General features: G+C 42.6%; 3 protein-coding genes and 1 pseudogene across 7 annotated transcripts in view; 1 reads left to right on the top strand and 3 right to left on the bottom strand.

Annotated features, from left to right (window-relative positions):
* LOC308649375 (uncharacterized protein) overlaps nucleotides 1-9,483 on the bottom strand; it is a gene marked incomplete at its 3' end in the record, with an annotated part of 14,526 nt that extends 5,043 nt beyond the window's left edge. The window contains exon 1 of the mRNA XM_081294970.1: nucleotides 9,353-9,483. Within this exon, the coding sequence (XP_081151096.1) occupies nucleotides 9,353-9,431 (79 nt within the window). The 5' untranslated portion in view covers nucleotides 9,432-9,483. The remainder of the gene's footprint in view (nucleotides 1-9,352) is intronic.
* Nucleotides 5,935-6,542, top strand: LOC308650384 (trimeric intracellular cation channel type B-like; annotated as a pseudogene). The gene has a single exon. The product of its transcript is annotated as a trimeric intracellular cation channel type B-like (transcript).
* Nucleotides 9,484-55,543: 46,060 nt separating the features above from the next.
* Nucleotides 55,544-74,492, bottom strand: LOC308649374 (MHC class I polypeptide-related sequence B-like; the record flags this gene model as incomplete). The annotated part of the gene is made up of 6 exons (XM_081294969.1): nucleotides 55,544-55,590; nucleotides 55,761-55,883; nucleotides 55,998-56,276; nucleotides 56,720-57,031; nucleotides 57,276-57,542; nucleotides 74,423-74,492. 6 exons carry the CDS (start codon nucleotides 74,490-74,492, stop codon nucleotides 55,544-55,546), a joined length of 1,098 nt encoding a protein of 365 aa, XP_081151095.1.
* A 16,137-nt stretch (nucleotides 74,493-90,629) lies between these two features.
* On the bottom strand, nucleotides 90,630-110,944 carry LOC308648942 (MHC class I polypeptide-related sequence B-like). 4 transcript variants are annotated; one of them, XM_081294157.1, is made up of 7 exons: nucleotides 110,809-110,944; nucleotides 109,787-109,969; nucleotides 94,737-94,997; nucleotides 94,218-94,526; nucleotides 93,529-93,807; nucleotides 93,286-93,414; nucleotides 90,630-91,236 (listed from the first exon to the last, which is right to left on the bottom strand). In XM_081294157.1, exons 2-7 carry the CDS (start codon nucleotides 109,830-109,832, stop codon nucleotides 91,118-91,120), a joined length of 1,143 nt encoding a protein of 380 aa, XP_081150283.1. In that variant the 5' UTR covers nucleotides 109,833-109,969; nucleotides 110,809-110,944; the 3' UTR covers nucleotides 90,630-91,117. The 4 variants fall into 4 exon arrangements, with proteins under 4 accessions (XP_081150283.1, XP_081150284.1, XP_081150282.1 ...); XM_081294158.1 differs by having other exon boundaries at nucleotides 109,787-109,953; nucleotides 110,809-110,938; XM_081294156.1 differs by having other exon boundaries at nucleotides 109,787-109,998; nucleotides 110,809-110,932.
* Between the last annotated feature and the right edge of the window lie 33,235 nt (nucleotides 110,945-144,179).

The raw sequence follows: 144,179 nt of genomic DNA, 5'->3' as shown, positions 1-144,179 counted from the left end.
TCAGGAAACTGAGGCAGATGAGTGGAAGTTAAAAGCCAACCTGGACAACTTAGCAGGACCCTTTCTCAAAATAAAAATTTACTGGGAGTAGCTCAGTGGGGACCACATACTAGAATGTGAGAGAACCTGGATTCAACTCATAGTACAAAAATAAAAAAAATAAAAAGTATATATAATATATTACAATGTATTGGCAGTAATCTTCAAAACAAAGGATTTAACCACATTTTCCATATGGTGCCAAAAGCACACAGTAGAGAAAAAATTGATAAATTGGACTCATCAAAATTAAAAACACCTATACACCAGAGGTCACCCACAGAAATGGTGACGTGTGAAATGGGAGAAAATATCTGCAAGTCACATATCTAATAAGAGATAAACATTCAAATATATCTATATATCTTGGGCTGGGGTTAGCTCAGCTATAGAACACCTGCCTAGCATGTGCAAGGGCCTAAGATTGTCCTAGCTCCATAAAACAAGCAAACAAGAAAGAATCTCAAAAACTCTAAAATAAGAAAAATGTTGAATTTATTCAGAATTGGGCAAAGTATCACTACAGCCAGGTGTCTGATAGATATACAAATAGCCAATAAGCACACAAAGAGACACTCAACATCAGCAGTCATTAGGGAAATGAAAATAAAAGCACAGTGACATTCTACTTTGTACCCATGAGGATGACTACTGTTTAGAAAAAAGAATGCAGAATGAACAAGTTCATAACTACAGAGAAAACTGCAGCACGGTGCATTGCTTGCCTATATATACAATGGAGCAGCTGCTATGAAAATGGTATGGTGGTTCCTCCAAATATGGAAAAGATACTTTCTATATACGCCAGTAATTGTATTTCTGGACATAAACACAAAAGTTGTGAAGACAGGGAAATCCAGAGGTTTGTGTACACCCACATTCATAGCAGCATTGTTCCAAAAATCCAAAAGGTACAAGTAACCTCAGTATTTATCAACTGATGAAAACCTAATCACAATATGTCTTATATGTGAAATGAATATTATTTAGCATTGAAAAGGGAGGACATTCTGACAATTGCTACACCATGGATGATCTTGAGGACATGAGCTAAGTGGAAAAGCCAGTCATGAAAGGACAAATTCTGTATGATTGTACTTGTATGGAATCTAGGGAGTTAAATCCATAGAGACAGAATGTAGAATGCTGGCAGAAAGATGACAAGGACTGGGGTGGGGGGATGGATGCTTAGTGTTTAATGGGTACAGAGTTTCAGTTTCCTCAAAAATGTGAACACACTGAATGGCACTGAATTGTACACTCAAAATGGTTAAAATAGGAAGCTGTACATTATGTCTATTTAACCACAATTAAACACCAAACAGAAACCAGGGCAGTGTACTACAGATTAATGCAGAATCAGAGAGAAGAAGGAAGTAGAGGCCTGGGAAGAGAGGATCAAGGCAGGTGGACAAGTTGTACCACCTGGGGGAGGCCCTTCAGAGTGGGAGGGGGTGTGATAGGAAGAGTTGATGTGAAGATAAAAGAGCCAAACAATTAAAAGAAAAAGAGAAAAGACTGAAATTAATAAAATTAGAAATAAAAAAGGAAATCACTACAGATATCCCAGAAATCCAGAGAATTATTAGGGACAGTATTGAAAACCTATATTCCAATACTTGGAAAACCTAGAAGAAATGGATATATTTTTAGATACATATGACCTTCCAAAATTAAATCAATAAGACAGAGAAAACTTATACAGACCAATAAATTGAAATGAGATAGAAGCAGTAATAAAAGCCATCTGTTATGCTTTAAATATGAAGAGTCCCAAAAGCTCATGTATGAGACAATGCAAGGATTTCTAGAGATGAAGTGATTATAGAGGCATGACCTAAGCAGTGGATTAATCCAGAGGTAACTTTAGGTGGGTAGGTTTGGCTACCTGGTTTAAGTCACTGCAGACGTGCCTTAGGGTTTATATTGTATAAATGAAGCTCTCTCCCTCTGCTTCTTGATCGCTATGTCCTGAGCTGCTATTCTACTCCATGCGATTCCACCATGATGTTCTGCCTCACTTAGGGCCCAACATAGTTAGCCATCTATGGACTGAGATCTCTAAAATCGTGAGTACCAAATAAACTTTTCCTCCTCTAAAACTGTTCTTGTCAGAACTTTTGGTCACAGTAACAAAAAGGCTGACTAAAAGACCATTCAACAGAGAAAACCCCAGGAACACAATGATTCTCAGCTGAATTCTACCAGAACTTTAAAAGAGAACTCATGCCAAATCATTTAAATTATTCAAATTATTTAAAAAATCGTATGCGGAAAAAAAAAACACTTCAAATTCATTCACCATCAGACCAAAGCAAGTATCACAACAGATCAATATCTCTGATGAACTTAGATTAAAAAAATTCTTAATAAAATATTAGCAAACTGTATTCAACAACATATTAAGATGATTATGCATCATGACTAAGAAGAATTTATCCCAGTGATGCAGTGATGGTTTAATGTTCACAAAACAATACATGTAATATACCACATGAATTGAATTAAGGAGAAAAAATCATACTCATTATAATAGATGCAGAGAAAGCCTTCAACAAAATTTGGCATTCATTCATGATACAGACACCAAGGAAACTAGGCATAGAAGGAACTTACCTCATCATAAAATCTATATTCACTAAGCCAAAGCCAACATCATAGTGAATGGGAAAAAACTAAAAGCATTTCCATGAAAATTTAGAACAAGAAAAGGATGTCTACACTCATCACTCCTATTCAATATACTACTAGAAATTCTAGACAGAGCAAATAGGCAAGAGAAGGACATCAATGGGATAAAAATAGAAAAATAAGAAGTTGAATCATCAATGATTGCAAATTTAACAATTATATACTTAGAAGATCCAATACCCCAATAATAAATCACCTGAGAAAGAAATCAGAAAATCAACACCATTCATGATAACCTTGAAAAAGAAAATACCTTGCAGTAAATCAAACCAAGGAGGTAAAAGACCTCTACAATGTAAATCATAGAACATTGAAGAAAGAAACTGAAGAAGACACAAGAAGATGGAGAGACCTCCCACGTTTTGAGATAAGCAGAATGAATATTGCTAAAATGAACATAAAACCAAAAGTAATACACAGATTCAATGTAATCCCCATCAAAATACCCCAATGAGATTTTTTTTCACAGAACTACATAAAATAGTTCTAAAGTGCCTTTGGAAGAATGAAAGACCCAGAAAACCCAAAGCAATTCCAACCCTAAAAATCAATGTTGGAAGGATCACAAGACCTGACTTCAAATTATACTACAGAGCAAAAATAACAAAAAGTGCAATAGTAACAAATTGTAACAACAGTAACAAAAAGTAAAAAAAAAAAAATATATATATATATATATATATATATATATATATGTGTGTGTGTGTGTATACATCAAGAGTATATATACTCTTTTTTTATACTCTTGATATATACATATACAATCATATATAGAGAGAGACATATATGTATATATATAAAGAGATATATACATATATATAATTTATATATATATATATATAATGACACATAATGACACAGAGGCAAACTCACACAGATTATAGTCATCTGATCCTTCATAAAGTTGCTAAAACACACATTGGAGAAAAACAGCCTTTTCAACAAATGGTGCTGCAAAACAGGCTGTTCTTATGTGAAAAAAATGAGGCATGATTTTTATTTCTCACCCTGTACAAGTCAACTCAAAATGGATTAAAGTCCTAGGAATTAGGCCATAAATTATTCAACTCCTAGAAGAGAAAGGAGGTTCAACACTCTAACATACAGGTACAGATGATGACTTTCTCAAGAGGATCCTTAAAGCTCACAAAATGATGCCAAGAGTTAATAAATGGGATGGCATCAGATGAAAAAGATTCTTCTATATCAACAAAATAGTTCAGAGTATGAAGAGAGAATTTACAGAATGAAAGAAAATCATGGCTAGGTACTCCTCTGTCAGAGAATTAATATCCAGAATATATAAAGAATTCAAAAAACTTAATAACATAAAATAATAATCCAATTATTAAATGGGCAAATGAACTAAACTTCTCAAAAATACAAATGGCCAACAAATACATGAAAGCATTTTAGAAATTATGGAAATGCAAATCAAAACTACAATGAGATTTTGTCCCACTATAATTTGACTGACAGTCATCATGAGTACAAACCATACTAAATGCTGGACAGAATGTGGAGAAAGAACAACACTTTTATACTACTGGTGGGATTGTAAATAGTACAACCACTGTGGAAATAATATAGAGGTTCCTCAGTAGACTAGGAATGAAGTCACCACCCAGTTGTACCACTCCTCAGTATTTATTCTACAGAATTAAACTCATCATACTATAGTGATACATACATACTCATACATACATACTCATACATACATACTCATACATACATGCAGCACAATTCACAATACACAGTAGGGTACCAGCTTAGTTTTCCATCAATAGATGAATGGAAAAAGAAAATATGGTATACATAAGCAATAGAATTTGACTTAGCCATAAGGAAACATGAATTTTCCCATTTTCAGGAAAATAGATGGAACTTGACAACATTATATGAAGTGAAATAAGCCAGACTCAGAAAGTGAAGGGTAACATGTTTTCTCTTTTATGTGGAAGCAAGAGAGGAAAACTAAAGAAAGGTGGGGAGGGTCTCATGAAAACTGAAGAAAGATCAGTAGAGTAGAGGAAAGGAACCAGGGGAGGGAAGAGGAGATGGAATGGGAGAAATACTGGGGAATGACATTAGACAATGACATTGTTATATTGTGTACATGTATGAGTATGTAGCAACAAATTCCACCATTATGTACAACTATCATGCACAATAAGAAAATATAGAAAACAAAAAGTGGACAAAGAGCCAGGCACTGTGGCACATGCCTGCTACTTGGGAGGCTGAGGCAGGAGCATTCCTTGAGATAAGGAGTTTAAGGCCAGCCTGGTCAACATAGCAGACCCACCTCCAATATCAAACAAAACAAAAGAACAATACACTGTGGAAAACACACAGGAAGAGTACTAATCAATTTTAACACCACCACCAACAACAAAAAGGTCATTAGAGCTGAGGATGAAGCTCAGGGGTAGAGGGATTGTCTACTAGACATAAGATCCTTAGATTAATCCCCATTATTTTTATTATTAAAAAAAGGTACCCTCAAACCAGGAAATTGTGTCGTTTGTGGTGATATGGATAAACCTAGAGGAGACAATGAGAGAATAAAACAGACACACAAATGATCCCACTTATAAGTGGAGATTGGGGCAGGCAGGAGGGGTGCTGGTTAGCACAGGTATAGAGTAGATAGAAGAGGGGAGACACTGATCAAAGCACACAAAGTTTCAATTAGATAGGAGGAATAATCTCTGTGCCATACTATAGCACATCAAGATGACCACAGTAAATATTAATATAGTGTATGTTGTAAAATAGCTAAGAGGATTTTAAATGATCTGATCACAGGTAAATGAAAAATATTTGAGGTGAGGTATGAGGTTTGTGCTAATTACTCATTTGATCATTATAAAATGTATACATGTATGAAAACACTGTACTGCATAATTTAAATTTATTTAACTATGTGTTAACAAAAAGAAAATAAAACTTGAGCTCCTGTAGTTGTCCCCTCCTGCACTCCCACTTTGCCAGAGGGGAACCCCTAGCAGAGGCTGCTTAGGCAGCTTTGGTAGGTTGTAACTTGGACTCTCCCTGGGAGGAGCTGATGCTGGCCTTTTCCCACATCACCATGCTCCCCTTTTTGACATCACCCACTATCTGGTGTCTGTGATGGCACTGAAGCATCAGCTGGTAGGAGTGGAAGGGGCATGGAAGAATCCTGTTTCAAGCTGGTCTACTGTTATGCTCCATTGCTTTGGTGGAGGATTTTTATCATGTGTACTGCTTACAGAGCTTCCAGAGCTTCCACTGAGGTTTCTTGCAAACCACACTAATATTTTACTGGCATCTTCAATCTGCTATACAATATTTTTTTGCCCATGGGATCTAATTTCCTAGGGCTATTCATTCTTAATATGCTCAACTTCTGGCTGGGGAATGAAGGAGTGATCAGAACTTGGAAAATAGTAGGTGGAGTCACACATGCTAATAGCTATTACAAAAATGGCTGGCTAGTCATGATAGCTATTGGATGGGCCCAAGGTGCAGGTGGTATCATTATCATGAATTTTGAATAGTTGGTAAAAGGAGATTGGAAACCAGAAGATGAGGAATGACTGAAGATGTCCTATCTTTCCAAGATAATCCTGCTGGGGTCCCTTATCTTCTTCACATTTCAGCACACCAAGTATCTGACCATATCAAAGCATAATCTTATGTTCCTTTATACCATCTTTCTTGTGGCCACAAAGATAACCATAATGGTTACAGAGACTTCTGTGACTCTTGCTCCTTTTGAGCATATATTGAGTTGGCTGCTCTTTGGCTGGCAGCAACAGTTTTCATTGTAGGGTAAGAAATGTGGAGCAAAATCATCTTCCAATGGCACTAGTTCATCAGTCCCCAAACCTATAACCAATGGTTCAGATATTGTTAAAAGGAAACATACGAAGAACACTGAGTAAATTTGCTTGGGCTCTAGAAGGCAAAAAATAAAGAACCTTTTCTACCTATCAGATTGTGAAAAATATTTCTATGTAGATGAATTGAAATAAAGACTATATATAAGGTAACAAAAGAAATTTTGTTTTAGTGTAATTATTGTTTCTTGATTGTAATTTTTGAGTATCATTTGTACATCATGGGATTTTTTCTGATATAAAGTATCTCTTGTGAATATTTGATATTTACATTGATAAAAATTATAAAAATTTAAAACTTTTTAAAAAATGAGTATTTTCATACATTTCAAAAATCTGAATCTATTTGAGATTTAGTTCAGCAGAATTAAACTTTTATTTTACATTACCATAATAGATCCTAGATATGGAAAGTTAACTGGTTAAACAATTAAAATTTCTTCTTATTTTTGTGCACTGAGGACAGTAAACTTTTCTTTAAAAATTATATTATAAATGAATATAAATTATTAGTTTATATTTGCTATATAAACATTGTAATTTTGCCCACATTAAATGGAAAGTACCTGAAATTTAACTTAATTTTTATCTCTAATAGTATTTTTCAGTAAAAACACATTATTGTTAGAATGATTTTCAATTTGAAGTCTGTTTCATTCCTTTCAAAAACTGTTTTTATTTTTCCCTCAAAAGAAAATCAGGGGTGGGTACAATTTTTGATAAATTACTAATTCTATGTTTGGTACTTTTTGAAAGTTTGTAGTTTTTCAAAATTATAATTTGCATGTTCTCTATCCCCTTCTCTCTCCTTAAAACACATTTATTTCACCTGTAGAGAAAATTTTCACATTTCATATGTTCTTTCTGACCTTAGTTGTTCTGAAACATTGGTAGCAGTTGTCTCAGTGATTTAAAAAAATGTATAATCTCTATTTAATTTTTTTCTTCCATGTCTCCTTTCTAGTGGCTTTCTCAGTTTTTTTTTTTTGTTCAAATGTTAGATTACAAATGGTTATGTTTAGTTTTAATCTACATGTACATGTATCATTAATTTTATTTTAAGCAAAAACTGATTAGCTTCATGTGAAAATGCTCAGCTCTGATAAGAATTGTCTGAGCACATTTGACAGTAATCCATTAAGAAACAGATTAACAGAAATCTTATGGTCGTCTTATTTGATTGAAGAATGATAACATTAAATCTAATTTCTTATTGGCAAATAAAAAACATACAAAAAAGGTACTAAATGGCGTTAGAGTTTCTTTATCTTGTGGTTTAAAAGTACACGTCTAACATTCAAACTCTGTGACATGATTTCAGATGCCAAGACTATGAGCCTACTCCCTGTATCAGGTAGAACTTTTAGATGGCTTAAGTACTCAAATCATATTCAAGTTGAAAGGGTCTCTGCTTTTAACTTTTAACAACTGTAAACACCAGCAGGTACTATACTTGCTTAAGAGAAATGATTTGTGTGTGTGTGTGTGTTAGAGGAGCAATTTGATACTCTTGGAATGCTAAGAAGTTTATTTGAATGTTGCAATAGCACTGAATTAAGTTCTGTATTATATTTGATATCCTTATAGTTAAAAACTTAAAAATTAACTTGTTATTAAATATTAGTCAGTTTTAAAATTTAGATTTAACTGTAATTAAAATGGTAGATTTTTTTTTTACAATTGTATTAAAAGACAAATTCATTAAAATAAGTTGTTCAACCCCAAATGAGGAAGAGGAGGAGGAAGAGGAGGAGGAGGAGAAAACTTGAGAAAAACAGTCCAATTAAAAGTTTTTTGTTTTAAAAAGCAAAGGTTGGGTCCCGGAAGGAGGGGGGCAGGTTTTTACAGCAGCATTGCTCCTTGTGGTCAATGAATGACTCACAGGGAAGGAGGAAGGGCCTGCCTGGTGAGGGAGAGAAGTCCAGCTCAGATATCTCTTAGAAAATGAATCAGAGAACTACTGTCTGGAGGGGAGAGCAGGGAGGAGGAGGGCAACCAGACTGGGTGACAGGTGTGAGACAGGCAGCTGAGGAGGCACGGAGAGATGTGGTGGAACAATGGAGTTCATATTAGGGTAAAGCAGGGTGCAGGAGGGAGAAAACCCCGCCTCCCCCCCCCCGCCCCCCCCCCCCCGCCCCAGGCTGCTGCAGGAGAGCAGGGGACCTTGAGGGTGGAGATGAGAGAAGTCACAGGAAGAATCTCTTGGCCCAGAAGTCCTCAGCTTCTAACCTCCCTCAGTCTGACTAGAGAAACCACAGTGTCCACAGCAACAGAAAGGAGAGAGGAAGACCCCTAACTCCAGATACTGAGCGCTCCTCGGGAGCACGCTGCTGACTCCAGGAAGAGGACAGGGCTTGGGGGTGGGGGGCTAGAAATTGTCTCAAAAGCTATTAATTTTGATAAAGTGGTCCCCTGAAAGGCAGACCTCTAAGGGAGTTGAATCTCTCTCAAAGATCAAAGCAGGAGGCAGAGCTGGGACTCAGGGGCATCGGAAGAACCGGGCTGTTCGAAAGGAAGGGCAAGGCTGTGAGGGGAGGGAGGGAAGCAAGGTGCAGCAGGGATGCAGATGCGGGAGGAGGTGGTGGGGTATGCCCTGAAAAGAGGAGCTGAGATTTTGTGGCAAAGGAGCTGCGTCCCGCCCGCACTTCTCCCCCCAATTCCAGAGCCCGCCAAGTCGGGTAGAGGCTCCTTGGATTCGCCTGGCATCTCCCGCTTTGAAGAACCACCATGAGCCCACTCACCAACCGCGGAACCCAGAGGTGCACAAAGAGCAGTGCCGACCAGGAGCAGCAGGGCGCCCAGTCTCGTAGGGTCTGCCATTCTCCTAGGTGATCAGCAGAGAGAGGCTGCCTGATAGTTGCCAGGAAGGGAGCCACACTGGTGGCATGCACAGGGCAGGTGTCTCAATAAACACTCACTACAAGGATTGATGCCTGACAAGACCAATCAGGAGCCTAGAGGGAGGAGCTACGCTTAAAGGAGAACTTCCCTTCAAGCACAAGATGAAGGCTAAACTACTCCAAAGACATGGGGAAATATCCACTATGTCACACTTGCCTTAACCTCCAAAAAAGTGCCTCTGATTTAGGATTCCCCAGGTAAGATAGAATAAGGGCAGCTAGGTGAATGCTGTAGGGTCAGATTCTGAGCAACTGCCATGGCTCAACCTTAGAAACACTGCAGCATCTCTGGGAACCTAGTGGAATCCCGCCCACAGAGAAGCATGGGTCTCCCCAAGCTCCTGTAGCACATCACCCCATGTGACCGGTTCTGGCTTGTTCCTTGCTTGGCACACTTCTGGAAGAGCCAAGCCTTTTTACTCTCCCAACACACTGCCCTCAATCAAGTACAACCTTGCTGGCAAAGGAGCTGCATCTGGCCCTGCACTTCTCCCCCCAATTCAGGAGCCCTGAATTACAAAGAGATTACAAGAGCTCTTTGCAGATTTCAGCCACCTCTGCTCTCAGAAGCACCTTTCACACAAAAATCCATCAGGCTCCAAACACCCTTAGACATTTCAGCCATTCTAATCTGCTCTTTCTCCTGCCATTGACTCCAAGATCCAGCCAGGTTTAGTTTCCTCTGCCCACATCCTGTCACTGCCCTAGCTCTCCCAGGCACTTCATGAGCCCCATCAGACTGCTCCTTATGGGCCAGTCCAACACCGACCAGTCTCACTTAGTGCATCTGCATTTCTGGGCCCATTTGGCCCTCAAATCAAACAGATCAAGAAGCCCACTCTACACTTCTCCAACCACTACAAAACCCCACCTTCTACCTACTTCTCTTAAAAGCATCCCCTTGGTAACTTCTAATTGACCCTTTCCCCTGCTTCTCTAGCTCCTGAAACCCTTTTACATCTCCACAGTCACTACCTTAGTCCAAACTTTCAACTACCTTCATCCAAGAATACTGCAAATGCTTCTCATAAATACTGTGTCTGTCTCCAATTGTCACCATAATGCCCCAAGCCATTACACAGCTGCTGCATCTGCTCATTTTAACACAGGATACCTCTACTCTCCCATTAAACCCTGCAGATGCCACAATCTGCTGTCTAGCATCACCCTTTCCCCCACATTTCTCTGGTCACATCTCTCCTAGGCTGAGGTCAAATCAAGCTGTCCTGATCTCCTTACCCTGCCTCAACAGGATGCTATTGCAAAACAGGGGACTGCTCCTGCCTTTGCCTTCTAACCATCAGACCTCTCCACATCCTTAAAATAATCGCATGAACACAGTGGTGATGGTGGCATAACTTCATGATTATACTAAAACCCACTGAGTTGCACTATTTCAAAGTCTGACTTCTGGTAAATGAATTATATCTCAGTAGTAATAGTAATAACCATGCTATGGAAACCTCCTTGTGCTGGAAGTTTGCCTTGTCCCCAACATACATCTCTAGGTCTTTCCAACATGGAGTTAGATGTTCTCTACCTTGATTGCTTAGGAGAACCACCTGCAGAGTCCTTAGCATCCATGTGCCCAGGTCACAGCCAAAACCTATTCAATAGGTAAAGCTAGGTGGGAACTAGGCTGCAGTGTCTTTTAAAGTTCCCTAGGTGTTGTGAGTATGTAGGTAAGTTTCAGAACCAGAGTTCCAGCACATGATGGTCCTAACTGTGCCTTCTCCTAAACCCTTCTTACCATCCATGATATTCCCCGGTGGAATGCAAAACCACCCCAAGATTGGAAATTGTTCATTTTCTTTGTCTCCCCTAAAAATGCCTTTATAAAAATGAGCCCTAACTATTCCCTAAGGCTGTCGACTAGACCTTTTCTGTGGGTGGAAAGCTCATTGATGGAGATGTTTTGAGCTCTTAGACTTACTTTCCTTTTTATTGACTGTGATAATAATTTTTAGCACAGGATGGATTAAAGGATTAGGGTTCAGTCTCCTTTCTGAGAGGCTATTTTCATTAATGAAGGTCACAAGGATGGTGGTGATGCAGAGTAGGAGAGGAAACACAGCTCTCTTGACAGCTGGTCCCAAGCCCTTTCCTCCTTGTCATCTTCCCTCCTTCCAGGACTTCTTAGGTGGGCAGCTCCAAATATTATTCTGATCATTCCTCCAAAAGACTTACTACATAATAGTTACATGCTAGGTTTGCTCCAGGGCATTTACATATGACTGCAAGGAAACAGGCCTGTAGGTCTTGGGCTCTGAGAGGACCTAGTCCTGGCTGCTCCTTCCTCACCAAGACTCTCAGGTAGTCTTTTGTGCAAAGCACTTCTGCACCTCCCCTTCCCCAAACCCCCTTCTTCTCTGCATCATTAAACACCCTTTCTCCCTCCACTTTCCCCTTTGCACCCCTGGACTCACAAGAATATGTGGGGCTTTCTCTGCACTAACCTTGGGCGCCACAGCTGAGTTCCTGAATAGAAACTGAAACCACCCAGCTCTGACTTACATAAGCCAGGGCTGTCTCTTGCCCAGTTTGGCAGGGTTTGAAGTTTGTGACGCCAAACTTTACTGGGATCGCTGAAAATCACATGTCATTCCCTCTTTGACCCAAGACAATAAAAACTGTTGTTTGATATAAAAGCAAATTGAAAGTGCTTATAGGTGCCTGGAGGGAGGCTGGTGGGCTGCATCTGGGTTTCAGGTTCTTGATCTGCAGGGCAGTTACTCCTGCCTGCTGTGAGAATGCAGAGCCTGAAGCTGTGGGACACCCAGGGTCCAGCATCCACTGGGATTGTGGCAGGTGGGTACAGAAAAGCTTCCTCTAACCCTTCCCCCTGGAGGGGGCGGGGACTCACCTTTGGGTTCTAAGATTAGAAGCCACTTTCTAGGGCTCAGTTCCCTGCCATGCATGGAATTCCTTCCTCAGGGCAGTACTGATTGAAACCCCCCCAGAGAAAAACAAAGATTAATTCCAAGAAAGATCCTCTCAAAGTTCAGACCCTTCAGTGAGTCTCCTAATTCGGACCCAGAGTGTGATCTCCAGGGAAGACTGAGGTGACTTTCACTGAACCCACCTGGGAACAGCGGGAACAGAGGGCTCAGACAGCACCTCAGGACTTACAACAGCCTGGAGAGGAGCCCTGCCTTGTGTCCTCCCCTTACCTTGGCCTGTCCCAGGTGGATGCAGTCCCTAGTGTTGGCCACCAGGCTTCCATAAAGATGAAATGGAAGGGAGAGTGTGGAAAAAAGAGGGCTGTGGAGAGAATGGTTGAAATACTGAAGAAAGAAGAGAGGAAGATATGGGGGGGCGGGATAAGAATTTTAAAAACTAGGATAGCAGAAAGGGGAAAAAAATGCAGAGCTTGGAATGTCTGCAAGTCTGTGGCTCTGCTGTCCACATCACCCCCTTAAGATTCCAGAGCAGGATGAGCCTTAGAGACCCCACAACCTCCACTACAGAAAGAACTACAAACTTCCTCCGTTTATCATATTTAAAATGAAAACCAGCAGGCAGTGATGGCACAAGCCTATAATACCAGTGATGTGGGAGGCTGAGGCAGGAGGATCACCAAATTCAAGGCCAGACTCAGCAACTTGAGAGGCCTTAAGCAACTTAGTAAGACACTGTCTCAAAAATAATAAAGGTCTGGGAGGTGTACTGAGTGGTAAAGTGCCTCAGGGTTAATCCCCAGTACCCAAAAGAGAAAAAAATATATTGATAGATATAGATATATATCAAGCCAAAAAGAAATGTAAGGAAGGGTAACAGAACTTTGATTATGATTCCAAGAACTTTGTAAAACATCATATTTAAAATGTATTTATTTCAGGGTTGAGTCCAGAGCTCAATGGTAGATTACCGCCATAGCCTGAACCAGGCCCTGAGTTCAATCAAATCCCCCCAAATCCAGAAAGTTTGTGTTTCAGGCATGGAGACTTTCCCTACCCTGAAGAACAAGCATAGAGGGCTGAGAATGTAACCAAGTGTAATGTGTTTGCCTAGTATGTATGAGCTCCGCCCTCCCCTGCCCAATCCCCAGCACCACAAAAACAAGTATCTCCAAAAGTTCTTTATCTTTTTAAAAACAAGGTTAAATTCTAATATGAAATCCAAATAAACATTGAGTCTCGATTTAGAATCTGATTGTACCCAAATGTAATAAATAAATAAAATATCATAAATGATTGAAAATACTAAAATATCTTGTTAAATAAATTTCTTGACACATTAAATAGCCAGACCTGGAAGCAGGTCTCACTAATACCAATGATATCACAGCAACAAAGAGTATAAAGGATGTGTTGAGCTCCCTGCTACACTGCAATGAGAGATGCAAACATCAGTGAATTTAGTGATCAAAGTAGGAGATATGGCTCCTCCTATCCTGGAAGAATATGCTGATTCTCAGATAGAAAGCAAACATGTATTTTATTATTTCTAGCTTTTATTTTTACCCTTAATCTAGGGACATCTTTTGTAAACATTTTGTCACCATTGTTCTCTTTCCCCCACCCCTAAATAAACAGATGGCTTTTCTTAAGATTGCTGTGATTTTGGACAATAAGGTGAGACACCATAACATACTCTCTCACTTTCTCTCTCTCTCTCTCTTGTTGTTGTTATGGGGGATTGAACCCAAGTGCTTAACCACTGAGCCAAATTTCCAGTCCTTTTTAAATTGTTTTTTGGGGGTGTGGTACCTGGGATTGAACTCAAGGGGCAGTAAACCCCTGAGCCACATCCCCAGTCCTATTTTCTATTTTATTTAGAGACAGGGTCTCACTGAGTTGCATAGTGCCTCACTGTTGCTGAGGTTGGCTTTCTACTCATGATCTTCCTGACCCAGTCTCCTGAGCTGCTGCAATTAGAGGTGTGTGCCACCATGCTTTTTTGTTTAATATTTTTATTTGGAGCATGGTCTTACTACATTGCTTAGGGCTTGCTAAATTGCTGAGGCTGGCTTCCAACCTGCAGTCCTCCTGCCTCAGCTTTGTGAGCTGCTGGGATTGTTCACGTGTTTGCCACCAGGCCCAGTCCACCATCTCTTTACCTCCAGAGATGTCTGGGTCTATCTCTTAAAAACATGGGTTTCTTTTATTTTCTTTTTGCAGAATAAAAATACAAATTTCAAAGAGGTACCATCCTTCTTAGACCAACTCTACTAATCCATAGTTTACATACAATAAAATGCATATTTAGAAATGTACAGCTTCTTGCGTTTGGGTATTCACACGTTTGTGTCACCACCAGTGAGTGAAGATGAAGGACATTCCCATCATCCCCCAAAGTAAATCTATGCAATAGAATTCTAGGTAGCCATTAAAATTAGGAAAATACATTTAAATGTATTGCTGTGAATAGAACTGCCCAACATATTTTGGCATTTAAATGTATTGCTGTGAATAGAACTGCCCAACATATTTTGGGATTTTTAAAAAGGTTAGGAAAATACTGGAATGCCACCACTTACATAGTATGTATTTATAATAGAGGGAAAAACTAGATGATTGCCTTGAACAGTCTGACAGTGGTTTCTCCAGGGACTGGGAAAACAGTGCCTTTCATGTTCTGTGAGTTGCTAGAATTGTATTGAAATGAAAATAAACATTGAGTCTTGATTTAGAATCTGATTGTATCCAAATATAATAAATAAATAAAATACAATAAATTGGGACTGGGGATGTGGCTCAGTGGTTTAGTATAAACTGGGATTTGTACAAGATGTCAGGGAGAATATTTTTGGTTTAAAATACAATAAACTAAGTGCCAGACTCAAGAGAATACTGTTTTTAAAAAGCAAAATATTAATTATAATCCAACACCAGAAGCTCTGTCTTAGAATAAGTCTTCATATTTTCATAGCATTGGATCTTCCCTCAATTGCTTTTGAAAATGAGACTTTTATTTATGTATTTATTTCAGTTTTATTCTTTTGAGTTTTACATGACAGTGGAATGTATTTTGACATATTATACAAACATAGCATATAACTTATCACATTCTTGTGATTATACGTGTTGTGGAGTTATACTGGTCATATATTCATATATGAACCCAGGAAATTAATGTCTGATTCATTCTGATTGATACTTTTATTTTTAAAATTTCATTTCTGTGGCATTGGGGATGAAACCCTGTGCCTCAGGCTGCTAGGAAAGTGCTTTACCCTGAGCTACACTCCAGACCCCAAAAGGATACGTTTTTAGTAGACAGACATGTAATAAATATGACTAAAAATGCAAAATAGAGTGTGAAGGTCCACATCCCACCAGCAGAGGGTGGGGGGAAAGAAAAACTGAGTGGAGGCACAAGGGACCCTGTTACATTTTACTCAAAACATGTTCAAAACCTGCATTGCCATATTGTCCACAGGTCATGGGAAAAGGCCAAGCATATCTCCTTCTTTGGGCCTCAGTTTTCCCTTGTCAATTGCCAAAGGAGCAAGTGTAAAGAATGAGATTGAATTTATGATATAAGGAGTTTCAAGACTATTTGGGCAATGCCAGGATCCTAGAGAGAACCCAGCCAACGTGGGTGATGCCTTCGGGCTTCACACAGTGGCAGTCACCAGGGAGGACAGCTGTCTTGGAATTGCCTTCCAGGCCTCAAATGGAGAGTGGATTCCACATATTGAACCTTCTGTGCTTAGCTCTAGGGGGATTGTGGTTGCAGTGGAGGGAGGAAGCTCAGGCAACAACTGGTAGAGGAAGGATTGGGGGGTGAGAGCTGAAGCCTGCGGACCCCTCCATCTTTTGCCTGTGGTTGACCTTCTGGGGAAGCAAAGAGTCCTGGGAGGGGTGATGGGTGCAGACAGGGCTTACCTGGAGATGTCTCTTGGTGTCCCCCACTGTACCTTGCTCCCTTATCCTAGGGATTACAGATTAGTGCACACTGGGAGCAGACTATGTGAAGCTGACAAATGCTGATACACCCTCAACTGAGGCATTCTCAAAACACAGACTTTTTTCTTTCTTTTCTTTTTCTTCTTTTCTTTCTTTCTTATTTTTATACTAACACTTAAACCCAGTAGTGCTGTACCACAGAGCTACACTGTCTTTTAAATTTCAATTTTGAGACCGTGTCTGACTAAGTTGCCCAGGTTGGCCTTGAACTTGCTATCCTCCTGCCTCAGCCTGCAGAGTAGCTGGGTTTACAGCTGTACACCACCATTCAGGCTCACACAGTATACACTTGAAACTTCATTTTTGTTCAGCATTATATTGTGAACATTTTCCATGTTGTTAGGAAATAACAAGTATTAAATAATAATAAGTATTAAATAATCTCCAAATTACATGAGAAAGATCAAAGTTTCCAAACTCTAAAAGAATAGTACAATGGTGACTATAGACCTAATTAGTTCAGTATTTTGTCACGTTTGTTTTGATGTAAGAAATTATAGTTGTATAATTCTTGCTGAAACACTAGAAAAATCAATCATTGTGACATTCATTCCTAAGTAAATCTGTGCTCATCTCTTAGGAAATGACATTTTTCTTTCAATAATAATATGGTTATGACACTAAAGAAAATTACTATGAACTCCTAATATTATCCATGTCAAGGAGTATAAAATTTTCCTAATTACCTTCCACATGCCTTGCATTTGGAAGCATGATCAGAGGCCCTTGACCCTATCTGAGGATCCCATTTAAAGTTGCAACCCTGATTCCCTTGAGACCAAGATATGAGAAAAGTAGAAACATTCTCTCTACTCCTTATTTTTCAGTTTTTGGAAATACATTTTTGGAAACACCCTATTCACTAAAGTTTTTAAAGAAAAATGGTCTCTTACTTGGGAACAGTAACTCACTGCCCACCTAAAGGATATGTACACTATGACTATCAGGGCAAGGTCACAGCCTCTGCCTCCCCTGGCCTCTGTCCCCCTTAGCAGGACATAACAGGACTCTGTGTCAGGGTCTCATATGTTATACAGAAATGGCACCTCCAACAGCAGGGGTCAGCAGACCTGAGCCTGGAGGTGAGCACCCAACTCTCTTCAGTTCAGGAATGAATTATGCACAGCCTAGCCAACCTCCACCCTCAGACACTCCACCTGATGATTAGGGGGCAAGAAAGACTCCACAGTGGCGCCAAGACCCAACAACCCAAATCTTATCTTCATCCACAGAGAAAACGCCCAGACACAGCTACTCCCACAGCTGCCCCTCTCCCAGCCCACCTCACTGTTTGTCCTGAATCCACCAGGACAAACCTCCTGTGTCCTTTCCCTGTTTGGTTAGCCATGCTAGGTCCCCTTCAGTGTCCTGCACGGTCATCCTCACAAAGCTCTGCACATTCCTATTCTGTCTCCTCTCACACCCTCTCCCCAAATTCTGGAATCTTCCCATGGTACCCCCTGTAATTCTCAGCTCATGAAAAACAAACTACCAAAGTCCTCTCAAGATGTCCTTGCCTCCCAGCTCTAACAGAAACCTGGTCTCCTGGACGACACTGTCCTCTGAAGTCCTCTCCCAGGGGGATTCCATGGGTATCATGTACACCTGGTCCAACAGGTGGGTAGGGGTCCTTACTCCACACTGAAGTTCTGAGACCATTCTCCCCTTCCCATTATCCCCTAGCCTGTCATGAGTTGGTAGGACTCCCCTCATGGTAGATACGCCCAGGGACCCCAAGCAATTTCACCATCTCTGCACTCCTGGCTCCTTCCTGTCCATCACCCTCTCAGAAGTGCTATCTCCTTGCTCCTCACTGATTTTGGCACAAGAAGGTGTAGGGACTGAAGAATAGTCCCTAAAGTTGCCCAAGCCCTAATCTTTGGAAGAGTGAAGAGGTTGTATCATATGGCAGAAGGGACATTACAGATGTAACTAAGGTGAACATCTGAAATTGGGGAGATCATCCTGGGTAGCCAATCACAGTACATCATTCAAGCTGAGACCCTCCTCTGGCTGGATTCAGAGATGTGCTACAAGAGAGGCAGGTGGAGGAGATTCAGCAGAGAGGACATCAGAGGTTCTAATGAAGAAGGATGAGACATGCTATAGAGGGCACTTATGAGGACCTGGGAGAGGGCTCCAGGAGCTAAAAGTGACTCCTTCATGACAGTCAGCAAGGAGATAGGGACTGAATTCTCAAAACAATCATATTGATCCTGGAAGCAAAATCCTCATCAGAGTCTCCATTAAGGAACAAAGACCAGCTGACACCTTGACCTTAGCCCTGTGAGCCCCACGGGGGACTTGGAACCTACTTAACTGTGAAGTCATAAATGGAGCTACATAAAGCCACTTGGGTTGTAGTATTTTCTGTGGTTCTGTGACCTCTGTGAAGACAGGAAAAACTGATGTCCATACCTCAGCCGGTGGACATGACTTAGATGCTCAAGAAGACAATGGAGGATGGAATACAGAGGCTGAAGGAAGAGGCCACAAGACACAACAGAGCATTAAATTCCAGTGTTCCAGAGGACACTTTCACCAAAACCCACAGGAATATGCTGGTGACAAGGGCCTGCTTCACTAAAAAAGTGGGTATTTTCCTTTTCAGGCTGGGATGAGGGTGGGGAAGGGGGCTCATTCACATTCATGGGGAGGGTCTGGCCCTAAAAAAACTTGAGACCAAGTGGTGGCCATTAACCAGCACTGACCAGAGGGTGTGCCCACCACAGCAACCCCAGAGCAGCAGTCAGGGGTGCTCTGATTTGTAAGGGGGTTGGGAAGGTTCAGGGAGAGTGGTGTTCATAGGGTCAAACAGACGGTGACCAACAAATGCCCTTCTCAGTATCAGCAATTAACACAAAAGTGGAGAGCAGGAGGCTGAAGGTACTTGAACCAAAAAGAAGTCTTGATTGCATTCTCAATTTCCATGTCTGGGCCAATGTTCAGATTCAGAACCCAGTGACTGAAGAGGTGTCCACATCCAGGGAAGAAAGAGCCTAGGACACCATGACAGGGACATGACAAGGACATTCTCTCAGTCCTTCTGCCAAGGAACCATCATCAACTCAGGAGAGTTAATGGGGAGAGGGAAACAGGCAGGAGGCTGGGGAGTGTCATGCTCTGGGATTGAGTTGGCACCAACACCTCATACCCACAGCCTCACCATCCCTCCCTCTGTGATGCAGTGTTAAGAGTCTGGACTGGATGCACATCCCATAGAATATGAAGTCAGTTCATTTCATCCCACATCATGCTGCCTGGGATGGATGAGCAAGAGGGGAAGTGCCCTGGAGCTCTTGGTGAGGCATACACTCCTCAAAAAGTGGAAGATAAAATGTTCAGAGATTCAGGAGTGGCCCCTTCATTGTGATTTAGGGGTTTAGCTATTAAAGACAAGCAGAGATGTCCCCTCCATGGTACAGGATCAGCTGCTGCACCTGGCACCTCTCATTGCAGCGAAGGAAGCAGGTGGCCTGGGCCTCTTTGGGTTCTGACAACATCACCTTCCACACTGAGGCACAGTGTTTGTGCCACATATTTGGTGACATAATAGGCCATCTTCATGTGGGACCTGGACAGGAATGGACATTGCAACAGTTCAGGGCATGGTTCATCACCCCTCAGACTCTGCAGATAGTGGAGCGTCAGTGATGTGAGAGGTGCAGGATGGAGCTAAACCAAGCACAGGGGGAGAAATACTATCAAAGGTCCTGGGGTCTGAGGGAGGCCATACCTTCCACACCCAGAAATGTGCCCCTCTCAGTAATCAGCTTTGTTGTGTTGCTAGGCCTGGTGAAGCAGAATGTTTGATCATGGGACACTAAAGAACACTGGGATGACAAGAGCCTACTTGGACTGGGTTCTGTGAATCTCACTAGGCCACAAACTGGACAGGTCTGAGGCAGTCCATCATCACATGGAAATGGTACATCTGGGCTTGAGCCTGAGTCACATGCAGAAAACATCCACCCTGAAGTGGCTCTGAACAGCCAAGTAGACCAATGGACAGGATCCAACTGTTACAATTTGGGTCTTCAGTGTCCCAAAGGCACATGAGTTAAAGACTTCTTCCCCAGCCTATGGCACTATGGAACCTTGAGGGGTTGGGTTCTACTAAAGTAAACTAAGACATTGAGTGTGTGTCCTTGAAGGGGATGTTGGGATCTGGTTCTTTCCTGTCTCTCTTTTTGCTTTCTGGCTGCCATGATGGGAGAAGCTTTCTCTGCTAGGTGCTCCCCATGTTCATGTTCTGCCTCACAACAGGCCCCAAAGCAACATTTTGAAATAGCAGGTCCAAATAAACCCTTCCACTTTTTACAATGCTTTCCCCGGGTATTTTGCGAGAGTAACACAAAGCTGACTAACATATTTGTGTTTATTACTTGCCCCCCAGGACTTGAATGATAGGCATATGAATGGAGCAAAGGCAGAGATGCACCCTACATTTGAGCCTGGCAGAACTGATTCCTCTTACTAAGGATGATCCAGATGCTGCCACCTCTTAATATGCAACCTCTCAGAATTAGGAGCCAATGCTGATTCTAGAGATACATTATTTCTTTATGGGATCAAGTAAACACTAAGTAATAAATTGATTTCACTGAGCCAGTTGCATCCTAGAAGGGCATGAGGTTCATTGTCCTAGAAATAGATTTCATGTGCCAGTTTTTCCTTCCATGACTCAGACCCTCAGCCAGCATGCACCACTATGAAGAGCTGTCATCATGTTACATCCTAAGGATCCAAATTGCTCTTATTTGATATCTGACCATGACAGCACTCACAGAGAACCAGTTGTGGTATGAGCCATGACTATGGGACTGACGGGTCCTGTCACAGTCTGCACCATTCAAGGACTGCCAGCCACACACAATGCTGGATGGGCCTTCTGAGGTACACCTGAGCACAAGCTTTGGGGAAGCCCTTTAAATGACAAGGTGACTACTTTTATGACACAGTGTATTGATGGAATCAGAGACCTCTCTATGGTGCTGTGCTCTCAAAAGAAAGAAACTAAGTGGCTCGATTCACCATCACTTAGATTTCCCCCCTGGGGATCTTGGACTTCCCATCTCTGCCACTCTGGGCTCTGCAAGACAAGAGGTCCTGATATCCTGAGGAGAACATTCCTACCAAGGGACACAAGGGTGCCACTGAAATGAGTCCCAGACACCTCAGGAATGTTTGGGTCACATCCCCAGGAAGTCTGCCAAGGACCCTGCTCCTCTGCTGTTGCCACAGGGGAGGTTTGAACAGTGTTATGGTTTGCATGTGAGATATTCCACAAAAGCTCATCTTTGAGACAATGCAAGAAGGCTCAGAGGTGAAATGATTGGGTCAAGACAGACTTATCCCAATTTGTGAATTCATTCTTGATAGAGATTAACTGGTGGTAATTTAAGGCAGGTAGGGTGTGGCTGGAGTAGGTGGGTCATTGAGGTGAGCCTTTGGAGTATATATTTTATATTTTATTATTGAAGAGTCTCTCTCTCTCTCTCTCTCTCTCTCTCTCTCTCTCTCTCTCTCTTATTTCTTCCTCCTCCTTTTCCTTCTTCCATCTTTCTTCTTCTTCTCCTTCTCCTCCTTCTTCTTGATTGCAATGTCCTGAGCTACTTTCCCCCACCACACCCTTCCACCCTGATATTCTTCCTCACCTCAAGTCCTGAGGAACGGGCCGACTTTCCATGAACTGAGACCTCTGAAACAATGAACTCAAAATAAACTTTCCTCCTGTACTTGTTCTTGTCAGGTCTTTTAGTCACAATAATGAAAAAGCTGACTAAAACAACCAGTATGACCTCCGGGACCAGCAAGGGGTAGAGGACACCCTCAACTCCTTTCTTGCCAGTGGTGATGGAATAAACTAAGGAGGAGAAAAGGACACTGTCACACAGTGAGGGCAGAGAGGTGATCCATATGGGTTCCCCCTAATTCTCTTTGTCCTGTTTCAACTGGGAACTAATCCTTGTATGAATTTTGCCTGTCAAGGTTTGATTTCCAAAATCACAGACATCTCAGGAAGGTTTGGGTCACACCCCCAGGAAGTCAGCCAATAGCCCTGCTCCATGTTGAGACCTAGGGCAGCACTGGTGCAGAGGCCCTGCTTACCAGGGCTGCTGAGGCCAACGACTGGTGTTAGAGGTTGGACCTGGGGTGTCCCACAGGAGCCCATGTGTTCAAGGCGTACTCTCCAGCTTGGCACAATGGGAAGGTGGTGGAAACCTGAAAAGGTGGGGCCTAGAAGGAGGTCTTCTGGATACAGACATATCCCTGGAGGGGATCAAGGACCTGTGCCCTACTCTCTCTTCCCCCATGAGTTGAATGGGCTTCCTGAGTCATTCACACCTGCCATGATGAACTGTGCTGCCACAGGCCCAAGACAACAGGCCAATAGTCAAACTCACCAAACTGTGAATGGAAAAAACCTTTCTGCTTTTAAAGTTGATTATCACAGGTATTTGTTTCAGGGGACAAAAAGGTCAGATCCAAGGCACTGAGGCAGGCCTGTTCCTGGGAGGCACGGGACTCCTCTGATGGCCATCACAGACAGGGCACTCCTGTATCCTGGTTGCACAATCCTTAGGTTGCTCCTGGGACCAATCCAACAAGCTCTTCTCCCTTTGTCCATCTCCCATACCTCAATCTGAAAGCTTTCCCAGAAATTTCTGGCTCCTTGCTCACATTCTCAGACAGGTGTTTCCCCTAATAAAATGCTAGTGAGCTCAAACCCACCTTGCAACTTTATGTCTTGGAGGACCTAACAAATCATTTCCATTTGTGTGTTATTTTTATTATTATGATCTACTTATTACTCATTCCAGCTTATGAAATCCTTCCCTTTATCCAAATTCTCCCTCCTTCCAGGACTCCATGTTGATGACCTAGTGTTATTTCTGTGATTTCATGGATATTTCTTGTTTTGCCAACTCTCTTCATATCTGTTGTTCTATATGTCTCCATCTCCTTACTCCTTGCACTGTGATAATGCCTGTTATCCTTGCTCTTTCCAATGATGCTTCTCCTGTTCTCTTCCTTATTTTTGCATTTTCTCTTTCCTTCTCCTCCTCCTCCTTCTCCTCTCTCCATTTCTCCATGCCTCCCTTCTTCCTTGTTTTCCTTTTAATGGAAGATTCCAGGTACATGACAATACCCTGTGGTTTACCAGAAGGAAGCGGATCTTGACCTATGTGCTAATAGTTTGAGGCCAGAGCAGGTGGAATAAAGGAAGGAGAGGAAGTTGCTGATGGGCATATAATGCCAGGGCAGTTCTGCATCCAAGACTGTGCTCCAGACTCCTACACCCCATTTTCTAGGTTATCTTTCAGAACTTCAGCAACATGAACTCTCATGTGTTCCTGCTAAGTGTTAAAATTAGTACAAGCACTTTGAAAATTAGCATTATCCACTGTGATTGAAGAAAAGAATATGATAGGATGGAAAGTTGTATCTCCCAGTAGCATCTTAAATTCCAGTAAAGTGACTGTTTTCTGAACAGCGGTTACTTTCTCTGATGTATTTCATGAACCTGAAGTGACTTGCCCACCATCTTCTGATCCATCCACAGAGAAATGATCCAGCCTGAACTCCTCCTATAAGGCTACGCACCTCTTTGTTTTTTTTTTTAATTAGTGCACATTAATTATACAGAATAGTAAGTTTCATTGTGGCATATTTGTACAGTTCTCACCTTTATTATGGTATTCATCAAGTTTATATTACATTGATATTACAGCTTGCAACACATTTATTACCTCCCTTACAAGACTTAAAGATTCTTGAAGGTAGTCATCCATGGATTTATTGTATATACTAAACCCCAATAGCATCTTAGAGAATGTCTTATAAATAGTAACTGCATATATACACAATAAAATTGTTTAACTGAGGATTTAAAAAATACTGGATTAAGACAATTCACAGAAGCCAAAATATGCTACCAGTCTAGGTGTCCATCAATGGATGAATGGATAAAGAAAAAGTGGTCTATGTACACAATGGAGTTTTAATCAGCCATAAAGAAAAATGAAATTATGTCATTTGTAGGGAAATGGATGGAACTTGAGAATATTAAGCAAAATAAGCCAAACTTGGAAGGCCATGAATTGTATATTTTTCTCTCATATGTGGAAGCTAGAGAGGAAAGAGGGAAAGAGAGATATGGGATAGAGTCTGATGAAAATCCAGGGGAGTTCAGCAGAGGAAAGGAAACAGGGGGAGGAAGGAGAAAGGGAAAGAGATACTGGGGAAGGACGTTGACCAAATTACATTGTTTTATTGTGTGTGTGTCTAAATATGTAACAATGAATCCCACCATTAGGTATGGTTTTAATGCACCAATAGAAACATGGAAAAATAAAACAACCAATTAAAAATAAATAAAATACATTACTCTTTAAAAAAAAGAAAGTTTCTTCTCATGATCATATGCCTGGGGTGATCTTGCCTGTGTGTGCACTGATGCTTATGACAGAGTAGAATCAAACACATGTACATCATCAGGCACATGGCACGCTGTGTATAACCATAAAATGTAAAACTTCAGCAGTAAAAATGAAGGAAGGACAGCTGGTGGCACACACCTGTAATCCCAGTGGCTCAGGAGGACTGAAAGTTGGAAGCCAGCCTGAGCAAGTAAGACCCTTTCTCAAAATATGTGTTTATGCTATTTTTTATATCTGGGAAATTCAGAGGAAAAGTGAAAAAAAATTCCAGCCTAGTGGAACATATGTTCTAGTGGTTAGAAGAGGATGCACTGTAACAGATTAAATAAGCACAGTGTTCATGTAGGAGGCATAAGAGTTACAAGTTTATCCAGAGGGTATGTGGTGAGGGGGCAACAGGGAAGACAAGTATTTGCTAAATTACTCAGTGACTTGATGAAAAGATGATCTTTGAGGTAAGATTAGAAGAAAATGAAAAATAATCTTGATGGTGTCAGTTTCAAATTCTTTCCACCAAGGAGAAACGCAGTGCAAAGGCACTGGGGCAGGAGCATGTCCTTGTGTTCATGGTAAAATGAGAACTGTGGTATGCCCTGAGCAGAGTCACTGAGTAGAGGCCAATGATATGATCAGATCCTGCAGGGCTGGAAGTTTCTGGAAGTCTTTGAACCTTTTCTCTGAGTGATCCAGAGAGTTAGATAGCAGTTTGACCACAGAAGGATCACAGCAGAACTTCCCCTATAAAAAGACTTGTGTTGTAAAAGACACTATGGCTTCTGTGCTGGGAAGAGAATGGCAAAGTGGGGAGCAAGATTCTTAGGATGGCCTTCCCAGCACTTCCTAATGGACTGAAGCTGGGGTATAAGAAGGAAGAGTCAGTGGTGCACCCCTTATATCAGACTGCATTATGGAGTAGCCCTCAGTGGACAGCAGAGGACTCTGGAAAGGGCATGTGAGAGAAGGGACATGGCAGGCACTCAGCATAGACACTGAACTGAGATATATCCTGGAAATGCAGGTGAGGTCATCACATTGGCAGTGGGACAGATGAGTGTCCAGAATGGAGAAATGGATTAAAGCCTTGAGCACAGGTGAGCACACCAAGGGAGTGGTGGCCAAGTAAAGAAAGGGACAGGCACTGAGCCCTGGAGCTCAGTGAACTCCCATTGTTTGCCATCTGATCAGACCACACGTCCACAGCAGAGTGCACAATTCTGTGGCCACACCCAGGACACACATGGATCAGGGAGTCCCAGATTTCCTGTGCACATGAGTCCCCCAGACATCACCCCAACATGGAGAGTGTGGAGTTAGTAGTAGATGCCATTTCAATGTCAAGGTGGTGCTGATGCTGCCAGAGTGTAGTTCATACTTTCAGAAGCTCAGAGAATGACCAGGATTCCCAGACTGTGCATCAGATCTCCTCAAGCTTACAGTAAGTGACTCCTCTGTCTTGTGCTGACTAATCTGGGAGATTTGGTCTGAGGCTAGGAGCAAGTGTTTTGTAACAAGCCCACCAGCCATCCTGGTGCTCAGCCAGATAGGGACCCCTGAGGTCAGTGATCAGTGTCCAGAGTGGGAGGGGTCTTAAATCCACATTTAACTATATTTTATCACTTGAGGAGAAAAGGGATGTGTATTGTCAATGATGAGACATGATGTTGAAAGATCATGTTGTTCTCTCTCCCATGGGTACAGCCAGGTGGAAGATGCAGGTAGTGAGCCACAGCTCAACAGAAAGAACATCTCTCTGCTGCTCTCTGAAACTGTGCCCAGACCCATTCCTCACTTCTTGGAGCAAACAATGCAATCCACGTTTTTATGACTTACACATAAGTCTTATATAGAACGAGGAAACAGAGATGGCAGAGTAGAGGAAGGCTGCATTTCCACTTGCTCCGCAGCTCAGAATTGAAGCAGCAGGACTGCTGCGTCTCACTGAGGTGGTGCCTGAGGGAATACACTAAAGATCAATATTGGGCAGGAAGAGCCTCAGAAATTCTGCTATTTTTTATAGAGCCCAAGAAAAAGGATATTGGAGCTAAGGTAGAGACAGCTGTGGGGTCAACTCACCACAGAGGGGAGGGGGAACAAAAAGGGAGAGAGGAACAATTTGGCACAACAACTCTGTGACTTGGGAGGCTGAGGCAGGCTGATCACAACTTTGAGGCCCTCCTGAAGAACTTAGTGAGGCCCTGTCTTAAAATAAAAATAGAATGGATTGTGGTTTTAGTTCATCAGAAGAGCACACCTGGGTTCATTCCAAAGAAAGAAATATAGGAACGAAGGAAGGAAGCAAGATGATTATAATTAGGAGGATTCAGGTCAGAGACAAGGTGGTGAGTACATCTTGCTTTCCCTTTGAGTCTGGTGGCTCACATGATAAGCTAGGAGGGTCAGGAAACTGAAAAGGTGGGTGGAAATGCATTTAGGGACTGAGCTTTGAAAGGTTATATTCCTTGGTATAAGTGTGCTGTGCTTCTCAACCAAGGTTGCTTGATTATCTGCCTTAGGAGTTGAATTCTCTGGAAGCACCTGTGATCCAGATACCCAGCAGAGATCAGATTCTGCCTGGCCCTAGGGGTGTTTGGATCTAATTTGGAAGAAAATAATTGTCAACCAAGACTACTATATCCAGCAAAATTATCTTTTAAAATCAAAGAGACATTTAAAAACCTTGCCAGATGAGCTAATAAAAATAGAATTCCCAAGGCAGATGATGTGGCGCATGCCTGTAATCCCTGTGGCTTGGGAGGCTGAGACAGAGGATTTCGAGTTCAAAGCCAGGGTCAGAAATGGTGAGGCACTAAGCTACTTAGTGAAACCCTGTCTCTAAATAAAATATAAAATAGGGCCGGGGATATGGCTCTGTGGTTGAGTGCCCTTGAGTTCAATCCCCAGTAACACCCCACCAAAAAGAAAGAAATAGAATTCACAACTAGGAAGCCAATATTACAGAACATACTTAAGGAAAAACTCCACATGAGAAATTAAGAGAAACCTCAGCAGCTGCGTGTGTGGCTCGGTGTCAAAGACTTGCCTAGCATGTGCCAAGCCTTTGGTTCAACCCAGGGGAGAAGGGGAAACAAGCAAGACTCCAAGACTGGAGAGTACATTACAAGTGTTGCTAAGCAAATAAGAAACATAATCAAATTAAACATGAGAAATCAATCAACATGGCAAGAATTCATGCACATATCTCTTCTCTTTATAGGAACACTGAATGTAAGTGGTCACATCTCCAACTAAACAATGGACACCATCACAAAGTGTTGTTTTTTTTTAATAAGACCCACTTGTGTGGTGTTTACCAAAGACTCATCATAAAGACAAATTCTCTCACAGGGTTTTTGCTTTTTTAACTTTTGATGACCATGACTCCGTGAATAAGATTGTCATTCAGAAATACCATACTGTGAATGGCCACAAGTGTGAAGTAAGAAAAGCTCTGTCAACATAAGAGCTGGCCAAAGAAGTTGACATGATTGTAGAAAGTTTGGTGGTGGTTGTGGAGGTGGTTTCGATGTAAATGACAATTTTCGTTATGGACAAAACTTCAGTGGCTTTGGTGGCAGCCATGGTGTTGGGGATGGCTACAATAGATTTGGTAGTGACAGAAGCAATTTTGGAAGTGATAAAGGCTACAATGATTATGGCAATAACAACAATAAGTCATCAAATTTTGGACCCATGAAGGGTGGAAACTTTGGAGGCAGAGAAACTCTAGACCTGATGGTGGTGGAGGACAATACTCTGCCAAACCATGAAACCAAGGTGGCTCTGGTAGTTTCAGCAGCAGCAGTAGCTATGACAATGGCAGAAGGTTTTTTTTTATTGGTTGTTCACAACATTACAAAGCTCTTGACATATCATACTTCATACATTAGATTGAAGTGGGTTATGAACCCCCAACTTTACCCCAAATGCAGATTACAGAATCACGTCGGTTACACATCCACAATTTTACATAATGCCCTATTAGTAATTGTTGTATTCTGCTACCTTTCCTATCCCCTACTATCCCCCCTCCCCTCCCCTCCCTTCTTCTCTCTCTACTCCATCTACTGTAATTCATTTCTCTCCTTGTTTATTTTCCCATTCCCCTCACAACCTCTTATATGTAATTTTGTATAGCAATGAGGGTCTCCCTTCATTTCCATGCAATTTTCCTCTTCTCTCCCTTTCCCTCCCATCTCATCTCACTGATTAATGTTACTCTTTTCTTCCTACTCTTCCTCCCTGCTCTGCTCATATTTGCTCTCATTATATCAAAGAAGATATTTGGTATTTGTTTTTTAGGGATTGGCTAGCTTCACTAAGCATAATCTGCTCTAGTGCCATCCATTTCCCTGCAAATTCTATGATTTTGTCATTTTTTATTGCTGCATAGTACTCCATTGTGTATAGATGCCACATTTTTTTTATCCATTCATCTATTGAGGGGCATCTGGGTTGGTTCCACAGTCTAGCAATTGTGAATTGTGCTGCTATGAATATCGATTTGGCAGTATCCCTGTAGCATGCTCTTTTAAGGTCTTCAGGGAATAGTCCAAGAAGGGCAATAGCAGGGTCAAATGGTGGTTCTATTCCCAGCTTTCCCAGGAATCTCCAACCTGCTTTCCAAATTGGCCGCACCAATTTGCAGTCCCACCAGCAATGTACAAGTGTACCCTTTTCTCCACATCCTCGCCAGCACTTGTTGTTGTTTGACTTCATAGTGGCTGCCAATCTTACTGGAGTGAAATGGTATTTTAGGGTGGTTTTGATTTGCATTTCTCTGACTGCTAGAGATGGTTAGCATTATTTCATGTACTTGTTGATTGATTGTATATCCTCCTCTGAGAAGTGTCTGTTCAGGTCCTTGGCCCATTTGTTGATTGGGTTATTTGTTATCTTATTGTCTAATTTTTTGAGTTCTTTGTATACTCTGGATATTAGGGCTCTATCTGAAGTGTGAGGAGTAAAAATTTGTTCCCAGGATGTACGCTCCCTATTTACCTCTCTTATTGTTTCTCTTGCTGAGAAAAAACTTTTAAGTTTAATTAAGTCCCATTTGTTGATTCTTGTTATTAACTCTTGTGCTATGGGTGTCCTATTAAGGAATTTGGAGCCCGACCCCACAATCTGTAGATCGGAGCCAACTTTTTCCTCTATCAGACGCAGAGTCTCTGGTTTGATATCAAGCTCCTTGATCCATTTTGAGTTAACTTTTGTGCATGGCGAGAGAAAGGGATTCAGTTTCATTTTGTTGCATATGGATTTCCAGTTTTCCCAACACCATTTGTTGAAGATGCTATCCTTCCTCCGTTGCATGCTTTTAGCCCCTTTATCAAATATAAGATAGTTGTAACTTTGTGGGTTAGTCTCTGTGTCCTCTATTCTAAACCATTGGTCCACCCACCTGTTTTGGTACCAGTAACATGCTGTTTTTGTCACTATTGCTCTGTAATATAGTTTGAAATCTGGTATCGCTATACCACCTGATTCACACTTCCTGTTTAGAATTGCTTTTGCTATTCTGGGTCTTTTATTTTTCCATATGAATTTCATGATTGCTTTATCAATTTCTACAAGAAATGCCGTTGGGATTTTGATTGGCATTGCATTAAACCTATAGAGAACTTTTGGTAATATCGCCATTTTGATGATGTTAGTTCTGCCTATCCATGAACAGGGTATATTTTTCCATCTTCTAAGATCTTCATCTACTTCTCTCTTTAGGGTTCTGTAGTTTTCATTGTATAAATCTTTCACCTCTTTTGTTAGGTTGATTCCCAAGTATTTTTTTTTTTTGAGGATATTGTGAATGGAGTGTTTTTCCTCATTTCCGTTTCAGAAGTTTTGTCGCTGATATACAGAAATGCCTTTGATTTATGCGTGCTGATTTTATATCCTGCAACTTTGCTGAATTCATTTATTAGTTCTAGTAGTTTCTTTGTAGACCCTTTTGGGTCTTCTAGGTATAGAATCATGTCATCTGCAAATAGTGATAATTTAAGTTCTTCTTTTCCAATTTTTATGCCTCTAATTTCTTTCATCTGTCTAATTGCTCTGGTCAGTGTTTCGAGAATTATATTGAATAGAAGTGGAGATAGAGGGCATCCCTATCTTGTTCCGGATTTTAGAGGGAATGCCTTCAACTTTTGTCCATTCAGAATGATGCTAGCCTGAGGCTTAGCATAGATTGCTTTTACAATGTTGAGGTATGTTCCTGTTATCCCTAGTTTTTCTAATGTTTTGAACATAAAGGGATGCTGTACTTTTTCAAATGCTTTCTCTGCATCTATCGAGATGATCATATGGTTCTTATCTTTAAGTCTATTGATGTGGTGAATAACATTTATTGATTTCTGTATGTTGAACCATCCTTGCATCCCAGGGATGAATCCTACTTGATCATGGTGCACAATTTTTTTGATGTGTTTTTGTATTCGATTTGCCATAATTTTATTGAGGATTTTTGCATCTAGGTTCATTAGAGATATTGGTCTGTAGTTTTCTTTCTTTGAGGTGTCTTTGTCTGGTTTTGGAATCAGGGTGATGTTGGCCTCATAGAATGAATTTGGAAGAGCTCCCTCTTTTTCTATTTCCTGAAATAACTTGAAAAGTATTGGTACTAATTCTTCTTTAAAGGTTTTGTAGAACTCCGCTGTATACCCATCCGGTCCTGGGCTTTTCTTGGTTGGTAGTCTTTTGATGGCTTCTTCAATTTCATCCATTGATATTGGTCTGTTCAAATTGTGTGTATCCTCCTGACTCAGTCTGGGCAAATCATATGCCTTAAGAAATTTATCGATGTCTTCACTATCTTCTATTTTGTTGGAATATAGGTTTTCAAAATAATTTCTAATTGTCTTCTGTATTTCTGTAGCATCTGTTGTGATATTGCCTTTTTCATCCCGTATGTTAGTAATTTGAGTTCTCTCTCTTCTTCTCTTCGTTAGCATGGCTAAAGGTCTGTCGATCTTATTTATTTTTTCGAAGAACCAACTTTTAGTTTTGTTAATTTTTTCAATAGTTTCTTTTGTTTCAATTTCATTGATTTCCGCTCTGATTTTAATTATTTCTAGCCTTCTGCTACATTTGCTGTTGTTTTGCTCTTCCTTTTCTAGGGCTTTGAGATGAAGTGTGAGCTCATTTATTTGTTGGTTTTTTCTTTTTTTGAGGAATGACCACCAGGCGATGAATTTTCCTCTTAAAACTGCTTTCATTGTGTCCCATAGATTCCGATATGTTGTGTCTGTATTTTCATTTATCTCTAAGAATTTTTTGATTTCCTCCTTTATGTCTTCTGTAACCCATTGATCATTCAGTAACATATTGTTCATTTTCCATGTGATGTAGGATGTTTCCTTCCTTCTTTTATCCTTGATTTCCAGTTTCATTCCATTATGATCAGATAAAATGCATGGTATTATCTCCACCCCTTTATATTTACTTAGGGTTGCCCTATGACATAATATATGGTCTATTTTTGAGAAGGATCCATGTGCTGCTGAGAAAAAAGTATATCCATTTGATAATGGTTGATATATTCTATATATGTCAGTTAAGTCTAGGTTATTGATTGTGATATTGAGTTCTATAGTTTCTTTATTCAACTTTTGTTTGGAGGATCTGTCCAATGGTGAGAGAGGTGTGTTGAAGTCACCCATAATTATTGTGTTGTGGTCTATTTGATTCTTGAACTTGAGGAGAATTTGTTTTATGAATGTCGCAGCACCATTATTTGGTGCATAAATATTGATAATTGTTATGTCTTGTTGGTGAATGGTTCCTTTTAACAGTATATAATGACCTTCTTTATCCCTTTTGATTAACTTAGTCTTGAAGTCGATTTTATTCGATATGAGGATGGCCACCCCTGCTTGCTTACAAGAACTGTGTGCATGGTATATTTTTTCCCATCCTTTCACCTTCAGCCTGTGTATGTCTTTTCCAATCAGATGTGTCTCCTGGAGGCAGCATATTGTTGGATTTGTTTTTTTAATCCATGATACCAGCCTATGTCACTTTATTGGAGAGTTTAAGCCATTACCATTCAGAGTTACTATTGATATATGGTTTGAACTTCCATCCATGTTTGATTGTTTATCCTTTCTTTTAAAAAAATTTAGTTTGTTTCTCCGTGATTATCTTTCCCCTCGCCCTCTGTCTTTACTGAGGCACTTCCCACTGATGGTTTTGGTTATTGTTTTTCATTTCTTCCTCGTGTAGTGTTTTGCTCAAAATGCTTTGCAATGCTGGTTTTCTGGCTGCAAATTCTTTTACCTTTTGTTTATCATGAAAGATCTTTATTTCGTTGTCATACCTGAAGCTTAATTTTGCTGGATACAGAATTCTTGGTTGGCATCCATTGTCTTTCAGTGTTTGAAATACATTGTTCCATGACCTTCTTGCTTTCAGTGTCTGTGATGAAAAATCCATTGATAACCTTATTGGTTTACCCCTGAATGTAATCTGTCTCCTTTCTCTTGTAGCTTTTAATATTTTCTCTTTGCTCTGTATATTGGATATCTTCATAACAATGTGTCTTGGCGTTGGTCCACTGTGATTTTGTGTGTTCGGTGTCCTGTATGCATCTTCAATTTGTATATCTGTTTCCTTTTTTATCTCTGGAAAGTTTTCTGTAATTATTTCATTCAGCAGGTTACTCATTTCCTTGGTTTGAATCTCTGTACCTTCTTCTATCCCGATGACTCATAAATTTGGTTTTTTTATGTTATCCCATAACTCTTGGATGTTTTTCTCGTGATTTTTTACCAGCCTTTCTGAGTTGGCTAGACTCTTTTCAAGATGGTATATTTTGTCTTCATTATCTGACGTTCTGGCTTCTACTTGCTCCACTCTGTTAGTGATACTCTCAATTGAGTTTTTAATTTGGTTTATCGTTTCCTTCATTTCTAGAATTATTGTTTGATTATTTTTTATAATCTCTATCTCCTGATAAAGATGCTTAACTTCTTCTTTTATCTGTTTATGTAATTCATTCTCAATGTGTTCTTTCGCTGCTTGAATTTGCTGTCTCGTATCCTCTTTAAGGTTCTATTCCATCTGTCTAAGGTGTTCCTTGAGGTCTTTATATGACCATTTTTCTGATGACTCTAGGTCCTCCTGAATATTTAGGCTGTCCTGCATTGTTTGTACTCCTTTTCTTCCTTGCTTCTTGAAGCTGCTCATGTTGCTTCTTGTTCTGTTTGACTGCTGAGTTACTGTTTTCTCCTATAAATTTATTTGATGCTTGGGAGGAAAGGTATTAGAAGGGAAGGGAAGAAGTCACTAAAGAGAATGAGACTAGGCAGGTAGAATTCAAGGAAGGGGGGATAAGAAAAATGAAAAGACAAAAGAAGAAAGAAATAGGAACTAAGAAAAAAAAATTAAAAAAATAATAGTAATAATTAAAAAAATTAAAATTAAAATTAGAAGAGAAAAAAGAAAAAGAAAGAAAGAAAAAAAACACTGAGATAGAAAAATGAAGATGAAAGAAAAACCCAAATCAAAAAAAAAAAAAACCTAATAAATGCCGTCTTAGAGTTTGATTAACTTCTCTTCCAGTAGGTGGCGCTGTGCCCACCAGGTCAAGTTTCTCCTGTCAGTACGCGGGAACCAATCACTGTGCAGCAGCTCCTCCCAGACTCGGCGAGTCTCCAATCCTGAGTGCCTAGGGCTTCCTCTTTTGTCTAGGCACTTCCCACTTTTCCTCTAGCCAGGCCCCTCTCACCACAATACTGGCTACATGCCAGGTCTGCTGCTCCCGGGAGCCCTGTTTTCATGAAAGACTGGGCTCACTCTTCCAGTTTGCCATTCCCTCAGACCCTAAGTTTGTAGAGCTTGGGGCTGAGAATCCTCAGCGAATTTTACTTTCACTCAGGTAGCCACTCCCCCGTAGCTGGTGCAAGAGACCTCAGCAGTCATCCCTGGTGGGAGTGGTAGTCCCACCCCACGGGTCCCGCACCACCTCTGATTCCCTCGGGCTGGCTGTAGCACTCACGGGAGAACTGGGAGGGGCCCTTAAGGTTTCCCCGATGTGTGGAGAGGGAAGGCTAGGGGATTACACACCTGTAGAAGCAGGTTTCAATGAAGTTATCTCCTACGCCGCAGTCTGGTGACGTCAGTTCTCTGCCACAGTGGTGTCTCTTACAAATGGCGACAGTTCGTTTCCCTTTGCCGGGCGACCAATGCAACGGGTGGGTCTTTACTGTCTATCTCAAGCCCCGTTTGGAACCTGTGGCCACTACTTATGAAGGCTCGGTAGGCATTTACCTCCGTATGATGAGAAGGGCTGATCAGTTGTTTCAGCCGGATGGATTAATGCTGAGTCACAGCTGTTTGTCTCATCTTTTCAGATGCGGTGGCGCGGGGCGCAGAGCACGGAGCGGCTTACTCACTTCCCGCAGCCATCTTCCTCTTCTCGCTATTTCGGGATGATGGCGGGGCGCTCGCTCCGCTCCCTCCGGTGTGTCTCAGCCTCGGGCTCCCGCGCCTCGATCCGCCACGGCCTCCACAGCCAGCGCCGCCCCGGCCGCTCTCTCCGCCCCCGGTGTTCCCGGCTTCTGGCCGCGCCGCAGCCCGCTCCGTGTCTCTCCGGCTCGCGTCACCAGCGGCGCCCGGGGCCGGGGAGGCGACAGCCCCTCCCCGGCAAGTACCGCAGTCCCCGGGCCCCGAGTCCCAGCGGCCACAAACTGACACTTCTAATAAACCTACCAATTCCTGGCAGGTCCCCTCTTCACGGAATTTTGCTAGAAGTTCCTCAGTAGGTAGACTGCCGCTATTCCAAAGGGTCTTTCTGATCCCGTTAATGTGGAGACATTGGAATCGCTGCTTCCTCACCGGCGGCCATGTTGGATTCCCCATGGCAGAAGGTTTTAATGTTGCCAGGAAACAAAGCTTAGCAGGAGAGGAAGTGACAGGGAAGCCACAGGTTACAACAGATTTGTGAACTCAGCCAAGCACACTGGGGCAGGGCCTCGCTGCTACAAAGAAGACATGGTTTAGACAATACTCACGTGTATGTGCAAAAAATTCAAGTACTGTATTTGTGACTATTGGTATAACAGATTATTTTAGTTTCTGTTCTGTGGAAAGAGTAAGCAAAAAGGGTTTTAATGTAGACTTCTTTTTTTTGCTAAATGTAATAGTCTATTTATGACACTGAGTAAATAATGCTTTTTTAATATATGCTGTGTAAAGTTAGTCTACTCTGAAGCCATCTTGGTAAAATTTCTGCAAGAGTGTGAAGTTAGAAGTCATTCGGGATAATACCAGGTCCAGACAGCTTGGTGTAGTTTTTGTGACCTTTGAAGTTCACCATTGAAAGGGTCACACAAGCATAGTCATGGAATTATTTGGTTATAAAAATGATTGTTGGAACATCCTATGAAATATCTAAGTTGAATAATGATACTGTAGACTTAACAGATGGGAATGAAGCTTGCATATCGTCGATTTTCATGTATAATCAACAATTTAATTCTCCTGAATGGAAAAAAGAAAGCCCTCAAATCTTTCTACCTACCCACTATGTTTAACATTATATTCAATTTCCATTTATGCATCCACAGTAAAGTGTTCTAGATAAATGAATGAATTACATGAAGTGTCCCTCATTTTGTTATTGTTGTCATTTTTTATACTAGGAATTAAACTACAAGTCCTTTTTTTTTTTTGAAACAGGGTCTTGATAAGTTGCTGAGACTGACCTTGAACTTGGATTCCATCTGCCTCAGCCTCCTGAGATGCTGGGATCAGACGCATGCAATGCCACACTGATGTCTGTCATCTTTTATGTCAAAATTGATACATTATTAAATATTGGTATGTTATATTCTAATAAATAATTTACTGTGTTTACACAGGCTTGCCTTCCTTTTAATTATCTGTTCCCCATGTGACATAAAATTACTGTGCTAGATTTTATTTTTTTTTATTTTTTCCCCTTTCCCCTCACTTCCTCTTATATGTAATTTTGTATAACAATGAGCGTCTCCTTCCATTTCCATGCAATTTCTCTTCTCTCTCCCTTTCCCTCCCACCTCTCATCCCTGTTTAATGTTAATCTCCTTCTCATGCTTTTCCTCCCTGCTCTGTTCTTAGTTGCTCTCCTTATGTCAAAGAAGACATTTGGCATTTGTTTTTAGGGAATGGCTAGCTTCACTTAGCATAATCTACTCTAATGCCATCAATTTCCCTGCAAATTCCATGATTTTGTCATTTTTTAGTGCAGAAAAATACTCCATTGTATATAAATGCCACATTTTTTATCCATTCATCTATTGAAGGGCATCTAAGTTGGTTCCACAGTCTAGCTATTGTAAATTGTGCTGCTATAAATATCAATGTAGCAGTATCCCTATAGTATGCTCTTTTAAGGTCTTTAGGGAATAGTCCAAGAAGGGGAATAGCTGGGTCAAATGGTGGTTCCATTCCCAGCTTTCCAAGTAATCTCCATACTGCTTTCCAAATTGGCCGCACCAATTTGCAGTCCCACCAGCAATGTACAAGTGTACCCTTTTCCCCACATCCTCGCCAGCACTTGTTGTTCTTTGACTTCAGAATGGCTGCCAATCTTACTGGAGTGAGATGGTATCTTAGGGTGGTTTTGATTTACATTTCCCTGACTGCTAGAGATGGTGAGCATTTTTTCATGTACTTGTTGATTGATTGTATGTCCTCCTCTGTGAAGTGTTTGTTCATGTCCTTGGCCCATTTGTTGATTGGGTTGTTTATTTTCTTATTGTCTAATTTTTTGAGTTCTTTGTATACTCTGGATATTAGGGCTCTATCTGAAGTGTGAGGAGTAAAAATTTGTTCCCAGGATGTAGGCTCCCTATTTACGTCTCTTATTGTTTCTCTTGCTGAGAAAAAAACTTTTTAGTTTAAGTAAGTCCCATTTGTTTATTCTTGTTATTAACTCTTGTGCTATGGGTGTCCTATTGAGGAATTTGGAGCCCGACCCCACAATATGTAGATTGGAGCCAACTTTTTCTTCTATCAGACGCAGAGTCTCTGATTTGATATCAAGCTCCTTGATCCATTTTGAGTTAACTTTTGTGCATGGCGAGAGGAGGGGATTCAGTTTCATTTTGTTGCATATGAATTTCCAGTTTTCCCAGCACCATTTGTTGAAGATGCTATCCTTCCTCCATTGCATGCTTTTAGCCCCTTTATCAAATATAAGATAATTGTAATTTTGTGGATTGGTCTCTGTGTCCTCGATTCTGTACCATTGGTCCACCCGCCTGTTTTGGTACCAGTACCATGCTGTTTTTGTTACTATTGCTCTGTATTATAGTTTGAAGTCTGGTATCGCTATACTGCCTGATTCACACTTCCTGCTTTGAATTGCTTTTGCTGTTCTGGGTCTTTTATTTTTCCATATTAATTTCACGATTGCTTTATCTATTTATACAAGAAATGCCGTTGGGATTTTGATTGGCATTGCATTAAACCTATAGAGAACTTTTGGTAATATCGCCATTTTGATGATGTTAGTTCTGCCTATCCATGAACAGGGTGTATTTTTCCATCTCCTAAGATCTTCTTCTATTTCTCTCTTTAGGGTTCTGTAGTTTTCGTTGTATAAATCTTTCACCTCTTTTTAGGTTGATTCCCAAGTACTTTTTTTTTTTTAGGATATTGTGAATGGGGTAGTTGTCCTCATTTCAATTTCAGAAGATTTGTCCCTGATATACAGGAATGCCTTTGACTTATGCGTGTTGATTTTATATCCTGCCACTTTGCTGAATTCATTTATTAGCTCTAGTAGTTTCTTTGTAGGCCCTTTTGGGTCTGCTAGGTATAGAATCATGTCACTTGCAAATAGTGATAATTTAAGTTCTTCTTTTCCTATTTTTATGCCTTTAATTTCTTTCATCTGTCTAATTGCTCTGGCCAGTGTTTTGAGAACTATGTTGAACAGAAGTAGTGAGAGAGGGCATCCCTGTCTTGTTCCAGATTTTAGAGTGAATGCCTTCAGTTTTTCTCCATTCAGAATGATGCTAGCCTGAGGCTTAGCATAGATATCTTTTATAATATTGGGGTATGTTCCTGTTATCCCTAGTTTTTCTAGTGTTTTGAACATAAAGGGATGCTGTACTTTGTCAAATGCATTTTCTGCATCTATCAGGATGATCATATGGTTCTTATCTTTAAGTCTATTGATGTGGTGAATAACATTTATTGATTTCCGTATATTGAACCAGCCTTGCATCCCAGGGATGAATCCTACTTGATCATGATGCACGATCTTTTTGATATGTTTCTGTATCCGATTTGCCATAATTTTATTGAGGATTTTTGTATCTATGTTCATTAGAGATATTGGTCTGTAGTTTTCTTTCTTTGAAGTGTCTTTGTCTGGTTTAGGAATCAGGGTGATGTTGGCCTCCTTGAATGAATTTGGAAGTTCTCCCTCTTTTTTCTATTTCCTGAAATAGCTTGAAAAGTATTGATATTAGTTCTTCTTTAAAGGTTTTGTAAAACTATGCTGTATACCCATCCGGTCCTGGGCTTTTCTTAATTGGTAGTCTTTTGATGGCTTCTTCTATTTCTTCAATTGATATTGGTCTGTTTATGTTGTGTATATCCTCCTGACTCAATCTGGGCAGATCATATGACTTAAGAAATTTATCGATGCCTTCACTATCTTCTATTTTGTTGGAGTATAAGGATTCAAAATAATTTCTAATTATCTTCTGTATTTCTGTCGTGTCTGTTGTGATATTGCCTTTTTCATCTCATATGCTAGTAATTTGAGTTCTCTCTCTTCTCTTCGTTAGCATGGCTAAGGGTCTGTGGATCTTATTTATTTTCTCAAAGAACCAACTTTTAGTTTTGTCAATTTTTTCAATTGTTTCTTTTGTTTCAATTTCATGTCTTTCAGCTCTGATTTTAATTATTTCTTGCCTTCTACTACTTTTTCTGTTGTTTTGCTCTTCTTTTTCTAGGGTTTTAAGATGAAATGTGAGATCATTTATTTGTTGGTTTTTTTCTTTTTTTAAGGAATGAACTCCAAGCAATGAATTTTCCTCTTAGAACTGCTTTCATTGTGTCCCATAGATTCCGATATGTTGTGCCTGTGTTTTCATTTATCTCTTAGAATTTTTTAATTTCCTCCTTAATGTCTTCTGTAACCCATTGATCATTCAGTAACATATTGTTCATTCTCCAAGTGATGCCGGATTTTTCCTTCCTTTTTTTATCGTTGATTTCCAGTTTCATTCCATTATGATCAGATAGGATGCATGGTATTATCTCTACTCCTTTATAATTTCTAAGAGTTTCCCTGTGACACAATATATGGTCTATTTTTGAGAAGGATCCATGTGCTGCTGAGAAAAAAGTGTAACTGCTTGATGTTGGGTGGTATATTCCATATATGTCAATTAAGTCTAGGTTATTAATTGTGTTATTGAGTTCTATAGTTTCTTTATTCAACTTTTGTTTGGAAGATCTGTCCAGTGGTGAGAGGGGTGTGTGTCTCCCATAATTATTGTGTTGTGATCTATTTGACTCTTGAATATGAGAAGAGTTTGTTTGATGAACATAGCTGCACCATTGTTTGGGGCATATATATTAATGATTGTTATGTCTTGTTGGTGTTGGTTCCCTTGAGGAGTATGTAGTGTCCTTCTTTATCCCTTTTGATTAACTTTTGCTTGAAGTCTATTTTATTTGATATGAGTATGGACACTCCTGCTTCTTTCCGAGGTCCATATGAGTGATATGATTTTTCCCAACCTTTCACCTTCAGTCTATGTATGTCTTTTCCTGTCAAATGTGTCTCCTGGAGACAGCATATTGTTGGATCTTTTTTTTTTTTTTGATCCATTCTACTATCCTGTGTCTCTTGATTGGTGAGTTTAAGCCATTAACATTTAGGGCTACTATTGAGATATGGTTTGTACTTCCAGCCATATTTGTTTATTTATGTTACTTAACATGATTTGTTTTTCCTCTTTGATTATTTTTTCCCTTTACTGTACTACCTCCCGCTGTTGGTTTTCATTGTTAATTTCCATTTCCTCTTCCTGTAATGTTTTGCCAAGGATGTTTTGAAGAGCTGGTTTTCTAGCTGCAAATTCTTTAACTTTTGTTTATCATGGAAGGTTTTAATTTCATCTTCCATCCTGAAGCTTAATTTCACTGGATACATGATTCTTGGTTGGAACCGATTTTCTTTCAGCATTTGAAATATGTTGTTCCAGGATCTTCTAGCTTTCAGAGTCTGTGTTGAAAGATCAGCTGTTATCCTGATTGGTTTACCCCTAAATGTAATCTGCTTCCTTTCTCTTGTAGCTTTTAAAATTCTCTCCTTATTCTGTAGTTGGGCATCTTCATTATAATGTGTATTGGTGTGGATCTCTTATGATTTTGCACATTTGGCGTCCTATAGGCTTCTAGTATTTGGAATTCTGTTTCATTCATCAAGTCTGGGAAGTTTTCTTGTATTATTTCATTGAACAGTTGCTCATTCCTTTGATTTGGACCTCTATACCTTCCTGTATCCCAATAACTCTTAAGTTTGGTCTCTTTATGTTATCCCATATTTCTTGGATATTCTGCTCGTGGTTTCTTAACAGTCTCACTGAGCTGTCTATGTTCTTTTCAGGTTGAAATACTTTGTCTTCATTGTCTGATGTTCTATCTTCTAAGTGTTCTACTCTGCTGGTAGTACTCTCATTTGAGTTTTTAATTTGGTTTATTGCTTCCTGCATTTCTAGGATTTTGGTTTGTTTGTTTTTTATAACCTCTATCTCCCTGTATAGTTGATCTTTTGCTTCTTGGATTTGTTTATGTAATTCATTGTCAAAGTGATCTTTCATTGTCTGATTTTGCTGTCTAATGTCTTCCTTGAGACTCCAGATCATCTGAAGCATGTATATCCTGAATTCTTTATCTGACATTCCATTTGCTGCAGATATTACCTCTTCTAAAGTTGAGTTGAACTGCATTGCTTGTGGTCCTTTCTTTCCTTGTCTTTTCATACTGCTCACATTTCTTTCTGCTTTGTGAAAATGTTGTGTTATTGATTTTTCCCCTATATATTTATATTGCTCTTGTATAGTTGCAAAGTCTCCCTTTTGTGGAGAAAGACAATGTTAACAGTTCCCAATATCAATAGTACATCATCTAAGTACACGTTTTCCTTATTACTACATTTATAGCTAGACTCTATGTCTACAAATGTTGGTTTCGATTACCATTTACAAATATAGTCATTAGTTTCATGAAGGGCATACCATTTCTGGTAGCTTGAAGAAAACTGAATTTCAGGTGTAGGATGTTATGTTTAGGGGAAAAGGAGTGAGGGTATGGGGTTAATCTAACTTAGTAACTTTGGAAAGCTCTAACCAATAGATGGGTAATTTATAGAAGAATGTATAGATTCAAATTCCTATCTGTATTTATAAGATTACCCTACTTATAAATAGTAAAATTTAGGGGGTTGCAAGTGGGATAGAGGGAGTAAGAAGAAGAAAAACAAATAACAAGGAAAGAAAGAGAAAAAAGAGAGCGGGAAAAATAAAATAAGAGAAAAAAAGAAATAAAAAGGGGTGGAGGGAGGTGGAGCATATGCAATTCCTCTATATTATATTATTCTGGTGATTCAGTTGTTAAAGACCTTTTTCATGCACAATTCTTGGTTTCACATATGTTGAGGTTTCGAAGACCAGAGGGGGAAGGGTAGAGGAGACTGGATGAATGGATGAAAAGAGAGAGAGAAGAAAAAAAAAGAAAGAAAAAAATGTCTCTCAGAACTCTGTTTTATTTTCTTCCAGTAGGTGGCGTTGTCTATTCCTAGTTTGAGTCTCTGGGTTCAGGGTGGTGGTGGTAGTCAGTGTGAGAGGACTTGACCTTCCACCTGTGGCCTCTCTACTCTTATTCTCTGAGATTTAAACCAGGTGCCTGATCCCCTGTAGAACCGAGCTGGTAGCCATGCCCACCGGTTGATGGGTTTTAAGGGTTGGTGGGATTTTCCAAGATGAGTTCCATCAGTTTTTCTCATAAGGTGTTTGATGAGGTGGGGGTGTTGGGGAAACCTTATGTTTGTCCAGAGCTCTGTCAGGTGAGCGCATGGGCAGGGGTCCTCCAGTTGGGGTGGTCTGTCTACCGCTCTGGAGGGTGGCTGTGCCCCCTCTCTGGGCCGCTGGTCTGCCTACCGTGCAGGCGGGTGGCTGGGCTCCTCCTCCACTTGGGGTGGTCTGTCTACCACACAGGCTGGCCGCTGGGCCCCTTCTCTGGGTCAAGTGATCTCCTGTGCTAGATTTTTAAATTCCAGATGACATAATGATTTTTAGAGTGGCCTAGACAATTATAAGCAGTTTTCATAAAGAATTTGGTGATAGAAAACTACTTAGTTAAAAAAAAAAGAAAGAAAACTACTTACTTTACAAATTTCCTAGTTACAGCAAGATTTGGGATTGGAAAAGTCAGTCAGTTCACATATAAATGAAAATTAGTTACTACACCTACAGAGAACAGTGGTAGATACCTTTCTTGTGATTCAAATATTTTATTAGCTTCTGAATTTAAGGAAATCTCATCCTTGAAGAAAGCTTCAATCATCTGTGTTGACATTCTTCCCAAAAGTTTCAAGGTCAAAGCTGTTATTGATAGCCATTGGGGACTAAAAAACACAGGGACAATGGACCCTTCACTCATTTTGTTTCTCTAATGCTGCCCTGTTCACATGTGACTGTCTAAAATTAATTCAACTAAAATTAAAGAAAGTGTAAGATCCAGTTCTCACTTGTACTAGCCTCATTTCAAATGCTCAGTCACAGGTGGCTCCTGACTGGTGATGAGCAGCACAGACAGGACATCTGTCATGGCAGGAGGGACCACAGGACACAGGTATTCTAGTGAATTCTGATTCTATAGATGGGCTCCTGAGTACAATTAAGAGATGATGATAATTCCTCGTTTCAATTACTCTTCATGATCTCTTCTCTGGTTAGTCAGGTCCATCTGCTTTTTCACAAAAAGATTAATTTTTCCAGTTATAAATAAATATTTAATATTACTTTTTAAACTGATTTTACCCCATAAACAAAAAGAGAATGAATTATATTTATATGTTAAAAAGTTAGAAATGCATAAACACACCAGTTTCTGTACCAATTTCCATAGCAATACAATCCATTGCTTCCCTGAGATTTACCCACCGTCTTGTTCCAGAATCATCCTCTTCAGCCTGGTCCATGAAGTTTTAATCCTATTGGTGCATCTGTAAACAACACATATTACTTAAAACTCTATACACATTTTTAATTTTTTATACAAATGTGATTATGTTATCTTTGACCTCATTTTAACTCAATGTGTGTTTGCTAAGTTTTTATAGGTATGTATTGATCTTTGCTGCATTATAGCTTTCCATTAAATAAGCAATTCACATGTTAAATTTCCCCTTCTAATCTTGGTGGTCATTTGGTTTGTTTTCAGGATTGGGGAATGATAAACAAAGCTGCTGTAAGCCTCCTGGTACATGTTCGTTGCTGCACATGAGCATGTGGCTCTTAGAATGATGTGTCCAGGAGTAGAACTACTGCGTGTGTGTAAAATCCAACCTAATAGGTGATGCCATACTGTTGTCCAGGTGTCTGTACCCCTGTGTGCTATGGCACAGTGTAAGGAAGCACTTGATGGTCCAACTTCTCATCCACATGGAAGCATCAGTGATTGTAATTTAGAAATTACGTTCAATTCTTCATGAGATTTATTCCTTACAACTTGACTGAGTTATAATTCACATATCATTCACACATTTAAAGTCTACACTTCAGAACATTCTTAGAGTTGTGTACCAGTCACCACATTCAATTTTAGAATATTTCCATCATCCCAAGAAGAAATCCCATGCCCATCACAGTCACCCCTTTCCCCATCCAGGACTTCACCCTGGCACTAGGCACATGCTCTTCTGCTCTCCGTCTCTATAGGTTTCATTATCTGAACATTTCATGTAAATGGGATCCTACAGCATGTGGTGTTTTGTGAATGGCTTCTTTTACTTAGCCTGTTTTCAAAGTTCATCCAGGTTGTCATTGAGGTTTGGTGGGCATTTCCCTATTGACTAATGGGAAACTGATGAGGTAATGAGGTGAATTATGTTTCCATAGGTTTGTTGGAAAATAGATTTTTTTTCCTTTTAGAATTTTCCATTCATATTCTCCTGACCACACCATACTCTGTGAGCTGGGGGCTCTTCTTCTCAGTTTCATAAGGTGGTTGTAATTCCAAATGTCCCCTCACCTTCTGCCTCCCAATGGGTTTGGAAAATTGGGATCCCAAATCCATCACTCTCTGAAGCAGACTGCCTTAGACTCATTGGTTGACCACTTTTTACATATTCTATTTACCAGTCCTTGACATATTAGATGCTTGGCAAATATTTTCTCTCACTCTACCTTCTTTTTTCACTTTATTTTTATTTATTTGGTGCCGAGGATTGAACCCAGAGGTGCTCAACCACTGAGCCACATCTTTAGCCCTATTTTGTATTTTATAGAGAGAGGGGGTCTCACTGAGTTGCTTGGCACCTCGATGTTGCTGAGCCTGACTTTGCCCTCCCAATCCTCCTGCCTCAGCCTCCTGAGCCACTGAGAATATAGGTGTGCTCCACCATGCCCAGCTCACTGGTGACTTTTTAAAGTTGAAAATACTCTTTTCCAATGTTCCACAAAAAATATTTCTGTTTTTGATTGGAATTACACTTAATAAATAGTTTTGAAGACTATTGACAATTTGACATGGACGTGGAATATTCCCCTATTAAAATATTTCAATAAAATATTACTGTTCACACTGTCTATCTTCTGGTGGCTTCATTCCAAACATCTTGAAAGCTTTACTCTAGTGATATCTCTCTCTCTCTCTCTCTCTCTCTCTCTCTCTCTCTCTCTCTCTCTTACATTTTCAAAGTATTAATTGTGTCCTGTAGAAATACAAGCGATTTTTGTCTCTAGTTCTAGTCCAATAACTGTTGTAAAATTTTGTCAGTTCATACATAGTTTATATTTTCTCTTGCTTGATTACACTTGCTAGGAAAGTGTCCATTGAGGAATGGAAAGTCTCCAAAACATCCAGAAAGCTCACATTTAATGTCTCCCTAAGGGCAAATGTTTTACTGAGATAGCAGATATGCAGGATAAGTCTTCTCTGCCCTACAGATACAGTCTCCATGTAGGTCCCTTTTGGTGTCCTGGGAACTGCCCTGTATGGACAACTGCTTGATCTGCAAAGTCAGCCTTGCTGCCTGTCCTGCAGTTAGCTTGGGCTACCCAGGAGCACTGTGATGGAAATGAGGGTGAAGGAGCATTGGTTTGTGCTCTTCCCCTGGATTCCTCTTACAGTATTGGAAAAATGGAAATGAGACATAATTGGTCTGAATTCTTTTGTATGTGTCCTCTCAGTCAGCATTTCAGATTAAATGTGTTGTTCTGAGTGCCAAGCCTTTTTTTTTTTCATCAATCAGTTTAGCTAAATTCATCTGTGCACTAGACCAGTGTTTCTCAAAGTTGTCTTCAAGTTAAGTCATCTGGAGAAATTTTAAATAGGTGTAGGCAAGGATCAAACATCAAACTCTTAAATCTGATTCACCAGAAGAGTAATTCAGGTACCAATCCTGTCTGTGAAACTCCCCAGGGGATTCTAATGAGCAGCCAAGGGAAGCAGCTGAGGCTCAGAGCAGAGGGCCTCAATAAAGGGTGTGAATCAACACCAGCTGGAAATTGCAACAAACTCAGAGCCTGTACATTATCCCAGCCAGCTGCAGTGAACTTAGTGAAAACCAACAGCCCATATCAATGAAGATGTATCACAGATATATATGTCAGATAAATTGTACAGAAAGGTGTCCTCAGCAGCACAGAGAGATGGGAATGTTGGATGCAGATTACATACAACCTGCTCAACTCTCTCCTCATCAAATCTCCTCAGAGGGCTGGGAGATCCTCCCCAAGAAGTAGATGAGCCATTTGACACATGTAGATGTAAGAATGCTAGTGTTCTGCGTAGTACTAACGTCGAGTCCCATGTCTTCTGAATTCTTACCCAGTTCCAACCAAAATCAATTTATATGTCAGATGCCATCCACTGAGTGGAAGGCTGGTACCTTTAAGAAAGATTTCTATAATGCATTCTGAGGTATATTCTTCTTACAGGATCTTTCAGAGGGACATTTAGCTGTTACCACTGTCCACTGAGGAATGGAAAATCTCCAAAAGATCTGGAAGCTCACATTTAATATTTCTCTTAGGGCAAATGTTTTTGTAACTTGAATAAAAGAGTTTTCTTATACTTAGGTCATAAAGGTGGTGTATAAGAGATGCATATAATTCCATTTTATCCATATGTATCAATTATCTTTAAACCATTTGTTCAAAATTCGTCCTTTACACATCAGTCTCTAATGTTACCAGTGTTATACATTTACACTATATGTTACTTATAGTATCAGTTTGTATGTATACATGTGTTATATGTCTCTATCTGTCTCTGTCATACACACAGTCCCAAATGCCTAATGTCTACATGTTTGATTTGTGGCTTCCTACTCTGTTCTAAAATCTACTTGTCTAACCCTGAATCAACACCCTACTCTCTATCTACAATGACTCTAATGTAAGTTTTGATATCTACTAAGACAATAACTGTGCCCTTGTTCTTTTTGTTTAAATGTGTCTTGCCTTTTATTTATAAATATTTCTAAACAATGCATAGAATCAGTTAGCCAGTATAACAAAATGCCTAGTGGATATTTAATTGAGATTTAATAGAAAACTTGTAACATTTTAGGAACTTAATGCCATTATAATATTGAATCACAAGTGAGAATCTTGGTAATTCTCTTCAGTTAATTATTTTCTCTAATTGCTGAATAAGGTTTTTAAACTACCCCAATTGCTATATTGAGGAAAATTTATAGGTTTCATTCTAGAAGTTTGTAAAAGAGCATTTTTACTATGCCAATGACTTCTCTGTAAGTTTTCACACTCTGCTTGCTTCTAGAGTGTAAAACACCTAAGAGGGGAAATGATGTTATTAATTCCAAGAATTTGTAATGATTTGGGATTTTATAAATTCAACACATTATCATTTGCAATTTATGAGACTTCTGTATCTCAGTTCAAATCCTCCTATATTTATTTATTTTCTCCCTTGACTGCAGTGAGGAGGTCCTCAATTATAATGCTTAACAAGACTGGTAGGAAATAAGACCTTACCATACATTTGCTCTTCAGATTTCCTGAATTACCCCTGTTAAAGTAGAGCTGTAACCCACAGGAGAACTGGCTGACAGATTCTTAAGGGACAGCTTTTTGGGCCCATCCCAACACAAGGGATCCCTGGTGCCCCCTAAGTGCCCTTTGCAGCCTTTAACTCTAACTTTACCCTCCTGCCCTGAGAGGCTCCCAGGCACTGGCCCAGCCAGCAGACACCTTAGGACAAAAGTGCAATGTGCTCTATTTCTAATTCTCGATTTCTGGATCCAGGCTTAGTAAACCTTTAGGGCTTTCCTAGACTGTCCACACCTTCAACCATTTCCTTCAAGTATGTGCTTTTCCCCTCAGTTTTCCAGTTGTAGTCCATGGGAAGTGTCCTTAGAGTAATTGGCAGTTGCTGGAAACCAAAGAACAATTTTATGTGTTAGTGTCATATATCAAGGAGGAAAACTGTAGGTACCAATAAATGGCCACTTAAGCAAGTGTAACTTGGAATAAAAACAAAAGGTTCTGTATCATCTCCATATGCCATAATTGAAATATGTCAATAAATAATGACTTGAATATTGCATATTTAACATAGATGATGATCCTGATAGATAAACATGGGAGTAAAGAAACATTTGAGCACAAAATTTAAAAATACATGCACAGTAAGTGTGGGAAGTTGGGGCAGTGAGTGGCAGTGTGAGGTGGGCTTTTGCCAAGGGTGCAGGTACATCAGGGGTGGCCTGTGTTACACAAGGGCATGAAGACTGTGTGGCAGTGGGGTGTCTGTAGCCTTATGAAGAGGCCCTTGCATGTTGTAGCTAGAATACCAGGATGACAATTTTGCTAAAAACAGAATTAATCTGATCACAGCAGAGCTCACCAGCCCATCACTGCACAGTGTAAACCACACAGGGAGCTCTGGATGTGCATGTTGTTTACATGAGACTCAGAAAGAAGAAAAGGTCTTCCTTCGAGGCTGTAGTTGAATTTTTGTGTCCTTGCCATCTTCAAATTCTTGCCGTACAATCTCTGAAAAAAGGAAGCTGTCTGTTCAGGATGCCCCACAGGACTTCCTCCTGGCTTGCCTCATCTCTGCCAGGCTACAGAGCAGCTGGGCTTAAAGGCCTTGCCTCAGCTGTTATAAAGAACACTGTCAAGTTCCTCAGAATTTGAAGCCAGTACATTCATTCAACATCATCTGCAAAATGCCACAGACTCTAGGTCTCATCATCATATATGCTAGATAAATATAGTAAATTAAAGAGTGGAACTTTTTGTTTCTTGAGGCAAAGCTGGGAATCAAAAAAGGGCCTCACATGTACTAGGAAAGTTCTCTACTACTGAGGTTGTGGCATTTTTAATTCAGGTATTTCAAGGAAATGGAGAGGTTCCCAAGAGTTTATGACATCATTATACCAAATACAGAGACATGGTGACAAGCTTTGGTTGAAGCACTTAGTACTTAGACAGTGAAATCATTACTGCACTTGAACATATACAGATAAATTCACAGGAATCAGAGGGCTTTTTATTTCTATCGTGAGAATGGTGAAGACTTTGCAATATATTATGGTAAGGATAATTTATTAATCATAAAAAATGACAATCCTTGTTTTCATGCTGGTCACATGGTTATGGTTCATTTGCTCTGCTCCCTGCTCAGTTATCTCTTTGCCTTGAGCAAACATCTCAGCTAGTCATATTTCTTCACCTGGTGGGTGAAGAACCTCGCCCCAGTCCTATAACCCAGTACAACCTGGTTGGCACTGTAATGACTTAGTCAAAAGGCCCTTCCACCATCCTTCCAAATCAACTGCATCAGGATGGTAGAGAGCATGTTTAAGATGTGTGACTTCCAGGAACATTGAAACGTTGTCTCAATTTTCGGGCTGTGAATTGAGTTCCTTGATACGTAGCAATGCTGTGTAGAACACCATGGTGGTGGAGAGGGCATTCTGTAATATGTCAATATATAATGACTTGAATATTGATGGTCATTTTGCCAAACATATTGCATATAGGAAGGGCAAATCCATACACGAACCAACTGTCTATGTTCTCATAAGAAGAAACACTGATCCTTCTAACACAGTAAATGTCCAGCATAATCCAATTGCCACCAGAGAACTAGTGATAACTGGTGTCATTTTGGGATCTCAGGATTGTAACTGCTGCTGGCAGATTGGACATAGCCACATGGTCCTTGGTGAGTGGAAGTCCACATTACTAAGCTCATGCATAACTTTCACCCATGGCACAATGGCCACATTTTGCACAAACCCACTGGGCAATGGCAAGAACGACTGGGGAAAGAGGCTGGCTGGTATCTGCAAAATAATTCACCCTATCCTCCTGATGATTATAGTCTTCCATGTGAATTCAGCCGTTTCCCCCAGATTCCCTTGTCCAGGAATTACTACAATGTTCCTTCCAAGCCTTTACCTATCCAACTAATCTGTTGGCTACATCTCATGGACTGATATGTATTACATATATGCTCATCAATCACTCCCTCCAAAAAGCAAACAACCAGTTTCATTGCTTCAAGTTCTGCCCACTGGAGATTTCCCTTCAGCAGTATCATTCCAGGATGTCCCAAGAAGGGACTGTAGGATGGCAGCCATCCACTTTTGCATGGTTACCTGCATATCATGCAGAAACATCTGTAAACCAGACAGATTTCACTTATGCTTTCAACTGGTCATCAGGAAATGAGTCTCAAATTTAAGGCTGGGACAAACAATAATGAAGACTGTATCTGGGGCCACTTCTACATGTAACTGACCTTGAGGACCTGCTTGGTCTGAGCACATGCACACCACTAGCATTTGATGATGGAGTGCTAGTATGAATGCATAACTTTATGACTTGGTGGTTGAGAGAGCACACAATTCATGCTGGGAAGCTCTGATGGAGAGTACTTATCTGTGGGAGATGGAGGGCTTTGCTCCAAATAATCTGGAGCCTATGCTTCAATTCACCTATGGGAGCTTCCAGAGGCTCCAAATAGCAGCTGTCCATGCTACTTCCACAGCAGCCTACACTGTCACAGTCTTCCCTTGTTCTGGGCCCCACTCAGAAACATGAGCTTTTCAGGTCACTCCATAAATGGCCCAGAGTAGCACTGCCAAATGATGAATATGCTGCCTCCAAAATCTAAAGAGGCCCACTGGGCTTTGTGCCTACTTATTGGTCATAGGAGGGGCCAGATGCAACACCTTCTCCTTCACTTCAGGAGGCACTCTGGACATGTCTCTCAGCATTGGGCTCTCCCAATGTCACTGAGGTAGAAGGCCCCAGGTTTTTATCAGTTGTATTATCACCTTCCAACATGAAAATCTCTGCTGAAACTTTCAATGTAGTTGTACTTCACATTCACTGGGTCCAATCCTTAGAAATAACATCATCACTGTAATGGACAAATGTGGTGTCTTCAAGGAGAGAAAGGCAATCAAGACCATTAGGATTTAAATTTTGAAACTGGCCGAGGCAGGCTGGGGTTGTGGCTCAGTGGTAGCACACTCACCTAGCACATGCAAGGCCCTGGGTTCTATCCTCAATACCACATAAAAAAATAGAAAATAAAATAAAGGTATTGTTAAAAAAAAAGAAGAAGAAAAGAAAAGAAACTGGCTGAGGATTTGGTATACCCTGGAGCAAGACATGGTGTGTGTCCTTTTCACCAAGGCGGTGCTGAAAAGAAAGAAGGAAACTCCTCCCCTATCATAGCCTAAGCCAAGGCAAGGACCACCAAGAAGGCTGTGTGGAAAGGCGCGCGTGCACACAATCCAGAAGTTGTGTAATTCCATGTCACCATCACCATGAATGAGGACTCAGGTTCATTCCTCATACCAAAAAAAAAAAAGTAGAGGAAGAATAAGATTAACCAGTCACACCTACCTTATGGGGGGGGAGCAAAGAACACCGTCTGACACTCAGGATGCAGCCCCCAAGTCCTGAGAAGATTGCCTCAGAGAACTTAGTTGGACCATGATGCCATCATCAAACTCCCTCTGACCACTGAGTCTGCCATGAGGAAAACTGAAAAGATCGATAACACACTTGTGCTCATTGTGGATGTCAAGGCCAAAAAGCGTCATACATGTGGGCACACACTAGTAATCCCAGACACTCGGAAGGCTGAGGAAGCAAGATCACAAATTTGAGAGCAGCCAGGGCTACTTAGACCCTGTCTCAAAATAAAATAAAAAGGTCTGGGACATAGCTCAGCACTAGAGCACTTCCCAAGCATATAGATGGTCCTTGAGTTCAGTTCCAACTCCTCCAAAAATATATGTATATTTTTAAGTCCCTCCAGGTGGCATTAATCTCTGCTATCCAAAAACAAGAACCACCAACCAACCAACAGCAACAACAACAAATGGGGTGGGGGGCAGAAGGACCAGATTATACATCTCTGAAGAAGCTCTATGACATTGACCTAGACAAGGTCAATATCCTGACCAGGCCTGAGGGGGGAAAAAGACATATGTTCACCCGGTTCATGAATATGATGCTTTAGATACTACGAATAAAATTAGGATCATCTAAACTGTAGCAACCTGACAATTCTAAATATATGTATATTTTCCACTGTAAAGAAAATTAAAACACTGATCACTTATTTCTGGTCTTCAGAGCTGGTGGACCTCTTGAACAGTAATGGAATAAAATACATGTTGCGCAGCACATCAGGTACCAGGGTGCGTGTTACTTTGCTCGAACAATAAAACTTCGTCTAATATAGCAGTTACAATTGGAGTCACCACCCAGATAAGTTTACAGCAATCACCATGGTCCTCCACTTTCTGCACAGGCCAAACAGCTGGGCTGAATGGGGTAATTTTTAAGTCATTAATCTCTGCCATCCATCCAGGAGTGCAGTATTATTTGCCTAGGAGGAGGTAGTTCTAGCGACTTCTGCTTGGTCTCCCTATCACAAAGCACCCACAGAAACCACCCTGGAGACCATGCCTGTTGCTGAGGTGGCTTTTTCTAATTGGCAACTGTGGGAGTACCACAGGGTAGGTTTAGGAACTCCGTGTCAAACATGGAGACAAACATGTAATTTTCACAGACCCTTTCATGCTGTCCCTTCCCAGAAGATAAAGGAAAGCACAGACCAGATATATGTCATATTTAATAGCATTTAAAAATGTGGAGTGCAAACCTATCCAGATAGGAGGTAAGACAGAGTGTCACAGAGGGCTTGAAGGGCCCTCAACAGTCAAGAAAGCCAGTATTTGAAGTTTCTTGGGAGGAGACAGAATAAGGACAACTACAAATAAATCTCACTTGTTAAAATATCATAATTTATATAAATTAGATGTGAAAACATAATAAAATATTGAGGCTACCTAGTACAGTAGAACTGTACTGGGCTGTAGTAAGCCCCTCACATATGTTCCCCAGCGCCAACAGTTGGTAAACATGTGGTTCCACATGGTAGAGATGAGGTAACCAAGGCACCAAGAGGGAAAGTGCTGGTCAGTGCAGGGCTGCCCCCTCTGTACTTCCTACGAAGCCTCAGGAGCTCTCAGCAGAGGCTGACACCCCAGCTGTGTGGATCCAGTGTGGTCACTTGGTGCCCTCTGCTGCTGATCCAGGACTTTTAAGCTCACGAGTTCTGGGGAAGGAGGGAAACGAGTCAGTGTTCAATTGGTCGTAGAATGTTGCTCTATGCCATTGGGATCTCTGTCTCCTCAGTTCAAATCAGATTTGGCCCCCTTCTCTGAGGGAAGTAATGCCCTGACTTTTTCTCCCTCCATCCCATTTTCCTGCCCTCATCAGGCTCCTCTGCATCTCCATCAGCAGCGTCACCTGTCTCTGTTTCCACCACAGAAGGGAGTGAAAGGGCTGCAGGATTCCAGGTCAAGACAAGGAAATGAAGCCCAGTGCCCCCTCCTCCAGAGACAGTAGTGGCCTCCCAGAGAGAGCGGCTCCTGCTCCCACCACACTGGGCACCAGGCTCACACACAACCTTTCTCCCCCTTAGTTCCCAGGCCTCCTCCCCTGCAGAGGCAGGTGCTGACCCAACAGGGCCTGCCCCATCTGCAGCTCAGCATCCCTCTCTCCCTGAGCCAGCAGCTCCTAACTGGAAAGTCCACCAGGAAGCCCAGGGGCACCAGCACACAGACCCAGCCTGGACAAACACATGTGCCACATGATCTGCTGCTCCCCTGCCTACAACAGCCCATGCAGAGGACACTCAGGATCACTGACCCTCTGCACCTGCCCAGGCGCTCAATCTGCACTTTTGCTTCCTCCTACTGGTGTGGTCTTCCTTTTTCCTGAGGCTTCCCTGGACTCAATACCTCCACTCCATCAAGGACTCACATAGGCCACAACCCTAACAGGTCCCATGGGTCTTCTTCCCAAAGCAGATTAGCAGGTTTCCTGAGATCCAGCAGTGTGGATTGTTGGCCTGCCCTCTGCACCCTGGGATTGCCATGGCCATACTCCAGGTCTCCCACCTGGGGCTCTCCTATAGAGTGATCTCCAAGTGTCACATTACTGCACATTACCACACGGGCACTGGAGAACTGCTATTCACATCATAGAGCTGAAACTGGGAACATCCCGAGAGTCAACATTTAAAGTAGAAATTTGCACAAATAAACAGCAGGCCTTTCCCACTCTTTTCTTGGGCACAGCCCTAGTGATATTCCAAGCAAACATTTCTGACCAGAGGAAAGTAGAACTAACATTCCCCTTGCTCCCCCTGCTGGAGAGGCCACAGGTGAGAGCAGCAGAGAGTGCACAGTTGCCTGGCCTACTAGTGGAGTCACCTGGAGGGACCCTGCTGTGGGGCAGTCTGCCCTAGCCTGTGGGGACCAACACCCCTAGGGGCTACCTGGGAAAATTCCTGACATCAGAGAAAATGAATAACCACAGCTGCCCCCAAATGGACTGGTCTCTTTCTCCAGATGGTCACGGTCATCAGCTATTCTCCTGTCCATGTCAACTGCAAGGCCACTAGGAGGAAGAGCTGTGTGGTGGGGACTGGGAGGCCTGAGTGACCCAGAGGACATATTGAGGAGGCAGCTCCTGACAGGAGGGCAGAGGTGCTGCCCACAGAACAAAGGAGGCGCCTGTGCTGCAGAGCCACGGGCCTGCTGTATACGGGCCTCCCAGGGCCTGCACTGGTGGGACTCTGGCAATGTCAGTCTTTTTCTTGTTTGCTGGTGACACCTGGAGAGGCTGGCAGAGAGCAAGGCAGACAGGAAGAGACCAGAGATCACCTCTCATGGGATTCTTCTCCTATTTCTAAGCACCCAAAGATCATGACTCATTTATTCTGTGTCCCCAGGAGGCCATGATAATCTAGCCCACACCAATCAGCCCACCATTCCCAACACAGCCCCATGGACAAGCCAGCAGGGCCTGAGAGAGAGACAAGGACAGAGCAGGAGCCATGGCACCACAGCTGCTCACTCCTCACCCTGCAGCCAGAAGAGGCTACCGCTGGACAGTGAAGGAGTTGACGGCCCTGGCTTTGGGCAGCACTAAGGGGGGTAGCTGGAGGCTTGGCTTCCATCCCCTCACAGATACACAGACCTCCATCCTCTCTTCCAAAGGCTGCTCAACTCCACGGCTCTCTGAACAGCAGGAGGCATGAGGGGCCCTACATCCCAGACAGGCCCTGCCATCTTCAGCCACTGAATGATTTTCTCACCTGAACCCTCTTCAGCTGATGTCCTCCTCTTCTTGCAGGAAGGAATACAAGAAAATAATCCCAGCAGTAACAGTGCATACCACCACAAAGGTGGCCATTGGCTCTCCAGCAGCAGTGCAGTCCCTGAAAGCAGGATTGTTGACTCTGGGTACCCCAGTCTCAAGGCTTCTCCCCTCTCACCACCCAGGGTCACTGACTCACCTGGTTGGAAACTCCAGCAGGAATGCCCAGGCTCACCACAGGACACAAGGCCAGTGCTGTTGTTCACTCTGTATCCCACATAGCAGCAGAACCTCTGCTCTTGTCCTTGGGGAATCCTAATGGACACCCAGGTCTGGTAGGTCCCATTCACATAGGGAAAAACACCCCAAGACTGCTGGGTGCCCTGGCTCCGTGGTTCCCCATCCTGAAGCCAGGTCACAGAGATATTCTGGGGATAGAAGCCAAAAGCCCAACATGTCATGTTGATGGTGTCCTCCAGGGCCTCAGCACAGGTCACATTTACTGCTGGGGACACTAGAGAAGAAAGGGCAAAGTTAGTCAGGCATGTGACCAAAGTCGCTCCCCTCTAAGGGATGGAACAGGGCTGGTCTTCTCCACTATTCTGACTATTGTCAAAGTCCTCATTGAGCCCAGACCCTGGAAAGTCTGTTCTCAGCCTGGGGCTTGAGTCCTCTAACTAGCAGGAACATGGGCCTCTGGCTTGTGGCCTCACATTCTCACTTCCACATATTGAAGTTGAGGAGAGGCTATTTCAGGGACTCCTGGTTTTTGAGGTCCTGAAGGGCATTTTGGGGAGGTCCAGGGTTGTGGAGCCAGGTTGGAGCTCTCTATATTAGCAAGCTGACCGGCACTTAGGCAAGTGGGGCTTACTAGTGTTAGGGCACATATAACCTCCTGCCTCTATCTAGTGGTGTAACAGAACAGGAAAACCACAACAGACACACACAAAAGCTCACACAAGTTCCCCTGGGCAGAGGATCCAAAGGAGAGAGAGGAGCCCTTCCAGGAGACTTGATATCTCCTGAGTCTTCCACAATGCTCTCCCTGCACGTGGGCCTTGTAATCCTTGCTTTGAGTGCCATCTGCATCCCAGGAATTCTTGACTTCCATTGCCAAGATCTGAGCTGAAGATGGTTCCACTTTCCAGCTGTGTGTCTCTGGGTGGTAGGAGAGGAAGGGCTCCCCATCATAGTAGAAATCCCAGAAGCCCCTGGTGTGGTTGTCCTCTTCAATCTTGCAACCCCAAGTCTCCTGGAGGGAATGAGACCCTGCCCCCACCCACCAGTCACTTCTCCATCCCCTGGCCCTTATGCCTCCCTACCCACCAAGTAGAAACTCCAGCCCACAGAAGACCCCCAAAGTAATTCTCCTCAATATCCCATGTGCTGAGCTGCATGGAGCCCATTTCTTGCCCTCCCCAGTCAACTGCAGTGAAAAGAGACAGGACCCTGCTCTTTGCCACCAGTCTCCCAGGAGAAAGCTCATGTCACCCTTGCTCCCACCCACACTCACCTCCTTTCTTCTCCTGCTGGGCATTGATTTCTGCCAGGGTTGCTTTTAGATTCTTGCCGTGCTCTATCAACTCCCAGATCTCTGTGTCCCAGCTCTCAGTTCCCAAAGGTTTTTCTGCCCATAGATCCTGGGGCTTTGCACTTTCTTTATCATGACTATCATAGTGAAGGAAGAGCTGATGGTCCCAATAACAATCAGCAAAAAACCTTGATTGCACTGATCCACCTTGGGACCTCACTGTGAGGTTATAGTGAAGACTGTGGGTCCCTGTGCAAGAGGAAACAGCTGATGACCCTTCTACCTGTGAACAAGTGCTCACCAATGCTCACCACAAAGGCTCTGCTGTCCTGAGCACCTGAGGAGGCAGCAAACACACAGACAAAGGGACAGAAGATAGATTTCCAACGCAATGAAGACAGGAAAGTAGAGAGGAAAGAGAGGGGAAGTGAGGAACAAAGAAAGAGGAAATGGAGAGGGGCAGCATGTAGGCCAGGGCCCAAGAAAAGGCCACAGACTTGTTTAGGGTATAGGGAGTGTTTGAAATGAGAGGGGTGCTGTGACACACAACTGTAACTCCAACAGCTTGGGAGGGTGAGGCAGGAGGATCAAAAGTTAAAAAACAGCCTCAGCAAAAGTGAGGCACTAAGCAACACAATGAAATCCTGTCTCTAATTAAAACACACAAAAAAGTCTGAGGACATGGCTCAGTGGTGGAATGCCCCTGAGTTCAATCCGTGGTAGAAAAAGAAAAGAAAAGAAAGAGAGAGAGAGAGAGAGAGAGAGAGAAAGAGAGAGAAAGAAGGAAGGAAGGAAGGAAGGAAGGAAGGAAGGAAGGAAGGAAGGAAGGAAGGAAGGAAAGAAAGAAAGAAAGAAAGAAAGAAAGAAAGGAAGGAAGGAAGGAAGGAAGGAAGGAAGGAAGGAAGAAAGAAAGAAAAAGAAAGAAAGAGAAAGAGAAAGAAGGAAGGAAGGAAAGAAAGAAAGAAAGAAAGAAAGAAAGAAAGAAAGAAAGAAAGAAAGAAAGAGAAAGAAGGAAGGAAAGAAAGAAAGAGAGAGAGAAAGAGAGAGAGAGAGAGAAAGAAAGAGAGAGAGAAAAAGAGAGAGAGAAGAAAGAAAGAAAGAAAGAAAGAGAAAGAAAGAAAGAGAAAGAAGGAAGGAAGGAAGGAAGGAAGGAAGGAAGGAAAGAAAGAAAGAAAGAAAAAGAAAGAAAGAAAGAAAGAAAGAAAGAAAGAAAAAGAAAAGAAAAGAAAAAATAATGGAGAGGGTGGCAGGGATGGCCCAGGAGGGAAGGAGGACCCATGACCACTGGTATTCAGCCCAGGCAGGGCAGGGGCCCAGAGGGGTGTGCTGCCTCTGCACAGACTTCTCACAGATAAGGTGGGGCGGGCAGGAATGGCAGTGGGAGGGAGGGTTGTACCTCCAAAAGTGTTGAGTGCTGTTGTACCCTAAAGGAATGTAAAGCTGTGGGCTGGGTCCTAATCAGCATCTTGCAGCTCCAGATTGAGAGATCCTGCTAGCATCTCCTGGGACTCCACAGGACTCGGTTTCCAAAGACCTGATACATCTTTTCAATAGATGGTGCTAGAAAAAATGGATTTCCAAATGCAAACAACAAAGTTGTACAATTTACTTACTCACATACAGATATTTACTCAGAACTGGGGATGTAGCTCAATGATAGAGTGCTTGTCTACAATGTGCAAGTGCCTGGGTTCAATACTTAAGAGTGTGTGTGTGTACACACACATACACACACACAAACTCAAAACAAAAAGTAAACTATAAAACCAAATAGTCTTAGAAGAAAACACATTGGCAGCTGGACGTGGTGATGCATGCCTATAATCCTAGCCACTCAGGAAACTGAGGCAGATGAATGCTAGTTCCAGGCCAAACTGGCAACTTAGTGAGAACTTGTCTCAAAATAAGATATTGAAAAGTCCTGGGGGTACTGGCATGTAAGGGATCCTGGGTTCATCTCTCACTTTCATATATATACATACACATACACACACACACACACATACATTTCATAAATAAATATATATATATATATATATATATATATATACATTCATATACACACGCATACACACACATAATGGAAAATGTGTTTGCAATAATCTTCACAACAAAGGATTTGACCACATTTTCAATGATATGACACAAAAATCACAGACACTATAGAAAAATAATTAATAAATTGGACTCATCCAAATTAAAATCATAGAAACTTCAATATAGCAAAGGATATCCACAGAAATGATGACCTGCAGGATGGGAAAAGATATTTGCAAGTCACATATCTAATAAGAGATGAACATTCAGAACATTTGAAGAACTCCCGGGCTTAGATTAGCTCAGTTGTGGGGCACTTGACTAGCCATGTGCAATGTCTGAGATTGATCCCAGCTCCACATACAAGCAAACAAAAAACAACCTCAACAACTCAACCATATAAAATCTTTCAACCTATTCAGAACTGGCAAAGGCCAGTTCCCTAAGGAGTTATACAAATAGCCAATGAGCACATGAAGAGATGCTCAACATTAGCAGTCATTAGGTAAATAAAAATAAAAGCACAATAACATTACTCTTTGGACCCATGAGGATGGCTACTGTTTAGAAAAAAAGAATGCAGAACAAACAAGTTCCTAAGTACATAGAAAACTGCAGCACGGGTGCACTGCTTCCTATATATACAATGGAGCAGCTGTTATGAAAATTGGATGGTGGTTCCTCCAAATGCTCAAAGGATACATTCTAAATGATCCAGTAATTCTATTTCTGGATATAAACACAAAAGTAGTGAAGGCAGGTAAGTGCAGAGATATTTGTAGGTGCAAATATATAGCAGCATTGTTTCCAAAAGCCAAAAGATAGAAGTAACCCCAGTATCTATCAACTGAGGAGCATCTAATCAAAATATGGCTTTTATGCAGAATCGATATTATTCAGCATTAAAAACAAAGGACATTCTGACAATTGCTACACCATGTATGATCATGAGGACATTATGCTAAGTGAAGAAGCCAGTCATGAAAGGACAAACTCTGAATGATTGCACTTGTATGAGGCACTTAGGGAGCCAAATTCACAGAGACAGAATGTAGAATGCTGCAGAAAGAAGACAGGGACTGGGGTGGGGAGGATGGATGCTTACTGTTTAATGGGTACAAAGTTTCAGTTTCCACAAAAATGTGAACACACTAAATGCCACTGAATTGCACACTTAAAATGGTTCAAGTTTTAAACTGTACATTATGTCTATTTTACCACAGTTAAACACCAAACAGAAATCGGGGCAGTGTACTACAGATTAATGTAGAATCAGAGAGAAGAAAGAGGTGTAGGCCTGAAAAGAGAGAATCAAGGCAGGTGGACAAGTTGCACAACCTGGGGGAGGCCTTTCAGAGTGGGAGGGGGTGGTGGGAGCTGGTCACACCCCAAAAAAGCATCAGGTTAGAAGACCATTACGGGGGAGTTGAGGGGTTGCTCAGTGGGGGAGGGCATGGTTGAGGTCCTGGGTTCAATGACCAGAACAAAGAAACCAATAACCAAATGAAAACACTCCAGGAGGAAGCTGGTGCTGGGAGAGGACAGAGTAAGGGAACAGCAGGAGCAACTGAGTAGCAAAACACAGATTTTGTTTACATAGTGAAGGGAGCCAAAGTCCTCTGAAATAAAGGAACCAGAAGAAGGGGGAAGGTCAAGAGGTAGGTGGACCAAGAGCCTTCTTCTGGTATGATGGGAAGGGGAGATAAGAAGGGCAAAGAGATTAGTGGTCTGGGCAAGGAATGACCTGGAGTATGCAGGGTGAACATGGCATACAGGTGACCCTAGGAGAACTTGGGTTAGGGTGAGGACAGGGGTGTTGTTTTGGATGAAGGCAGATGAGAGTGGCTGTAGTGATTGCAAAGTTCCCACCAGAGGGGGCTTGTGACAGATGGAAGTTGGTGAGGGCCCAGGGTAGCTAGGCAGGCAGTGTGTGCAGGAAAAGGTCCCACAATGGAGAGATACAGAGGGGCCAGGGAAAGAGAGTAGGGTGGAGTATGGAGGCCTTGAAAGGGTGAGGGTTTAGATGAAAGCAGGCAAAGGTCCATCAAGAAGGAGATGCCTACACTATAGGGAGAAAGAGGATGCAGGGCTGAGAAGAGCAGGGAGGTCAAGGTGCCCTGCACTGTGCTTAAGGCAAATGTCAGCACCAAGATTTTCAGGGGACTCGGAGCAGTGGGGATGAAGAGAAGACCCAAGGACAGAAGGCTCCACCAGAAACTTAGGGTCATCAGGCTGGGAGTGTAGCTCAGTGGCAGAGCACTTGCCTGGCATGCTTGAGGTCATGGGTTTAATCCCAGCACCACAAAAATGAAAAAAAGAAAATGAAAGAGCAAAAACAGTTAGGTTTCCCAAAATTCTAATTTCATTCTACATAGAAATGGGAAATTTTTTTTCTGAAATTCACAGGGAACCATAAAAGACCCAGTTATGGTTTAGATAGGAGGTGACTCCCAAAGCTCATATGTGAGATAATGCAAGAAAGTTAAGAGGTGAGATGATTGGGTTATGAGAGTCTTAACATAATCAGTGTATCAATTCCCAGAAGGTGTTAACAGGGTGGTAACTGAGGCAGGTAGAGTGCCACTGGTGGAGGTGGGTCATTGGGAACATTTGTCCTTGTTGGGTGGAGCTCACTCTCTCTGCTACCTGGTACCGTGTCGTGAGCTGCTTTCCTTTACCTCAGTCAGCTGCCATGATATCCTGCCTTTCCTCGGGCCTGGTGGAATGGAGCCAGCGATCTATGGAGGAGACCTCTGAAACCATGAGCTCAAAATGAATCTTTCCTCTTCTAAAATTGTTCTGCAGGTCTTTTGTTCACAGCAGCAAAAAAAATAGCTGACTAAAAGAGACCCCCCAAAAAACAATGCAATATAGACCAAAAAGGACAATGTCAGATTTCAGCATAGATTACAAAACTTCAGTAAATAAAACAGCATGGTATCAGCATAAAAACAAATGCTATGACCAATAGAAGAGAACTCAGAAATAAACTCACACATGTATAGTGCATGGATTTTTGACAAAGGTGCCGAGTATACAATATGGGAGATGGGTATCTCAAAAAAAAAAAAAACTGTTGAGAAAACAAGATATTCACAAACATAAGAATGGGAATAGACCCTTATGTCAACCCTTATATAAGAATAAAACTCAAAATGCATTGAAGATTTAAATGTAAGACCTGAAGCAGTGGGTGATAGAGCTGGCCCATAGTTCCAGTTACCCGAGAGATTGATGCAAGAAGAGCACATACGTTCAAGACCAACCTGAGCAGAAGAGCAACAAACCTTCCAAAAAAAATCCTACTTGAAACTATGAAATTGACAGAAGAAAACACAGGAGCAAAGTCCCTGACATGGGTCAGGACAGAACTTTCTCAGCTGCGATCCTCAAAGCACAGGCCACCAGAGCAAAAATAGAACAATTGGATAGCTTTCAACTAAAATTATTTTTCAGAGCACGGAAAACGAGGGTGAAGAGATAACTCACACATTGGGAGAGTATTTACAAATCATACTTCAGACAAGGGGTGACTATCCAAAATATACAAGGAAGTCAAACTTCCCAATAACAAACTAAATAACCCAACATAAAAATGGCCAAAGAAGAGACATTCAACATGGTGTATTAGAGGCTGTTCTGCATTTCCAGTTGCTCTGTGGTTTGGGATTCAAACAGTAGTAGTACTGCTTCTCAGGTGAGGTGGGTGAAAGAGGAAATTCACTGAAATTCAATGGACAGTCAGAGGCTCTTAGAGGCTTAGAAATTCAAGTGCATTAAACATAGTAGGAGACATACATTGAAACTAAGCTGGTTGTTGGGTGGCGCTAGTTCACCACAGAGGAGAGGGATGACAAAAACACAGAGAAAAGCACATTTGGCACAGAAAAATATGGAGATCAGAAAAGCTTATGTATTCAGCTGATCCAGAGGTTTGCAAGGTGGATGGGTATTTGAAAAGAGCTCTGTGTTTCTCAACTGGCAAGCTGACTGCTGAGGTGGCAATCATTTTGTGGAGGTCATGCTTCAGCTTGCTGCTGCCAGAGCCCAAGAGATCCTAACAATATCACCATAAGGTCCAGAAAAGCGCCTATAGTGTGGACTAGATTGCGCCTAGAACAATTAGTGAAACAAGCATAGAAAGTACTTTGCTCAGGGGGAATAAAGTCAGAGAAAGGGCAACTCACTGTCCCATTAAGTCTGATGGCTCACATGACCTCCCTGAAAAGGGTTGGAAATCTGAACAGGAGGGCATGAGCACACTCAGGGACTAACCCTGGGAAGGCCATATTTGTGGGCAGCTGAGTGTGTGACACCTGTGCACGGTTGGCTCTCCTGCCCCACAAGTAGAGGTCTTGGGAGTCTCCAGAGATCCAGACTCCCAGCAGAGATCTGCATCTTCCTGACCATAGAAGTGTGCTGATCTAATCTCTCCAGAGCAGATACCATCCAACCAAGTTCCTAAGGACTAAACAGACCCAAGCCACAGCCACCAGATCTCCCCAGTTGGAACTCTGTAGCAGCCTCACCCTGGGAGTGCATCAGTCTGGTCTGTGAGAGAAAACTCCAGTAAACAGTCCTTCCCATTCCATCGCCCCTTATACTGGGAAGAAGCTGAGAGCTATTTCAAGGAGCTTCAGTTTTAGACCACTCCTCCTGGCAATTTTGTGAGCAATAGAAAAAGAGGAAGGGGATAACAACTCCCAGAGCTTGGTCTCTCTCTTCATACAGCTGAAAAAGAAATGGAAAGTAGGACAGTTGGACAAAGGCAGTGACCATCATCCTTGTTAGCAGTTTGACTACCTCAGTAGAGAAATTTTTTCTGTTTCTTTCTTTCTTTGTTATTGGCAGAGAGTGGGGGGTACTGGGGATTGAATGCAGGGGCAGTCAACCACTGAGCCACATCCCCAACCCTATTTTGTATTTTATGTATAGACAAGGTCTCACTGTCCTGCTTAGGGCCCCACTTGCTAAGGCTGGTTTTGAACTCACAAACTTACTGCCTCAGCCTGCCAAGCCAATGGGATTACAGTTGTGCATCACACTGCCTGTCTAATTTTTCATTAAGAACTATTTTTTTGGTGGTCTTGCTGTGCTGATCATTTCATGAATGCATATACCCATTCATATTTGTTTCCTTTTGTCTCATGTTAGCATTTTTAAACAATAGTTATTTTCTCTTATCTTGTGGGGTGATAGGGTTGTTTTTTATTTAGGTATTGTTTTGTTTTTGTTTGTTTATGCCTCTTGTTTCTCTTTTTCTCCTCTCTTCTCTCACTAACAGCCATATTCTCCTGTTCTCTCTCTCCCTGTACTTTTTTTCCCATTTATTTTACTCATTCTTCTTTACAGCCATCACTTGCTACATCTCTTCTATATGCCCTCTGTTCACATTTTGAACATTCTAAACTTTCCATTACTATCCTATCACATTTTCTTCTCTCTTATTGAACAACGTTTTCACCATTTTGTAAAATACCTAATTTATAAAACTCCTGCTCATAACATTCATGCTGTTGCAATGATTAGTTCTGTGGCTACCATAGTTGATACCTGTTGTTTATTTTAATTCTTGAACTAGTTCATGGATATGTGTGTTATTGTTGTTGGAAATTGCTGACCTAACTATTCCTGTTTTTGTGGTAATTAGTGTTGTACATGTGCACCATGTATTGATTTTAATGCTGTATATTGTTTGTTTCAGTTGTTGAGATTTTTTGTTTCCTTTTTCTGTGAAGTTCTGGGAATCTACAGGGATACCACCATTCACAGAATAGACACTCTATTACTGAAATAAACCCATCCAAGAGACAGCATATCTTAGTGCTGGGCACACCTCTAATCCCAGCTTGGGAGACTGAGGAAGGAGGATCCTAAGTTCAAAGACAGCCTCAGCAAAAGTGAGGCACAAAGTAATTCAGTGAGACCTCTACCACGCGGCCTGCGCAGTGGTTTCATTAATGAGGTTCTGGCATTAAGTTAGTTAGAAGAGATCAAAATAAAACACACAGACAGTACCTTATTTTATATTGCTAGGTCCGAGACGGCTCGCCTCCCTGGTTCCCGCCTCAAGCCACCCAGCAGGGCAGCGAGGATTACTCTGGGCTAGCAGGAGAGAGAGAGAGCGAACACACTGGGGAGTAGCCTTTTATTTGGGGGACAAGAGATTCAGGGGAGAATTCCATCCAATGAAGGTTGAGGGGGGGCTGTACTCCAAGGTCAGGGTCAGTGATTGGGTCTCCAGGGTCAGTGGTCATGCACACCCCCACACAGATGGGCTCTCTCATCAGGAAAGGGTCGGGATAACTCCGACACAGCCAGAGTGCCTCAGGCCCTTATCGGGAGTCACCCAATCACGTGTCAGAATGGCTCCCCACAGAGACCCTGTCTCTCAATAAAATACAAAAAAGGGCTGGGGATGTGTCTCAGTGGCTGAGTGCCCCTGGGTTCAATCCCCTGGTACCAAAAAAAAAACAAAAAAAAAACAAAAAAAACAAGAAATAGTGTATCTTGCTACACATACAAATTAATCACACTAACTTCAGCAATATCTAGCACAAAGAAGAGAAAAGAATCCAACTAAACATCAGATGCTATATGGGAATGATTCAGGGGGCCCTTGGTTCCCACTCCTGGGCATCCACTCATACAGCAAAAAGAGAGTGAAAACAAAGTCTGTGGGTACCATCCTGCTGAGGGTTCTCAAATTAGAGTGCTCTAGGCCACTGTGGCAAGAGAAGGCTGTGCCCAAAAAAAGCCCACGCATATGAGCAAAAAAGAAATCCATCCCCAAAGATGCATAAAACCCAACAGAGGAACACAAGAACTACAAAAAAATCAAGCTAACACAACACCTAAATTCATAATTCTCCAGAAAATGACTCTAAAGATATTTGAGTGGATGAAATATCAGAATAAGAATTTGGAAGAATGATTATTAAAATAATCAAAGAATTTCTAGACAATACACACACAAAAAAAAAACGGAAGAAATTAAGGAAGTCACTGAAGAGTAGAAGAAGAAGTTCAATAAGGACTTTGAGATATTGAAAGAGAAATCTTATAAATGAAAAAAAAAATAAGTCAAATACAATCTTCAGTTGAAAGTCTTTCTAGTAGAGTAGACCATGCTGAAGACAGAATCTCAGAGTTTGAGGTCAAAGTGGCAGGCATTGTACATTCAGACAATAATAATGAGAATAAGTAATGTGACCAGGATATATAAACTCTGGGACAACATTGAGAGGCAAATTTAAGAATCCTTGGAATTGAAGAGGGTTATGAGACGTGGCCTAATGGTGTGGATAATCTCTTCAGAGAAATAACAGAAAAATTTCCAAAACATGAGAATGAGAGGACATCCAGTACAGGAAACAATGAAAACTCCAAACAGACAACATCAAAAAGGAACCTCTACAGAACACATAATAATTAAAATGCCTAACATGCAGAGCAAGGATAAAATGGTAAAAGCCTCTGGGAAAAATGTCACGTCACATTTAAAGGCAAGTCTATCAGAATTACATCTGATTTCTTAACTCAAACACTAAAATCCAGGAAGGCTTTGAATGATGTGCTTCAAGCTCTGAAAGAAAATAACTGTCAGCCAAGATGGCTATATACAGCAAAGCTCTACTTCTGAATCTAAGTGGGAATAAAAATGTTCCAAGGTAAGAAAAAACAAAAATAATTCATGGGTACTCAGATGGTACTATAGAAGATGCTTAAACCAATAATTCATACAGAAGAAATATCAGCATAATATAAAAACCAACTTTAATGTTCACAAATGGATAAGTCTCATTTGAAGAGTTGTCAAGCAAATGAAAAACAGGACAAATTAAACATTAGAAATAAATCAAAATGGCAGGCGTTAACAGATATCTCTCTGTATAACATCAAATGTAAATGGTCTCACCTCACCAATTAAAAAACACAGGCTCGCAGAATAGATTAAAAAACAAGACCCAACTACGTCTTGTTGTAAGAGGATTACCACACAAACACAGCCACAGGCTGAAAGTGAAAGGATGGAAAAGGATATACCATGCCAATGGAGCCCCCACAAAAGAGCATAAGTTTATATTCTCACACTCAAAACCCAGACCTCAAGCCAAAATTAATCAGAAGAGATAAAGGTCACTTCATAGTGGTAAAGAGAGCAATTCAAAAAGAAAAAATAACGATAATAAATATATAGAATCCATAAGATGGTGCCCCTAATTATACAAAATAGTCACTACACACATGACTCAGGCCCCAATACAGTAATACTTGTTGATTTCAACACACCTCTCACCAATAGGTATGTCATCTAAACCTAAGTTTGTAAAGACTCATTGAACAACAACAACAACAATAACAACAATATATATATATATATATATATATATATATATATATATATATAAAATCAAATGGACTTAACAGACTTCTACAGAATATTCCACCCAACAATAGTAGAATATACTTTCTTCTCAGCTGTTTATGCATCTTTCTCACAAACAGACCATATATCAGGTGACAAAGCAACCCATACCAAACTTAAAAAATTAATATAATTCCTTATATCTATTTAATTATGTTGGAATAAAATTAAAAATAAACACCAAAAACACCTTCAGAATCTATAAAAACACATGGAGATTAACCAATATACTTTTCATGATTAATGGGTGCTAGGAGAAATTTAAAAATTCTTAGTGACAAAGAAAAATAGTGATACAACATACCAGAACCTCAGCAACACTATAAACTCAGTTCTCGAGTTTATAACTATGAGTAACTATATTAGAAAATCAAAAAGATCTCAGATAAATAATTAAAGGATGCATCTCAAGATCCTTGAAAAACAAGAACAAGCCAATTCCAAAACCAGTAAAAGGGAACAAATAATTAAAATCAGAGGTGAAATTGATGAAATAGAGAATACAACAACAATAAAAAGGATCAATAACAAGAAGAGTTGGCTCTTTGAAAAGATACACAAGATTGAAAATCCCCTAGCCAAACAATCAAAACAAAAAGAGAGAATACCCAAATTAATCAAACTATAAATGAAAAAGGAGAAATCATTACAGATAACACAGAAATCCAGAGGATTATTAGGATCAGTTTTGAAAACTTATACTCCAATACATTGGAAAACAAGAAAGAAATTGATAGGTTTTGACTATTTTAGGGGGGTAGCGAGGGGGGCGGGGAAGGTATAGTTCTGGAGATTGTACCCAGGGCCTTGTGTGTAGGAGACAAGCACTCTACCAGCTGAACTATATCCCCAGCCCAAATTAGGTATACTTCTAGACACATATCACTTACCAAAATCACATCAAGAAGACAGAAAACTTACACAGACCAATTACTATCTATGAGTTAGAAGCATTAATAAAAAGCCATCAGTTATGGTTTAGATAAGAAGTGTCCCCAAAACCTTATGTGTAAGAAAATTCGGGAGTTTTTAGAGGCAAAGTGATTAGATTAGAGAAGCATGACCTAAGCAGTGGATTAATTCAGAAGAAACTGTAGCCAGACAGGGTGTGGATGGATGGTATAGGTCACTGGAGATGTATCCTTTGGTCCTATATTTTATTCCTGGTCCTCTCCTCTCCTCTCCTCTCCTCTCCTCTCCTCTCCTCTCCTCTCCTCTCCTCTCCTCTCCTCTCCTCTCCTCTTCTCTTCTCTCTCTCTCTCTCTCTCTCTCTCTCTCTCTCCCCTCCCTTCCTGATCTCTATGTGCTGAGCTGTTTTCCTCCTCCATTTCACCATGATGTTCTGCCTGACCTAGGACCCAGAACAACGGAGTGGGCCATGGATGGACTGAGATCTCTAAAATCATGAGTAACAAATAACATTTCCTCTTCTAAAATTGTTCTTGTCACAAGTTTTGGTTACACTAACAAAAATGCTGACTAAAACACCATCCACAGAGAAAACCCCAGGAACACAATGCTTCTCAGCTGAATTCTGCCAGAATGTTAAAGGAGAATGCACACCAATGCTCCTCAAATTATTCCAAAAATAGAGTGAGAATGAATACTTCAAATTCATTCTATGAGCCAGTATCACCATCAGACCAAAACCAATATCACTATGGATCAATATCTCTGATAAACTTAGATGCAAAAATTCTTTAAAAAATAATAGCAAATTATATTCACCAACATAATAAGATGATTGTACATCACAACAAAGATGGATTTATTGAAGTGATGCAAGATGGATTAGTATTCACAAATCAATACATGCAATATACCACATAAGTAGAACTAAGGACAAAAATCACATACTCATCTCAATAAATGCAAAGAAAGCCTTAAACAAAACTTGACACCCATTCATGATAAAGAAAATGAGGAAAGTAGGCACAAAAGGAATTGACTTCAATATCATAAAGGCTCCATACAACAAATCCAAAGCCAACATCATAGTGAATGGGGGAAAACTGAAAACATTTCCATGAAAATCTAGAACAAGTAAAGGATGTCTACACCCATCACTCTGATTCAATGTACTACTAGAAATTCTAGACAGAGCAAACAAGAAAGAGAAGAAAATCAAAGGTATAAAAATAGGAAAAGAAGAAGTCAAATTATCAATGATAATTTGTTTCAAATGAAACAATCCTATACTTAGAAGATCCAAAAAGCTCCACCAGAAGACTGCTAGAACCAATAAACAAATCCAACAAAATAGCAGGTTACAAGATCAACACACAAAAATCGAAAGCTTTCTTATACACCAATAATGGAACTCCTGAGGAAAAAAAATCAGAAAAACAATCCCATGCATTATAGCCTCAAAAAATAAAATACCTAGGAATAAATCAAACCAAGAAGGTAAAATTTGACCTCTACAATGTAAACTATAGAACAATGAAGAAAGAAATTGAAGAAGACACAAGAACATGGAGAGACATCCCATGTTCACAAGTAGGCAGAATTAATATTGCTAAAATGGTCATAAAATCAAAAGCAAGACACAGATTCAATGCAATCCTCATCAAAACACCAAGGACAGTTTTTCACAGAACTAGAGAAAACAGTTCTAAAAGGCAGTCGAAAGAATAAAAAAAAAAATGTTTATCTATCTATCTATCTCAATGGTACAGAATAGAAGACACAGAGACAAACCCACACAGATACAGCCATCTGATCCTTGACAAAGGTACTAAAAGATACTTTGGAGAAAAACAGCCTTTTAAACAAGTGATGCTATGCAGAGAGTTTCCTCATGACCTGCACAGGAGCTTGGGCCCAGGGTAGGCCAGAGTCCATACTGTCATCAACACGTCACTGACCTGCGTGGGAGCCAGGGCCCCGGGTAAGCTTGGGTCCACCCCCATCCCACGACCACCTGGTAGCCCAGGTCTAACCCACTTCCATCTTGAGACACTGCAGCCATCCCCATAGCCTTCCCATGCAGTAGCCTCTACCTTGGGCCAATAGAAAGGGCATAGAAGCAGCTGCATCTTGGAGCAGTCATCCCAAAGCCTGTGTAAAGCCCACCCTTTTACCCCATCTCTGAATTTGGATCCATCTTGGGGCACCTCCACTGCTATCTTGAGTTACCTCCTGCTATTACCACCACCTGTAGTTGCAGTAGCATTCATTCTGGGATACTGGCAGGATCTGGAAGCCCAACACCAAGGTGAGATACAAATAACCTGTACAGATACTACAAGGTTATAGGGTAGTGTGGAGGCCAAACTAGCATGTAACTGCATTTGTCTCCTCTTCTGATTGGTGAGGCATCCTGGGTCACTCTGTGATCTGGTTGCCTAGGTAACCCAGACAGATTCCCCAATCTTTAGGGTCAAGCCTGTGTCTTCATGCATGGGCGTGCCTTCCCACATCCCCAGGGATCCAATTACCTCATCTGTCCTTGTAACACTGCCCCCCTTGACCTTCATTGGATGGAAATTTCTAAGAATTTAGAGCCCCCCTAATAAAATGTGCTCAGCCACTCTCACGAGCCTCTCATGTGATTCCTCACTCTCCAGTTTGGGAAGCTTTAGGCAAAGGGTGAAGGAGCCATCACAGAGCTTGATTTAAAGGTAAATTGTGGGTCTGTGTTTTATTCTGATGCCTTGGGAATTTTCCTCGAGTAACCTTTAGTTAGCTGTCTGCTCGGTCGTAGATGGCAGGGTAGAAACTGTAGTACCTCAAATCCACACTGCAAGTAAGGAAACCACATAGACATCATGAAAAAACAAGGGAGGAAAGTGCCCCAAACAAACCAGAAAACTACAAAAACAGAACCTATAGACAGTACAGTTGATGATATGTCAGAGAAGGAGTTCAGAATTTTCATAATTAAAATAACCTGTGAATTAAATAATAACCTAAATAAGCAAATACAGGCAAAAATTGATCAACCCAACAAAGACACAAGAGACAAAATACAGGCAACCATTGATGACACCAATAAACAGATAAGGGAGCAAATACAGGCATCCATTAATCCATTAATCACATCAATAAAGAGATAAGGGAGCGAATATAGGTAGCAAAAGGTTACTTCAAGAAAGAGATAGAGATTCTGAAAAAAAAACCAACTATCAGAAGTCCTTATAATAAAGGAAACAATAAAAAATAGAAAGCATCACCAACAGACTGGATCACTTGGAAGACAGATCGTCAGCGAAGGAAGACAAAGTATACAATCTGGAAAATAAAGTTAACCACACAGTGAAGATGGTAAGGAACCATGAGCCGAACATCCAAGAATTATGGGATAGCATCAAAAGACCAAATATAAGAGTTATTGGGATAGAGGAAGGCACAGAGTTTCAAAACAAAGGAATGCACAGTCTCTTCAATGAGATAATATCAGAAAATTTCACAAACATGAAGAATGAATTTGAAAATCAAATATAAGAGGCTTACAGGACACCAAATGTTCAAAATTACAACAGATCTACACCAAGGCACATTATAATGAAAATGCCTAGCATACAGGATAAGGATAGAATCCTAAAGGCCACAAGAGAGAGGAATCAGATCAAATATAAGAGGAGACAGATTCATATCTCAGCAGATTTTTCAACCCAGACCCTCAAAGCCAGGAGATCCTGGAACAACATATACCAAGCTCTGAAGGACAATGGATGGCAATGAAGAATCTTATATGATATGTTTCTCTCTTATGTGGAAATTACAGAGGAAAACCAAAAGAAAGGGATGGAAGGTCTCATTAAAATAGAAGAGAGATGAGTAGAGTAGAGGAGCTATCAGGGGGAGGGAGGAAGAGATGGAAAGAGGAAACACTGAGTAATGATAGTAGACAATTACATGAATATGTAACAACACATTCCACCCTTATGTACACCTATCATGTGCCAAAAAAATATAGAAAACAAAAAATGGACAAAGCACCAGGCACTATGGTACATGCCTGTAATCCCTGCTACTTAAGAGGCTGAGGCAGGAGCATTCCCTGAATCAAAGAGTTTTAGGCCAGCCTGAGAAACATAGCAAACACATTTCCAAAAGTATCACATCCATTTCAAAAATTAAACTAAGCACACCCATTTCACAATACACTGTGGCAAACACACAAAGTATACTAATCAGTCTTAACAACAACAAAAATAAATTAGGGCTGAGGATGGAGCTCAGGGACATAGGAATTGCCTAGCAGACACAGACCCTGAGATTAGTACCTACTGTATTTATTTTAAAAAGGGGGGGACCCTAAAAACCAGGAAATTGTGTCATTTATGACAATATAGATAAATCTGAGGGCATTAGTGAGAATAAAACAGACACATAAATGATCTCACTTTTATGTAGAAACTGGAGCAAGCAGAAAGAATGCTGCTTAGGACCAGTAGAGAGTAGATAGAGAGGGGAGACACTGGTCAAAAGGTACAAAATTTCAAGATGGAATGGCTCCTGTGTCATTCTATAGCACAGCAAGATAACTACATTACATAATAATATAGTGTATGCTGCAAAAATAGCTAAATGAGAGGATTTTGAATGATCTGATCACAAGGAAATGATAAATATTTGAGCTGATCAATATGCTAATCATTCTGATTTGATCATTATAAAATGTGTACATGTATCAAAACATCACAATTATATACAACTATGTGTTAACAAAAATAAATAAATAAAACAGTTGACAAAAATCTTTAAAAAAAAAAAAAAAAAGCTAAGTTTGGGCCTGGGAAGGGGCAGTAGTGTTGTCTACAGCAGCATTGGGTCCAGCTCCTTGTAGGCAATGACTCAGGGAAGGAGGAAGGACCTGCAGAAAGGAGGGGGGTGAGATGGGGCAGACCTCCCAAAAATAGATCAGAGAACTTCAAGCAGGAGGGGAGAGCAGGGAGGGGGAGGGCAACAGGAAAGACAGGGTGGGGTGTGTGAGACAGCAGCTGAGGAGGTTGGAGAGAGCTGGTGTGAACACTGGAGTTCATATTAGTGTAAAGGGGCTGCAGGAGGGAAAAGACCCTCCCTTGCCCAGGCAGCAGGAGGCCAGGGGACCTTGAGGGTGGAGATGAGAGAAGTCACAGGAAGAATCTCTTGGCCCAGAAGTCCTCAGCTTCCAACCTCCCTCAGTCTGTGTGGGGCAGCAACAGAAAAGCAGTGGGAGGCTGGGAGGCCCCTATCAGCTCCTGGCAGAAAGAAAGGCAGACCCCTAACTCCAGATACTGAGCACTCCAGTGAGAACACACTGCTGACTCCAGGAAGACGACGGGTGGGGGAGAGGGGCTGGAAACTGTCTCCATCACTGCTAACAGGTGGCCCCCTGAAAGGCAGACCTCCAGGGGTACTTGAATATCTCTCTAAGTGCAAACTAGAAGGCACACCCGGGCTCCAGGCATCCTAAAAACCAGAATGTTGGAAAAGAAAGAGCAAGGCCCAGAGGGGAGGGAGGGAAGCAAAGTGCAGCACCGATCCAGATGCTGGAGATGGTGGCGGGATGCGCCCTGAAAAGCGGCCTTGAAGTTTTGTGGCAAGTGGACCAGGTCCAGCCCCCCCCCCCCTGCACCACCTCCAGAGCCAGCCTGGAGGGGCAGACGCTCCCTGGAAGCTGCCGCCCACCTGGATTCGCCAGACCTTTCTGAAGACTCACAATGAGCGCACTCACCGGCGGCGGCACCCAGAGATGCAAAAATTGCGGAGCCAGCCAGGAGCAGCACGACAGGGTTCAGACCCATAGCGCGTTTGCCTCCCTCCTAGATCTTAGGGAATGTAGCATCTTTGGGGTTTTGCTCAATGAGCACACACCCAAGGACAGCCATCAGAAGTCTGACTCAGACTCAAGACCAATCACTAGAGAGAGCTGACTGGGAGGCGGGGACTGAAGCAGGCCAGGCTGCAAAGCATGGAAGGAACCTTTGGGTACAGGCATGACTGCCAAATCTACTCCACCTACACAGAGAAGCAGCCTGTCCCCTCTGGGCCAGGTGTGTAGCTGAAGGCCAGGCTACACTGGGGTGACAGTGAGCCTCAGCCCTGTCAAGACAGAGCCAGGTTCTCCAGCCCAACAAGGATCCAAAGATAATTCACAGATATGAAAAGGGAAGGCTCAAAGCATTGGGAATAGAGATTAGAAACAGACTTCAAACTATGTTCATTGTGGGGTTTTTTTGGCTTTTTGTTTTGTTTTGTTTGGTTTGGTTGGTTGTTGTTGTTACTTTGTTTACTGGATCTCTTGTTCTGATTAAATAAGTATCATTTGTGAGATTAAAATTCTAAAACATTTTTTTAAATCTCTGTTGAAGATTCTGTTCACTCCAAATACACTACAGGATTATTTGGTCTGTTTTTATATAATGTTTCAATAAAGATAAGCTTAAGTACTCTGTCCTTCGTAGTAATAAATTCTTAATCATTAAGCTTGAAACTAAAACATGAATATTTTTATTGCAGAAACTCTTGATTTTACAAAATTTCAAATTTCTCCAGTAAATATTTGAATTTCAAGTTGTTTTTTTTTTAGAAATAACTCTTTATATGTTTGCATATTTCAGTGTATATATACAGATAATGCTGTTGGATAATTTGTATTACTCATTATCTCAATAATAGTTTGGGGATCATTTGTGATATTGAGAGCACAATAAAGTTCACAGCTTGAGGGGAAAAAAAAGACCAATAAGGAACAGAGAGGGAGGAGCTACACTTAAATGGAAATTCTCTAAAGCACAGATCAAAGGCTAAACTAACCCAAAGACACTGGGAAATATTCACTGGGTTGTACCAGCCTCAATGTCCAGAAAAGTGCCTGTGATTTAGGATTCCCCGGGTAGATTAGACGCACAAATAAGCACAGCTAGGTGAATGGTGTAAGGTCAGATTCTGAGCAAATGTCGTGGCCTAACCTTAGAAGCACTCCCACTTCACTATGAACCTAGTTGAATCTCTGCCTACAGAGAAGCATGGGTCTCCCCAAGCTCCTGCAGCACCCCACCTCATATAGCTAGCTCAACCTTGTTCCTTTTATGCACACTTCCAGAAGAGTCAAGCCTTGTTACTTTTCCAGAACACTGCCCTCTATCAAGTACAGCCTTGCTGGCAATGTCACCAATAACAAGATTACAAGAGCTCTGCAGATTTCAGCCACCTCTGTTCTCAGAAGCACTTTCTGCCCTAAAATCGCTCAGGCCCTTAGATGTTTCAGCCATTCTAATCTGCTCCTTCTGCCACTGACTCCAAGATCCAACCAGGTCTGCTTTTCCTCTGGCCACATCCTGTAACTGCCCTAGCTCTCCCAGGGCAACTCATGAGCCCCATCAGGCTGTTCCCCATGGACCATTCCAACACCAACCAGACTTCCTGGGGCATTTGCAACTCTGAGCCCATTTGACCCTCAAATCAGAAAGGTCTATAAGCCCACTCTACACCTTTTCCACCACTATAGACCTCTCCCCATGCATTTTCCTACTTCTCTTAACTGCATCATCATCCTTGATCTCTACTAATTGACCCTTTCCTCTGCCTCTCTGGCTTCTCCAATCAGCTCCTGAAACTCTTTTAGAGCTTCACAGTCACTACCTTGGTCCAGACTTTCATCTACCTTCATTCTAGAATACTGTAAAGGCTTCTTCCTAAATATTGTGCCTGACCCCAGCCAACCCACAGCTGCTGCATCTGCTGATTTTAACACAGGATGCCTCTACTCTTCCATCAAAGCCCACAAGTGTCACAACTTGCTGTCTAGCATCACCCTCTCCCCCCATTTCCCTGGTGACATCTCTTCTAGGCTGAGGTTAGAGCAGGCTCCTGTAGTCTCCTCACCCTCCTCACCCTATCTCAACAGGATGCTATTGCTAAGCAATCTCCCTGGGGACTGCTCTTGCCTGGAAGTTTTTGTGAGTTCTGGGGTAGAAAGGACCTCTCTATTTGGGACTGCAGCCCAACAGTCCCTACATCTCAGGGACCCTTGAAGTTCCCTCTTCATTCAGCAGTACACAGTGATCCCAGGTTTTAACATGTACTTTATTATTTGGTAGATGTTGGCTTCATATTTAAATTCTTATTCTTTGTTTGACTCTAAGTGTATATATAACCAGAAACTGTACTTGAAGCAGAAGCCAGAACCTGCCCATGCGAACAAAGGCCCCCACCCAGTGGCTTTTTATGATACATATAGGACACTGAAAGCCAACACAATCCATGCCTATAGAAACAGTCAACTGTCCATGGATGAATATGTTACTACAATGCTTTGAGAAGCAATTCAAATATATATATATATATATATATATATATATATATATATATATATATATATATATATCCTTATCATTTATCTTATTCCTATTCAACAAATTCTTGATCTTAAAACAAAAACCCAAAATATAGAAGAATCTTTAGATATTAGATGGTATAATCAGGCATTATTTACAATAAGGGGGGAAAAAGATACAAAAGAGTTCTGGGGATATAACTCTATGGTAGAGCATGTGTTTAGCATTATCCAGGTCCTGGCTTCAACCTCTACAACCACAAACAAAGCAAAACAAAACCAACAAAAAGAAAAAACAGAGATACAGAAGAGGACTGCTTATGTTCTTTAAAATAATGAAATAGTGTACAGCTGGCACAAACAGTGTTGAAGAAGTGTTTGAAGTCTCAGACAAAGTTGCTGATAAACTATTATAAGTTTCCAAATACAAGATTTAAAATAACTCATCATGGAAGACTGTGGCTGTGTAGTTTTGTGTGCACACCCAGATAGAAATGACTGTGTAGACAGCAGGGTCTCTGGGCAGCACAGCCCCAGAGGTCACTTCACATGCAAGCCCAACTCATCTGCCAGGTTACCCAGGATCCTCCAGTGGAAACCAAAGGTTTGTTTACACCTTTCTGTTTTGTGTATTTTAAAATATTTTCTTGTTTGATCAATTTTTATTTTCTCATAGAATAAAATACATACAATGAAACAAAGCTTTAATCAAAAATCCACCAGGAGGCCTGGGGCCGTTTCTCCCTGCTGTGTCATTGGTCTAAACAGATTTTGACACCCTTTGACTCTTTCTTTTTCTTTTCTTTTTTTTTCCCCTCTATCTTTTCTTTTCATTGGACCCTGTTCCCACTATGTTGTTCACCTGTCCTCAAACTCCTAGGCTCAAGTGACTCACCTCAGCCTCCCCAGGTGCTGGGACTACAGGCCAGCACCACCATACCTGGCTTCAGCCTGTTTTCTATTGAGGGTTTCAAGCATTTCGCAGCCCTCCAAGTTGTTTACATAAACTTAAAAATTAAATTAAAACATGCAGATAAAAGTTCTCTATTCACAATTCAGTGTTAGTTTCTGCACTTGAAACCACTCCCAGCCCAGACACAGATCAGAAGCCTTTCTCCATCTTTTTCTGGACACTATCTTTCCTTCACCCAAGTAGCTGCCTTCCTCTCTTAAAATGCCATAAATTACTTTGGTCTGTTTTTAAAAATTTATGCACATGGAATCACAGAGAATCCACTCTTTTGTGTCTGGTTTGAAGTCAAATACAATAGAATGACAAATCTCAAGCAACAGGTTTTATTTGAGAATCAGCACAGAATAGAATTGACCTTTTAGACACATGCAGACAATGTTGGTGTCTTTTTTATTGGAAAATCAAAGGATACACTTGAGGAATTCGGGGGAAAGTTACATAAATCATGTAAAGGAAAGTTCCTGGGCACTTGTGGCACTATATAGGGGCTGGTGAGCTCTGATGGGCAGGTGGCTGTAGCATTGGCAGATACCAGGTAAACTTGTTACCCTAACATACCAGGCTGCTTCCTTGGATTGGATTTGCAAAAGAGAGCATCAGGCAAGTGTTCCATAAACTACTAGCTGTCTTTGTGCTACTTGCTGTGCTTGTATGTCTGAAGTCGCAAGCTGCAGATTAGAAAAATTTCTTGTGATAATCTCTGTTGTCAGACAAATCACTTGTGAGAGCCTTCATTCTGTGGGCTTCTCCAAATCCATTTGCTGGGCTTGAGATAAATGATTCCATACACCCTTATTTTGCTCAAATTTGTTTGTTTTTGGTGAGGTCATCCACTTTTTTTGCTATAACAATAGATCATTCATTTTCATTCTGTAAAACTGTATTCTCCAATGTTAAATTTCTCTACCAGTGAAATCTTCTGAAAATCCCACTCTGCTTCCCAGGCTCCCAGCTACCAGCCTGAACTTGACATATACTTTGAAGCAGAGAGTTGTCAAATGTACTGCTCACACACCTGGGGTTTTCCTCTGTCTAAACTCTGGTCTCAGGGGCTTCATTGCCTTGATCACTCTCCAGTGCCTTCACGTGGATGTTTTTACCTACTGACCAATTCACCATTGTTCCTGGGGGGATGGGTTGGTTTGAAACAGGCTGATCTGTCATCTTTGGAAGTGGAATCCTGCCAGATAGACTAAGAATTTCTGAATCTTTACACTCTAGTTATCTTGAATGATTTTTTAGTAGAGGGGAGGAAACATGCATGAATTAACATAGAGATTCAATCCAGAAAGAAAGGAAGGATCTCCCAGAAGACCAGAACTGACCACAAATGCAGCTCCTTCTTCTCACAGGTGAACAAGAAACTAGACCAGAAAATGTTTAATTACTAGGTTAGGACAGCCACAAGTTAATGAGGATCACTCTTTCTTGGTGTCAATGACCTAAAAATGAAACACATACACCCTGGCCACAGTTAAATTTGTGATATTGTTGAGAATATAAGTTTTACTTACAGAAGGTGTGTGTGTGTGTGTATTTAGAGTTTCCTTGAGAGAGAAAGAGAGAGGAGAGAACATGCAACAGGCACTGGGGACAATATCTACCCTTCAATGATACACTCCCACACACTTACCTACTTCCTTCAACTAGGTCCCAAGTCCCAGCTCCTAGAATTTCCACCACCTCCCAAAAGTGCTGTCAGCTGGAGACCAAGCCTTTAAACACAAGAGTTTGGGGGGGCCATTTAAGATTCAAACCATAACACCCTAATACATCCAAAATGTATTACATCTGTTCTGCAAAGAACAGATCCTTCATCCTAAAATTTTCTTTTGAATCTTGTTTATCACTCTCCTATCCAACTCTTGATAACAATCTAAAGCTGTTTTCTGTTCCTGTAGATTTTCTTCTTCCAGAATGACATATGAATATAGTCAGATAACATGTGCTTCTCAAACTCATCTTCACTTTGAGTCACCTGGGATAGCCTTAAATAGCCCCAGGCCAGGATCACAAATTATACCCTTCAATCTCATTCACCAGAAGAGTAATTCAAGTACCAATCCTGTCTGTGAAACTCTCCAGGGATTCCAATGAGCAGCCAATGGAAGAAGCAGTGGCTCAGAGCAGAGAGTCTCACTGTTGGGTGTGAATCAAAACCAGCTAGAAATTGGAGCAAACTCTAGAGCCAGGAAATATCCTAGTCTGCTGTGCAGATACCTCAGATAAATTGTAGAGGGAGGCATCTACAGTGGCTCAGAGAAATGGGAATGTGGTATGTAAAGATTACATATAACCTGCTCAACTCTCTCCTCACCATATCTCCTCAGAGTGCTGGGAGGACACTCTCCTCATCAAGGAGTTTATGTGCCACTTGACACATGTAGGTGTAAGAACTGCTAAGTGTTCTGGGTAATCCCATGTCTTCTGAACTCTTACCCAGTTCCAACCAAAGCCAATATATGTCAGATGCCATCCTTTGAATAGAAGGTTAGGTACCTTTAAGAAAGATCCCTATAATGTATTCCAAGGTATATTCTTCTTAATGAGATTTTGCTGACGAACATTTAGTCATTACCATTGTCCACTAGGAATGGAAAATGTCCAAATGATCTGGAATCTCAAATTTAATATCTTTAATTTTATCCCATTTCCCTTAGAGTAAATGTTTTATTGTCACTTGGATGAAAAACATTTCCCTTTGCTAAGGTAGTGAAGATAGTCTACCATGTTAATTAATATTTTGGAAGAGATGAGTACAATTCCATTTTTTTCCATATGGGTAAACAATTGCACTAAAATCATTTCTTCAAAATTTGTCCTTCCGAGTTAATTAGCCGCGAGTTACCAGAGAGGGATTACAGCGAAGCGGATTCTGCAGGCTCCTGCCAGTGGCACACTAGCCGAGCTGAGTGCTGAATTCCAGCTTTGAAATACAGGAGAGAATCGGTCCAGTTCGTTTCCCGACACCGGTCGGAACACGCAGGAGAACTGCAGCCGCCATCATGGAGAGCTGACACAATCATCCCTGTTTTCTACTGATCTCAGCTCATTCAACTACAGAACAGGTGATTCCAGGCTGGTATTTGCCTGCGTCGTGCAGACAGATCGCTCAGGCTCGGGATTGGAAACTCTGAGGAGAATACTCTTCAGGCCTCACCCCTGGCAAGGCGGGCGCCGGGCTTTGAGCGGCCAGATTCTAGTTCCCCGGGTTGCTTTGGCCCAGGGCGGGAGATCCTTCTTGGCCCGGGGCTACGGAACCCGCGGCGACTGTGTCTTTGACCCTGCCCCTGTCTGAGCGTACACTGAGCTGGGAGAGGTTGGAGCTGCCAGGCCCGGGCGGGGGCCGCCTGGGCCTGAGGCTGGGGTACCTCTGTGGACCCTACTCCGAGCAGAGTGTGGCAGGGATCGGAGAGGCTGGGTTCTGGCCCTCGTGGCTGCTTGAGCCCAGGGCCGCGGAGCCTGCGGGGGACCGCGAGCTGAGGCCAGCCACAAGTGAAACTTGCGATGAGGGGCAGCGGGACTCTGTCTCCTGGAACAGTTTTGACCCGGAGCTGGAGAGCCCGCGGGAAGTGCGTCTTAGACTCTGCTCCAAGGGGAGCGTACACCGAGCAGGGAGAGTTTGGTGCGGCCAGGCTTGGGCACCTAGCAGGGAGAGTCTGGTGCGGCCAGGCTTGGGCTCCTGGGGCGGCTCTGGCCTGGGTTTGGGGAACCCGCGGCGGTTGCCCTGAGGAGCCTGCTCCTAGCAGAAAGTGGCGGGGATCGGAGAGACCGGCTCCTGGCTCCCGAAGCGGCTCTGGCTCAGGGTTGGGGATCCTACAGGGACTGCTTCTTGGTCCAGGTCCTGCTGGGTACTGCAGGGGCCTGGAGGGCAGAGTGGAGCTGCCTCCTGTGCCCAGAGCAGGCTAAGGGTCCCGCCGGTGTGGTATCGCGACACCCCAACTGCAGCTGGGGCCAAGGAGAGTAGCCGCCCACGCCTGGAACAGGACCAGCGACCCGACGGCAGGGTAGCCAAGTCAACCCACTTGGAGTAGAGGCCGTGAAGAGCTGCCGTCTGACCCTGCAAGGTAGGCAGTCCTGCGTCCCACTGGCAGGACAGGCTCGGCAGCCGGCCAGTGTAGTGGACGAGTAGCATCGAGGCAGTCATGTCACACTGGTTGGAGTGGGGGTTGAACAGAGCCGCCGCCAGCATCCGGAAGGAGCCCAGAGACCCGTTGGAGAGGCAGTTAGGTACCCCCACTAGGAGTGGGGGTTGAGCAGAACTGCAGCCCAGGCCCGCAGGGTGGGCAGATCTGAGACCCACCGGCAGAACAGGCTTGGAGGCCGACCAGCGTGGTAGACACGTCACATCAATTGGAGTAGGGGTGGAGAAGAGCTGCTGCCCACGTCCGGATCAGGACCAACGATCCGAGGACGTGATAGGAACGTCACCGCAATTGGAGTGGGGGCAGAGTAGAGCAGCCACCCGTGCCCGCAGGGCGGGCAGACCTACGACCAACCAGCGTAGTATATAGATCACCCTGATTAGAGGAGGATCACAGCCACTACCCGCCCTACAAGAGAGATATCCCAAATATACAAGAGCAACAAAAATAAACAGGGGGAAAAATTTCAAAAACACAACAGTTTCACGAAGCAAAAAGAAACGCAAGCAACATGAAAAGACAAGGAAAGAAAGGACCACAAGCAATGCAGGTCAACTCAACCCTAAAAGAGGTAATAGCTGCAACAGATGGAATGTCAGATAAAGAGTTCAGGATATACATGCTTCAGATGATCTGGACTCTCAAGGAAGACATGAGACAGCAAAATCAGACAATGAAAGATCACATTGACAAGGAACTACAGAAACAAATCCAGGAAGTAAAAGATCAATTTCACAGGGAGCTAGAAGTAATAAAGAACAAACAAATAGAAATCCTAGAAATGCAGGAAGCAATAAACCAACTTAAAACCTCAATTGACAATACTACCAGCAGAATAGATCACTTAGAAGATAGAACATCAGACAATGAAGACAAAGTATTTCAACTTGAGAAGAACATAGACAGTTCAGCAAGACTGCTAAGAAACCATGAGTAGAACATCCAAGAGATATGGGATAACATTAAAAGGCCAAACTTAAGAGTCATTGGGATACAGGAGGGCACAGAGCTCCAAACCAGAGGAATGAACAATCTATTCAATGAAATAATACGAGAAAACTTCCCAGACTTGAAGAATGAAACAGAATCCCATATCCTAGAAGCCTACAGGACGCCAAAAGTGCAAAATCATAAGAGATCCACACCTAGACACATTATAATGAAGATGCCCAACATACAGAATAAGGAGAGAATTTTAAAAGCTACAAGAGAAAGAAAGCAGATTACATTTAGGGGCAAACCAATCAGGATAACAGCTGATCTCTCAACACAGACTCTGAAAGCTAGAAGATCCTGGAATAACATATTTCAAACACTGAAAGAAAATGGGCTCCAACCAAGAATCGTGTATCCGGCGAAATTAAGCTTCAGGATGGAAGATGAAATTAAATCCTTTCACGATAAACAAAAGTTAAAAGAATTCGCAGCTAGAAAACCATCTCTTCAAAAAATCCTTGGCAAAACATTACAGGAAGAGGAAACTGAAAATAACATTGAAAACCATCAGTGGGAGATAGGACAGTAAAGGGGGGAAAGTAACCAAAGAGGAAAACTAATCAGGTTTAGTAACATAAATAAACAAATATGACTGGAGGAACAAACCTAATCTCAATAATAACCCTAAATGTTAATGGCTTAAACTCACCAATTAAGAGACACAGGCTAGTCGAATGGATCACAAAACAAGATCCAACAATATGTTGCCTACAGGAGACGCATTTGATAGGAAAAGATATACATAGACTGAAGGTGAAAGGCTGGGAAAAATCATTCCACTCATATGGACTGCGGAAACAAGCAGGAGTGTCCATACTCATATCAAACAAAATAGATTTCAAGCCAAAATTAATCAAAAAGGATAAAGAGGGACACTGCATACTGCTCAAGGGAACCATACACCAACAAGACATAACAATCATAAATATATATGCCCCAAACAATGGTGCACCTACGTTCATCAAGCAAACTCTTCTCAAGTACAAGAGTCTAATAGACCACCATACAATAATCATGGGAGACTTCAACACACCTCTCTCACCACTGGACAGATCTTCCAAACAAAAGTTAAATAAGGAAACTATAGAACTCAACAACACAATTAACAACCTAGACTTAATTGACATATATAGAATATACCACCCAACATCAAGTAGTTACACATTTTTCTCAGCAGCACATGGATCCTTCACAAAAATAGATCATATATTATGTCACAGGGCAACTCTTAGACAATATAAAGGAGTAGAAATAATACCATGCATCCTATCTGATCATAATGGAATGAAACTGAAAATCAACGATAAAAGAAGGAAGGAAAAATCATGCACCACGTGGAGAATGAACAATAGGTTACTGAATGACCAATGGGTCATAGAAGACATCAAGGAGGAAATTAAAAAATTCTTAGAGATAAATGAAAACACTGACACAACATATCGGAATCTATGGGACACATTGAAAGCAGTTTTAAGAGGAAAATTCATTGCTTGGAGTTCATTCCTTAAAAAAAGACAAAAACAACAAATAAATGATCTCATACTTCATCTCAAAATCCTAGAAAAAGAAGAGCAAAATAACAGCAAAAGAAGTAGAAGGCAAGAAATAATTAAAATCAGAGCTGAAATTAATGAAATTGAAACAAAAGAAACAATTGAAAAAATTGACAAAACCAAAAGTTGGTTCTTTGAAAAAATAAATAAAATTGACAGACCCTTAGCCATGCTAACGAAGAGAAGAAGAGAGAGAACCCAAATTACTAGCATACGGGATGAAAAAGGCAATATCACAACAGACACTTCAGAAATACAGAAGATAATCAGAAATTACTTTGAATCCTTATACTCTAATAAAATAGAAGATAGTGAAGGCATCGATAAATTTCTTAAGTCATATGATCTGCCCAGATTGAGTCAGGAAGATATAGACAACCTAAACAGACCAATAACAATAGAGGAAATAGAAGAAACCATCAAAAGACTACCAACTAAGAAAAGCCCAGGACCGGATGGGTATACAGCAGAATTTTACAAAACCTTTAAAGAGGAACTAACACCAATACTTTTCAAGTTATTTCAGGAAATAGAAAAAGAGGGAGAACTTCCAAATACATTCTACAAGGCCAACATCACCCTGATTCCTAAACCAGACAAAGACACTTCAAAGAAAGAAAACTACAGACCAATATCTCTAATGAACCTAGATGCAAAAATCCTCAATAAAATTCTGGCGAATCGGATTCAAAAACATATCAAAAAAATTATACACCATGATCAAGTAGGATTCATCCCTGGGATGCAAGGCTGGTTCAATATACGGAAATCAATAAATGTTATTCACCACATCAATAGACTTAAAAATAAGAACCATATGATCATCTCGATAGATGCAGAAAAGGCATTCGACAAAGTACAGCATCCCTTTATGTTCAAAACTCTAGAAAAATTAGGGATAACAGGATCATTCCTCAACATTGTTAAAGCAATCTATGATAAGCCACAGGCCAGCATCATCCTGAATGGAGAAAAATTGAAGGCATTCCCTCTAAGATCTGGTACAAGACAGGAATGCCCTCTCTCACCACTTCTGTTCAACATAGTCCTCGAAACACTGGCCAGAGCAATTAGACAGACAAAAGAAATTAAAGGCATAAAAATAGGAAAAGAAGAACTTAAATTATCACTATTTGCAGACGATATGATTCTATACCTAACAGACCCAAAAGGGTCTACAAAGAAACTATTAGAGTTAATGAATGAATTCAGCAAAGTGGCGGGATATAAAATCAACACGCATAAATCAAATGCATTCCTGTATATCAGCGACAAATCCTCTGAAACAGAAATGAGGACAACTACTCCATTCACAATATCCCCCAAAAAAATAAAATACCTGGGAATCAATCTAACAAAAGAGGTGAAAGACCTATACAATGAAAACTACAGAACCCTAAAAAGAGACATAGAAGAAGACCTCAGAAGATGGAAAAATATACCCTGCTCATGGATAGGCAGAACTAACATCATCAAAATGGCGATATTACCAAATGTTCTCTATAAGTTCAATGCTATCCCAATCAAAATCCCAACGGAATTTCTTGTAGAAATAGATAAAACAATCAGGAAATTCATATGGAATAATAAAAGACCCAGAATAGCAAAAACAATGCTAAGCAGGAAGTGTGAATCAGGCGGTATAGCGATACCAGACTTCAAACTATACTACAGAGCAATAGTAACAAAAACAGCATGGTACCGGTACCAAAACAGGCAAGTGGACCAATGGTACAGAATAGAAGACACAGTAACCAATCCGCAAAACTACAACTATCTTATATTTGATAAAGGGGCTAAAAGCATGCAATGGAGGAAGGATAGCATCTTCAACAAATGGTGCTGGGAAAACTGGAAATCCATTTGCATCAAAATGAAACTGAATCCCTTTCTCTCGCCATGCACAAAAGTTAACTCAAAATGGATCAAGGAGCTCGATATTAAATCAGAGACACGGCGTCTGATAGAAGAAAAAGTCGGCTATGATCTACATACTGTGGGGTCAGGCCCCAAATTCCTCAATAGGACACCCATAGCGCAAGAGTTAACAACCAGAATCAACAAATGGGACTTACTCAAACTAAGAAGTTTTCTCTCAACAAAAGAAACAATAAGAGAGATAAACAGGGAGCCTACATCCTGGGAACAAATCTTTACCCCACACACTTCAGATAGAGCCCTAATATCCAGAGTATACAAAGAACTCAAAAAATTAGATAATAAGATAACAAATAACCCAATCAACAAATGGGCCAAGGACCTGAACAGACACTTCTCAGAGGAGGACATACAATCAATCAACAAGTACATGAAAAAATGCTCAACATCGCTAGCAGTCAGAGAAATGCAAATCAAAACCACCCTAAGATACCATCTCACTCCAGTAAGATTGGCAGCCATTAAGAAATCCAACAACAACAAGTGCTGGCGAGGATGCGGGGAAATGGGTACACTTGTTCATTGTTGGTGGGACTGCAAAATGGTGCAGCCAATTTGGAAAGCAGTATGGAGATTTCTTGGAAAGTTGGGAATGGAACCACCATTTGACCCAGCTATTCCCCTCCTCGGTCTATTCCCTAAAGACCTAACAAGAGCATGCTACAGGGACACTGCTATATCGATGTTCATAGCAGCACAATTCACGATAGCAAGATTGTGGAACCAACCTAGAAGCCCTTCAATAGATGAATGGATTAAAAAAATGTGGCATTTATACACAATGGAGTATTACTCTGCAATAAGAAATGACAAAATCATAGAATTTGGAGGGAAATGGATGGCATTAGAGCAGATTATGCTAAGTGAAGCTAGCCAATCCTTAAAAAACAAATGTCAAATGTCTTCTTTGATATAAGGGGAGTAACCAAGGACAGGGTAGAGACGAAGAGCTGGAGAAGAAGAATAACATTAAACAGGGGTGATAGGCGGGAGGGAAAGTGAGAGTTAAGGGAAATTGCATGGAACTGGAAGGTGAGCCTCAGGGTTATACACAATTACATATAAGAGGAAAGGAGAAGTAGGAGAAAAATTATATAAGTGGAAGAAACGATTTATAGTAGAGGGGATGGAGAGAGAGTAGGGGAGGGGAGGGGAGGGGAGGGGTGAGGGGACAGTGGAGAATGGGATAGACAGCAGAATACATCAGTCACTAGAAAGGCAATTTGTAAATCAATGGAAATGTAACTGATGTGACACAGCAATCTGTATACGGGGTAAAAATGGGAGTTCATAACCCACTTGAATCAATCTGTGAAATATGGTATAATAAGAACTATGTAATGTTTTGAACAACCAACAATAAAATAATTAAAAAAAAAATTTGTCCTTTACCCATCAATCTCTAATGTTATCAGTATTATATATCAACACTCTAGAGCCAGGAAATATCTTAGTCTGCTGTGTAGATATCTCAGATATCACTATATTACATATAGTGCCAGTTTGTATCTCTCTCTCTCTCTCTGATACACACTGTAGTCTCATAATATCTTCATGTGTATTGTTTGGTTTGTGTCTTTCTACTCACAAATCTATTTGTCTATCTCTGTATCAACACTCTACTCTCGGCTTATGATAACTGCAATGTAAGTCTTGATATCTACTAAGAGAATACAGTCCCTTATTCTTCTTGTTTAAAGGTGTCTTGGCTATTATTCATGTATATTTCTATATAAGGCTTAGAATCCCCTAACCAAGTGCCATACAATGCCTAGTGGATATTTGATTGAGGTTGATTAGAATTCTTGAAACATTTTTGGAAATTAATGCCATTGAAATATTGAATCACAAGCCAGAATCTTGGCAATTGTCTTCAATTAGTTAACTGTCTGTTCTAATTACTGAATAACTTTGTTAAAATACCCCATTTGCTATTTGGAGGAAAAATTGTAGATTTCATTCTAGAAGTGTATAAAATGTATTCTTACTATGTCAATGATTTCTTGTTAAATTTATACTCTGTTCACTTCTGGAATATAAAACATTGAAATAGATATATTAATCTAGCAACCATAGGAAACTATGTTATTAATTCCAAGAATTTGTAATAATTTGAGACTTTATGAATTCAACATATTATTTTTGCAAATTATGAGAGTTCAATATCTCTGTTCAAAACCTTCTATATTTATTTATTTTCTCCCTTGAAAACATTGAGGAGGTTCTCAATTATAATGCTTAACAAGAGTGCTGGGGGCTGCAGTTGTGGCTTAGTGGTGGAGCGCTTGCCCAGCACGTGTAAGGCCCTGGGTTCGATTCTTGGCACCACATATAAATAGATAGATAGATAGATAGATAGATAGATAGATAAAAATAAAGATCTTGATAACTTAAAAAAGTTAAAAGAAAAAAATTTTAAAATAAGAGTGGTGGGAAATAACACCTTAATGTACTTTTTGTTATTCAGATTCTCTGGATCACATATGTTAAAATACAACTGTAACCCATAGAAGAATTGGCTGATAGAATCTTAAAGGATAGCCTTTTGGGCCCATCCCAACACAAGGGATCCCTGTTGCCCCCTATGTCCCTTTTGCACCCTTTAACTGTAGCCTTTGCCCTCCAACCCTGAGAGGCTCCCAGGCACTGGCCCAGCCAGCAGACACCACCAGCACAAAAGCTCAGTGCGCTTAACTTCTTATTCTAGATTTCTGCCTTCTGGTTCCAGGCCTAGTACACTTTCAGTGCTTTCTTAGCCCATCTACCCCTTTAGCCATATTTTTCAGGTAGGTGCTTTTGCCCTCAGATTTTCAGTTGTATTCTGTGGGAGGGATGGCCCAAATTAATTGGCAGCTGGAAACCAAAGTACAGAGTACAATTTTATATCTTACCATCACCTATCAAGGAAGAAAACCATAAGCACCAATAATGGCCATTTAAGCAAGTATAACTTAGATATAATAAAAACAAAAAGTTCCATAGCATCTCTATATGCCATAATAAAAATGTATATCAATAAATGATGACTTGAAAATTGCACATTTAACATGTGACTATGATCCTGATTAGCAAACATGAGAGTAAAGGGAATAGATCTGAATATTAAATTGAAAAACACATGCACAGTAAGTGGTTGGAAATTGGAATAGTTGAGTGGCAGTATGAAGAGGGCTTGTGCTAAGGGTGCAGGAGCTGCAGAGGTGGCCTATGTTACACAGGGGTATGAACACTGTGTGGGCAGTAGGTGTCTCTGACATTCTGGAGAGACCCTTGCATCTTGGAGTTAGAACACCAGAATAACACACTTGCTAAAAAGGAAGGAAGTAATCTGATCACAGCAGGGCTCACTGCCTCAGTCACTGTACAATGTAAACCACACAAGAGAGCTCAGGATATGTGCATGCTGTTCACATTAGGCTATAAAAGAGGAAAAGGTCTTCCTTGGAGGCTGTAGTCGAATTTTTGTGTCCTTGCCATCTTCAAATTCTTGCTGAGCAATTTCTGAGAAAGGAAAGTTCAAGATGCCCTGTGGGACTTCCTCCCAGCTCACCTCATCTCTGCCAGGCTACAGAGCAGCTGTGCTTAAAGGTTGTGAAACATTGGCACCAATGCCCCAGATGTTGTAAAGAACACTGGAAAATTACACAGACCTTGAAGTCAGCACGCTCATGCAGCATCTGCAAAATGCCACAGACTCTGGCTCTCATCATTGTATATGTTAGATGAATACAGGTAAGTTAAATAGTGGAACTTAGGGTTTCTTGAGGCAAAGGTGTGAATCAAACACAGGCCTCACATGTGCTAGGCAAGTTCTCTACTACTAAGATCTATCACTAGCCTAATAGTGGCATTTTAATCCAGATATTTCAAGGAAATCAAACAAGATTTTATGACATTAGTACACCAATACAGAGGCATAGCAACAAGTGAAGCATTCTCAGTGCTCAGATAGTGAGATCATTACTGGACTTGGATACCCAGAGATAAATTCACAGGAATCAGAGGGGTTTTATTTTTATTGTGATAATGGCAAAGTCTTTGGAAAATAATATTTTGCAATATATCATGGTAATAATAAATTTATTAATCATAAAAACTCTGATAACTCTTGTTTTCATGTCAGTCACAAATTAGAGTTGGTTTACTCTATTCCCTGCTCTGTATTCTCTTTGCTTTGAGTAAACACCTCAGCTGGTCACAGTTCTTCACCTACTGGGTGACAAACTTGCCCCAGTCCTGTAAGTTATTACCACCTATTTGGCACTATAATGACTTAGTCAAAAGGCCCTTCCACCAGCTTACCAAGTTAACTGCTTCAGCATGGTACAGAGTGCTTTTAGGGAAGGCAAATCCATTTATGGACCACCTATCTATATTCCACTAAGAAGAAAAGACCTTACATACATTCCCCAGTCCCAAGTCAATCAACGTGTTTCCACATCATTGAGAAGGAGGGAAAGTGCTGCTCAGAGCAGGGCCACACAGGCTAAGCTCCCTGAGATGCCTTAGGAGCTCTCAGCAGAGGCTGACACCCCAGCTGTGTGGATCCAGTGTGGTCACTTGGTGGTCTTTGCAGCCCATCCAGGATTTGCAGACTCACTTGCTCTGGGGAAGAAGGAGAACCAGTCAGTGTTCAATTGGTGGCAGAACATTGCTCTTTATTCCCTTACACCTCTCTCTCCTCAGTTTCTCAAAAACCAGACTTGGCCATTCTCTGAGGGAAGTAAATATCCTGACTTTTTTTTCTCTCTCATCCCATTTTCCTGCCTTATCAGGCTCCTCTGTGTGTCTATCGGCAACATCACCAGTCTTTGTTTCCACCATGGAAGAGAGTGAAAGGGCTTCAGGATTCAGAGTCTAGATCTGGAAGTGAAGCCCAGTGCCCCCTCCTCCATAGACAGTAGGAACCTCCCAGAGAGGGCAGCTCCTGGTTCTGCCAGGCTGAACAGGGGCTCACTCACACAGAGCCCTTCTTCCCTTTAGTTCCCAAACCTCCTCCCATGGACAGGCAGGTGGTCACCCAACAGGGCTTCCCCACTTGCAGCTCAGCATCCCTCCCTCCCAGCTGTGAGCCAGCAGCTCTTAACTAGACAGTCCACCAGGAATCCCAGGGACACCAGAAGGCCCAGCCTGGAAAAGTATGCCTGCCACATGATCTGCTGCTCCCCTGCCTACAACAGCCCATGCAGAGGAGACTCAGAATCACTTGCCCAGGCTCTCAATCTGCACTTTTGCTTCCTCCTACCTGCACGGTCTACCCACCCACCCCTGAGAACCCAGCTCTTCCCCGTGGGTTCCTTTTTCCTAAGGCTGCCCTGAACTCCCTATGTCCATTCCTGGCATGAAATCCTGCAGGCCACAACCCTCCCAGCCCATAGGGGTCTTCTCCCCAAAGCAGATTAAAGGCCTTCCTGAGATTCTGCAGTATGGACTGCCAGCCCACACTCTGCATCCTTAAATGGCCATGGTCACAATCCAGGTCTCCCACAGGGGGCACTCCTGTAGAGGGATCTCCAAGGGTGACATTTAGTGCACATCATCACATGGGCACTGGAGAACTGCCTTTCACACCATACAGCTGAAACTTGGAATGTCCTTACTGAGATTCAACATTTAAAGGAGAAATTTGCAGAAATAAGCAACAGGACTTTCCCACTCTTCCCAGGTACTGCCCTAGTGACATTCCCCATTTCTGACCAGAGGAAAGTAGAACTAACATTCCCCTGCTGCACCTGTCAGAGAGGCCACAGGTGGGAGCAGCAGATGGCACATAGCTGCCTACCCTACTAGAGGAGTCACCTGCATGGGCCTCTGCTCTGGGGCAGTCTGCCCTATCTGTGGTGACCAACACTCCTAGGGGCTGCACTGGAAAATGGTAGATATAGGAAAAAACTGTAACTATAACTGCCCCAGAATGGGCTGGTCCCTCTCCCCAGATGGTCAAGGACATCAGCTATTCTACTGTCCATGTCATCTTCAAGGCCACTCTAGGAGGAAGACCTGTGTGGTGGTAATAGAATAGAGACTGGGAGGCTCAGTGACCCTGAAGACACACTCAGGAGACAGCTTCTGAGGAAGGACTAGAGAAACTACCCACAGAGCAGAGGTGGGGTCGGGATGCAGAGCTATGGCCTGCTCTATGTGGCCTCCAGGGACTGCACTGGTGGGGTGCTGGCCCTATGGGTCTTTGATTATGTCAGCTGGAGAGACTGGGGGAGAGCAAGGCAGACAGGAAGGGACCAGAGGCATTACCTCTGTGGAATCCTCTTCAGTTTCTAAGCATCCAAAGATCACAACTCGTTGACTCTGTGTCCCCTTCAGGCCATGATAATCTAGTCCACACCAATCAGCCCACCATTCCCAACCCAAACCCCTGGTCAAGCCAGCAAAGTGTGAGAGAAAGAGACATGGACAGAGCAGGAGCCACAGCTACAGCAAGAAGAGGCCACAGCAGGACATTCAAGGATGTTACTGCCTGGCTTTTGGCAGGACTGAAGATTCTAACTGGAGACATGGCTCCCAACTCCCACAAATACACAGCCTTCCAACCCCTGTTCCTGGTCACGTCCATGGCTCTCTGTGCAGGAGAAGGCATGAGGGGCCCTACATCCCAGGCAGGCCTTCACATCTACAGCCAATGACCACTTTTCTCACCTGAAGCCTCTGCAGCTGATGGCGTCTTGCTCTTCTTGCAGCAATAGACACAAACAGGAATCATAACCGTCATAATCAGAAGAACAGCAACAGATAGGAAGATGGGCCATTCCTTCCAAAGTCCAACACCTGAAAACAGGATTGTTCCACTCTAGGTACCAGAACTTCAAGGCTTCTCCCTTCTCACCACCCTGGTCACTGACCAACGTGGTTGGGAACCCCTGCTGGGAACCCCAAGCTTACCACAGGACACAGGGACAGTGGTGTTCTTTCCAATGTGTACCACATGGCAGCTGAACCTCTGCTCCTGTCCTTGGGGAATCCTGGTGGACAGCCAGGTCTGGTAGGTCCTATTCCCATAGGGAAAAACATCCACAGAGTCCTGGGTGTCCTGACTCAGGAGTTCCCCATCTTGAAGCCAAGTCACAGAGATATTCTGGGGATAGAAGCCACAAGCCCAACATGTCACGTTGATGGTGTCCTCAGAGGTTTCACCACAGGTCACATTCACTGTTGGTGACACTGGAGAAGAAAGGGCAGAGCTACTCAGACATGGGACCAAACCTCATGTCCCTCTCAGGGAGGGAATAGGGCTGGTCTTCTCCAATCTCTGACTCTGGCCTAAGACCTCATTGACCCCAGACCTTATACAAGTCTGTTCTCAGCCTGGAGCCTGAGTCGTCTGACAGAAGGATGGGCTTCTGGCCTCACATTCTCACTCCACATGTTCATGTTGAGGAGAGGTTGTTACAGGGACTCTGGTATGTGAGGTCATCAGGGGTATTTTGGGGGACTCAGGGTTGTGGGGACAAGTGGGAGCTCTATGATAGCAGGCAGGCAGGCAGGTGGGGGCTCACTAGTGTCTGGCACATACACCCTCCCGACTCTATCTAGTGGTGTGACAGGACAGGCAAATCACAACACAAACTCACACAAGGTCCCCTGGGCAGAGGCTCCAGGGGAGAGGGAGGAGCCCTTCCAGGAGACATAAGTCCGAAGTTTTCCACAAAGCTCTCCCTGCACTTGGGCCCAGATGTCCTTGCTTTGAATGCCATCTGCATCCCAGGAATTCTTCACTTCCATAGCCAAGGTCTGAGCTGAGGATGGCTCCACTCTCAAGCTGCGCGTCTCTGGGTGATAGGAGAGGAAGGGCTCCCCATCATAGTAGATCATCCAGAAGCTCCTGGTGCGGTTGTCCTCTTCAATCTTGCAACCCCAAATCTCCTGAAGGGAATGAGACCCTGCCCCCACGCAACAGTCACTTCTCCATTCCCTGGCCCCTCTGCCTCCCTGCCCTCCAAGTGAAAAATTCCAGCCCACAGAGGACCTCAACTTGGCTCTCCTCAGTGTCTCCTCACTGTCAATTGCAGTGAGAAGAGACAGGTCCCTGCTCTTTGCCCCCAGCCTTCCTGGAGTAAGCTCATGTCACCCTTGCTCGCACCCACACTCACCTCCTCTCTGCTCCTGCTGGGCATTGATTTCTGCCAGGTCTGCTTTTGCTTTCTTGATGTGCTCTTTCAACTCCTGGATCTCTGTGTTCCACCTCTCAGTTCCCAAGGGTTTTTCTGCCCATGGCCCTTGGGGTTTGGGGCTTTCTTTAGAGTCACTATCATAGTGAAGGAAGAGTTGATGGTCCCAATAACCATCAGCAGAAGATTGCACTGATCCACCTTGGGACCTCACTGTGAGGTTATAGTGAAGACTGTGGGTCCCTGTGGAAGAGGAAGCAACAGATGACACCTCTGCCTGGAAACAAGTGCTCACCAATGCTCACCACAAAGGCTCTGCTGTCCTGAGCACCTGAGGAGGCAGCAAACACACACAGACAAAGGGACAGAAGAAAGGTTCCCAATACAACACAGATAGGAAAGTAAAGATGAAGGAGAGGGGAAGTGAGGGATGGAGAAAGGGGAAATGCAGAGGGGCAGGCATATAAGCCAGGGGAACAGGTTGCCTAAGTGTATAGGAGAGAGTTCAAGAGGAGAGGCTGGCCTGCAGGGGCAGGAGGAACAGAGGTCCAGATGTGCACAGCAGGGAAGGCCCAGGAAGGGTGGAGGGAGGGTGGACCCATGGTCACACATGTGCAGGGGATAGGGCAGGGGCGCGGGGGGCTGAAATAGGGGTGCTGCCTCTCTGCAGACTTCTCATGGATAAGGTGGGACAGGCAGGTTGGGGAAGTGTAAGGGAGAGTTGTGGCCCCAAAAGTATTGAGCAGGGTTGTACCATAAAGGGATGTAAAGCAGTTGGTGGGTCCAAATAAAAGATCAACATCTGGAGGCCCTAGGTAGGGGAGGTAAATGGTCCTATTGGCATCTCCTGGGAAAAGGCAGCTGGCAGTGTTTTCAAAGATCTGATGTATCTTTTCAATAGATGATGCTGGAAAAATTGGATTTCCACTCACAAACAATGAAGTTGGACCCTTTACTTATTCACAGATAGAAATTAACTCTGGACTAGAAATTAACTCTCAATGAGAGAGTGCTTGCCTAGCTTGTCCAAGTGCCTGGGTTCAATATGCAGATTGTATACACACACACACACACACACACACACACATAAACTCAAAATGCAAACTATAAAACTTAGAAGAAAACACATTGGCAGCTACATATAGTGATATATGCCTGTAATCCCAGCTACTCAGGAAACTGAAGCAGATGAATGCAAGTTCAAGGTCAACTTGGGAAACTTAGTCAGAGACCCTATATCACAATAAAATTTTTAAAATGCCTGTCATGTAGCTCAGTGTTATATTTCTTATTAGCATGTGAGAGATTATAGGTTCAATTCATATTACTAATAATATATATGTATATATGTATATACATATGCATACATGTATGTATATATTAGATAAACATATTTGTTAGAAAATGTATTGGCAATAATCTTCAGAAAAAAGAATTACTAATTTTCAATGATATGACACCACAAGCACTTGTCAGACACTATAGAAAACAATTGATAAATTTGACCCATCAAAATAATTAACATAAAAACATCTGAACACCAAAGTATACCCACAGAAATGGTGACCTGCAGAATGGGGTAAAAATATTTGCAATACTTGAGCTGGGGTAGAAATCCTCAGCTGTAGAGCACTTGCCTAGTATGTGCAAGAGCCTGGGATTGATCCCAGTTCCAAAAACAAGCAAACAGAAAAGTATCTTGACAACTCAAAAATAATATAAAAGTTGAATCTATTCAGAATTGGGCAAAATATCTCTACAGCCAGTTCCCTGGTATATATACAAATACCTAAGAAGCACATGAACAGATACTCAACATCAGCAGTCATTAGGGAAATGAAAATAAAAGCACAATAAGACTCCATGTTGTACACATGAGGATGGCTACCATTTAGAAAAAAAGAATGTGGAATGAATAATTTCACAAATACATAGAAAATTGCAGCACAGGTGAATTGCTTACCTATGCATACAATGGTGCAGCTGCTATGAAAATAGTAAGGGGTACCTCCAAATGCTCAAAAGATACTTTCTGTATAATCCAGTTACTGTATTTCTGGGCATAAACACAACAGTAGTGAAGGCAGGTAAATGCAGAGATGTGCACACCCACATTAATAACAGCATTGTTCCAAAAAGCCAAAAGATATAAGTAACCCAAGTACCCATCAACTGAGGAACACCTCATCAAAATGTGGCTTATATGCCAAAGGAATATTACTCTGAATTAAAAAGGAAGGGCATTCTGTTAGTTGTCACACTATGGATGATCTTGAGGTTACTATACAAAGTGTATAAAGGAAGAGGGACAAGTTGCACAACCTGGGGGAGGCCCTTCACAGTGGAAGGGCTGGAGTGGAGCAGGTCACACCCCAAAAGAGCATCAGGTTAGGAAAACATAGGGGCCGGGGGTGTTACTCAGAGGTGGAGTGCATGGTTGAGGCCAGATTCAATGCCCAACACAAAGAAATGAACAAACAAATAAAAAACATCACAGGACGAAAGTGGTGATGGGAGAGGCCATAGTTGGGGAACACCAGGACCAACCAAGTACCAAAACACAGATTTGGACACATGGTTAAGGGAGCCAAAGCCCTCTAAGGTAAAGGAACTCCAAAAAGGAGGGAGAAGGGCAAAGAGCAGGAGGACCAAGAGCCTTTTTCTAATATGGATGGGAAGGGGAGGAGGGAAGGGCAAGAGAGATTAGTAGCCTGGTCAAGGAATGACTAGGGGTGGGGGTTGAACACAGCATAGAGGTGACCCTAGGAGAACCGGGGTTAGGGGGAAGACAGGGGTGCTGCTCTGGATGAAGGCAGATGAGAGTGGCTATAGATTGCAAAGGTCCCACCAGAGGGGGCTTGTGACAGGTGGAAGTTGGTGAGGGCTCCAGGCAGGTAGGCAGGGGTGGTGAGGAAAAGGTCCCACAGCAGAGAGGTGCAGAGGGACCAGGGAGAGACAAAGTCCAGCACCTGTAGGGTGGAGAGTAGAGGTATAAAAAGGGCAAGGGTTGGATAAAGAAGTGGGCAAGAGACCATCAGGAGGGAGATGCCCACACTGGGAGAAAGAGGGCATGATGCTGAGAACAGCAGGGAGGTCAAGGTGTCCTGCACTGTGCTCAGAGCCAATGACTGTCAGCACCAAGACTCCTGCTGGGGAGGGCTCAGAGCAGTGGGATGAAGAGAAGACCCAAGGACAGAAGGCTCCACCAGAAACAGGGTCATCAGGCTGGGAGTGGAGCTCAGTGGCAGAGCAGTTGCCTGGCATGCTTGAGGTCATGGGTTTAATCTCAGCACCACAGAAAAAGAAAAAGGGAAAGGAAAAAACAAATTTCATTCAACAAAGAAATGGGAAAAAATTTCCAGAATTCATGTGGAACCACAAAAGACCCTGCTGTGGTTTAGATATGAGGTGTCCCCCAAAAACTCATGTGCGAGATAATACAAGAAAGCTTAGATGTGAAATGACTTGGTTATGAGAGTCTTAACCTAACTAGTATTAATCCCAGGTAGGAGCTACAGAGTGGTAACTGTAGGAAGGTAGGTTGTAGCTAGGTAAGGTGGCTCATTGGCAGTATGCCTTTGGGGTACATATTTTGTGTAGTTGGGTGGAGCTCACTCTCTCAGCTTCCTGGTGAAATGTCCTGAGCTGCTTTCCTCCAACTCACTCCTTTGCCATGATGTCCTGCCTTACTTAGGGCCCCAAGGAATGGAGTCAGCCATCTATGGATAGTAACCTCTGAAACTGCAAGTCCCCAAGTAAATTTTTCCTCCTCTAAAATTGTTCTGGTCAGGTCTTTTGTTAACAGCAATCAAAAAGGTGACAAAAATAGACCCCCCCCCAAATCAAAACTGTATTGGTCAAAAAGGACAATGCTGGGAATATCATAAAACCAGATTTAAAAAATAGATTTTAAAACTACAATAAATAAAACATCATGGTATTGGCAAGAAAACAAACATGATGACCAATGGAAAGGAACTCAGAAATAAACCCACACGTGTAGAGTGAATGCATTCTTGACAAAGGTGCCAACTGTACAGAATATGAAATTGGTATCTCAATAAAAGCTGTTGAAAAAAACAAGCTATTCACAAACATAAGAATGGAAATGGACCTTCATATAAGCCCTTACATGAGAATCAAACTCAAAGTGCATGAAAGATTTAAATGTAAGTCCTGAAGCAGGGTATGGTAGAGCAGGCCTGAGTTCTAGTTACGTGGTAGGTCAAGGCAGGATGAGCACATGAGTTCAAGACCATCCTGAGAAAAAGAGGAAAAACGCTTACCAAAACACACACACACACACACACACACACACACACACACACACCCCAACTGAAACTACAAAGCTACCAGAAGAAAACACAGGAGCAAAGTCCCTGACATTGGTCTGCATAGAACTTTCTTGGATATGATCCTCAAAGCACAGGCAACAAAAGGAAAAATATACCAATAGAAAAGCATTCAACCAAAGTGCTTCTGCCCCCAAAAGAAAATAATTAAGAAGTGAAAAGAAACTCACACACTGGAAGAAAGTATTTGCAAATCATACATCAGATAAGGGCTACTCCCCAAAATATACAAGGAACACAAAGTTCCCCATAACAAAACAATAAGCAACCCTATTTAAAAACTGCCAAAGAAGTGAGATTCAAGATGGTGGATTAGAGGATGTCTGCATTTCCACTTTCTCTGGGACTTGGGATGCAAACAGTAGGTGTACTGCTTTTCAGAGAGTTAGGTAAAAGAGGAAATTCACTGAAATTCAATATCAGACAGCCAGAGGCTATTCAAGACTCAGAAATCCTTGTGCATTGAACAAAAAGTAAAAATACATTGGAACCAAGTTGGTTGTGGCAGTGGCACTGGCTCACCACAGAGGGGAGGAAAGACACAGAATAAAACATACTTGGCACAGAAAAACCTGTAGATCAGAAAAACAGCATGTATTTAACTGTTCCACTGGCCGCACAGTGAACAGGAGTTTGAAAAGAGTTCTCTGGCAAGCAGACAGCTGAGACAGGAACCATTCTGAGGAGGCCATGCTGCGGCTTCCTGCTTCCAGAGCCCAGGAGATCCTAACAAATATCTCTATACTGTCCAGATGAGTACCCACAGTGTGGCCTGGGTTGTACCTAGAACAATGAGTGAAACAGGCACACACAACACTGTGTGTGTCGGGTGTGTGTGTGGGGGGGGGGACTTCAAGTCAGAAATACTGCGAGAATTGCAACTCACTGTCCCATTCAGTCTGGTGGCTCACGTGACCTCCCTGAAGAGGGTTGGGAATCTGAAGGAGGGCATGAGCACACTCAGGGACTAAGCCTGGGAAGGCCATATTTGTGGGCAGCTGAGTGTGTGACACCTGTGTAGGGTTGGCTCTCCTGCCCCTTGAGTTCTTGGGAGGCTCCAGAGATCCAGACTCCCAGCAGAGATCTGCATATGCCTGGACATAAAGTGTGTTGATCTACTGTCTCCAGAGCAAATACCATCCAACCAAGTTCCAAAGGCTTCAAGCCACAGCCACCAGATCTCCCCAGTTGGAACTCTGTAGCAGGCTAGACCGTAGGAGTGCATCAATCTGGTCTGTGAGAGAAAACTCCTGTCATCAGTCCTTCCCATTCTATCACCCCTTACACTGGTAAGAAGCTGAGAGCTATTTCAACCAGCTTCAGTTTTAGACCATTCCTGTTGGCAACTTTTGAGAGCAATAGAAAAAGAGGAAGGGGTTAACAACTCCCAGAGCTTGGTCTCCATCTCTCATATAGCCCAAAAGAGGAAAATTCTTTTACTTATCATAAAATGTTGTATCCTTTTTTGGTGTTTTTATTGTGCTGAATATTTCATGAATATATATATACCTATACATATTGGTTTACATTTTTTTCTCATTTTTAGCATTTTTTAACACTACTTATTTTCCCTTGTCTTTGAGAACTAAAATGTTATTTTTTTATATTTTGGTTTTGTTTTATTTTAATTTGTTTATTTCCCTTGTTCTCTTTTTCTCCTTTCTTTTCCCATTAACAGCCAAATTCTCTTTCTCTCTCCCTTTACTTTTCTATTTTCTGGCATCCCTCTTTACAACCATCACTTGCTACATCTCTTATGTTTTCACTCTGTTTACATTTTGAACATTCTAAACTTTCCTTTACTATCCTATTTTCTTCTCTCTCTCTCTCTCTCTCTCTCTCTCTCTCTCTCTCTCTCTCTCTCTGGAATTGGAGCTTGAACTCAGGGGCACTCAACCACTGAGACACATCCTTAGTGCTTTTTGGGGGGATTTTATTTAGAGTCATGGTCTCTCAGGGTTGCTTAGAGCCTCACCATTGCTAAGCCTGGATTTGAACTCACCATCCTCCTGCCTCAGCCTCCCGAGCCACTGGAATTATAAGCCTGCACCACCACACCCATATTCTTCTTTCTTCCAAAAAGCATTTTCACCATCTCTTAGAATGCCTAATTAATATAACTCCTGCTCACATTATTCATGTTGTTGCAAGGATTAGTTCTGTGGCTGGTATTGTTGATACCCATTGTTTATTTTACTACTGGATCTAGGTCATGGCTATTTATGTTTTTGCTATTGGCAACTGCTGACCCCACTATTCCTAATTTTGTAGTAATAGTGTTGTAAATGTGCACTTTTAGTATTAGTTTTAATGCTGTGCATTATTTGTTTCAGTGGTTGAGACTTTTGTTTTCCCTTTTTCTGTGAAGTGCTGGGAATCTACATGGACACTACAGGTCACAGGGTAGACACTCTGCTGCTGAAATAAACCAGCAATGAGACTACATAACTTGCACACGCAAAAATTAACCACACAAACTTCAGCAAAACTAACCACACAAAGAATAAAAGAGAAAAAAAATACACCTAAACACCAATGCTATGTGGAAATGGCTAGGGGGGCCCTTGGGTCCCACTCCTGGACATCCACTTCTACTGCAAAAAAGAGAGAGAATGAACACAAAGGCTGTGGGTACCACTCTGCTGAGGGTTCTCAGTCGAGAGTGCTCTAGAACACTGTGGTAAGAGAAGGCTATGGCCTAAAAAGGCCCACACATAACAGCAAAAAAGAAATCTATCCTAACAGATGCATAAAACCCAACATAGGAAATCTAGAGTCATGAAAACCAAGCCAAGACAACACCTGCTAAAGTTCATAATTCACCATAAAATAACTACAGATATTCAAGTGGGTGAAATATCAGACAAAGAATTCAAAAGAATGATTACAAAAATGATGAATGAATTTCAAAACAACACAGGAAAACCACTGAATGAATTAAGAAAGTCAGTGAAGAGTATGAAAGAGAAGTTCAATAAGGAGATAGAGATATTGAAAAGGAACCAAACAGAAATCTTGGTTCACAATAAGTCAATTAAAATCTTCAGTTGAAAGTCTCTTTAATAGAGTAGGTCATGCTAAAAACAGAATCTCAAAGTTCGAAGAGAAAATGGCAGGCCTTGAACATTCAGACAATATTTCAGAGACTAAGTAAGGTGGCCAGAATATATAGGAACTTTGGGACAACGCTGAGAGACCAAATTTAAGAATCCTTGGTATTGAAGAGAGTTATAGGAGACAGGCTAATGGCATAGATAACCTCTTCAGGGAAATAATAAAAAAAATTTCCAAACAGTGAGAATGAGGGGCCATCCAATACAGGAGGTATTGTAATCCCAAACAGACAACATCAAAAAGGAACCTCTACAGAACATATAATTAAAATACTTAACATACAGAGCAAGGAAAAAATGGTAAAAGCCTTTGGGAAGAATGCCAGGTCACATTTAAAGGCAATTCAATCAAAATTACATTTGGTTTCTCAGCACAAACTCTAAAATCCAGGAGGGCTTTGAAGATGCGTTCCAAGCCCTGAAAGAAAATAACTGTCAGCCAAGATGGCTATATACAGCAAAGCTCTCCTTCAGAATCTAAGTGGAAAGGAAAACTTTTCAAAATGAGCAAAAAAAAAAAAATAGAATTTATGAGTCCTCTGCTGGTTATTTTTGAGCCAATAATTCACACAGAAGAAATAAAAAACAACTCCAGAGTTCAAAAATGGACAAGTGTCATTTGAAGTGTCCCTACACAAATGAGAAACAGGGCAAATTAAACATTAGAAATAAATCAAAATGGGGGCTGGGACTGTGGCTCAGCAGTAGTGCACTTGCGTGGCATGTGTGAGGCACTAAGTTTGATTCTCAGCACCACGTGTAAATAAATCAAATAAAGATCTATCAACAACTAAGAAATTTTTTTTAAAAAGAAAGAAATCAAAATGGCAGGAATTTATGGACACCTCTCTGTAATAACATCAAATGTAAATGATCTCACCTCTCCAATTAATTACACAGGCTGGCAGGATGGACTAAAAAACAAGACTCAACTGTATGCTGTTGTAAGAGGCTCATCCTCTAGATAAAGAGAACCACAGGCTGAAAGTGAAAGGATGGAAATGGACAGACCATGCAAATGAAGTCCCCCCAAATCATGAGTTTACACTCTCACACCCAACAAAGCAGACTTCAAGACAAAATTAATCACAAGAGACAAAGGTCACTTCCTAATGGTAAAGAGGTCAACAAAGATAATGGTAAAGAGAACAACCCAACAAGAAGATTTAACTATAATAAACAGTTAAAACCAGGGCTGGGGTTGTGGCTCAGTGGTAGAGCAATTGCCTAGCACATGTGAGGTACTAGGTTTGATTCTCAGCACCACATATAAATAAATGAATAAAATAAAGGTCCATCAACATCTAAAAAAATGTTTTTAAAAAAGTTAAAACCCAAAAGGTGGTGCACCTAATTATATAAAACAGTCACTACTCACATGAAAGACTCAGATAGATCCTGGTATAATAATACTGGTTGATTTTAACACACCTCTCTCATCAGTAGATGGGTCATCCAGACATACATTTAGTAAAGAGTTTTATAATGAAAAAAAATGTTATAAATCAAATAGACTTAACAGATTCTAGAGACTATTTCATCCAACTGCAGCCAAGTACATTCTTCTCAGATGCCCATGGACCTTTCCCATAAACAGACCATATATTAGGCCACAAAGCAACCCATACCAAATTTTAAAAATTGATACAATTCCTTGCATCTTATTTGATCATAATAGAATGAAATTAGAAATCAACCCCCAAAAATACCTTCAGAACCTATAAAAACATGTGGAGACTGAACAATACACTTTTGAATAATTAATGAGTAATAGAAGAAATCAAGAGAGAAACAAAAACAGTGATACAACATAGCAGAACCTTGGCAACACTATGAACTAAGACACAAGTTTATAACTGTGAGTGCCTATATTAGAAAATTAGAAGATCCCCGTTAAACAAAGGAGGCATCTCAAAATCCTTGAAAAACAAGAACAAACCAATTCCAAAACCAGTAGAAGGGAGTAAATAATTAAGATCAGAAGGGAAATTGATGAAAAAGAGAATACAGAATCAATAAAAAGGATCAATGACATGAAAAGTTGATTTGTTGAAAAGATAAAGAATATTAATAAGCCCTTACCTGAACTATCAAGAAAAAGAGAGAAGACCCAAATTAATCAAATTAGAAATGAAAAAGGAGAAATCACTACAGATATTACAGAAATCCAGAGGTTTATAAGGACAGTTTTGAAAACTTATACTCCAATACATTGGAAAACATAGAATCAATGGATACATTTCTAGACACATATGACCTGCCAAAATCCAATCAAGAAGACATAGAAAACTTATATAGACCAATAACTAGAAAGGAGATAGAAGCATTAATAAAAAGCCTTCTGTTGTTTAGATATGAGATGTCCTTCAAAGCTACAGAGGGTGCATCTTTATACTAAGGAATACTTCAAACCAAGGGGTAAAAAAACCTCTACAATGAAGAAAGAAATTGAAGACACAGAAGATGGATGAGACCTCCCATGCTCATGGATAGGAAGAATGAATATTGCTAAAATGAACATAAAACCAAAGGCAAGACACAGACTCAATGCAATCCCCATGAAAATACCAAAGACATTTTTTTCACGGAATTAGAGAAAAGTTTTATTGTGCAGTTAGAAGATTGAAAGACCCAGAACAGCCAAAGGAATTCTGAGCCCAAAAAGCAATGCTGGAGGCATTACAACACCTGACTTCAAATTGTACTACAGAGCAATAGTGACAAAAAATGCATGGTACTTAGCATAAAAACAGATACTTATACCAATGGTACACAACAGGAGACACAGAAACAAACCCACACAGATACAGTCATCTGATCCTTGAAAAAGGCGCTAAAACACACACTGGAGAAAAGACAACCCTGTAAACAAATGATGCTGAAAAACAGGCTTTGCCTATGTGGAAGATTGGGAGGTGGCATTTATCTCTCACAGTGCACAAGTCAACTCAAAATAGATCAAAGACCAAAAATGGGAATTAGACGAGAAACTATGCAACTCCTAGAAGAAAAAGGAGGTTCAACACTTCACCCAGATTCAGGTGATGACTTTCTCAACAGGACACTCAAAGCTCAGAAAATGATGCCCAGAGTTAATAAATGGGAAGGCATCAGATGAAAAAGTGTCTGTACAACAAATAAAACAATTAAGAATGTGAAGAGGACAAAATAAACTGAAATTGGCTGCTATATTTTATATAATTGTTTCTGCAAAATCCCATTTTTTGGATTCCAATGTTTGACATGGTTAATTCTTATTAATTTATTGGACTTCTTTATTGTTAATTATGCAAATAGATCATTTTTAATTTTCCACAAGTAAAATTTCACTATTAGTGGTTTGAAATGGATGATAAGCAAACCAATTTGATATAACATATGAACATTTTCCATTGTATTATAACACTATACACTTTCTTGACAGTTAAATTTTTAAAAATGTTTTATAGCATGTATTATATATGTTTATAGTATATGTAGTAAATAAAAATATTGCCAAATGTAAAAAATCAAAACTACACTGAGTTTCATTTGACTCCAGTTTGAATGGTAGCCATCATGAATACAAAAAAAAAAAAAAAAAGAAATACTGACAAATATGTGGAGAAAGAACAGCAATGTTAGTTCATTTGTAAATTAGTAAAACCACTATGGAAATCAGTATGGAAGTTCCTCAGTAAACTAGGAATGGAACCACCACCCAGCTGTACCACTCCTCTATATTTGTACTACAGAATCAAAGTCGTCATACTGTCATGCAAATTCATGTTTATAGCAGCACAAATCACAGTAGTCTCAATAGGGTACCAGCCTAGATTTCCATCACTGGATGAATGGAAAAAGAAAATATGTATATATAAATGATGAAGATTTACTTAGCCAAAGGAAGAATAAAATTTTTGCATTTTTCAGGAAAATGAATAGAATTTTGACAATATTATGTTCAGTGAATTAAATCCAACTCAGAAAGTCAAGGGTCATATGTTTTCTCTCTTTTGTAGAAGCTAGAGAAAACAAACCAAAAGAAAGCTGTGAGGGTCTCATGAAAATCAAAGGAAGCTCACTAGAGTAGAGGAAAGGAATCAGGGGAGGGAGGAGGAGATGGAAAGGGAAAATACTGGAGAATGATATTAGACAATTACATTGTTATATTGTGTACATGTATGTATATGCAAACAAACTCTACCATTAAGTACATCTATCATATCAATTTAAAAAAATAGAAAACAAAAAATGGACAAAGAGCCAGGCACTATGGTGCATGTCAGTAATCTCAGCTACTTGGGAGACTAAGGTAGGAGAATTTCTTGAGCCAAGGATTTTAATGCCAGCCTGGGAAACAGCAGCAGACCCACCTCCAAAACAAAACAAAACAAGACAAAAACAAAAGAACAATACATTAGGGAAAATACATAGGAAAAATACTAATCACTCTTAATAACAATAGCAACAACAAAAAAGTAATTAGGGCTGAGTGTGAAGCTCAGGAATAAAGGGATTGCCCAGCAGACACAAGACCCTGAGATCAATCTCCAATATATTTATCTTTAAAAGTCCCGAAAAAACAAGAAATTCTGTTATTTGTGACAATAAAGATGAACCTAGAGGACATTAAAAGAGAATAAAACAGACACAAAATGATATCACTTATATGTGGAGACTGGGGCAGACAGGAGGGGTGTTGGTTAGCACAGATAGAGAGTAGACAGAGGAGGGGAGACACTGATCAAGGAATATAAAGTTTCAATTAGAAAGGAGAAATAACTTCTATGCAGTTCTATAGCACATCAAGATGATTACAGTAAATAATAATGTAGTGTATGTTGCAAAATAGCTCAAAGAGAGGATTTTAAATAATCTGCCCACAAGGAAATGATAAATATTGGAGTGATGGATATGCTAATTACTCTGATTTGATCATTATAAAATGTGTATATGTATCAAAATTTCACATTGCATCCCATAAAAAAAAAGAAAACTTGAAAAAAAAACCCCACTCCAACTAAAAATCTTTTTTTTTTTAACAGCAAAATTCAGGCCTGGGAAGGGTGGGTGGGCAGGGGGTAGTTAGAGCAGCATTAGGTATAGCTACTCTAGGCAATGACTAACAGGGAAGGAGAAAGGATCTAGAGGGGAGGGTGAGAAGATGAGGGGCAGACACCTTAGAAGTAGATCAGAGAACTGCAGGCAGGAGGGGAGAGCAGGGAGGGGGAGGGCACCAGGACAGACAGGGTGGGGTGAGTGAGTCTTGCAGCTGAGGAGGTTGGAGAAATCCAGTGAGATCATAGGAGTTATAGGGTAAGGGGGAGTACAAGCAGGGAGAATACCCCCCCTCCCTCAGGCAGCAGGAGGCCAGGGGACCTTGAGGGTGGAGAAGAGAGAAGTCACTGGAGCAATCTCTTGGCCCAGAAGTCCTCAGTTTCTAACCTCCCTCACTTGAGTGTTTGGAGTAGTCAGTACCCACAGCGACAGGAAAGACAGTGGGAGGCTGGGATGGCCCTAGAAGCTCCTGGCAGGAAGAAAGGAAGACCCCTAACGCCAGGTACTGAAGACTCAAGTGAGAACACGCAGCTGACTCCGGAAACTGCCTCCCCCCCACACGCCCTGCAGTGGGAAGTGGTTCCAAGAAAGGCAGACCTCCAAGGGTCCTTGAATACCTCTCAAAGAGTAAAGCAGGAGGCAGACCTGGGGACTCCAAGGCATCCTAAGAACCAAGATGTTCGAAAAGGAAGCACCAGGCTCAGAGCAGAGGGAGGGAAGCGAGTTAAGGCACAGATCCACTTGCGGAAGGTGATGAGGAATGCACCCTGAAAAGCTGAGTTGAGGTTTTGTTGGAAACAGGCCGCCTCCAGCTCCGGACCCCTCCTTAACCCCCCAGAGCCCGCCAAGTGGGCTCCACACTCCTTGGAAGCCGCTGGATGCCCTGGATCTCTCAAGCATTTCCCGCTCTGAAGACCCACAGTGAGCGCACTCACCAGCGGCGGTACCCAAAGATGCACAGATGGCGGCTCCAGCCAGGAGCAGCATGACAGACTTCAGCCTCATAGTGCCCGACTTTGCCGCCCTCCCAGCTGACCTGCAGGACTAGCCTCAAAGTTCCCGGGAAAAGAGGCACGGGTGAATTACCTCACAAGGGGTGTGGCTCAATAAGCACTCACCCAATGAGGACATACCTCTGACTCTAACCAATCAGGAGCAGAGAGGGAGGAGCTATGCTTAAAGTGGAAATTCCCTGCAAGCACAAGGCCAAGCTAAACCTTTCCTAAGACTCTGGGAACTATCCACCAAGTCCCTACAGCCTCAAGGTCCAAAAAAGAGCCTGTGATTTAGGATTTCCCAGGTAACTTAGATGTGAAGGTAAGGGCAGCTAGGTGAATGCTTGAGGGTCAGATTCTGAGCAACTGCCTTGGCCCAACCTTAGAAACACTGCCACATCACTGGGAACCTAGTGGAATCCCGCCCACAGAGAAACATGGGTCTCCCCAAGTTCTTGTAACACATTACCCTATATGGTCAGCTCTAGCTTGTTCCTTCCATAGCACACTTCCTGAAGAGCCAAGCCTTGTTACTCTCCCAGTATACCGCCCTCAATCAAGTACATTCACCAATAACCAGATTACAAGAGCTATTTGTAGAATTCAGCCTCCTCTACTCCCAGAAGCCCCTTCAGCACTACATCATTCAGGCTCCAAACTCCCTAAGAGGCTTCAACCAGTCTAATCTGCTCCTTCTCCTGCCATTGACTCCAAGAACCAACCAGGTTTCCTTTCCTCTGGCCACATCCTGTAACTTCCCTAGCTATCCCACAGCAATGCATGAGCCCCATCAGACTGCTCTCCATGGGCCAATCCAACACCAACCAGACTCCCTTTGCAAGCCCACCATAAGGCATCTGCATCTCTGGGCCCATTTGACCCTCAAATCAGACAAATCTATAAGCCCACTCTACACCTCTCCAACCATTACAGACCCACCCCCTTTCCCTACTACACTTAACTGCATCACCACCCTTGGTCACTTCTAATTGGCCCTTACCTCTGCCTGTATGGCTTCCCCAGTCAGCTTCTGAAACCCTTTTACAGCTTCACAGACACTACCTTAGTCCAGACTTTCATCTACCTTCATCCAGGAATACTGCAAATGCTTCTTCCTAAATATTGAGCCTACCTCCAGTTGTCACCATAATGCCTCAAGCCAATCCTCAGCTGCTGCATCTGCTGATTTTAACACAGGATGCCTCTACTCTCCCAACAAAGCCCACAGGTGCCACAATCTGCTCTCTAGCATCACCCTCTCCCCCCATTTCCCTGGTGATATCTCCCTTAGGCTGAGGTCAAAACAGACTCCCCTGGTCTCCTTACCCTGTCTGAACAGGATGCTACTGCTAAGCAGTCTCCCTGGCAACTGCTCCTGCTTGCTTTCCAGCCATCAGACCTGACTACATCCTTAAAATAATCCCATGAAGACAGTGGTGATGGTGGTACAACCGCATGACTGTACCAAAAACCACTGAATTGCACTCTTTCAAAGTCTGACTTCTGGTACTAACAATAATAAATATGCTTACCAGACAGCTGTTTCTGCTGGAAGTTTGCCTTGTCCCCAACACACATTTCTTGGTCTTTGGAACATGGAGTCAGTTGTTCTGTACCTTGGCTGCTTAGCAGAACCACTTGGAGAGTCCTTAATATCCTTGTGCCCAGGCCACGTCCAAAACATATTCAATAGGTAAAGCTAGGTGGGAAGTAGGCTGCAGTGTATTTTAAAATTCCTTTAGTGCTGTAAATATGTAGGAAAGTCTCATAACCAGGGTTCTGGCCCATGATGGTCCTAGCTGTGCCTTGCCTTGAATCCCTCTTACCATTCATGACATCCCCCTGGACTGCAGACAACTCCAGGATCAGAAACTGTTCATTTCATCTTTGTTGCCCCTAAAATGCCTTTATAAAACTGAACTCTACCTACCCTTCCTAACTATTCCCTAAGGCCCTCCTCTATACTTTTTCTGTGGGTGGAAAGGCCATTCATGGAGATGTTTTGGCAAGCTCTTAGACTTACTTTCCTTTTTATTAACAGTCAAATTTTTTGTTTTGTTTGTTTTTAAGCACAAAAGGGGTTGAAGGATTAGGGTCCAGTCTCCTTCCTGAGAGGCTATTTTCATTAGTGAAGGTCCCCAAGGTGGTGGTGATGCAGAGTGGGAGAGGGAACACAGCTCTCCTGACAGCTGGTCCCAAACCCTTTCCTCCCTGTTGTCTACCCTCCTTCCAGGACTTCTTAGGTGTGGCAGCTCCAACAATCTGTCTTATTCTGCTTATTCCCCCAAAGACTGACTGCCTTGATAATTACATGCTAGTTTTGCTCCAGGACATTTACATGTGACTGCAAGGAGAGAGCCTCAGAGGAGGCCCTGCAGGTCTTTGGCTCAGGATTTGGGGCTGTGTAGGACCTAGGCCTGGCTGCCCCTTCCTCTCCAAGACTTTCAGGTAGTCTTTGAGCAAAGAGCTTCTGCACCTCCCCTGCCCCCATGCCCCCTTCTTCTCTGCCGTCACTAAATACCCTCCACTCTCCCCTTAGGGCCCCTGGACTCACAAGAATACTGCGGGCTTTCTCCGCGCTGACCTGCTGACCTTGAGCGCCACTGCTCAGTTTCTGAATAGAAACAGAAACCACCCAGCTCTGATTTACATAAGCCAGGAAGCACACTCTCTTGCCCTAGTTGGGCGGCGGTTTGTGGCGTGAGACTTTACTGGGATCGCTGAAGATTACAAGTCACGCCCACTTTGGCCCAAAGAAAATAAAAATTGTTGGTTGATATCAACGCAGATTGAAGGTGCTTATGGGCGCCTGGCGGGAGGCTAGCGAGCTGCATCTGCGTTTGGGGTTCTCTGGCTGCTGGGCTGTGAGAATGCAGACCCCGCGGCTGGCTGACGTCCATGCAGTGAAGTGGGATGTGCAGTGGGTCACAGTCCATCCATCATCTACCCGGATTTCGCCTTTGGGTACCGATTTTAGCTTCTCCCATCTCCTCCCTCTGGGGGCCAGCCTTTGGGTTCTAGGATCAGAAAACACTTCCTAGGGCTCCTTGCCCGCCAGGATTCAAATTCCCGCCTCAGCGTGGTACTGATTCCTCCAGATTACAGGGTGGAGGGGACCAATTCCAAGAAAAATCCTCTCAACGGACCACACGGGGGCGCCGCTACGTTGCTCTTGGATCCTCCCTGAACAGCCAAGGAGAGGGCTGGGTGTCAGAGGGTAATGAGGCAGTTTCTGAGCACCCTGAACTCCACAGGTGTCCAGGTCCTGAATGTTGCAGAGACTGAAGGAGAGGAGAGCTCAGGAGGACTTGTGCCCTGCCCGAGGGAATTGCCTCCTCTCTGCCACCCCTTCCACCAGCCCATGACAACAACATCCCAGAAAGCTGAAAAGTAGAATTTTTTTTCCTCTGCTCCTATGCTTTCCAGTGCTCCTTCTTTATTATACATATGTGGTTCTGAGGATCGAACCCAGTACCTCATGCATGCTAGGCGAGCACTCTTCCACTGAGCCACAACCCCAGCCTCCAGTGCTCCTTCTTAATGCAGCAAGTATGATAGTATTTGCATAACTTTTTCTCAGGTGAGATACATGAAAAATTGATGACATGTACATCTGTGGCAAGGTCCTGAAACCCTGGGGCCTGGGGCCTGAATAAAATTTCCCAAGGGCTAGGGATATAGCTCAGTTGGTAGAGTGCTTGCTTTGCATGCACAAGGCCCTGGGTTCAATCCCCAGCACCACATACACACACACCAAAAAAAAAAAAAAAAAAAAAAAAGAAAAGAAAGAAAAAAAAGGTGAATAAAATTTCCCCTGTACTTCCTCTGGAAATTCTTGAAGGATCTTTCAAAGTACGTTACCTAAACATCTCTGTCATTTGCAAGAACTTATCTCGAAAGCATTGCAGGTTGAATGGATGAATAAATGTCCACAGAGACTGACACACTTGTACACACGTACACACCCTCCACTATGGTTTGATATAGGCCTGCATGTCACCCACAGGTCCCTATATGAAGGCTTGATCCTCAGCACAGTGGTATTGCAGATGCTGTGAACTTTAAGGGTTGAGGCCCAGTGGAAGGCCCTTAAGGCACAGAGGTTTTGGGGGCATGGTCTCCAGTCTCTTTCTGCTTCCTAGATGGTGATGTCACAGGTTAGCTCTGGCACATGCTCACACCAAGGCAGGCCACCATCCACTGTCCTACCAGAACTGAGCTGATACAGGTACAGGCTTTGGACCCTCCAAACTGTGCCTTGAATAAAACTTTTCATGTATAAATTAGTTGCCTCAGGTATTGAACTGTAGTACAATGAAGCTGACAAACACTAACACACCCTCAACTGAGGCATTCTCAAAACATGCACTTTTTTCTCCTACATCCTTTTTTTTTTTTGTACTAACACTCAAATCAAGTGATACTGTACCACTGAGCTACATTGTCTTTTAAATTTCAATTTTGAGACAGTGTCTCACTAAGTTGCACAGGCTGGCCTTGAACTTGCCATCATCTTGTCTCTGGGTGTAGAGTAGTTGGATTTATAGCCATGAGCCACCATATGGCTCACACACATTTTGGGGGGTGAAGGGGTAACAGAGATTCAACTCAGGGACACTCAATCACTGAGCCAGACAGGGTCTCACTGAGTTGCTTAGTGCCGCGCCATTGCTGAGGCTGACTTTGAGCTCAGGATCATCCTGTCTCAGCCTCAGGAGCCACTAGGATTATAGGCATGTGCCACCACTCCCCGAGAAACTTAATTTTGGTCCAGCATTGTATTGTGAATATTTCCCATGTTGTTAGGAAGGATTAAATTAAATTATATCCAAATTACATGAAAAAGATCAAGATTCCAAGCTTTGAAAGAATAATACAATGGTGACCATAGGCCTAATTGGTTCAATATTTTCTTATATTTCTTTAGGATGTAAGAATAAGTTCTTTCAGTTGTATAATTTCTTATGTCCCTCTCTGAGGATCCCATATAAACTTGCAGCCCCAGACCATTAGGGACCACAGCCAGGACATGAGAAAAGTAGAAATATCTCTTCCACTCCTTATTTCTCACTTTTTGGAAAATATTTTTTTGGAAACACCCTATTCACTAAGGTTTTTAAAGCAAAATGATCTCTTACTTAGGAACAGCAACTCACTGCCCACCAAATATCCACAATAGTATGAATATGGACGCTGAGACTATCAGTCAAGGTCACAGCCTCTCTTTTCCCTGGCCCTCTGTCCCCCTCAGCAGGACAGAACAGGGCTCTGTGTCTGTGTTGCACCTCCAACAGCAGGGGTCAGCATACCTGAGCCTAGGGGTGAGCACCCAACTCTCCTCAGTTGAGGAATAAATTATGCACAGACTAGCCAATCTTCACCTCAGATGCTCCACCTAATAATCAGGGGGCAAGAAAGGTTCCAAGTGGCATTAAGACCCTACAATGCACATCTCATCTCCATCTTCAGAGAAAAGGCCCAGACCCACCTGCTCCCATACCTGGCCCTCTCCCAGCCCACCTCACATGCCATGGTATGAGCATGAATCCCCCAGGACTAACCTCATGTGTCTTTTCCCTGTTTGGCTAGCCATGGTAGGTCCCCTCCAATGTCCTGCATTGTCATCCTCCCGAGGCTCTGTATATCCCTGTCTCTTCTCATGCCCTCTCCCCAAAACTGGAATCTCCCATGGCACTTTCTGAATCTCAGCTCATGAAAAACAAACCTCCAAAGACCTCTCAAGATGTCCTCACCTCCAAGCTCTAACGGAAACTGGGTCTCCTAGAGGACACAGGCCCTCTGAAGTCCCCTCCCTTGGGGGTTTCCCTGGGGGTCAGCAGCTGGGGTGAACAAGTGCTCCACACTGAGGTTCTCAGATCATCTGCTGCCCCTTCCCAATATCTGCTAACCTGCATAAGATGGGAGCCCCCAACTCCCCTCATGGTAGGCACTCCCAGGGACCCCATCTCAGCACTCTTGGCTCCTCCCTGCCTATCACCTTCTCAGAAGTGCTGTCTCCTGCTCCTCACTGATTTCAATGCAAGAAGAAGTGGGGACTGAAAACTTTTTCCAAAGATGCCCAGGCCCTAATCCTTGGAAGAGTGAAGACTTTGTATCATATGGCAGAAAGGACATTATTGATGTAACTAAGGTGAACATCTGAAATTGGGGAGATTGTCCTGGGTAGACCAATCAAATCACAGTAAAATTCCAAGCTGAGACACTCCTCTGCCTTGAGTCTGAGAGATGCTACAGGAAAGGCACGTGGAGGAGATGCAGCAGAGAGGACATCAGAGGTTCTAGTGGAAGAAGCATGAGACGTGCTGTAGGACACATATGAGGACCTGGGAGAGGGCTCCAGGAGCTAAAAGTGGCTCTCTCATGACAGTCAGCAAGGAGATAGGGACTGAATTCTAAAACAACCATACTGATCCTTGAAGAGTTTCCTCACCAGAGCCTCTAGTAAGGAACAAAGACCAGCTGACACCTTGACCTTAGCCCTGTGAACCCCATGGGGGACTTGGAACCTATGTAACTGTGAGGTCACAAATGGAGCTACATAAAACCACTTGAGTTATGGTATTTTCTGTGGTTCTGTGACCTCTGTGAAGACAGGAAAAACTGATGTCCACCCCTCAGCAGGTGGATATGACTTAGATGCTCAAGAAGACAATGGAGGATGGAATACAGAGGCTGAGGGAAGAGGGCATGTGGAATTCAGAGATTCTGTGAGGCCACAAGACCCACCAGAGAGTTGAATTCTTATATCTCAACCTGTCCAAAAGTCAACTTGAAATGGAAATAAGGCCCAAGAATTACAACAACAACTTTGCAATTTCTAGAAGAAAACATAAGGTCAAACTCCTCCCTATAAGCAAAGAGAATGATTTTCTCTATAGGATTCCTAAAGCTCAGGAAACCACACCAAGAACTAGTACAAGGGATGGCATCAAAGTAAGAAGGTTCTGCACAGCAACAGAAATCATTAACACCATGAAGAGAGAACCTACAGAATGAGAGAAAAATTTTACCAGATACCCTTCCAACAAGATAAGTATTCCAAATATGTAAAGAAATAAAAAGGCAGATGCCACTGCCCTGCTGGGAGGTCTCTACTCTGGGCACGCCCTCTGTTACCTTGGAGGTGAATTCCAGCACTAGCTCCATGGTCCCTGTGGCTGAACTGGAAGTCTCCTGTCAATCAACCACTGCCAGCACTGCTACCATCATTGCTGCTGCCTCTGATTCCACTGCTGCCAGCCTGAGATCTCCTGGCAGTCTTTTTTTCTGGGTGCTACTGCCACAGAAGAAACTACTGCCTTAGATGCAACTGAAGCCAACACTGCTGCTGACCCCTGGAGATGGCCTGGAGACTATGCCCCCACGCTGCAGTTGTAGCTGCCAGTGCAGCCACTGCTACTGCTGACCTGCTGCCTGCTGCCAACAACCACTGCCACTACCGCTGCTACCACAGCCTAGAGGACTGCTTTGGAGGAGACTCCAGGTTTGGTTGCACATGGCTGCACCCATGTTGGGGACACCAGCCGGGCCCGGGGGCCTGGGTGCCAGCAGGTTTACCACCACAAGAGCCTCTGTCTGGGGACTCCAGCTGGTACCTGCAGGTCCAGTGTAGGGGTGCCTGCAGGTTTGGAGGAGCCTGGAGTCTTCCTACTGAGAGTGCTGGTGGCCATTATTTTGCTGATGCTGCATCTTGGCATTACTCCTTTGCATGAGTTTATCCTAGTGGTCTCTCTGCAAATCAATAAACCAAATTATAAATTTAATAGAAATTTAATAGAGCAGCATTGAGATCTTGGGACTGCAGTATGGCCAATCCTGAAGTATCTAAAGCCCAGATTGGTGGAAGAGAGACTTGGGTTTCAAGGCCTGATCTGGGTTTGGTGATCCCAAGAGATATCAGAGACAGGGCTGAGAAACTGTTGAACACTGACAGAGACAGTTTGACTTTCCAGCAAGACTTATTTTATTTTATGTTATTTTCTGATTCACTAATCTTTCTACCATATTTGTAACAGAATGTTTTTTATGCATCAGTGTGTGGAGAACACTGATATATGATTGGGGTTTTGCATTTTTGATGTATTCTTATATATTTAATTATTTCTCTTTGTTCATATTCTTCCTCTCTCTTGCCTATTTTCTTTCCAACTTTTCTCCAACCTACAGCCAATCTCTGTCAGCTACTCTTCCACTCTTCCTGTGAAATTTTACTCTTAGCTTCTATCTTCCTCTTTCATGAATACTGCATACTACACTACCTCTTTTCTCTCATTCACCATTTAAATCATAAATCATTTTAACAATATTCTGTTATACTATAGATAGTTATTGAACTCATCATTTTGGTTCAATGTGAGAAAGAAGAAGATGCCTTAGTGGGAGTTATTAGGTTTAAGGCTATATGTTGTGTTCATTGGGTGCAAAGTGCTGGAAACCTCGGGGACACTATATAGCTACAGGATAGAATGTATCCTGCCTTAGATCCTTACTTTTAGATGGGAAAACACACTAACAACATGAAAAAACAAGGGACTAAAGCATCCCAAAAAAACCAAGATGCCCCAACAATAGAAGCCACTGATAACACAGTAGAAGAAATGTCCAAGAAGGAGCTCCAATTGTATATAGTTAAACTGATATGTGAACTAAAGGATAGTATAAAGAGAGAAATCAAAGAAAAATACAAGAAGTGAAAGACCAATAAAGAGGTAGAGATCATGGGAGGGGGGAAGCAGAAATCCTCAGTAAACCATATTATAAATTCAATAGAAAGAATCACCAACAGATTAGACCAGTTGGAAGACAGAACCCCAGACAATGAAGCCAAATATACATAAAGATATGGAAGTGAAGAAAGTAAATGTTCAGCAAATTATAGGACAAAATAAGATTTTGCTGTATATCAAATAGAATTTTCCTTAGAAAAATGTGGTTGGGAATGATAATCAAAAACAGACTCTGAGATGTTTGAAAATCATAATTTAAGCAAGATCAATAAAAATAAGTCTTCAATTAGGCATATTATAGATTTAAGAATACTAGGGGGCTGGGGTTGTGGCTCAGTGGTAGAACACTTGCCTAGCATGTGTGAGGCACTTGGTTTGATCCTCAGCACCACATATAAATGAGATGAATAAAATAAAGGTCCATCAATGTCTAAAAAATATTTATAAAAAGACATTTTAAGAGCACACTACAGGGATACTGCCACATCGATGTTCATAGCAGCACAATTCACAATTGCTAGACTGTGGAATCAACCCAGATGCCCTTCAATAGATGAATGGATAAAAAAAAAATGTGGCATTTATACACCATGGAGTATTACGCAGCACTAAAAAATGACAAAATCACGGAATTTGCAGGGAAATGGATGGCACTAGAGCAGATTATGCTTAGTGAAGCTAGCCAATCCCTAAAAAACAAATACCACATGTCTTCTTTGATATAATGAGAGCAACTAAGAACATAACAGGGAGGAAGAGCAGGAAGAAAAGATTAACATTAAACAGAGACATGAGGTGGGAGGGAAAGGGAGAAAAAAAGGGAAATTGCATGGAAATGGAGGGAGACCCTCATTGTTATACAAAATTACATATAAGAGGTTATGAGGGGAATGGGATAACAAACATGGAGGGAAATGAATTACAGTAGATGGGGTAGAGAGAGAAGATGGGAGAGGAGGGGAGGGGGGATAGTAGAGGATAGGAAAGGTAGCAGAATACAACAGTCACTAATATGGCAGTATGTAAAAATGTGATGTGTAACCGATGTGATTCTGCAATCTGTATTTGGGGTAAAAATGGGAGTTCACAACCCACTTGATTCTAATGTATGAAATATGATATGTCAAGAGCTTTGTAAGGTTGTGAACAACCAATAAAAAAAATAAAAATAAAAAAATAAAATAAAAGACATTTTAAAAAAGAATACTAGGAACAAGAAAATTTACAACAATTGGAAGAATAATATGTTTATAAAAACAAATCATAAATGTATTATTTATTATTCAATACCAGTAGTAGAAACCAGAATAAATTCTATTGTATCCTTAAACTGTGCCAAAGTAATCAAAGTAGAATTTGATTCCCAGCTAACCTATCATCAAGGGTGTCTGAAATACAAACATGCTTACATGAATACATAGGGCATACACTGAAAGGCTTGATTTCATAAGTAATGAGTGACTGCTAGGGTATGTTAAAACAAGGTAAAGTCCTATTTTAAAATTGATATGTGTGTGTTCAAAGAAAACTCAAAAAGATAGATCTATAATACTATAATAACATTTACACAGTAAAAGTTTAGAGGATTAAAACCTTTTAAGGTTGTTCAGCTACTGGGAAAAAAAGAGGTGCTGGATAAATTTATTCTTAACATTTTATTTCCATAATTCAGTCGTGTGAAACCACAAGAGGAAATAAAACATATCAATAAAAGGGAAGAAATGAAGTAACATTAAGGAAGGGTAGAAACATTGATCAATAGAGTAGCATGCAGGGAAGGACTAATTGAAAAAGCTAATGTATAATAAAGTCTTACCTAGGATTGTACACAGCCTCTTCAGTTACTGCCATTTGCATCATGCAGCCAGGACTTTGAACTCTCCTTCTGCCAAATGTTAACTGGGTGAATTCTCTGAATCTCAGTTTCTTCTATAAAATGAGAATACTACTACTTAACTTAAAGGGTTGTTTTCAGAACCCGCAATGAAAGTAGGGCTTTACCATAATCCCTTACTTTGCATTCTTGGCTTATAGTTTTAACACCACTTCTTTTTTTTTTTTCTTTTTCTTTTTTTGTAATTCTTAGTGAAACAGCATTTAACATTACCACTCAAATTTTGTGTCAAAAATACATCTGTAAACTACTAGCATATTAGAATTTTGTTATCTATGACTTCCTTTATTTTGCCAGATCCTTTCTGCCAGGATTGGCAATGCCTAGCTCATCTTGCAGATTGGCAATGCAAAATAGGCTGCATGGGATTCAGAATGAAGTGAGTGGAATAGACAAGTGATAATTTACCTTTCCTACCATGTCCTCTTATTCCCTATTTTTCTGCCTCCATTGATAGTACATATTTTGAATCTTCTGAAGTTCACATTCTCCATATATTTGATGTTTGGACAAATGGAAATAGGATGATCACTCCAAAAAGTGTTTAGACTCAAACACGATTCACATTACACATTGGTAAAATAAGTTGCTTCCTCTTAAGTCTATGGATCACTATAGTTTTAATGACTTACAATTTGACATAACTCTACCAATGCCCTAAACTTTAATTTTCAATGCATTTAATGAAATAATAATGTATCTGATAAGGGGTTAAGTGCAAAAATTGTTTTCCTGATGCACATACACCTGAAATTTTATCCATCCACTTGTTTTTATATTTTCATTTCCTCCTCCATATTGCATACTTCCTGACATAAGGAATACACACTTTTTGGATTACAAAATTTTCACACAGGAAGTTGCAAGGATGATGGCCTTTAACCTATAAAATCTTGGAAAATATAATGCAGAAGTACCAATGTTTCAAAATGAATAAATCATGAAGAAAATTCAGCAAAAGGATAATTATTATTTAATTTTCAGTTGCTTTTAGGACACCATTAGAAACTGCACAAATATAGGGCCTGCTATTTTTTTAAGGCCACAACAGCTAGCCAAAGTGGAATCCCTTCCTGGGATGCACAGTGCTAGTGGGATTCATTGCTGGTGAAAAAGCATCATCTCATGATTTTTGTCTATCCTTCCTTCCAACTGAAAATTTAATCATGATCCTGAAAAAAGGAAGGCATGGAGAGAAGGACGGGAGCTACAAAAGCAAGAACACATATCACACACTAAAGTGCTGCTATTTGAAAAGAGTCATATAGATTTGTGCATCAGATAGCCCTGAGATGACAGTGGCCTTGTCCAAATCAGTGTATTGCAATCCTAAACTACATTTCAGATAGAAGAATGACCTGGCTGACATCAATGTCCTGCAAAAGGTGCCAGATGAGCTGACCCTAGCCAGAGCTGAACTGGAGATGCTGACTGAGAACCTGACGGAAGAGTTGGCCTATCTGAAGTAGAATCAATCATGAGGAGGCCAAAATTTGATTTTTTCTTTTATCCCAGACCTCAAAATGAAAACATCAGGTTTGCAAATCTGGAGTTAAAACACGACCTGTGTAAGTGGCCATTTGTTTTGGATGTGTCTGTGCATGTACATTGCTGTTACTGCTGTTTATAATGGTTCTTATGAAGGTTTAATTAATCAGAGACACATTCTGATTTTGTCATTTTCATTATAGGTAATAAATTAGGTAATGAGAATTTTAACTCTTGATTTAGTGATTGTGAATATATATATATATATATATATATGTATTATTTCAAAAGTTAGAAAATAAAGAAGTCTACCAATAACATAAAATGCTATCTGTGCCACACATGGCACTCTGATGGACCACAGTGTATACCAATGACTGGTGTAGAGAATAGACACTGGCAGTAAGTTTTTACTCAATTTTCAGTGATTCTACCAATTCTGCAGGATTAGACACTTCTTGCAGCCCTTGACTTAACAGCTGTAGATGAAATCTCTCTAGCAACTTGCATACCAAGCCTCCCCTTCCTGTACAGACAGGTCAGTGGATTCTCTAGAAGGAGGGTTAACCAATCCTTCTGGCCCTTAGTCAGAGCATATAGAGTCCATGGTTACTTAAATATCCTGTGAAAATATCTTTAGTAGTTATTTTGTTGTTGTTGTTGTTGTTTGATTTAGTGTGCCCAAGAACATTTACTTTTATTTGTTTTAATTAGTTATATGTGAAAGTGGAATTCATTTTGACACATCATACTTAAATGGAGTACAAATTCTCATTCTTCTGGTTGCACATGATATAGAGATATTCTGGTCATGTAATTATATTGTAATGGGCCAGGCTATATGGATAATAACCAATCAGACTCCATTTTGCCCTGAGACTCCACATCATGTAAGAAATGCTTCTCCCAGGGAAATCTCCACCTCTACCCATCAACAGTTGCTTAGCCTAGAATGTTTGGCAACACAAAATGGCAATTCTTATACACTGTAAAAGTGTTTTCTTTTTGGTTCCCATTTTTCTTGGACAGTGTGTTCTGTCAAGGATTGATTATCTAGATGTTAGTAACCATTCTTTACCATGTACATGACATTTTTGTCCATGCTGGGTGAACAAACAACAACAACAACAACAACAAGTAACATTGTCTTTAAAGTTACCAATGCAGTTTTGTTTCTAGGTCATCAAACAGTTGTTGAAAAAATGTGAATGTCTATAAAATGTCTAACATCCATTGTTTCTAGGATTTTTCCTCAACTGAAAAAAAAATGTTCAGTGCATTTCTCTGATATCTTTGATTTTAAAAATAAGTAAATTTTATTTAACATATATAGAATTAATTTTAAATAAGTTTGTTAGAGACATCTAATTGGCTTACAAAGTTAAAATGTTAACTGCTAAATATAACATCAAGTACTCTTGACTCCTAAATTTTATAGGGTAACATACTTAAACACTAAAAGTATTTTCCTAAATTGATAAATAAAAAGAATTTAAAATTACTTTGTGTTGTCACTAAAAATGTGTTTTTCATTCTGCTTATGATTTTAGATCTCATGACATTTGTTTATGGTTTTGAATTATACAAACAGCCACTTATTCTTTAATGTGGTTTTGGACTACAAAAGGTGTCCTCAAACCCCGGGTGGGGGTTGAAGGGTATAGACTTGCAGCCTACCTATCCCTTGGATGGTGGATCTGGACTACCAGCTGGTGAATAAAGTTTCCATCTCCTGCTTTAAAATTAACTCAGTAATTTATTGCAATGTCACCTTTACATGTATGCACATAGAGTAATAATTTGCAATTCATTCTGCTCTTCTTCCTCCCTTCATACCCCTTTCCCCTTTCACTCCCTTTGTCTAATCCAAAGTATCTCTATTTTTTCCTAGCTCCACTTCCTTATTGTGCATTAGCCTCAAAATATCAGAGAAAAACATTAGGCATTTTGTTCTTTGGGATTGGCTTATTTCGCTTAGCATAATATTCTCTAGCTTCATCCATTTACTGATAAATGCCATAATTTCATTCTTCAAGGATGAGTAATATTCCATTATGTATATGTATTACATTATCTTTATTAATTCATCTCTTGAACAGCACCTAGTTTGGTTCCATAGTTTGTAACTGCTTTGCAAATATAACCTCATGACATCTTCACCTTATCGTTGTTGAGAAGGTTCATTTACTAGGCCCATTTGCTGGATGAGAAAACGGAATCTCAGGGAATTCCACCTAATTCTTCAGAGATATTTTGTAAAGCAGAAATACAAATCTAGTTCCATCAGCACCCCCAACGCATCCTACTTCTACTCAGTTCATGGCTGACCTTATCTTACCCAAATCTTACCCACAATCCATCCTGGGCAGGTCCCAGGAGGAAATCAGGCTGGCTCTTCCCAGAGCCCTCTGGACAGAGGTTGGCCTCCTCCACTCTTAGTGTTATTTTTTTCTCTGATTGCCTGGCTCCTCTCCAGGCTCTTCAAGCTGTCCTCTCCCATCTTTGTTGTTCAGTGACATCACCTGTCATTCATGTTTTTATACACCTCTGAGGAAGAGAAAATCCACATGGATTTCAGAATGGATCAAGATGTAAATGACTGGTCATAATTGGACACCCTAAAAGGTGATGGTATTGATGGCACAGGGGTATAAATCTCATGATGGGCCAGAAAACTCATTTACAGAGCAGCCAAAGGTTTATGTAGATCGTTAAAATGGCCACAAACAACTTGAAAATCTAGGTAGTAACTCATCTGGAGCAGTCATAACCTCTTTCTGCTGGAGAAATATCAGTGGCTTCTTTTGGAATTGAATTAGGTGTGAAAAATAGTTCCTATTCCATTTGGTTAGGAAAAATGGTAATGATGATGAAGGTGATAATGCAATAGCTGATATTCATAGACCACTTTGCATACATTATTTCAGTGAATATTCACAAAGTCCTTTAACTGACTGTCCTAGTCAATTCTAGCTACTACAACAAAATACTCTAAGCTTCAGGAACATTTATTTCTCCCCATTTGGGAGGGTGGGAAGTTCATGGTCAAGGTACTGATAGATTGAATTCTTGGAAAGAGCCCTCTTTTTGCTCATAGCTGGCTGCTTCTCACTGTATTCTCACTTGGTGGAGAGCAAGTAAGCCCTGGTCTCTTTTTGAAATTCTGAGAACACTAATCTCATCTTGGGAGACATGCCCCCCTGGCCTATCGAAATCTGATTACCTCCCAATGGCTCCACTTCTCATGCCATCACATTGGCATTAGGGCTTCAACATAAATTTGGAGGAGACACAAACATTCAGTAGGGAATGCACTGTGGAGTCTTGGGCATATTCTGTATCTTCTCTCTGCTTCTGCTGCCTCATAAAGAAAAAGGATGATAATACCTCCTGATCAATGTGCGTGTGTGTATGTGTGCGTGTGTGTATGATTACATTGAATTGAAAACAGGTGTTTAGATGATATATGCAAGTAACACTCATTTAAAAAAATGAATATACAAACACAGGTGTCAAAAGCTGAAACCAAGTTTAAGAAAAAATTTCAGTGTGGGAATAGAAAATATTTCCCAGGAAGAGGATAAAAATGGAGTTTTTTCCTGATGATATCAACTTTTTAGGAGATGTAATAGATATTTATGAAATTTAACATGATAATTTAGAAACAATGATATATGCTTATATTATACATGTATTGCTTTATTCTGATTCCACATTTAGAAATCAATTTTTAACTAAAACTCATCATAGTCCTCTCCAACATTGGTGTTTTTTTACCCTCTCCCAAACAAATTTGGAGTCTTAAAGGCAGTTTCCAGGACTTGGGTTCTGTTCCCTCTAAGGTGAGGGAATGACGTGTCCTTGTGAATCAGGATGATCTTGACAAACCACAGTGAGGCCTTCATGTGGCTTAAGATATTTGCAAGTTCATCCTACAGGTGTATGTTTGCAACCACCACAATGTGTATTCCTTTTAAATGACTGAACAACACTTGTACACAACACTATCCATAGACTCAAACCCAAGGCCACATTCCAAGGAATCTTAGCAATCTGTACTTTCTATCTGATCTACCCCAAGCATGAATTGCTGATTTAATAAGAAGTAAAACAAGAAATAAAGACTGTGTTTAACTTTCTTAGTAGAAAATAAAGAGTTTGGCCAACCTCAGACCCCAGGACCACTCAGGTGTGGCCCACATTTGGTCACCCTGTCCATCAATGCAGTCAGTACCCTGACTCCAGAGGCAGGCATGATCTAGGAGGGTGTCCATTTTTCCTCCCTATGCAGCAGGAAATGGTGACTGAAAGAGGAAACTGAGAATTTCCCAGCCTGTAAGCATGTGGGGAGGCCTATGGTGGGGGACATAAACCCATCTTAAAGCCATTTTCTCAAAAGCACTATGATTTCATGACACTCGGGAAGTGAAGGAGCTTCTGGTTCTGGCCACTCCAGAGGAAAGTTCAAGATAAGTGCCAATTCAGCTGTGTGGCATGAGGAAGGACCTACACACTGAGCCCCAGGACCATGTTCTTGGCAACCCAACTCCAACTTTGTCACCCACTGCAAGTCTGTGCTGCACTGGCCCATCAGGTGATTCCATGACTTCCAAGGCCCTGATTCCCAATGCAGCCTACTGGGCAGCACCTCGAACTGGGTTCAGAAGGATGCAATGCCAGGAATTATCCCACCAGGAGAGATGAGCACTGCCACAACCTCACCCAGCGGCCTTCACTGATTACTGCAGGTCCAGTGGACCCAGAAAAGGCCGTGGGCAATGGAAGGGGCCCAAGGAGCACCCACTTTGGACAACAGTCCCAGGTGAGGCTCCCTCCAACCTCACTCCTCCAGATCCCCAATCACTGATATTTTGCCCAGTTCAGAAGCAAGCCCAGAACTCCACCAGTGAGGAGGAGGGACAGTTCTTAATTGCTGAGCATGGAGGAGCATGCAGGGCTGCTTAGTGGGTTATGGGAAGCTTGAGCTTCAAACCTCACAGCTAACTCTGGCAGGGTGCCCTTCCATCCAGGAAAAGCCAAGACCCATGACAACTGTAACCTCCAAAGTGTGAATGCTGAGTGGATCTCTGGGTCTGTAGGGTGTCTGTGTTGGATTGGACTGGTGAAAGATAACATATCTTACACTGTAGGAACAGTATGAGGCCTAGTATTGTCCCCAGAACAGCTAAGCAATGAAGACAGTCAAAAAATTGGAGAGCTGGGGTTGTGGCTCAGTTGCAGAGTGCTTGCCTAGCACGTGGGAGGCACTGGGTTCAATTGTCAGCACTGCACAGAAATGAATAAAGGCCTGTTGACAACTAAAAAAATAAATTTAAAAATTGGAGAATCTTGATAACCAAAATTCAAAGAAAGCAACCCAAATATGAATAAAACTCGATTTTGTGAGCACACAGCTGGGTTTTTCTGGTTTCCACAAAAGAGAAAGGACTGTGCACAGAGGGTAGCATTCCCTCCCAGCCTGCCCTGCTGAACCCCTCAGCCAGACTCTGGGGGATGCCTTAAATGCATTCTCAGCAGTTGTTCCCTCCACTGTTCCCAGAGGAAGTGCAGGAAGACACACAGGCCATGATCCCAAAGCTGCCACCACCTGAAAATGCTGCTCAGCCAAGAAACTTGCCCCTCCCCAGCAGTTCCCCTTCTGACTGGCCAGGCCCAGGCAGGACAGCAGACAGAACTCTGACAGCTCAGGGGCGGGGCATGAGCTGAGGGATTCTTGCCATTGCAAGAGCTCCTGGCTGTCAAACTAAGCCCCGCCCACCCTCACCAGAGCAAGGCTAGATACAAATACTAGCTCACAAGACTTTTGCACGTGCATGCCGACTTTGCACGTGCATGCCGACTTTGCACGTGCATGCAGACTTTGCACGTGCACGCAGACTTTGCACGTGCATGCAGACTTTGCACGTGCACGCAGACTTTGCACGTGCACGCAGACTTTGCACGTGCATTCAGACTTTGCACGTGCACGCAGACTTTGCACGTGCACGCAGACTTTGCACGTGCACGCAGACTTTGCACGTGCACGCAGACTTTGCACGTGCACGCAGACTTTGCACGTGCACGCGGACTTTGCACGTGCACGCGGACTTTGCACATGCATGCGGACTTTGCATGCACGCGGAATTTGCATGCACGCGGAATTTGCATGCACGCGGAATTTGCACGCGCGCGTCCGTTGCTGGCGCAAGCCTGCCTCTTGCCCAGTATTGACGGTTTTCCTCACGCGCTCCGTGTTCTCCACTCATTCCTTCCTCAGCTGCGCGCTGGCAACAGGTCTAACAGGTCTGACAGCCATTTTGCCTGAAGCTGCTGAGCAGCTGAAGAAGGCCTTCTGCGACTGCGACGGACGCTAGACTTACCCACTAGCGCCTTTGCCATGGAGACTTCCCACAGCAAGTGTTGTCCCTCACCCCTGCCCCCAGCGCTGAGGGGCAGAGACCTGCCAGAAGGGTCCCACAAGAAGCCCGGTCATGGGCCCCGCCCACTTCCCTATACTGGTTGGCCACTAAGTGCTTCCTGGGCTGGTGGCACCACTGGCAGGTCATCTTGCCGCCATCCTGCAACTGCTCCTCAGCGGTTGCGAAAAGTGCCTGCTCGGTGCTTTTCCAGGGTCCTGCGGACCCTTCGATCTTTTCTCGGAGACTTGGATATTGCCTCCTCCCTCCGCATGCCAGGTCTCCTGAGGAGGATGCTGCTGTCAACTGCAGCTTTCATGAATTCCTGCATCCCAGGCCGCAGACTCAGACAGCCGCCTTGTAGGGTGCAGGGGCAGGAAGTGGCTCCTTGCCAGCTTCCAGCACCCCAAGAACCCTGCCCAGGGAGGACTGTGATCACAGCCCCTGGAGACAGTGGCCAAGTGGTGGCTGTGCAAGCAGAGCACCCTGTAGAGAGAGAACATCAGAGGGGGCTCCCTCAGGTCACTGGAAGAGCATCTGCTTTTAGGCCCCTGGGGGCCCATAGCTGTGTGCCTGCCTTTGTGCCCAGGCCTGGGCCTCTGTGGAGAAACCTCTGCACCCAGAGCTCCCAAGACAGAGCTGAGAGCTCCTGGGCCATCTGCATGAGCTCCTGCCCCAAAAGAAACCCCATCAGCAGCTCCTACAGCTCCACGCAAGGTCTCGGAGCCCTGAAGAGGAGGGCTCCAGACCCATCCAACGGGGAGCCGCCCCTGGGATGTTCTTCATCCCCAGGGATTCCCCCAAAGAAGGCCCAGGGTGAGAAGGTGGCAGAGGGCAGGGCGGGACACCCATTGCCCAAGAAGAAGTCCTCACCCACGGGAGACACCAGTAGGCCACGGAAACGCAAGTTTCCTCTCCTGCAATGCCGCCGACGGGAACCTCTGAAGCTGCCACCACCTCTGTTACTGGCCTGTCCAGTGACTGCTGAGGACCTAGACAGGGAGAAGAAGAAAGCTCTGCAGCACATCAATCGTCATCTGATGGGTGAGACCCAGGCCATTGGGAACAGCTGTGCCATGGCCCCACAAGCCCATGGGGGGGTCCCCTCTCCACTGGGAGGGGCCAGGCCTCTGCCATCAGTGGGCCTCAGCCAGACCTTTCCCCATCCCCCCAGCAGCACAACCATGGTGGCCCACACCCCAGTGTGGGTCAGCTCTGCTGTCTCTTCCCAGAGCCATCCTCCCATCACCAATCCTACAGGACTGCTCTCCCCCAGCCTGCCAATTGCTGCTTTGGCCCTTCCGCCCAGGCCCTCTCTCAGCACATTGGCAGGCTTGGCTGCACAGCCAGTGGCCCCCTTTGGGGTCACACCCGTGAACACCACTCTGCCTTCACAGCCCCCACATCTGGGGCCTCCCTCCACCTTGGGTAGGAGCTTCCGGCGCTCTCACCAGGGCCCAAAGCCCTACTGTCCTCACAGGCCCTCACCTGTAGCAAGCTCCAGCTCTCCAGCTCCAAGGGTGCGAGGACACATTCCGCAGGGTAAGCAGCCTCTCACCCCTGGAGCCACCGTCCCACCAAGTTCTGGGGTTCCTGGTGGGATGAAGCCTGGAGCCCCTAGCTTTGTCAGCTGTCATCAGCTTGGACACGTGGGAGCTCCAGGTCCAGGGGCAGCTCCGATGCCACCCTTGACTGTGGGCCCAACAACTTTGGGCAGCGTAAACTACTCAACCCTTGGGTCTGAAAAACAGAGAAACTCCACTGTGGGTTCTCGTGGCAGCACCCAAACACATTCAGTGACCTCAAAGGCAGCTGGGAGGAGAGACTTGTCCTTGGGTCAGACATCATGCAAGAAAATATCAAGCTCAGAAAGTAGGGAAACCCCCAAAACTAGAGAGCACCGTGGGGCAAGTTTGGGAAATGACACCTACACTGCCACTAGCCAGAGCAACACCATGGCACCCAGAAAACACAAAAAAGAGGGTAAAAAAGGGCAGGGAAAGTGTGGAGTTCCTACCCCGAGTGCCATTCCTCAAAGCCTGCCCATTCAGAAACACCAAAGCTCACCTCAAAGGACAAGTACTACAAAGGGTATTTCTAGTTGCCCTTCAGTCCCTGGGACATCAAGGAGATCAGAGAGCCCAGACTTGCTTCCTGAGCTCATGTCAGCCTTTGGGGCCTGGTGTAGCTCCTCCCAAAGAGGAGAAACCCCAAGCAACAGGCAGCAACAAGGAGCAATGTTGGAAAAGAACACCTCCAGTGCCCCTAGCCAGAGCACCACCATGGCACCCAGAAAACAAACAAAAAAGGGTATAAAAGGGCAAGGAAAGAGTGGAGTTTCTACCCCGAGTGCCATTCCTCAAAGCCTGCCCACCCAGAAACATCAAAGCTTACCTCAGGGGACAAGCACTCCCAGTGAAAAGGGTATCTATAGTTTGCCTTCAGTCCCTGGGACATCAAGGAGATCAGAGAGCCCAGACTTGCTTCCTGAGCTCATGTCAGCCTTTGGGGCCTGGTGTAGCTCCTCCCAAAGAGGAGAAACCCCAAGCACCAGGCAGCAACATGGGGCAAGTTTGGAACAGAACCTCTCCAGTGCCCCTAGCCAGAGCACCACCATGGCACCCAGGAAAAACACCAAAGAGGGTAAAAAAGAGCAAGGAAAGAGTGGAGTTCCTACCCCGAGTGCCATCCCTCAAAGCCTGTCCACCCAGAAACACCTAAGCTCACCTCAGGGGACAAGTACTACCACTGAAAAGGGTATCTCTAGTCTCCCTATGGCCCCTGTGACATCAAGGAGATCTGAGAGCCCAGACTTGCTTCCTGAGCTCATGTCAGCCTTTGGGGCCTGGTGTAGCTCCTCCCAAAGAGGAGAATCCCCAAGCAACAGGCAGCAACATGGGGCAAGGTTGGAACGGAAAACCTCCAGTGCCCCTAGCCAGAGTACCACCATGGCACCCAGGAAAAACACCAAAGAGGGTAAAAAGGGGCAAGAAAACAGTAGAATTTCTACCCTGAGTGCCATCCCTCAAAGCCTGCCCACCCAGAAACACCTAAGCTCACCTCAGGGGACAAGTACTACCACTGAAAAGGGTATCTCTAGTCTCCCTATGGCCCCTGTGACATCAAGGAGATCCGAGAGCCCAGACTTGCTCCCTGAAATGATGTCAGCCTTTGGGGCCTGGTGTAGCTCCTCCCAAAGAGGAGAATCCCCAAGCAACAGGCAGCAACATGGGGCAAGGTTGGAACGGAAAACCTCCAGTGCCCCTAGCCAGAGTACCACCATGGCACCCAGGAAAAACACCAAAGAGGGTAAAAAGGGGCAAGAAAACAGTAGAATTTCTACCCTGAGTGCCATCCCTCAAAGCCTGCCCACCCAGAAACACCTAAGCTCACCTCAGGGGACAAGTACTACCACTGAAAAGGGTATCTCTAGTCTCCCTATGGCCCCTGTGACATCAAGGAGATCCGAGAGCCCAGACTTGCTCCCTGAAATGATGTCAGCCTTTGGGGCCTGGTGTAGCTCCTCCCAAAGAGGAGAATCCCCAAGCAACAGGCAGCAACATGGGGCAAGGTTGGAACGGAAAACCTCCAGTGCCCCTAGCCAGAGTACCACCATGGCACCCAGGAAAAACACCAAAGAGGGTAAAAAGGGGCAAGAAAACAGTAGAATTTCTACCCTGAGTGCCATCCCTCAAAGCCTGCTCACCCAGAAACACCAAAACTCACCTCAGGAGACAAGCACTACAAAGGGTATCTCTAGTTTCTCTTTGGTCCCAATGACATCAAGAGGATCAGGGAGCCAAGACTTGCTCCCTGAACTCATTACAGCTTTGGGGGCCTTGTGTATCTCCTCCCAAAGAGGAAGTACCCCAAGCAACAGGCAGCAACATGGGGCACAGAACACCTCCAGTGCCCCTAGCCAGAGTACCACCGTGGCACTGGGGAAACACACAGTAAAGGGAACAAAGGGGCAAGGAAACACTCATGTTCATACCCTGACTGCCATCCCTCAAAGCCTTCCCAACCAGAAACACCTAAGCTCACCTTGCGGGACAAGCAGCACAGCCAGTAAGGGTACCTCTAGTTACCCTTTGGTCCCAATGACATCGAGAGGATCTGGAAGCCATGACACGCTCCCAGACCTCATTATAGCTTTTGAGGCCTTGTGTATCTCCTCCAAAAGAGGAGGTACCCCAAGCAACAGGCAGCAACATGGGGCACAGTTAGAACACAACACCTCCAGTGCCCCTAGCCAGAGCACCATCATGGGGACCAAGGGACAGAAAGCAAGGCACACACCAGGGAAAGCAACCTCTGGTGTGGCCACAGTTACTGCCATCCCCCAAAACCTGCCCACAGAGAAAGGCTTAAGCTCTCCTGGGGGAACCAGCACCACATCCTCAAAATCAACCTCTACTTTGACGTCCACCCATAATCCATCAATGAGCCCTGGGAGCCCAGGATGGCTCCCAGATCTGATCACTGCTTTTGGAGCCATGGTCATCAGCCCACGTGGAGAAACAAGAAGCGTGACAAAGCGCTAAGAACACACTTGGGCTTTAACACCTTCAGCCCCCCTACCCAGATAGGATGATGCTAACTTCTTTAAGGACTGACACTGCCTAGATCCCAACAGTCCTCCACTGCCCTCAGCTGGGCCTCAGCTGGCCCTGCCTCCACTCCATGGGGCCACTGGGCATCCTATCACCTCCACCATAGGATGGTGAGTCTGGCATGCTGTAACCCTTGAAGACTTGTGAGGGCACTCAATTTGGCCAGGGCATCCACCCCAGTGAAGCTCCATGTGTCACTCAGCAGGAGTGAGACTTTTAATATCACAATTTTGAAATTTTTCAAAATAATTGTGAGATTTAGTGGGGTTATATGGGATTTTGTTTCCCCCTTTTTATTTTTAAAATTGTAGAAAAAAGTTGATATAAACTGGACCACCATTAGCTTTAGAGAATGGCCCTGCACTGTACAAGTATTTAAACAGCAAGAAGTGACAATACATATTTTTATTTGGCCAGGAAAATTAGCAAGAGTGACCTGTGATGCAAGGGAGGATTGTTAAAGTCCATGCTGTTGAACTAAAGAGGGCACCACAGCAAAAGGAGGCCTAGATTTTTGTTTTGTTTGTTTTTATGAGTCTTATGATTTTCCTTTGTCTCTCCTAATGGGCTAAGCAATAAAAGTATAAACTGGGGCCAGTATAGATACTAAAATACAGAATTACAACTTGTTTGTCTTATAAGTAATCACCTTATTATAAATTACCTTCAGTTGTTACATTAAAATTTGTACTTGCATAAGGCTTTACGAGATAATAGTTTTAAAACTTGTAAGGATAATACAATATAAAACTAATAAGAGTAAAAGATTTAATTTCATACTAGTTATAAATTAAGGAATATAACTTTTATAATTTGAAACATTTACTTATTTATATATAGTGTTTTTGTTTACTTTAGGAATATGGTAATCTTTATAACAAAAGCCTCTCTTCTGAATTTAATTTTAAATAAACTTGAATAATTGTCTTAACTTGGAATGATATGAAAGAATTTTAACTTAGGTATGGTGGCCACTTGTTCAATCTTAGGCAAGATGTTTTGATTTTGAAACTAATCTTAATTTTTTACTTGAATATTATTTTATAAAAAATTATACATAATTTTTAAATTAATATTAATTAGTGAACATAATTTATCATTATATATGAAACATGAAACAGACAAGGTAAGAGAGCCTTTAATTCCCTCTTAAGGGAAAGAGGCAAAACATTTTTAAACTTTAAATAAGTTAGGCTCTCTTTGTTGTCTTTTAGAGATATATTTAAGTTGACTTCTCAGGAGAACATAAAATTTTATAACATTTCTCGGTAGTCATCATGAACCATAGAGTGAAGCTGCTTGAAGAGGTATCCCATTGGCTTATAGGAGGGTGCAGTTGGCTGAGTGAGGAGGCCAGTGGTGATACCCTGTCTTTCATCCATAACGAGGTGGAAAGGGTGTTTAGGTTTAGGAAGAGAGAGAGTGTGTAAGAATATGTAAGAGCATTCCTGAGCTTGTAAAAGGAATTGGCTACTAGCTGAGGGGAGGTGAGGGTCCAATGAGGGGTCTCCTTAGTGGTCTTGTATAAGGGGTTGGTAAGAAGTGCAAAGTGGGGAACCCAATGCCTGAAAAAGTCTGCCAGACCCAGGAAAGAGAGGATGTATTCCACTGTTTTGGGTGGTTGTAGGTCATGGAGAGCTTGAATTCTGTCTGATGTGAGGCTTTTAGAGGTTAAAGTGAGAAGCGTACCTAAATAATTAACTGAAGAGGTAGTAAGCTGGGCTTTGGCTGGAGAGGCCCAATAGTCCAGGGACCCCAGGAAATTGAGGAGCTGAGCAGTGTGAGTTCACAAGCCTTGAATGATGAACCGCATAGAAGGTCATTCACATATTGTAAGAGTGTGCTGCCCCCTAAGTCACAAGCAGTTAGATCCCATGCCAAGCCTTGCCCAAAGAGATAGGGACTGTCCCTGAAGCCTTGGGGTAGGACTGTCCACGTCAGCTGACGATACCTTCCCATGTGAAGGCAAAGAGCTAATAAGAGTCAGGATGGAGGGACACTATAAAGAAGGCATCTTTAAGATCCAGTGAGTGCTCAAAGGGGGGACATGAGAAAGAAGAGTGTCAGGGTTGGGAACCACCAGGTGGATGGGAATAACTGTCTCATTCATTAGGCGAAGATTCTGGATTAAGTGATAGGCTCCTGAGGGTTTGCATCCTGGCAATATGGGAGTGTTGCAGGGGGATTCAGTAGGAAAGCGGGGTCCCTGGGCAAGTAAGCAGTCTATAATGGGTTTAAATTGCTCCCTATAGGCTTTGGAGATGGGAAAATGGGGACATAAAGGAAGTTTAGTTTGCAGTTTCAGCTAAATATGTACTGGCTTGTGGTGGGAGGCTATGACCGGCTTGAAGATGTCCCAGTCCTGGAGATCGACTAGATCAGGGGACAATGGCACAGTAGATACTGTCTGGTTATTAGAGAGGTAAAGATTAGAGGCAGAAGGACATGGGTGGTAGTATTCTCTGGATGTATTTTGGACCGTGGCTCTTAGTAATTTGAGAACATCTCTGCCTAAGAGAGGAATCAGACAGGATGGAATGACTAGAAAAGAGTTTGTGAATGGGTGTCCCTTCAGGGCACAGGTCAGCTGAGCAGTTCAGTTTGGGGAGGAGGGTTTGCCTTCAATCTCCATAACTGAGTCCTTGGAAGAAAACACAGGCCCAGAGTGGGCAGGCAAGACTGAAGAAGTAGTCCCTGTGTCCACAAGGATGGTTGTGGACTTAACCACTACCTGAACTGTTATCCTGGGCTCTGTGAGTGTAATGGAGGTCCTCAAGTCTGGGCTTCTTCAGTCTTCTGTGAACCCCAATCATTTAAGAGAAGATACCACCTAGCTGGTCATACTCTGATGTAGAGGCAACAAGGAAGGGCCAACCATGGAGCAGTCACTCTTCGAATGTTCTGTGTGCTTACAGATAGGGCATGGCCTGGAAGGAGGGTGTGGCTTTGGGAATTGGTGATTTCAGTGACCTTTGCATCCACATTTGAAGCAAGTACCTGGTGTAGAGGAATGATGGAACCTCCATGGAGCTCTTGCTTGAGCTTTAGGCCTCAGGGCTCTGGTAAGGCCTGGGTTTGAAGTGTTACCTTTTTCTGTAATTGAGCCTACCTAGCTAGTTCAGCTGACTCCTCCTGGACATTATAAACTTTAAAGGCCATTTTCACCAGATATTGGATAGGGTTCTGAGGGCCCTCCTCAGCTTGTTTGAGCTTTTTTCTGATATCATAGGTTGACTGAGTCTGCTAGATGTGGGCTCACTCATGGGGGTAAGGATGGAGGACAGAACAACAGAGATGTCATGCCAGATAAGATCATAAGTCTGGGAGAGGTATTGGCATTTTGAAATATAAGTAGAAATGTCAGCAGAGAAGGACCCAAGGTGCTCTTCAATCTGGGAAAGATCTTGAAGTGAGAATGGGACATGTACTTGGACAATCCCTTCAGCATGAGCCACTTCCCTGAAGGGACAAAGGAACTTTGGGTTATCTGGTAAGAGGGTCTGGTGGGAGTGGGTGTGGGCACTGACAGGAGAAAAGAGGGGTGAGTGGGTGGAGGTAATCATGGCTTCAGGAGAGGAGGAAGGAGGGGGGTGAGAGGGATGGAGTGGGAGGGGAAAGGTTGTGTCAGTAGAAGAGGTGGGCAGAGGAGCCTTGGCTGCAGGAGAAGAGGGACTTGTATGGAGTGAGGAAGGAGGAGCTGTGGTGGCAGGAGGAGGGGTGGAGGGGTAAGAGGGGTGGCAGGAGCAGATTGGTGTGTATTGGGAGGGGGAAGACAGGTAAGGTAGGTCTGAGAGCAGCTCGGGTGGTTCTGAGGATGTGGAAAGAGAGGTTGAAGAACAATGGGAAGGAGTTTGGGATTTTCCTAGAAAGGAAGACTGGATCAAGAGAACAGATAGAACAGAGAGGAGGACAGAGCAGAGAGTAGAGGGAAGGACAGGATCATATCTCAAAAAGCCTGAATGCTTTTGCCCATTTTCCTGTCCAGCAACAAAAATTGTCCAATTCAGTGAGGGTTTCAAATCAAAGTTCCTTCTGGCAGCCATTGTGACTCATTGTTTAAGTCTGGTTCTTTTTCAAACATTCTCTCTCTGGGTTCATGTTCTGCCTTAAACCCCTTCAATCTTTCAGCTGAATTCTCTCAGATTCCATTGATATTTTTAAAAGATTAATGTTTTGCATAGTTTGTCTGGCAAGTTCAAATATTTGGCATCAGTGCCAAGAAAGTTATAGAATGTAGGAGGTGTCAGGTTTCCTGGTATTGTGAAATTTCTTGTATTTGTGCTAAATTTTCCCTGCCGTTGAGATGGATGTGTCTCTGCTATTGATTTATTTATTTATATAGTATTAATCTAGGATGGAACACAGAGGAGCTTAAGCACTGAGCCAGCCACTTTTTTTCATTTTCATTTTGAGAGAAGCTATCACTAATTTGAACAGGGCATCACTATGTTACAGAGGCTGGATTTGAAATTTCAATCCTCCTACCTCAGCCTCCCATCTTCTGGGATTAAAGGCAGGCACTGCCATGCCCAGTTGTGTCTCACATTTGTTTTGGATCCATTCTTATCATCTGCCTTCTCCTGGTGCAGTCGGCTAACTGTGTGGTGTTGAGTTTCACTCCAGATGCACTCCATTGCCTCTATTCCTTGTTGCATCTCTAGCTGTGACTAGTGAGGACTGACCCTGGGCATTGAGTTCCACAGTGTGAAGGAGTGGAGTTCTCTGTTTGTCAAGAGAGTGGGGAGCCTCTGGTGTTCCTGTGGTGTGATGTAGACAGAAGGGTCTGTGGGTCATGCCTCTCTACTTCCTCCTGCAGTTGGTAGGGAAGTGCCTACCACTAGAAGAGGTTTTCTTGAGCACTGAAGGACATTGGTTTTGTCCCTTAAAATCTCATTTTGGAACAGATATGTGTATGCAATTATCCTGACAGCTCTTCTGAGGAATTGGAAAGCTTATGACAGAAAAAAGATGTGACTCAGATGCCAATTCTGTGTCCAAAAGAGACTGAAAATGAAAGAGCTGCCAAAAATAGTGGGCCCAATTTGAGGGCCATATTGTTTTGAATATTGGCAATGAACTTCACCTAAATGTCCAAGACTGGTAGAAAATTGAATGGAAAGGGGCTCAGAAGTACCTTGAGGGTGACTATTGGGAGACAGCTTCCCCAGGGAGAGTATAGGTGACTCGTTCAATGTAATTATGTTCTCACCTTTGTCTCCAAAGTAATTCACCAGTTGAGCAAATCTTGAGGAGTTCTTTGGAGACTGTGTGATGCCTGAAGTCTCAATCAACATGGAACACACAAAATCTGACTCACACCCTAAAATGTAGGTAGGGAAAGAGCTGGGTAGGCAGATAGGAGACTTGCACTCACCAAGGTCAAGTTTCTCCTAACAGAAAGACGACAGTGGAACAGAATACAAAGACCACAGATGCAAGGCTGAGCTTCAAACAAAGGGTGAGACATCTGTTAAAAAGGGATAAACTTCAACACAGTGACCTTAACATGAGGGGAAGAAATGGCACATGAAGTGCACATTGTCCCTGAATGCCTTACCAAGAGTGGGCTGGAGGCTTATTTTCTTAACCCTTAGATCCTTATAAGACCTGAGACAATTGCCACTCATTGGCAACCCTCTCTTGGGACCCCACCCATGCAGGAGTTCTGCTTTCTTTATATTGTTTTTGTATAATCTGACACTTTGCCCTCACACTTTCACTATTTGTGTCTGTGAAATTCCTTCAATGGATGAACAAGGCAAAGAACGCAGTCAATTCCATGGTGTGTGTCACAAAATCACTGAAGACTGATTATGTCAGGAAACTAGATTGATAGGGGAAATGATATTACCTACTGCCCAGCTCCACATCCTGTCTGTCCCCAGAATGGGGCTGCAGTTGAACCCTTATGAGATCATTCAGACCTCACTAAGAAGAATGCATTCTCCATTTTGAAAATATGAAGATAGCACTCAATATTCTTTACAGCTGCCGAAACTAATTCTGACCTCCATGCAGGAATTTCCTTTTTCTAGGACAACACCCTCTCCTCAGGACCCTTCTCATACATTCTAGGCAGGAGACTCAATCCTACTTAAGACATAGAAAAGCCAGAGATCAGAAGTGCAACTCATGGATAAGTGGACAGGCCCTCATGAATTTCTCCTAACCACGCACTCACACATTTCTAACCCTCATTCACCACATCTGAAGAGGAAGGACACCACCAGAAGATGATTGTCCTGCTCATCCTGGGAATCCACAGTCCCTGGTTAGCTGACAACCCCTCTACAAATCTCACATATCTGTTCAGGAGACAAGCCCCAGATGGAACATACCAAACTTTCATGTGTTCAATTACTGTTCCTCTTGACCTTCTCTATCCCTCCCTCAATCCAGGTCAGATTCCTTTCCACCTGGTTACAGATTGGGCTCTCAGTTTCTGATCTCCATCATCAGGTAGATGGCTGGGACTTCAGAGAGCTCCCTCTGCTGGACACTGACTAACTTGGAAAATTCAGGCAGCCATTCAAAGTACCTGGCAGCAGTCTCCTAACTGGCTCAGATCAGGGGGGAATGCTGCCATGCTCAACCGAAAATGCCTCCTTCCCCCTTCTAACCAGGAGAGTCCTGAGATGTTAAAAATCAAGGCTGAGAAGAGAAAATATGTCTCTTCTAGAAAGAGAAGGATTCGACACCACTCCAGACAAAGGCAATGGAGTAGGTAATGGAGCCAGATGGCTACTGGCAGGAGAAGCTGAATGGGTGAGAGATCCACCTAATGTATTGGTGCCCTACATGACTTTTGTGGGACTCTCCACCGAATAGATTGGGCTCCCTAAAGATGTGGAATGCAACCATCACCCCAAAGGAGACCGTGTGCCTTGGCCTATAGATGCATTCTTGCAAAATAAAGCATCCCCTTTTCTGGCCTTTTCAAAATATCTCTTGAGTTGAAGGGATGCTGGCCCCTGATCTCTTGCCCCCACTGTAAGTGTAAAGGGAAGACTCACACTTGCTGTATGAGCTGCCACCTGTGACCCACTTCCTTGGTCTTGAAGGGTCTGAATCATCTGTCACATCCACTAGGGGCCCCACTGCCCACACTTTTCCCTTTCTGAGGTGGCCTCTTCTTTTTGATCCTTTGTGCAGTTTGTGAGTCTTGGGCCAATCACCATCACAAACATCTTAAAAGAGAGTGCAGGCCTGGCATCAGAACACCTGGGCCAGGAAGAACAAGAAAAGAAAACTCACTTTTTTTTGAACCTAGGGAAAAATTAATTCAAGGGTGTAAAATATTCTTGAGGCATTGGTGTCATTCTGCTTTGACAGAGGAAGAGTGCCCCCTGAGTACATCTTCCCACTTTCTGGAATTGGGATGGTAGTAGAGTGTTTTCTGTGTGGAAAAAAAAAAACACTTAATCACAGTAGAATACACTAAGATGGTTATTCTGCACCTATTTTATAAATTTCATGAGAAAAAATTAAACGGTCATAACTACTACCAAAAGTGGGGGTGGGGGAATGTAGTATCCAGGAGCAGCTCTTGGTTGGGTCAAAACCTCTAGGATTCCAGCTCTCTTTTAGCTTGATTTGGATCACTTCACATTTCTACCAGGACACTTAATTTACTGAGAGCCATGTTGCCTGCCTCAGAAAGCTGACACCTGTGAAGACTTGTGTTGGAGTTTCTTTTAGGGCTTCCTCCGATGTCATCAAACAAATATCTTGTGGCATTTTTTCTATATTAAAGGGTAGGCTAATTGACAAGTCCCCTCTCTCCCCACCCCCCAGAACAAGCAAACAGTGGTTTTATGTGAAATGTGATACCTCTCAGTTTTGAGAGCTGTTCCATTCCCTTAATGACTGGTTGTCTCAGTTGTTGGGGTTAGTATCAAGACTTCCTGGAAATCTTTATCATTTTCCCCATATTTTTACTGATGCAATATGGCTCAGTTCCCCTACCCCTACTGCTTGGTCCCTTTTCTCTACTCATCTTTCCCACATTCCTTTTCTTTTTGTTCTTTATTTTTTTGCATATCAGAGAAAACGTACATCCAATATTTGTGCATCTAAGTTCTTTGGGGATGTTGATGTGTAGGTTTTTTTTCCTTGATGTGTCCTTATCTGGTTTGGGTATGTGTGCAATGTTGGCTTTATAAATGTGGAATGTGTTCCATCCCTTTGTATTTCATGGAGTAATTTGAGGAGTTTTGGCATCACTTCTTCTTCAAAGACTTTTGATAGACCTCAGCTGGGAGTCCATCCAGCCCTGAGTTTTTCTTTGTTAGAGACAGTAATGAAAAGCCTTCCATCTCATTACAAGTCATTAGTATGTTTGGGTTTTCTTTTGCTCTGGATTCAGTTTTGGGAGATCCTATTTATCTAGAAATGTATTCATTTCTTCTAGGTTTTCCAATGTATTGGAGTACAAGTTTTCAAAATAGTCTCTAATGATCCGCTGGATTTCTGTGATATCTATGGTGATTTTACCTTTCTAATCTCTAATTTTATAAACTTGGCTTTTCTCTGCTTTTTTCTTAGTTATTTTAGCATGGGGGCTTTTCAATCTTGTTTACCTTTTTAAAGAAACAACTGTTTCATTGGTCCTTAGTGTTGTTATGTTTGTTGTCAAGTTCATTAATGTTGGCTCCGATTTTATTTCCTTCCTTCCTTCAGTGTTTGCTCCTCCACCATAGCCTGGCTTTACACCATTTCCCATTTACACAGCGCATGCTGTCGGCTTCCTCACTAGAAGGCGCTGAAGTGACACCGCAGGAAGCAGAGGCCTCTGGTTAAGCTACTGCACCATTGCTCTGTGATGCTGGGATGAGTCCATGTGAGGGCAGCGTGGATCAGGTGAGGAGATCCTCAGATCCTGAGGAAGGCTTTGGTCTCCAGGAAAATTTCCCAACACTTTCCAAGCTGAACTTAGGTGATGGTGCCCTCCTAGTGAATGGTCCAACTGTAGTGGGAGGCACCTGGCTCTGAGTTCAGAACTTGGCAGTCCCTGGCTCGACCCATGCCCAACTGAGTTGTAGCACACCAAACACACTGCCCTTACCAGGCACATATTCCCAAGGGTCCCCTATCCCTTTCTGTTCAGAGGACACTGTGAGAGCCATGGCTGCTGCTCCCTCAGGTAAGAAAGGTCAAGGTGGGCTGGGGAGTGGACAGCCCTGGATGCTCCTACCATGTGGTCACCCATGCCCACTGGCTTGTCCCCTAGAGATGAAGACCTGGCATAAGGCAGAAGCTGCTGTAGAGTATTGAAGCTGCTGCTGACCTTGAGGAAGAAGGTAGGTGCAGGCCGCACATCTGGGAAGGCACAGCCAACTTGGGTGGGGGCCAATGGTTCTTAGAGGGGTGCTCCCTGGTGACAGGAGCTGCCACACTGTAGGCAGGCACACCCAGGATGAGCATCTACCTCTGGAGGCCTGGAGGGGTGATCATGTGTTTAGGGTTCTGGGGCTGGAGGTATGGGGTACCTGTGGTGTCTTTAAGCTGTGTGCAGGGGTGGATGCAGTGTGAAGATCCTCCAGGTTGGGGGCATACCTTGAGGTGTCTGGTTGGGACCCCCTGTTGTGCAGGAACCGTTGTGTGGGTCTCAGTGAGGGGGCCTTAAAGGAGAGACAAGCTCCTGGGGACAGGTAGGCCTGTTTAGGGAGGACCATGTTGAGTGGGCCTGCCAAAGAGGGCCCAGCATTCAGCAAAGGAGAGGTTCAGTTTGGGGACAAAAAGACTCCCTCCTCCACACACACATTCACAGTACCCAGAGCCACCACCACCAGGAGACAGAGGCCACTTCTTGGGGATCTCAGGTCTGTGGACTGCTCCATTGGCAGGTAGCGTCCCATCATCTTAACCACCTTACACAGGAGAATGACAAACAGACTTCTGCTGCCCTGCTGCCCATTTACTGTCTCTTGGGCCATGGTGGAGATTAGTCCAGCCTCTGGATTTATAGCTAGTCACCTCTGAGGTCCCTATAGAGGTAGGGAACATTTATAGTGGCGGAGCTGAGGATGGCATCTGCAGGTCTGGACTGAGTGTGCATGGGTACACACATGGCTGTGTGTGTGTGTGTGTGTGTGTGTGTGTGTGGTGTGCATATGTGTGGATTTTGGGCTGCACTGTGTGAGTATGAGAATGTATGTGCATCTGTCTGCAGATGTCCAAGTGCATTTCCAGACATTGCATGTGAATCGGTGTGAACTGTTTTTGTGAGTTTGTTTAGTGTAATGCATGAGTATATATGAATAAATAAGGGTATGATTTGTGTGTGTATGTATGTGTGTGTGAGATTTGCCCTTCTCTTGTCACCCCCCACCATTGCTCAGCCTGGCACTCCTTTGCAGCCATGTTTGCATCTTGTGAGTTGTCAGCTCGAGATCTTGCATGGTGTAGACATTTTGGGCCAGCCTGTTCTGTCTCGTGTGTGTGCGTGTGTGTGTGTGTGTGTGTGTGTGTGTGTGTTAGGGGTGGCATCATGTGGTAGATGAACTGAGCACCACTGAGGCTCCCCTCCCCGTGCAGATGCAAATTGAGCTCTTACTCACATGCTTTCATTGAGAGTACAATCCAGTCTGAGGACAGGTAGATAAATAATAAGTTCCATGGCAGAAATAAAGGTCAGAAAGACAGGGAAAGGGCTCACCAGAGGTGGTGGTCAACTTGGCCTCACTGAGGGGATAATATTTGAGCAGAGAATTGAAGGAAGGGAGGACATCCACTTCTTCAGGAAGGGTGTTCCTGGCAGAATTATCAACACCTGCAAGATCTTGAGCTGGGAAGACAGAGTAGCAAGGTGGCCAATGAAACCAGAGCAGAGTGAAGGAGGAGAGTGATGATGCTGTCAGAGAAAGAACAGGGTCCACCTTGCAGAGTCTCGTGGCTGCTGAGGTGTTTGGCCCTTACCATGGGTAAGATGAGAGCCCTGGGGGAGTTTGGACCAGAGGAGGAACATGGACGTATCAGGGACCACTAGGAAGGAAGCACAGTCACTAGGGTGTCAGGCCAAAGAGGAAACTTTGGCCTATTCTTTGCAGAATTTTGCCTCTGGGCTGGGAACCCCAGGCTCAGCCTCCACTTTTCAGCATTCAGAGTAGGGCTGGCAGAATCCTTGTTCATTGAATGGGCACAGAACTTCCAAGAAGGACATTTCTGGGTCCCTTGAGTCCTGTAGGATTGACTCAGTTGAGCCTGTGTGTAGGCTCATGGGGGCAGAACTTCTCATGAATAATGCAGTCCCACCCATACGATGTGTTTTGAGGCTGTTTCAGGACTCTGGCAGCACAGCTCCTGGGAGCTTTGGATAGTGTCGGGTGTCTGGTAGCCTTGATCTTCCTGGTTATCAATAGTGAGAGTGTCAAGAGGGGCCTGGCTTTCTTGTTTGTTTGTGTCTCCTGTGCCATGCTGTTGGGTCTCCCTGCAGAAGCCTCATGAGGTGCTGTAGTAGCTTGGGCGAGGATTTTGTCATTGGTTAACAAGTAGGAAAGGGCACTTTTGACACCCCCAGGGGCCTGCAAAATTGCTAAGGCTTCAGGCACCTGATGCAACAGGACATGGCCTGAGCCTTGTTCCCAGGCCTCTGTCCCTAACAACCATGTGATTCCTAAAAAGTCCCTGCTCACATCCCCTGTTCCTGCTTTCTAAGCACAGGAGGTTCTAGAGCTGACCACCACCTCTGGTGAGCCCTAGGTTCTAGCCACCAGCTGGCACCACGCTCTGTGACCGGTCCTCCCTGGAATTTGCCAAGGTTGTACTTAAGATATAATAAAACAGCAGCTGATAAGGCTTGCTCCCCTCCAGGAAGCCCAGGATTCAGTTAAAGACATCCTGAGTAAATAAAGGCATAAAAACAAACAAACAAAACAAAAAATTACTATATGATACCTAGCTGTTCAATAGACAATCTCATTTAACCACCCCCATGCTCTGTGGAATGAACAACACACCTTCACTGGTGCATTAGAAAACTGGGACAAGGACATGGCAGGTATCTTGCCTAAGGTCACAGAGCCAGTGAGTGGTTCACCCAGGGATCTGGCTGCAAACCGTGCTTTACATTGCTCTGCAGCTGCAACCAACAGCCCACAGGTGATTGTGACCTATGCTGGGAGTGTGAGTTGGAGTTGGCAAAGGGCCAGAGTTTGGAATCAGACAGTCCTGGGTTCAAATTGTGGTCCTGCCCATTTAGTAGCACCTGAACCTCTGGAATGACACTCTCTTTTCCCTTGTGCAGCAGTGTTGCTGACCTGTCCTAGTGGTGCCATCTGTATGCAGGAAGGACTGCTTCGCTCACTCCAGTGGGAGCAAGATGGACTCAGCTGCAGGGGGTCAGTTTCTGCCCTCTGCTTACAGATGTCTTTGCAGATGCTCTCAGAGCATGAGCTTGATCACCTGGATAAGCCCTTGGAAGGGGTGCTGCAGGCCCCAGAGCTGTGCTATATGTTGAATGCAAGGGGTATTTCTTGATGTCCAAAGGGACAAGCTCTTTTGGGGGAGCCTCCTGATCCTGCCATGGAGTTGTCCTGAGCCCTTGGGTGAGGGGTTTCAGAGTTGTAAATTCAGATGGGTCACTGTGTTTTTCTTTTAGTGATATGAGAAGATGGAAGATACATATTTTTATGCTTTTTCTGTTCCTGATATTTTAGGAGCTCAGATTGTGGGTGTTCTATGGAATGCAACAGTTGCTGCCATACTGAGGCCACATTGAAAAATCAGATAGCTGAGGCCCTAGGAGTCAGACACTCAGTGATACTTGG

The sequence above is a fragment of the Spermophilus citellus genome, assembly GCF_964194105.1.
Source record: "Spermophilus citellus genome assembly, chromosome: 5".
Classification (NCBI taxonomy): domain Eukaryota; kingdom Metazoa; phylum Chordata; class Mammalia; order Rodentia; family Sciuridae; genus Spermophilus; species Spermophilus citellus.
The sequence above is the reverse complement of the archived record's forward strand: the minus strand, read 5'-3'. Positions and strand labels throughout refer to the sequence as shown.

Excerpts from the sequence above, each read along its gene's own strand:
- LOC308648942 (XM_081294157.1), bottom strand. The coding sequence starts at position 109,832 with ATGTGTGTTGGGGACAAGGCAAACTTCCAGCAGAAACAGCTGTCTG. Across the intron at positions 93,415-93,528 it reads CACTGTCCCTGTGTCCTGTG|GTGTTGGACTTTGGAAGGAA; the intron begins GTAAGCTTGGGG and ends TCCTGTTTTCAG. Across the intron at positions 91,237-93,285 it reads ATCAGCTGCAGAGGCTTCAG|AGCAAGTGAGTCTGCAAATC; the intron begins GTGAGAAAAGTG and ends CTTCTTCCCCAG.